General features: G+C 43.3%; 2 protein-coding genes across 4 annotated transcripts; one reads left to right on the forward strand and one right to left on the reverse strand.

Moving 5' to 3' along the window:
• Positions 1–37,844: 37,844 nt before the first annotated feature.
• On the forward strand, positions 37,845–39,258 carry LOC121005520. Its single transcript, XM_040438291.1, is given in 2 exon segments — positions 37,845–38,422; positions 38,424–39,258. Coding segments are annotated over 2 exon segments (1,413 nt in total).
• Positions 39,259–50,085: 10,827 nt separating this feature from the next.
• TLX1 (T cell leukemia homeobox 1) lies at positions 50,086–117,717 on the reverse strand. 3 transcript variants are annotated; one of them, XM_040437777.1, is made up of 3 exons: positions 117,076–117,717; positions 114,046–114,283; positions 50,086–50,816 (listed from the first exon to the last, which is right to left on the reverse strand). In XM_040437777.1, the coding sequence occupies exons 1-3, from the start codon at positions 117,548–117,550 to the stop codon at positions 50,717–50,719; spliced, it is 813 nt and encodes a 270-aa protein (XP_040293711.1). In that variant the 5' UTR covers positions 117,551–117,717; the 3' UTR covers positions 50,086–50,716. The 3 variants fall into 3 exon arrangements, with proteins under 3 accessions (XP_040293711.1, XP_040293710.1, XP_040293709.1); XM_040437776.1 differs by lacking the exon at positions 50,086–50,816 and adding an exon at positions 94,173–95,788 and having other exon boundaries at positions 114,046–114,247; XM_040437775.1 differs by lacking the exon at positions 50,086–50,816 and adding an exon at positions 94,173–95,788.
• Between the last annotated feature and the right edge of the window lie 26,462 nt (positions 117,718–144,179).

Genomic DNA, 144,179 nt, shown 5'->3' on the forward strand with positions numbered 1-144,179 from the left:
AAAAAAAAAGGAATCAGTTAAAAAAGTGTAATAAAAGTGTGTATAGTGTAATATTTGAATGTGAAGTGCATTTTTTTAGTCTTTTATTTATGTGTTCCTTTTTAACATCCATTGTGTCATCCGTTCGTGGGACCGCCGCATGCAGATATAGGACCCATTCACTTTAAATGTGGTCTGCGATACCCATCCGACTGTCCACATTTATACTGTCATTCAAAATAGTCAGCAGGGTCGCAAGAAGCGTGTGGAAAAACCAAGGCGCAAAATAACTGCCCATGAACTGAGAAAAGTCAAGCGTGCAGCTGTAAAGATGCCACTTGCCACCAGTTTGGCCATATTTCAGAGCTGCAACATCACTGGAGTGCCCAAAAGCACAAGGTGTGCAATACTCAGAGACATGGCCAAGGTAAGAAAGGCTGAAAGACGACCACCACTGAACAAGACACACAAGCTGAAACCTCAAGACTGGGCCAAGAAATATCTCAAGACTGATTTTTCTAAGGTTTTATGGACTGATGAAATGAGAGTGAGTCTTGATGGACCAGATGGATGGGCCCGTGGCTGGATTGGTAAAGGGCAGAGAGCTCCAGTCCGACTCAGACACCAGCAAGGTGGAGGTGGAGTACTGGTTTGGGCTGGTATCATCAAAGATGAGCTTGTGGGGCCTTTTCGGGTTGAGGATGGAGTCAAGCTCAACTCCCAGTCCTACTGCCAGTTTCTGGAAGACACCTTCTTCAAGCAGTGGTACAGGAAGAAGTCTGCATCCTTCAAGAAAAACATGATTTTCATGCAGGACAATGCTCCATCACACGCGTCCAAGTACTCCACAGCGTGGCTGGCAAGAAAGGGTATAAAAGAAGAAAACTAATGACATGGCCTCCTTGTTCACCTGATCTGAACCCCATTGAGAACCTGTGGTCCATCATCAAATGTGATATTTACAAGGAGGGAAAACAGTACACCTCTCTGAACAGTGTCTGGGAGGCTGTGGTTGCTGCTGCACGCAATGTTGATGGTGAACAGATCAAAACACTGACAGAATCCATGGATGGCAGGCTTTTGAGTGTCCTTGCAAAGAAAGGTGGCTATATTGGTCACTGATTTGTTTTTGTTTTGTTTTTGAATGTCAGAAATGTATATTTGTGAATGTTGAGATGTTATATTGGTTTCACTGGTAAAAATAAATAATTGAAATGGGTATATATTTGTTTTTTGTTAAGTTGCCTAATAATTATGCACAGTAATAGTCACCTGCACACACAGATATCCCCCTAAAATAGCTAAAACTAAAAACAAACTAAAAACTACTTCCAAAAATATTCAGCTTTGATATTAATGAGTTTTTTGGGTTCATTGAGAACATGGTTGTTGTTCAATAATAAAATTAATCCTCAAAAATACAACTTGCCTAATAATTCTGCACTCCCTGTATATAACGTTCCCAACATAAGCATAGTCCTCAGTGTAGTGAAATTGCGCAATTTTTAGTGACTTTTTTAAATTGCCGCAATAGTAAATCTGTCTAGAGAATTATTTACATAAGAAAACACGCCCACTTTCACGCCACTTTCAGAAAACTGGCGAACATAGCGCAGAGCTAGAAAAAGTAGCAAATTTAGTTTTACAGATTGCGCAAAAATTTGCGACTTTTTCACGCCATAAATTTGAATTTAGATAATGATAAATCTGGCCCATAGTGCTGTGATGTCACAACAATACTTAGTGCACCAATCAGTAATATCGTCTCAGACCTGATAAAATGTGAAGTTGCATGTATTGCGCAAAAAAATACGCGCATCATTACTGCTGATTTGCGCAATCGCAAAAAATGATAATGACTGGAGATCACGAATTCGCAAATTTATTGCGAATATTATGCGAAAAAATTTGAGAAATATTGTGAAAACAAATATTGCTTATTCCGCTTATCACTACTGGTGACTCATGTAAAGGGGAATCATTATACCAGGACTTGCATAGTGATTGAGGTACATTACATTCCAGGCACTTGTTTCTGTTGACTACTACATTTGATCCTGATCCTGACCTTGGACTTGTCCCTTTGGTTTGTCTTCCTGATACCTGTTCTTCTACTGGTGTTCTCCTGACTACATTCCTGGTTTTACTCTGGTGTACAAGGTGGTTTAGAAATAGCATTTTTTCTGCTATACCATGTTTATTTGTTATGGTATGTTATTGTAAGTTTGAGGTGGTCTTGAGGTGGCTAGTGTTGAAAGTTATGTAAGCCTTAAAAGGAAGGTGGGATGGGGCTGGTCTTCAGGTAAGACCCAGTTGTCATTGCTGACTGGAGCAAAGAATGAGGTTGCTTCCAATAGCCAGCATAGGCACGTTGAGCACAAGGTGCTGTGTCACCCACATGGGCTGGACCTAGGGTCCCAAACCAGTGGCTCGGATGCCACATGTGGCTCCTGATCCCTTTCTGTGTGGCTCGCCATGGAAGTCCTGAGTTATGACCATTTGTACTGGCAATTGACATTGTTTAAGACCAATCCTAGATTTACGACCTAACAGTGCCAATATATATATAAAAATATTTATCAGCAAATGATTGCCTTTTTTAATGTTTTTTGTTTCTCCACATTCAAAATTTCTCCCTCTATTTTTGAATTGCCTGTTGCTCCTGACCATCACTGAAAGTTGAATGCGGCTCACAACATACAAAAGGTTGGGGACCCCCGACCTATGGTATAAAATGTCGAGCTTGCTCTCGCCAGTCCGATCACGTGACAGAGTGTCGGCTTAAGTGGTGCAGCTGGCTCGGACCTGCAGCTAAGTGGAGTTGGCCCAAGTGGACTAGAGGGGAACATAGTTTGAGTGTGAGTGGAGAGAGAAGTAAGGAGCGAAAGTGACTGCAAGCCCTCAGGGAAGTGAAAGAGATCTCAGAAAGTGTCCCACTGGTGCTGTCCAACAGATTTGTAGTGAGTCCCCCTAGGAAACTGCCTTAATGCCACAATAAATGCTTTTTTGTTATATGTTTATTACCTTATTTCATGGTATGAATAGGGGAAAATGCATAAGAAAGAAATGCCTATGATTACTCCCCCTGCGCTACCAGCAGAATTTTGTAATTCGTTAATAATTGAAGGTCTGTAAAAGATTGTTTGTCCCTTAATGATACTTTGTTACTGTTGATGAAAAAGAAATTTTGCGTAATTTTTTTGGATGACATACAGCACAAAACCAAGCGTTCACATGTTAGGATAGCGTGGAAGGTTTTCTAGTTATATTTTAGTGTTTGGTCAATATTATGTTGGATGATTTTGGAATTATATTTCTTTTGTTTCAATAAATTTTTATTGGGTTTTGGGAAATATAAGAAACTTCTAACAACACATGCGGACACCTGATGATAACTATACAGTATGATTTCCATATCTAAATAGTGTTGGAGTTCTACATATCATAACTATCAAGAACAAAATAGTGGCCTAAAAAGGAAGGTCAAGTAAAAGCAAAACCTCTATGTAGAAAACTATAAATTTCTGAAGTCATGTGCCTTGTAACGATCAGTCAACACGTCTTCAAATCACAAAATATATCATTTACAGTTTGGGAGAGAGGCCCATAATTTCCAGTCTCCATTCAAATTCCTGTTACCGAGCGCACAATTTGAAATTGTATGTTATATTGTCCAAGGTTGTCCGAGTGTTTAATACTGATGAGTTATACTATGAATAGGTCATCAGTATCTGATGGATGGGGGTCCAACTCCTGGCTGCCCCGTTGATCATCTTCTGTGCCATTCACTGGATAGCGGCTGTGCTTGGTATTCCAGATCAGCCCTGTTTAATTGATATTAGGCCATGTGACCAATGAATGTGATGTCACTGGCCTAGGAAGAGGCGCCATGGTCTCTTCGAGCAGGAGCAGGAGTTGTACCCCCACCGATCAGATACTGATGACCTATCCTGAGTATAGGTTATCAGTATTAGAGGGGTTGTACACCTTTGTAGCAGATTTAAACAGACCCCACGTTGTGGCTTGACCTGCAGTGGTAATCATACTTTCCTGATCCCCGCTGCTGGGTTCCGACTCCTTCTCACATGAACAAGGCAGCCAAAGACTGGGTCATGTGCCGCATGGTTGACATCTCACTGCAGAGGCCAGTCATTGACCTACATCAAAACAGATGTTGATCTGGGGAGACCCGAGACCTGTGACACCTGAGGGGGGGGGGAATGGAGCCAGAACTCAGTGGCAGGGATCAGATAAGTATGAAGTATGATTCAGATGGTCTGGCCACCCTGTGGGGTTTGTTGAAAAGGTACACAACCCCCTTTAAACAGACAACCCCTTTTAACTTTAAATGGAACCAATAACTTCTTCCATGTCTGATATTGTAGAGGTTTCTCAGTATCTGGAAAGTAATATTGTAGCAAGGAGTAGTCAGTGGCAGATAGTGGTTCTCATTTTTGGTGGATAGAGATGAATATTCTTGAATAATGAGGTATTTTAGGGAAGGGATAATCCAAATTTTCTCCGCCTCAGATAGCAAATGAAACACTCTGGACCCACAATCCCCTATCTCTTGGCACGTCCATAAATTATGCAAGGAACCTGTGTGTTCGCAGCCTATCCAGCATGGTCTTGGTTATGACAGCATTGGCTCTGCACCATACTGAATAAGGCCTCATGCACATGACCGTACTTTGTGTCTGCGTCCGATCCGCACTTTTTGCGGATTGCGCGCGGACCCATTCATTTCTATGGGGCCTCAAGAAATGCACACAACACAAGGATATCATCTATGTGCTGTCCACATCCATGTGGCCATCCCAAAGTAAGTCCGGGATGCCCGATATCTCTATTTTGTGGATCTGCAGTTTGCAAACAGCAACGGCCATGTGCATGAGGCCTAATAGTGCAAGTTTTTTCCAGATCTTTCTCCCAATTCTAAATTTGTATAGTCTTAAGGCTGCCTGTGTATAAGGCAGCCCTGGAGGGGATGCCTACATGCACCTCATCGCTAATTGCTGGACCACGCTGGTGCTTGAAACAAACATGTACAGGTGTCAGCCATCGTGGGCAGGCAACCTCATAAGGGTCTTGTTTTCTCCTATTAAGTCATAAATTGGCCTCAACTTTTTGACATTTTTGGAAGGTATCTGAAATAACTCCATGGTGATAAATTGGGGAGACTTGTGTAGCTCTCTCAGAAAATACTTAAAGGGAACCTGTCATCAACTTTATGCTGACCTTACTGAGGGCAGCATAAAATAGTGACAGAAATGCTGATTTCAGCGGTGTGTCACTCATGAGCTAAAAGTAAGTGGTTGCCAAGAAACAGCATCATAATCATTGCAGCCCAGCCCCTGAAAAGAGTCAAATCTGCAATGAGCAGGATATGGGGTAACGCTGACGCCACTTATGCCATGGGCCAGGATACGGGTGGATAATAGTCTGTATTTGTTCGTGACGCCAATTGCATTGTGCGCAGGGTACTACCCCAGGGCCCTTCCAAGGTGTTATAATGCATGTCCCAGATTAGGAATGCCAGAGTGGTGTAATGGCTTATAATGTCTCTATAGGTGGTAATAATTGTGTCATCGGTGTCTCCTACCTGGGGACGGCTGGACTCCTGGCTCCTTTGCAATAAATTTGAGTGTAGTGATAGTAGGAGTAATAGAGGAATTTTGCAGCAGAAATGATGTCCAGACCTTTAGATGAAGTTCAAACTTTTCTTTACTGAAGATAACTTGTATTCAAGCAGTATACAGCTTTGGTCTCTGGTCCCAGCAAGTTTTAGCAATGATTGGCAGGAATGAGTACTTCTGCTCTTTAAATGTGGATCTTGCAGGATAGGACGTCTGCTTGGTAACTCTGTAACTGTGGCAGGAATTAATCTTCTGCACTTTTCTGTACCTTCTGCTTTGTGGGGACAGACTAGCTGAGGAGGAATGGCTTCTCCTAGGTCTCTGGACTTGACTCACAGATAGTTTCTCAGGGGATGCTTTCTTCCTGGAAGTCTGGAGGTTGTCTTTTCTGCTTCTTTTCATCCAGCTGAAGTTGCAGGTGCTCAGTCTGGGGATATGATCAATGTCTCAGAGGCAAGATTCTTGCTGTCTATGCAGGGGATCTCCTACACACACACCCTACCCCTAGCAGGGGGTGGGCTACACACTCTAACTTCCTTCTCCACCCATGTTGCAGTATGTGGAAACAGCCCACTCTGCTCACAGAGGGGGAGCTAAGCTGGAATAATCCAAATTACAGGAAACAATTATATTTAACATGGTTTTACATGCACATTTGTGAAGACATAATATAAATGACATCAGATGACAGTATAATTGCTCTTAGAAGATAGTAGTGGGGAAGAGGCGTGTAGTAACACAACTCTGGGGTGTTACAAATCTACCTGAGAAGAGTCCTGGTTATTATAATCTCCTGCTCTCGCCCATCTGCTGATGATTGGCAGTTCTCTCCTAGAGAGAAAGGGAGAAAACTAGGTAGAAGACGGTCAGTCATCAGCAGGTGGGCGGGAGAGCAGGAATCTATGAATAACCATGACTCTTCTCAGGTGGCTGTGACTCTTTTCCAGGCCCAGTCTGCAATGATTGTGATGTTGGTTCTCGACAACCACTTACTTTTAACATATAAATGACAGACCGCTGAAATCAACTCACCTGTGTCTACTTTATTCTGCCGTTAGTATGGACAGTATAAAGCTGATGACAGGTTCCCTTACTCCTTACCTACTTATAACGCACCCTGTTTGGAATATTAGAGGGCATTAATAACTCCTTATCATTTCGATTTCAGACCTCGATTATGCGATTATATTTCCATTGACAGGGGTCCAGATTTTCAATACAACATTGTAATGCCTCGATTTCTATTATTTCATTATATTATTCTGTTTTTGTTCCTAAGTGGTTATTCAATGTAATGAAATATACAGAGTCAAGAATAGATTGGGAGTACCATAAAAACATCCTGCATTTACTACTCAAAAACTGGTCACAGAAAACGTCTGTATGTGGGTAAGTAACTGTCTCAGTGATAGAAAACAGAGGGTGGTTATTAGTGGTACACACTCAGATTGGGTCACTGACACCAGTGGGGTACCACAGGGGTCAGTATTGGGCCCTATTCTCTTCAATATATTTATTAATGATCTTGTAGAAGGCTTGCACTGTAAAATAAATTTTTTTGCAGATGACACTAAACTGTGTAAAGAAATTAACACAGAAGAACACAGTATACTGTATATATACTACAGAGGACAGTATATTGTGTGCGTGTATATATATATATATATATATATATATATATATATATACTACAGAGGCCAGGATACTGCTACAGAGGGATCTGGATAGACTGGAGGCTTGGGCAGAGAACTGGCAGATGAGGTTTAACACTGACAAATGTAAGGTCATGCACATGGGAAGGAATAATGCAAGTCACCCGTACATACTAAATGGTAAAACACTCAGTAACACTGACATAGAAAAGGACCTAGGAATTTTAGTGAACAGCAAACTAAGCTGTAAAACCAGTGTCAGGCAGCTGCTGCCAAGGCCAATAAGATAATGGGTTGCATCAAAAGGGGCATAGATGCCCGTTATAAGAACATAGTCCTACCACTTTACAAATCACTGGTCAGACCACACATGGAGTACTGTGTACAGTTCTGGGCTCCTGTGAACAATGCAGACATAGCAGAGCTGAAGAGGGTACAGAGGAGGGAAACTAAAGTAATAACTGGAATAGGAGGACTACATGACCCAGAAAGATTATCAAAATTAGGGTTATTCAGTTTAGAAAAAAAGACGACTGAGGGGAGATCTAATAACTATGTATAAATATATAAGGGGTCAGTACAGTGATCTCTCCCATCATCTATTTATCCCCAGGACTGTGACGAGGGGACATCCTCTGCGTCTGGAGGAAAGAAGGTTTGTACACAAACATAGAAGAGGATTCTTTACGGTAAGAGCAGTGAGACTATGGAGCTCTCTGCCTGAGGAGGTGGTGATGGTGAGTACAATAAAGGAATTCAAGAGGGGCCTGGATGTGTTTCTGGAGTGTAATAATATTACAGGCTATAGCTACTAGAGAGGGGTCGTTGATCCAGGGAGTTATTCTGATTGCCGGATTGGAGTCGGGAAGGAATTTTTCCCCCTTAAGTGGGGAAAATTGGCTTCTACCTCACAGGTTATTTTTTTGCCTTCCTCTGGATCAACTTGCAGGATAACAGGCCGAACTGGATGGACAAATGTCTTTTTTCGGCCTTATATACTATGTTACTATGTTGCTATGTAGTATAAAGCGGAGCCTTGTGGACTAGATATCTGGGCTAAGACTGACCTCTTGTGGTTGGATTTATATCACTACCTTCTTCGCTTGGTTGATTGCTGCAGAAGTTCTGAAGGTGAAGCTCCTCCTGGGAACTAGTTCAAATGAGGCAATAATTATGAGGCACATTTACTTAGGGTACTTTCACACTAGCGTTTTTCTTTACCGGCATTGAGTTCCGTCAGAGGAGCTCAATACTGGAAAAAAACTGATTAGTTTTGTCCTAATGCATTCTGAATGGAGAGCATTCCATTCAGGATGCATCAGTTCAGTTCCTCTTAAGTTTTTTGGACGGAGAAAATATCGCAGCATGCTGCAGTTTTCTCTCCGGCCAAAAATACTGATCACTTGCCGGAATGCCGGATCCGGCATTCATTTACATTGAAGTGTATTAGTGCCAGATCCGGCATTAAGTGTTGCGGCAAGACGAATCCGGCAGACCTTTAAAAATGCTAAATAAAATAATACCGGATCCGTTTTTCCGGATGACACTGGAGAGACGGATGCGGTATTTCCATGCATTTGTCAGACGGATCCGTATTCGTTTGACAAATGTCATCAGTCTGCGTCCGGATTGCCGGATCCGGCAGGCAGTTCCGGCGACAGAACTGCCTGCCGGAATCCTCTGCCGCAAGTGTGAAAGTACCCTAATCCTATTTAAAATGTAGACAGTGTAAACTTAGACAAGAAGTCTAAAGATCCACCATCTATAGAAGGATGTGTGATCAATCTGGTGCATCTTCTGACTGCTTGTCCAAGTTTATGCCTATACATTTTAGATAGAATTAGTAAGATGTACCTCAAAATTTAGTGCTGAAACTTTGCCACAAAGGGGGCAGCGTATCAAAGTTTCACAGCTCTGTGTCTCAAATTTTGGTACAAGTACTGTTATGCACACACAGGGGGAGATAGGGGTGGACATATCGCTGAACCAGCTGCACAGGGGCCCAGATAGGGAGGGGGCCCTTCCCAGGGCCAGCTAAGGTGTTTTTTTTTATTTATATTATTCGCTTCCTTCCTCTGCCAGGGTAACCTGGTCGCCTTGGGGTGGAGGGGGGACACTCATTAGGACTTACTGTGAATCTGCTGCCTGTTCTGCCTATACTTCATAGCTGAAGGACCTGCGATGACATCATAGTCATGTGATCTTTTCAACACTGGCAGTGGTGGTAGGACCTGTGATGAGGTCACCATCATGCGACCAGTGCAGGAAAAGGCAGCGCTCAGCAGTGGAGATCTGTGATGCCATATGGAATGAATGTAAGTGAGAAATGCTGGGAGATATGGTTCTCCACATTATACCTCCTCCCTGCTTAGTGGGAGGGAAATATGTTATTTAACTGGGACTGTATGTTAGAGGGGATGGGGGATGTTAGTTACATGGGACTGTATGTTACAGAAGATTGGGGGGAGGTGAATGGTGTTATTTACAAGGGACTGGATATTATAGAGGACTGGAGGGTAAGGAATAATGTTATTTACATGGGACTATGTGTTGGAGGGGGCTGAAGGAGGGTATTTAAGTTATTTACATGGGACTGTATGTTATAGGAGACTTTAAGGAAGAGATGTCATTTACATGGGACTGTATCATATAGAAGACTGGTGGGAGAGGACTGGTGTTATTTACATGGGACTGTATTGTATAGAAGACTGGAGGGATAGGACAGGCATTATAATTTATGGGCACCACAGACATTATAATTACAGGGGGCACTGCAAGGAACATCATAAATACTGTGGGCAGTGGTGGCGGTAATTACTACTGAGGGCTCCATAGGAGTGCCTTATAGATTGGACTTATTTCTATTAGGGGGGCCTTAATAGTACTGAGGGCACTGTAGGGGTACTATGGTGGGGGTGGGCTTCCGTCTAGCAGTGAGCCCGGTGATGTCACCGGCACTAATGGACGAGCTTTAGCGCTGCCTTAGGCTACTTTTACACTCGCGTTTTGGCTTTCCGTTTGTGAGATCCATCATGGGTAGTGTTGAGCGAACAGTTCGAGCATAGTTCGGGTCCGTACCGAATTTTGGGGTGTTCGTGACACGGACCCGAACCCGAACTTTTTCGTAAAAGTTCGGGTTCGGGTTCGTCGTTCGGCATGTATTTTGGCGCATTTTGAAAGGCTGCAAAGCAGCCAATCAACATGCATCATACTACTTGCCCTAAGATGCCATCGCAGCCATGCCTACTATTGGCAAGGCTGTGATTGGCCAAGTGCAGCATGTGACTCAGCCTCTTTATAAGCTTGTGCGCACGTCGGGACGTGCTCACTCCCGATGTGAATAGAACAGGGTTAGACGCAGCTGATGCTAGGGCGAGAATAGGCAGGGATAATTGAATAACTGGAAGCAAATTTCTCTCCTCCACCTGTGATTCATCTGAACAACTGCAGCTGAGCTGCTTTTTTGATAGGGATTGGCTATTTTTAGAGTGGCCAGAGTGATTTTTCCATCCACATGTACCTGGGCTGACCGCCGGCCGCCATTTTGCGACTTGTAGTGCTGCAGCAGAAGCTGCCACAGTGTGCATTCCAAAGCCCCAAACAAGTCAGACATCTACACCTGGGATTCAGACCAATAGCGATTTAGCAGCACAGTCCAAGGCTATTTTTTTTAAAGGTTGTGCAGACCATTTTGTGGCACATGTTACTGGGCTGATAGGCGGCGGCCATCTTGGGACTAGTGCTGCAGCACAATCTCTCCCAACGTCCATTAATCACTTGTAATAGTGGTCTGTGCCATAGAAATCCTACATCAGGGACTTGGGTGTGCTTGTGTCACCCCTACTAATACCAGTCCACCTGTAATCCATACAGTGAAAAGCCATAAAGTATTCCAGTGAGGGAATTTTTTTTTTATTTAAAAAAGGCCAAGTTAGTTTATCTGGCGTTCAATATACTAGATACAGTTAGGCCTGCGTTTCATACATCTGGAATTAGCAAACTAATGTGCTGGGGTTGGGAAAACATATATGTACCCATACTAGAATCTGTCAAAGAAAGCGGTACTCACATATAACAGTCATTCCATCTGTAATCCATACAGTCAAAAGACTGAAAGTATTCCAGTGAGGGAATTTTTTTTTTATTTAAAAAAGGCCAAGTTAGTTTATCTGGCGTTCAATATACTAGATACAGTTAGGCCTGCGTTTCATACATCTGGAATTAGCAAACTAATGTGCTGGGGTTGGGAAAACATATATGTACCCATACTAGAATCTGTCAAAGAAAGCGGTACTCACATATAACAGTCATTCCATCTGTAATCCATACAGTCAAAAGACTGAAAGTATTCCAGTGAGGGAATTTTTATTTTATTTAAAAAAGGCCAAGTTAGTTTATCTGGCGTTCAATATACTAGATACAGTTAGGCCTGCGTTTCATACATCTGGAATTAGCAAACTAATGTGCTGGGGTTGGGAAAACATATATGTACCCATACTAGAATCTGTCAAAGAAAGCGGTACTCACATATAACAGTCATTCCATCTGTAATCCATACAGTCAAAAGACTGAAAGTATTCCAGTGAGGGGATTTTTTTTATTTAAAAAAGGCCAAGTTAGTTTATCTGGCGTTCAATATACTAGATACAGTTAGGCCTGCGTTTCATACATCTGGAATTAGCAAACTAATGTGCTGGGGTTGGGAAAACATATATGTACCCATACTAGAATCTGTCAAAGAAAGCGGTACTCACATATAACAGTCATTCCATCTGTAATCCATACAGTCAAAAGACTGAAAGTATTCCAGTGAGGGAATTTTTTTTTTATTTAAAAAAGGCCAAGTTAGTTTATCTGGCGTTCAATATACTAGATACAGTTAGGCCTGCGTTTCATACATCTGGAATTAGCAAACTAATGTGCTGGGGTTGGGAAAACATATATGTACCCATACTAGAATCTGTCAAAGAAAGCGGTACTCACATATAACAGTCATTCCATCTGTAATCCATACAGTCAAAAGACTGAAAGTATTCCAGTGAGGGAATTTTTTTTTTATTTAAAAAAGGCCAAGTTAGTTTATCTGGCGTTCAATATACTAGATACAGTTAGGCCTGCGTTTCATACATCTGGAATTAGCAAACTAATGTGCTGGGGTTGGGAAAACATATATGTACCCATACTAGAATCTGTCAAAGAAAGCGGTACTCACATATAACAGTCATTCCATCTGTAATCCATACAGTCAAAAGACTGAAAGTATTCCAGTGAGGGGATTTTGCTTATAAAAAATAATATATTTCATTGTGGTGCGAGTTGAATCGCAACAATGAAGAAAAATACTATTAAGGGACGAGGACGCGGTCGTGGTGGTGTCCGTGGAGCCTCTGTTGCTGGTAGAGGACGTGGCCGTTCGGCCCCAGGCGCACACAGTAGGGAACGAACTCCCTCAACTAGCCGGCAGAATGTACCGCAATATCTCGTGGGGCCCAATGCCGCTCTTAGGATGGTAAGGCCTGAGCAGGTACAGGCATTAATCGATTGGGTGGCCGACAGTGCTTCCAGCACGTTCACCACATGGTCTTCCACCCAGTCTTCTGCGGAAAGCGCACAGGTGGCACCTGAAAACCAAGCCCATCAGTCTGTCACATCACCCCCAAGCATATCAGGGAAACGGTCTGAGCCACAAGTTATGCAGCAGTCTCTTCTTCTGTTGGAAGACTCTGCTTCCAGGGTTTCCCAGGGGCGTCCACCTAGCCCTTCCCCAGTGGAGGAAGACATACCATGCACTGACGCACAACCACTTATGTCTCCAGATGAAGAGGACATGGGAATACCACCACAGCAGAGTCACCGACTCTCTGATGATGACGAAACACAGGTGCCCACTGCCGCGTCTTTTTGCAGTGTGCAGACTGAACAGGAGGAGGTCAGGGAGGGAGACTGGGTGGAAGACGATGCAGAGGACGATGAGGTCTTAGACCCCACATGGACTGAAGGTCGTGGCGATGACTTTCACAGTTCAGAGGAAGAGGTAGTGGTGAGACCGAGACAACAGCGAAGCCAAAGAGGGAGCAGGGGGCCAAAGCAGACGAGCCGCCGCCCCCAGAGTTCGCCTGCTACTGGACATCGCCAACAGGGACCCAGCCCCACAAAGGCAGCTTCAAAGAGTTCCCTGGCATGGCACTTCTTTAAACAATGTCCTACCGACAAGACCCGAGTGACTTGCACACTCTGCCATCAGAGCCTGAGGCGAGGCATTAACGTTCTGAACCTCAGCACAACCTGCATGACCAGGCATCTACATGCAAAGCATGAACTGCAGTGGGGTACACACCTTAAAAACCAGGCACTCGCTGAGGCTCCCCCTGCTCCCTCTACCGCTGCTGCCTCGGCTTCCGCCTCGAGAGGAATGTTGCCACCTGCCGAGCAGCAAACAGAGGATGTGCCACCGACACCACCACCACCGCCACCGTCAACTAGCGTCTCCACTATATCACACAGCAGCGTTCAGCTCTCAATATCTCAAACCTTAGAGAGGAAGCGCAAATTCCCCCCGAGTCACCCTCGAGCCCTTGGCCTGAACGCCAGCATTTCTAAACTGCTGGCCTTTGAAATGCTGTCATTCCGGCTGGTGGACACAGACAGCTTCAAACAGCTGATGGCCATGGCTGTCCCGCAGTATGTGGTTCCCAGCCGCCACTACTTCTCCAAGACAGCCGTGCCTTCCCTGCACATGCAAGTGTCCGATAAAATCAAGTGTGCACTGCGCAACGCCATTTGTGGCAAGGTCCACCTAACCACAGATACGTGGACCAGTAAGCACGGCCAGGGACGCTATATCTCACTAACTGCACACTGGATGAATGTAGTGGCGGCTGGGCCCCCGGCGGACAGTTCCTTGGCGCACGTCCTTCCGCCCCCTAGGATCGCAGGGCATCATTCTCTGCCTCCTGTAGCCTCCTCCTCCTACTCGGCTTCCTCCTCCACTGCTTCCACCAGCTCATCCGGTCAGCCACACACCTTCACCACCAACTTCAGCACAGCCCGGGGTAAACGTCAGCAGGCCATTCTGAAACTCATATGTTTGGGGGACAGGCCCCACAGCGCAAAGGAGTTGTGGCGGGGTATTGAACAACAGACCGACGAGTGGTTTCTGCCGGTGGGCCTCAAGCCAGGCCTGGTGGTATGCGATAATGGGCGAAATCTCGTGGCAGCTCTGGGACTAGCCGGTTTGACGCACATCCCTTGCCTGGCGCATGTGCTGAACTTGGTGGTGCAGAGGTTCATTCACCACTACCCCAACATGTCAGAGCTGCTGCATAAAGTGCGGGCCGTCTGTGCGCGCTTCCGCCGTTCACATCCTGCCGCTGCTCGCCTGTCTGCGCTACAGCGGAACTTCGGCCTTCCCGCTCACCGCCTCATATGCGACGTGCCCACCCGGTGGAACTCCACCTTGCACATGCTGGAGAGACTGTGCGAGCAGCAGCAGGCCATAGTGGAGTTTCAGCTGCAGCACGCTCGCGTCAGTCGTACTGCCGAACAGCACCACTTCACCACCAATGATTGGGCCTCCATGCGAGACCTGTGTGCCCTGCTGCGCTGTTTCGAGTACTCCACCAACATGGCCAGTGGCGATGACACTGTTATCAGCGTTACAATACCACTTCTATGTCTCCTTGAGAAAACACTTAGGGCAATGATGTTAGAGGAGGTGGCCCAGGTGGAGGAGGAGGAGGAGGATGAGGGCTCGTTTCTAACACTTTCGGGCCAGTCTGTTCGAAGTGGCTCAGAGGGAGGTTTGTTTAAGCAGCAGAGGACAGGTTCACAAGTCGCCAGCCAAGGCACTGTACTGGAGGACGAGGAGGATGAGGAGGAGGAGGTGGAGGGGGACGAGGATGACGCAAGTTCACAGCGGGGTGGCAGCCCAGGCCCATCACTGGTGCGTGGCTGGGGGGATACGGTGGACGATGACGATACGCCTCCCACAGAGGACAGCTTGTCCTTACCCATGGGTAGCCTGGCCCACATGAGCGAATATATGCTCCAATGCCTGCGCAACGACAGCAGAGCTGCCCACGTTTTAACGTGTGCAGACTACTGGGTGGCCACCCTGCTGGATCCCCGGTATAAAGACAATGTGCCCACTTTAATTCCTGAACTGGAGCGCGACCGTAAGATGCGCGAGTACAAGCGCACGCTGATAGAGGCGCTCTTGAGAGCATTCCCACATGTCACAGGGGAACAGGTGGAAGGTGAAGGCAGAGGAGTGGCAAGAGGTCGCCAACGCAGCTGTGTCACGGCCAGCTCATCTGAGGGCAGGGTTAGCATGGCAGAAATGTGGAAAAGTTTTGTCTCCACGCCACAGCTATCTGCACCGACACCTGATACGGAACGTGTTAGCAGGAGGCAGCATTTCACTAACATGGTTGAACAGTATGTCTGCACACCCCTCCACATCCTGACGGATGGTTCGGCCCCATTCAACTACTGGGTTTCGAAATTGTCCACGTGGCCAGAGTTAGCATGTTATGCCTTGGAGGTGCTTTCCTGCCCGGCGGCCAGCGTTTTATCTGAACGCGTATTCAGCACGGCAGGGGGCGTCATTACTGACAAGCGCAGCCGCCTGTCCACAGCCAACGTGGACAAGCTGACCTTCATAAAGATGAACCAGGCATGGATCCCACAGGACCTGTCCCTCCCTTGTGCAGAGTAGTCCTTATTAACTGCCTAAAACATGTCTTGTTGTGCTACGGGCCACTTCTTTATTTGATACAAATTTTATGAAACCCACAGTTGAATGAAACTCTTCTCTGTCTGGGCGCCGGGGCCTAACCAGATGAAAGTGGCCGGTTAAACTAACGGGTGACATGAAGCCATAACCTCTGCCATGCTACCTCTGTCTTCTGTCTGGGTGCTGAGGCCTAAGTCAAATAAAGCGGTCTTCTGCTGTGCTGGGGGATATGAAGCTAATCTCTGACCTCTCTCCTCTGTCTGGGTCCAAAGGCCTAAATCACTGAAAGAGGCCTTCTCCTGTGGTGTGTGATATGATGCCAGAATATGTGCTGTGGGGCCTCTCTCCTCTTCCTGGGTGCAGGGGTCAAATAAACTAAATTGTGGCCTACTCCTGTGGTGGTTGATATGATGCCTGATTCTCTGATGTGGAACCTCTCTCCTCTGTTTGGGTGAAGGGGTCAAAGTAACTAAATGGTGGCTTCTCCTGTGGTGGCTGATATGATGCCAGAATATGTGCTGTGGTGCCTCTCTCCTCTTCCTGGGTGCAGGGGTCAAAGTAACTAAATGGTGGCTTCTCCTGTGGTGGCTGATATGATGCCAGAATATGTGCTGTGGGGCCTCTCTCCTCTTCCTGGGTGCAGGGGTCAAAGTAACTCAATGGTGGCTTCTCCTGTGGTGGCTGATATGATGCCAGAATATGTGCTGTGGTGCCTCTCTCCTCTGTCTGGGTCCAAAGGCCTAAATCACTGAAAGAGGCCTTCTCCTGTGGTGTGTGATATGATGCCTGAATATGTGCTGTGGTGCCTCTCTCCTCTTCCTGGGTGCGGGGGTCAAAGTAACTCAATGGTGGCTTCTCCTGTGGTGGCTGATATGATGCCAGAATATGTGCTGTGGGGCCTCTCTCCTCTTCCTGGGTGCAGGGGTCAAAGTAACTCAATGGTGGCTTCTCCTGTGGTGGTTAGTATGATGCCAGAATATGTGCTGTGGGGCCTCTCTCCTCTTCCTGGGTGCAGGGGTCAAAGTAACTCAATGGTGGCTTCTCCTGTGGTGGCTGATATGATGCCAGAATATGTGCTGTGGGGCCTCTCTCCTCTTCCTGGGTGCAGGGGTCAAAGTAACTCAATGGTGGCTTCTCCTGTGGTGGCTGATATGATGCCAGAATATGTGCTGTGGGGCCTCTCTCCTCTTCCTGGGTGCAGGGGTCAAAGTAACTCAATGGTGGCTTCTCCTGTGGTGGCTGATATGATGCCAGAATATGTGCTGTGGTGCCTCTCTCCTCTGTCTGGGTCCAAAGGCCTAAATCACTGAAAGAGGCCTTCTCCTGTGGTGTGTGATATGATGCCTGAATATGTGCTGTGGTGCCTCTCTCCTCTTCCTGGGTGCGGGGGTCAAAGTAACTCAATGGTGGCTTCTCCTGTGGTGGCTGATATGATGCCAGAATATGTGCTGTGGTGCCTCTCTCCTCTTCCTGGGTGCGGGGGTCAAAGTAACTCAATGGTGGCTTCTCCTGTGGTGGCTGATATGATGCCAGAATATGTGCTGTGGGGCCTCTCTCCTCTTCCTGGGTGCAGGGGTCAAAGTAACTCAATGGTGGCTTCTCCTGTGGTGGCTGATATGATGCCAGAATATGTGCTGTGGTGCCTCTCTCCTCTTCCTGGGTGCGGGGGTCAAAGTAACTCAATGGTGGCTTCTCCTGTGGTGGCTGATATGATGCCAGAATATGTGCTGTGGGGCCTCTCTCCTCTTCCTGGGTGCAGGGGTCAAAGTAACTCAATGGTGGATTCTCCTGTGGTGGTTAGTATGATGCCAGAATATGTGCTGTGGGGCCTCTCTCCTCTTCCTGGGTGCAGGGGTCAAAGTAACTCAATGGTGGCTTCTCCTGTGGTGGTTAGTATGATGCCAGAATATGTGCTGTGGGGCCTCTCTCCTCTTCCTGGGTGCAGGGGTCAAAGTAACTCAATGGTGGCTTCTCCTGTGGTGGCTGATATGATGCCAGAATATGTGCTGTGGTGCCTCTCTCCTCTGTCTGGGTCCAAAGGCCTAAATCACTGAAAGAGGCCTTCTCCTGTGGTGTGTGATATGATGCCTGAATATGTGCTGTGGTGCCTCTCTCCTCTTCCTGGGTGCGGGGGTCAAAGTAACTCAATGGTGGCTTCTCCTGTGGTGGCTGATATGATGCCAGAATATGTGCTGTGGTGCCTCTCTCCTCTTCCTGGGTGCGGGGGTCAAAGTAACTCAATGGTGGCTTCTCCTGTGGTGGCTGATATGATGCCAGAATATGTGCTGTGGGGCCTCTCTCCTCTTCCTGGGTGCAGGGGTCAAAGTAACTCAATGGTGGCTTCTCCTGTGGTGGCTGATATGATGCCAGAATATGTGCTGTGGTGCCTCTCTCCTCTTCCTGGGTGCGGGGGTCAAAGTAACTCAATGGTGGCTTCTCCTGTGGTGGCTGATATGATGCCAGAATATGTGCTGTGGGGCCTCTCTCCTCTTCCTGGGTGCAGGGGTCAAAGTAACTCAATGGTGGCTTCTCCTGTGGTGGTTAGTATGATGCCAGAATATGTGCTGTGGGGCCTCTCTCCTCTTCCTGGGTGCAGGGGTCAAAGTAACTCAATGGTGGCTTCTCCTGTGGTGGCTGATATGATGCCAGAATATGTGCTGTGGGGCCTTTCTCCTCTTCCTGGGTGCAGGGGTCAAAGTAACTCAATGGTGGCTTCTCCTGTGGTGGTTAGTATGATGCCAGAATATGTGCTGTGGGGCCTCTCTCCTCTTCCTGGGTGCAGGGGTCAAAGTAACTCAATGGTGGCTTCTCCTGTGGTGGCTGATATGATGCCAGAATATGTGCTGTGGTGCCTCTCTCCTCTTCCTGGGTGCGGGGGTCAAAGTAACTCAATGGTGGCTTCTCCTGTGGTGGCTGATATGATGCCAGAATATGTGCTGTGGTGCCTCTCTCCTCTTCCTGGGTGCGGGGGTCAAAGTAACTCAATGGTGGCTTCTCCTGTGGTGGCTGATATGATGCCAGAATATGTGCTGTGGGGCCTCTCTCCTCTTCCTGGGTGCAGGGGTCAAAGTAACTCAATGGTGGCTTCTCCTGTGGTGGTTAGTATGATGCCAGAATATGTGCTGTGGGGCCTCTCTCCTCTTCCTGGGTGCAGGGGTCAAAGTAACTCAATGGTGGCTTCTCCTGTGGTGGCTGATATGATGCCAGAATATGTGCTGTGGTGCCTCTCTCCTCTTCCTGGGTGCGGGGGTCAAAGTAACTCAATGGTGGCTTCTCCTGTGGTGGCTGATATGATGCCAGAATATGTGCTGTGGGGCCTCTCTCCTCTTCCTGGGTGCAGGGGTCAAAGTAACTCAATGGTGGCTTCTCCTGTGCTGATTGATATAAAGCTGATGTTTGTGCCATCTGACATGGTTGCCAGGGTCTGATTCAATGGGGGCCTACTCCTGTGGTGGGTGATCTAAATGCCTGATTCTCTGCTGTGAAACCTCTCTCCTCCGTCTGGGTGTAGGGGTCAAAGTCTTTCAAAGTCGCCTTCTCCTGTGCTGATTGATATGAAGCTGATGGTTGTGCCATCTGACATGGTTGCCGGGGTCCCATTAAATTGTGGCCTACTCCTGTGGTGGTTGATATGATGCCTGATTCTCTGATGTGGAACCTCTCTCCTCTGTTTGGGTGAAGGGGTCAAAGTAACTAAATGGTGGCTTCTCCTGTGGTGGCTGATATGATGCCAGAATATGTGCTGTGGGGCCTCTCTCCTCTTCCTGGGTGCAGGGGTCAAAGTAACTCAATGGTGGCTTCTCCTGTGGTGGCTGATATGATGCCAGAATATGTGCTGTGGTGCCTCTCTCCTCTTCCTGGGTGCGGGGGTCAAAGTAACTCAATGGTGGCTTCTCCTGTGGTGGCTGATATGATGCCAGAATATGTGCTGTGGTGCCTCTCTCCTCTTCCTGGGTGCGGGGGTCAAAGTAACTCAATGGTGGCTTCTCCTGTGGTGGCTGATATGATGCCAGAATATGTGCTGTGGTGCCTCTCTCCTCTTCCTGGGTGCAGGGGTCAAAGTAACTAAATGGTGGCTTCTCCTGTGGTGGTTGATATGATGCCTGATTCTCTGCTGTGAAACCTCTCTCCTCCATCTGGGTGTAGGGGTCAAAGTCTTTCAAAGTCGCCTTCTCCTGTGCTGATTGATATAAAGCTGATGGTTGTGCCATCTGACATGGTTGCCAGGGTCTGATTCAATGGGGGCCTACTCCTGTGGTGGGTGATCTAAATGCCTGATTCTCTGCTGTGAAACCTCTCTCCTCCGTCTGGGTGTAGGGGTCAAAGTCTTTCAAAGTCGCATTCTCCTGTGCTGATTGATATGAAGCTGATGGTTGTGCCATCTGACATGGTTGCCGGGGTCCCATTAAATTGGGGCCTACTCCTGTGGTGGGTGATCTAAATGCCTGATTCTCTGCTTTGAAACCTCTCTCCTCCGTCCGGGTGTAGGGGTCAAAGTCTGTCAAAGTCGCCTTCTCCTGTGCTGATTGATATAAAGCTTATGCTTGTGCCATCTGACATGGTTGCCGGGGTCTGATTCAATGGTGGCCTACTCCTGTGGTGGGTGATCTAAATGCCTGATTCTCTGCTGTGTAACCTCTCTCCTCCGTCTGGGTGTAGGGGTCAAAGTAACTAAATGGTGGCCTACTCCTGTGGTGGGTGATATGATGCCTGGTTCTCTGCTGTGGGACCTCTCTCCTTTGTCTGGGTGCTGTGGTCAAAATAATAGTAAGTGACCTTCTCCATTGGTGGGTGACTTGAAGCCTGATTCTGTGCTATGGGACCTCACTCCAATTAATATTGTTTAATTTTTATTTATTTTATGTTAACTCATCATTTCCCTATCTACATTTGTTTGCAGGGGATTTAACTACATTTTGCTGCCTTTTGCAGCCCTCTAGCCCTTTCCGGGTGTGTTTTACAGCCTTTTTAGTGCCCAAAAGTTCGGGTCCCCATTGACTTCTATGGGGTTCGGGTTCGGGATGAAGTTCGGGTCGAGTTCGGATCCCGAACCCGAACATTTTTCGAAAGTTCGGCCGAACTCGTCGAACCCGAACATCCAGGTGTTCGCTCAACTCTAATCATGGGCTCTCAGAAGCGGTCCAAACAGATTAGTTTTGCCCTAATGCATTCTGAATGAAAAAGGATCCGCTCAGAATGCATCAGTTTGCATCAGTTCCATTCCACTCTGGAAACGGATACCAAAACGCTGCCTGCAGCGTTTTGCTGTCCGCTTGCACGTATATATTTATATTTCTATGTGGTTGGGGATGGGGGGGCAGGTACATTCCTTGCACAGGGCCCTCTGCGGTCTGTGTCCGCCCCGGAGATTTATCAAAACTGGTGCAAGGGAAAATTGGCTTAGGTGCCCATAGCAACCAAAAGAGCTCTAAAAATATAAGGTGGAATCTGATTGGTTGCGATGGGCAACAAAGGCAGTTTTCCTCTGTGTGACTTTTTGTGGTTGAAAAGTGGTTTTGGGTTAATAAGTGTCACTCCAGATTGATCACTGTGACTTTTGTAAAAAAAAAATAAATTGCAAAAAAATTCACAAAGGTGGCATAAACAAAGTGGAGTAGCATTTCAAGACATAACTGTAAGGTTTAAAGATGCGCCAAACTGATCAACACTGCAACATTTAATATACAGTATGCAGCGGTTTTTGTGTCCGACATGGGGATGCAACAAACCGAATAGAATGCATTCTGGTGCGCTACGGTTTGATAATGAATGGGGACAAAAGTGAAGCGTTTTCCTCCGGTTTTGACATCCTCTGCCTGATCTCAAAACCGGAAAGAAAAACGCAGATGTGAAAGTAGCCTTAGTAACTAGTTGCATTCCTCATGTAATAACATTTCTGGAGCTTCTATTTATATTGATATATGATTGATTGATCAATGTTGTACTGTTTTACTAAACAGTGTCAGCCATTTCTCATCATAGAACTATGAAAGTACAAGTCTAAGGGCGAGGGGGGGAGAATGTCTTAAGACTGGCACTTCTTATGCCAATTCTGGTGCATCTTTTCCAGTTTCATGCACCAGAAAATGAAATCTCCAAGTGCGATGAGCCCCAGATTTATTTGCAAAAGTGGCGAGGGTGGTGGGGAAGGGGAAAAAGTCACAAACCGGCACTTGCAACACAATTTGTGACTATTGAATGCCATAAAACTGATGTACACTCATGATGCATGTTCCCCTTTGTTGACTGAGGTTCATCTGTAAGTCTCCTTTTCACATGAGCGAGTTTTCCACGCAGGTGCAATGCAAATTTTTAAGTTTCCATTTCTCTACTTCCATTTCTCTACATCGTAATACCTCATTAGTCTACTTTATGTTTGGATTATTTTGGGAATGATATTTTATTTTTGGGGGACGTTAGAAGGCTTAGAAGTTTAGAAGCAAATCTTGAAATTTTTCAGAAATTTTCAAAAACCCACTTTTTAAGGACCAGTTCAGGTCTGAAGTCACTTTGTGAGGCTTACATAATAGAAACCACCCAAAAATGACCCCATTCTAGAAACTACACACCTCAAGGTATTCAAAACTGATTTTACAAATGTCGTTAACCCTTTAGGTGTTCCACAAGAATTAAAGGGAATCTGTCACCTGCTTTTACCATTTTAAGCTGTCACCATCGCCATGTTCACTAAAGTACCTTATTTACAGCAGTCTTCTTCTTACTTTATTTCGTTTTGTCTTTTTGATAAAAAAAACCCCTTTTTATGATATGCTAATAAAGCTCCAAGGTGCCCAGAGCGGCGTTTTTATCCCCTCTCCGGTGCCCAGTGACGCCCCCCTGCAGTGCCCAGCCCGCCTTAATTTGAATCCCAAGAACGCCTCCTGATCCTCAAATAACCTCCCACACCCCGGCAAACGGTTCCACCCCCTCACCACGTCATCGTCTACCTTCTAGAAATGCCCCGTCCTTCTTCCTGTCGGCAGCCAGAAAACTCGCGCAGGCGCAGTACCGCCTGTGCCTGCGCGATCATCAAGCTCCTCAGGGCAACAGCCTCAAAAGTCTCACTGGGCATGCGCAGAGCCCAGTGATGTAATCTGAGCGCTGTTGCCCTGAGGAGGTTGATGATCGCGGTACTGCACCTGCGCGAGTTTTCTGGCCGCCGACAGGAAGAAGGACGGGGCATTTCTAGAATGTAGACGATGACGTGGGGAGGAGGCGGAACCGTTTGCCGGGGTGTGGGAGGTTATTTTAGGATCAGGAGGCGTTCTTGGGATTCAAATTAAGGCGGGCTGGGCACTGCAGGGGGGCGTCACTGGGCACAAGAGAGAGAAAAAAAAAAGGGCTTTTTTATCAAAAGGACAAAACTAAATAAAGTAAGAAGAAGACTGCTGGAAATAAGGTACTTTAGTGAACATGGCGATGGTGACAGCTTAAAATGGTAAAAGCAGGTGACAGATTCCCTTTAATGGAAAATAGAGATACAATTTCAAAATTTCACTTTTTTGGCAGATTTTCCATTTTAATATTTTTTCCCAGTTACAAAGCAAGGGTTAACAGACAAACAAAACTCAATATTTATGGTCCTGATTCGGTAGTTTACAGAAACACCCCATATGTGCTCGTAAACTGCTGTACGGGTACTCGGCAGGGCGCAGAAGGAAAGGAATTACATACGGTTTTTGGAAGGCAGATTTTGCTGGACTGGTTTTTTGAGACCATGTCCCATTTGAAGCCCCCCTGATGCACCCCTAGAGTAGAAACTCCTAAAAAGTTACACCATTTTATAAACTACACCCCTCAAGGTATTCAAAACTGATTTTACAAACTTTGTTAACCCTTTTGGTGTTCCACAAGAATTAATGGAAAATAGAGATACAATTTCAAAATTTCACTTTTTTGGCAGATTTTCCATTTTAATATTTTTTTCCCAGTTACAAAGCAAGGGTTAACAGCCAAACAAAACTCAATATTTATGGCCCCGATTCTGTAGTTTACAGAAACACCCCATATGTGGTCGTAAACTGCTGTACGGGCACTCGGCAGGGCGCAGAAGGAAAGGAATGCCATACGGTTTTTGGAAGGCAGATTTTGCTGGACTGGTTTTTTGACACCATGTCCCATTTGAAGCCCCCCTGATGCACCCCTAGAGTAAAAACTCCAAAAAAGTGACCCCATTTTAGAAACTACGGGATAGGGTGGAAGTTTTGTTGGTACTAGTTTAGGGTACATATGATTTTTGGTTGCTTTATATTACACTTTTTGTGAGGCAAGGTAACAAGAAATAGCTGTTTTAGCACCGTATTTTTTTTTTGCTATTTACAACATTCATCTGACAGGTTAGATCATGTGGTATTTTTATAGAGAAGGTTGTCACGGACGCGGGGATACCTAATATGTATACTATTTTTTTATTTATGTAAGTTTTAAACAATGATTTCATTTTTGAAACAAAAAAAATCATGTTTTAGTGTTTCTATAGTCTGAGAGCCATAGTTTTTTCAGTGTTTGGGCGATTATCTTGGGTAGGGTATGATTTTTGCGGGATGAGATGTCGGTTTGATTGGCACTATTTTGGGGTGCGTATGACTTTTTGATCGCTTGCTATTACACTTTTTGTGATGTAAGGTGACAAAAAATGGCTTTTTTTACACCGTTTTTTTTTTTGTTTTTTTTACGGTATTCACCTTGGGGGTTAGGTCATGTGATATTTTTATAGAGCATGTTATTACGGATGCGAAGATACCTAATATGTATACTTTTTTTTATTTATGTAAGTTTTACAAAATGATTTCATTTTTGAAACAAAAAAAGTCATGTTTTAGTGTTTCCATAGTCTGAGAGCCATAGTTTTTCAGTTTTTGGGCGATTATCTTGGGTAGGGTATGATTTTTGCAGGATGAGATGACTGTTTGATTGGCACTATTTTGGGGTGCGTATGACTTTTTGATCGCTTGCTATTACACTTTTTGTGATGCAAGGTGACAAAAAATTGCTTTTTTTACACAGTTTTTTTTATGGTATTCACCTGAGGGGTTAGGTCATGTGATATTTTTATAGAGCATGTTATTACGGATGCGGAGATACCTAATATGTATACTTTTTTTATTTATGTAAGTTTTACACAATAATATAATTTTTGAAACAAAAAAAAATCATGTTTTAGTGTCTCCATAGTCTGAGAGCCATCGTTTTTTCAGTTTTTGAGTGATTATCTTAGGTAGGGTCTCATTTTTTGCGGGATGAGGTGACGGTTTGATTGACACTATTTTGGGGTGCATATGACTTTTTGATCGCTTGCTATTACACTTTTTGTAATGCAAGGTGATAAAAAATGGCTTTTTTTTACACCGTTTTTTTTTTTTTTTTTATGGTATTCACCTCAGGGGTTAGATCATGTGATATTTTTATAGAGCAGGTTATTTAAGACGCGCCAATACCTAATATGTATACTTTTTTTAATGTACTTAAGTTTTACACAATAACAGCTTTTTTAAAACAAAAAAAATTATGTTTTAGTGTCTCCATATTCTGAGCCATAGTTTTTTTTTTTTTTTTTGGCGATTGTCTTAGGTAGGGGCTCATTTTTTGTGGGATGAGGTGACGGTTAGATTGGTACTATTTAAATGGGCATACGCCTTTTTGATCGCTTACTGTTGTACTTTTTGTGATGTAAGGTGACAAAAAAATTGTTTATTTAGCACAGTTTTTATTTTTTATTTTTTACGGTGTTCATCTGAGTGGTTAGGTCATGTCATATGTTTATCGAGCCGGTCGATATGGACGCGGCCATACCTAATATGTCTACATATTTTTTTCCCCCTATTTTTTACCAATTCTTTTTTACTTTATTTGGGGGAAATTACGTTTTTTTTTTTTTTACTTGAAACTTTTAATTTTTGGGGGGAAAAACTTTATTTTTTCAACTTTTTCTTTCACTTAATTTTTTGTCCCACTTTGGTACTTCAACTTTTGGGGTCTAATCCCCTTTACAATGCATTCCAATACTTCTGTATTGGAATGCATTGGCTGTATGAGTAATACTGTGTGTATTACTCATACAGCTCCCGGCCTGTGAGATCCAGGGGGCTGGATATCACAGGCTCGTCACAGGAAGGCAGCGCCCTGTGTCCCTAACAGGTTAAAATACAGCTATTTCTTGGCTGCTGAGAGCCTGTGTAGAACACTGTGCCTTGCAGTAACACGCAAAGGGAGTCTGCTGTGGTAGTGAAGCAATACTGTGAGTCCGTATGACATGCAGATGACAGGCGTCACTCTTAGAATCACTGCACACTTCACTTATTTGGGCAGTCACTGGGCCAAAACTGACCAAATAACTCAAGTATGAACTCAGCCTTACAGGTCGATGTTAGCGCCAAGAAGAAGCGCACTCCTTTTATACCGTCATCAGCTGATTCCACATAGATGTCTACAGAAACTGTTCTATTAAACACTTATACAAGTAGAGCCCCCCTGACAGAGTGGAGAGGGTGTAAGCAGTAAGTTTGTGTTGATGTCACTGATTAATTTGCCCTTTCTCTGATCCGTCAGAACAATAACCTACAAAAAATGGATCCTGTCTGTTGAGCATCTGCCTTCACTCGGTCAGCATTTGGTCAGTAATCCATCAGTATTGCTAAAGCCCAAAAAAAGGAGTGGATCCAAAACAGAGAGGACACGTGAATGGAATAATTGCATGTTTTCTTTGTTTTGTACCCACTCCTGCTTTTGGCTACCAAATCATAAGCCAATTCTGATGCAAAATAGTGACCATATCATAGAGGCCTTACAGCTTCTACATAGACGTTGTGCGTCTCATTTTTCCATCCTTCTGACAGATCAGAAGAAGGGTCAAATAAATTATGATGTCAACCAGTCCAAAAAGGCAAAATAGTGGCCCAATCATGTAGTGGGGAGGGTGGAAACAGTATAAGGAGACCACAGAGTGGACCAGTGACAGAATGGGGAGGTGGCAGCAGCATGAGGAGACCACAGAGTGGGGATGTGGCGGCAGCAGCATGAGGAGACCTCAGAGTGGTGAGGTGGCAGCAGCATGAGGAGACCACAGAGTGGCCCAGTGACATAGTGGTGAGGTGGCAGCAGCAGGAGGAGACCACAGAGTGGTCCAGTGACATAGTGGTGAAGTGGCAGCAGCATGAGGAGACCACAGAGTGGCTCAGTGACAGAGTGGGTAGGTGGGGGGAAATACCAGTACCAGCTGAAGATGGTGGCTGGCAGTAGGACCACCTGGCAGCAGGTGTGGCATCAGGCGGGTGGCAGCATCAGAATAGTAGCTGAAGCAGGTAGCCATAAGAAACAGGTCTCTTTTGACAAAGTTTAGGTGTGGCACCATGGATGATCTAGTCTGATGCATCAGGCATTGGTGTTTGAAAATCCTGGCTGATCCACACCTGATTCATCTTCACAAAGGTCAGTTGCTCCACATTTTGGGTGGACAGGAGAGTTCTCCTTCGGGTAACTATGGCCCCTGCTGCACTAAACACCCGCTCTGATGCCACACTGCTGGCTGGGCAGGAAAGCTTGTCCAGGGCAAACTCGGCCAGTTGTGGCCACAGATCGATATCGAGTTTGGATTCCCAGTAGTCCAGGGGCTCTTTGATGTGGGGTAGCAGGGTGTACTCCAAGTATGCCACAACCTGCTTGTTCCTGCCACACCTGCTGTTGCTGGTGAGTAGCTTGTTCAGTAGGTGGGTGAAGAAAACTGCTCATCACTGACTCTAGATATGCTGGTGATGTAGCTGGTACTGCTCTTGCCCCCCAGCAGCCATAGCAGTGAAACGTGAGACCAGAGGGCCCCCCTGGTCAGACCTGCGTGAGGATGGGCGATGGCGCACAAAGGCAGCGTCCAACTGACCACATAGGCTGCCTCGATAGTAGTTCAGTTTGTCCTCCCTCTCAGCAGGTGGAAAAAAGGCCCCCCATTTTGGACCAGTAGCAAGGGTCTAACATGGTGGAGAGCTAGTAGTCATCCCTCTGCCGAATGGTGACAATTCAGCTGTCACTACATAAGCAACTGAGCATGCATTTGTGCAAGTGACTTGGAGGCACTCCCTGCCTCCATCTCCACTGCCTACTGCCACAGTGTGTCTGGGTCATCTGCCTCATCTTCCTCATCGCCCTGTAGCACCTCGGACTGCTCCTGATCCTCCTGCTCCTTCTCTCCTGTCACATGTGTAGAAAAACCAGACATTTCTCTAAGCATTGCTTGTGCTCGAATGTCCTCCTTCTCCTCTACTTCAGCCCCACAGGGCTCATGTGGCCATGACATGTAGTCGCCACGTCTCCTGTCCCCTGGCCAGCCAGATTTAGCAGTATCTGTTCAAGGACATGAATTAGTGGAATGACGTTGTTCATCCCGTAGTCCTGGCAATTGACAAATAAAGTGGCCTCCTCAAAGGGCCCGAGCAGACGGCAGGTGTCACGCATAAGCTGCCACTGGCTAACATCAAACTTACACAGGGGAGTACCTCTGTCCGCCTGTATCATCAAGAAATCGTTTATGGCCTTTCTCTGTCCAACATATAGAGGGTGGAATTCCAATGGGTGGAAACGTTGCATATCAGCCTATGCTGGGGGATGCTGTTCTGCCGCTGCAGCTCAAAGAGGGTGTGCTTTATGGTGTACGAGTGGCTGAAGTGCATGCAAAGTTTCCTGGCCATTTTCGGGATGTCTTTCAGATGAGGTGAAGACTTCAGGAATCGCTTTACAACCAGATTGAACACGTGCGCCAACTAGGGCGCATGGCTCAGCCCTCCTTGACACAGCGCTGACACCATGTTCTTCCCATTATCGTTCACCATGGTTGCGATTTTGAGTTGTCAAGGAGAAAGCGAGGATTCGATTTGTTGATGAAGGACGCGGAGCAGTTCCTCCCCTGTGTGACTCCATTCACCCAGGCACACTAGGTGCAGAACAGCGTGACGCCGACGTGCCCTGCACATGTGGTATGCTGAAGGAGCACTGTGAATTGTCCCTGCAGTGGAGGCTGAGGACATTGTGGAGGATGAGGAGGCAGAGGCGGACGGCGTGAAAACGTGGAGGTGGAAGCGGCGTCACCTGGCCGAGTTGCTGGTGTGGCTGGGCAGGAACCACATTTACCCAGTGGGCCGTAAACAAGGCCGGTCTTTGGGGTGTGCGAGCTGTGCGGCCGTATAGGGTGCCATGGCAACAGGGGCGCCCGGCGGCCGACACAGCCACTGGCGGATCCAGGGCGCGGTAGGGGGCGGCAGGGGGGGGGGGGCACAGGGAGATGAACGCTTCCATTGTGGAAGCGCTCATCTCTATAGTCATCTGCATCGCCGTCCTCAGGACAGTGATACAGATGGCTGTGCTGAGGCAGGGGAGGGAGAGGCGTGTCCCTTTCCCTTCCTCTGATAGGCTGCCGGCCTAGTACCTTCAGCCAATCAGAGGCCGGCGCAGGCGGCGCGATGACGTCATCGCGCCGCCTGAGCCGTACAGCGCGGGACACAGGCCAGAAGAGGCCTGCATCGCATCGCTGACACTGAGGTAAGTATAAGTGTTTTTTTTGTTTTTTTATATATGCAATACTTTTACTGGCACATTGGGGGGCTGTTATTACTGGAACATTGGGGGGCTGTTATTACTGGCACATTGGGGGGGCTGTTATTACTGGCACATTGGGGGGGCTGTTATTACTGGCACATTGGGGGGGCTGTTATTACTGGCACATTGGGGGGGCTGTTATTACTGGCACATGATGGGGGGGCTGTTATTACTGGCACATGATGGGGGGCTGTTATTACTGGCACATGATGGGGGGGCTGTTATTACTGGCACATGATGGGAGGGCTGTTATTACTGGCACATGATGGGGGGGCTGTTATTACTGGCACATGATGGGGGGGGGGCTGTTATTACTGGCACATGATGGGGGCTGTTATTACTGGCACATGATGGGGGGCTGTTATTACTGGCACATACTGGGGGGGCTGTTATTACTGGCACACTGGGGGGGCTGTTATTACTGGCACACTGGGGGGACTGTTATTACTGGCACATTGGGGGGGGCTGTTATTACTGGCACATTGGGGGGGCTGTTATTACTGGCACATTGGGGGGGCTTTATTACTGGCACATTGGGAGGGCTCTTATTACTGGCACATGATGGGAGGGCTCTTATTACTGGCACATGATGGGGGGCCGTTATTACTGGCACATGATTGGGGGGTTGCTCTTGTTACTGGCACATTATTGTGGGCACTATAGGAAGATCTACTGGGGCCACAAAGAAGGGGTGTTTTATATGGGGGCTCTGTACAGTGGAATTTTATACTGGGACACATTATGGTGGGCACTATGGGGAAGGCGGGAGAGGAGTACTATGGGGTCATCTACGGGGGGCACTAAGAAGGGGTATTTTATGCTTGCTAATTAAGGGGGACACTAAGGGCATCTACTGGGGCATTTTATACTAGTACATTATGGGGGGCACTAGAAGGAAGGGGGGAGAGGAGCACTATGGGGGCACTGTATAGGGGTATTTTATACTGGCACATTATGGGGGCACTATGGGGACATTAGCTCAACTGGGGGCATTACAAGGGGGTATTTTTTGCACTGTCACATTATAAGAAGAATTATTTCTACTGGGGGGCATTATGGTGGGCTTTATTACTCCCCCATAGTATGACCCCCTAGTAGCAGCACCAGCCTCTCTCTGCTCTGCTATCCCTCTGCCCCTCCAAATCCTCATTATGAAATCTTTCTTATTAGGATAAAACACAACATCAGCTCCACCGAGCCCCCCAGCCAAGTGTTGAAGTGGTGTCTGAGATCCCCAAGGGCCAAGCCAAGTAATTGTAAGTTTTCATGTGAAATATGTTTGTTATGCACATATAGCCTACACCGTGTAGTCTGTTCTATAAGCACCATTGTTCTGTGGCGGCGGACAGAAAATAATACCGCTACACTGTGTAGTCTGTTCTATAAGCACCATTGTTCTGTGGCGGCGGACAGAAAATATTCTGGAAGTGCCCCTCCCGAGACCAGGCTCTGGATCCGCCACTGGACACAGCTCTTACAGAAGGCCGGCCCGAGATTGTGTGAAAAACTATTTGTTGCAAAAATTGTTTTCCTCTTTGTGTATGTTTAACCGTTTAATGTATGGTGAACCGGGGGGGGGGGCACAAGATTAGCTCGCACAGGGCGCCTGAACACCTAAGGCCAGCCCTGGCCGTAAATTACATATATTGTCCTTGACCGTAGTTAAAGCTCCACACATTGGTGCTGCCATGTACTTTGGAAGACACCGACAGACTCAAGGACCAGCCCACCTTCTGTTCTACATATGTCCGCAGGGCTTGTACTGCCTTTTTCGCAAATAAATAACGGTTTGGGACTCTCCACCTCGGCTCGGCACAAACCATCAGTTCTCTTAAAGATGCAGAGTCCACCACTTGGAAAGGGAGAGACTGCAGCACCAGCAACTTGGCCAGGAGCACATGCAGCTTCTGCGTCGTTGGATGAGTGCATACACACTGTTGTCTCTTGGCAATCGCTTCGATGATCAATTGCTGATGGAATGACAGAGGAGGAGCAGGAGCATCAGGACCAGTAGATGATGGGAAGGACAGACAGCTCCCTTCAGCTAAGGTAGTGGAGCCTTGACTGCATGAAATTGGGTGCATGCCACTGGGTGATGCAGTGGTTGCCCCCAGGCCACTTTATGGTAATGCTGCATGTGTTGACACAGGGCTGTGGTGCCAACATTGGCACCCTGCCCACGCTTCACCTTCTGCCCACAAATTTGGTAAATAGCCATAAATAGCCATAAATAGCCTCACCGCTCCCTCTGTGAACCCCTGCACCGCTACTTTCCGGGCAGGTAGGCTCCTGAGAAGCGGGTCGTCTACCCCAGGCACGTTTGGCTCCCGACCTCCCGCTGCTGCCGCCCTGCTGATGATGAAGCTCCTTCTTCACCCGGCTCCCAAGTCCAATTAGTGCAGCAAGGTGTAATACATTAGAATCGCTCCTATTACCCAGGCTGTACACTCTCCTATTGCACCCTCTTCTTCTTTTATAGTGTAGATGATGCCTCCCTATCATTTCCCTACACCTTGAATAATCTTTCCCTGAGCTTCTAAATCGATTTTTCAGTACAATGAAGTCTTTCCTACCACTGTCCCTAGCGCCTGCTGTCGTCTCTCCCTGCACTAAGTACACTGGAAAATGGCAGAATCCAAAATGGCTGAGGCTATTTATAGGGCTGTGACATCACAGGGGCTGGATGGCTGCTGATTGGCTGCATGCATGGCATGGTGGGTGATCCCTCATTCCCAGAGTTCTTTGCTCCATGTTCTAACATGTGTAGCAGCCATTTTAGGAAAAAATGTGATTCGTTACCATGAAGCGCAAGGAAATTCGGCTTCAGTGCGAATAAAATTTTTCCTGAAATTCGGATCGAATTCCACTTCGTCAACTTCGATTCGCTCATCTCTAGTCAGTACATAGGGGTTAATTTATTAAGACCAGCGTTTTAGATGCCGGTCTTAATATCCCCTATAACTGGCAGTGGATCCGCCAGAATTATGTAGAGACGCCGGCCTCTGCATAACTTCAGCGTATCCACTGCCGCTTCTAAATGTAAGACAGCATCCTAGCTGTCTTATATTTAGACCATTTTCTACGTCTAATCCAGCCATAGAAAAGTATGAATGAGATGGGTCTGCAGGTCCTTCCCCACACGTCCATGCCCAATTTTTTAGACTTGACATGAGTGGGGAAAAGTCGCAGAACGTGGCATAAAGGGATGTGGGTTGAGGAATGGGGGTCTGATTTGTGGGTCTGATCTGAGGTCTGATGAGGAATGGGGGTCTGATTTGTGGGTCTGATCTAAGGTCTGATGAGGAATGGGAGTCTGATTTGGGGGTCTGATCTGAGGTCTGATGAGGAATTAGGGTCTGATTTTGAGTCTGTTCTGAAATCTGATGAGGAATGGGGGTCTGATCTGAGGTCTGCTAAGGAATGAGGGTCTGATTTCAGGTCTGATGAACATTGGAGGTCTGATCTGAGGTCTAATGAAGATTGGGGGTCTGATCTGAGGTCCTATGAGGATTAGGGGTCTAATTTGTGGGTTGGATGAAGATTGGGGGGTCTGATTTGAGATCTGATAAAGTTTGGGGGTCTGATCCGAAGTCTTATAAAAAACTATTTTTCTCAGATTTTTCTCCTCCAAATCCTAGGTGCATCCTATGGTCCAGTGCATCTTATGGAGCAAAAAATACAATAGATAGACAGACAGAGAGGCAGGCAGACGTAGATAGATAGATAGATAGATAGATAGATAGATAGATAGACAGATAAAACAAGCTTTTTACGTGCACCCATAAATTATGCCACAAATATTTTCTGCTAACTAGCGCTTATATAATTGCCTGGCTCCTTCCTTGTGTAGTATACTAAAATATAATGTTCCAGTAATTTGCTACTGCCCCTGTACATGGAAAACATGTAGCCTCCAAAACATTATGAACAATAAAAAACAATTGCTTTTTTAATGTTCTGCTTTAAACATAAACCTTTTGTGTTTGCCTGACAGAAAACAGTGGTGGAACAATGTAAAAAAAATTCAGCATTCCCAAAGGACTCAGAATCCTTATTCTAATTTTCATTTTTAACAGCAACAAAACTCTTCAGCAAAACTCTTAATTTCCATCTTTTCCCATTGTGGAGAGCTCCTGCCGTGCAGCAGTAATAAAACGAGTCAGTAATGAGGAAATCCTATGCCCTGTGACAAACCTAATCAAACTATTATGTGGACAGCATGGGGCCAATAATGTAAGAAATCTGTACTTACTGAGCAGTGTACTTTGCCTCTTGTGAATACTCGAATCATCAAGACTACAAAAGTACAAATTAGGCAGAAATTTGGCAGAATATTTAAAAAAATGCCTGGGCCTATTCTTTATTTTTACACTTTTATTTTCAAGATGTAAATAAATTATGACAAGCCGGACTTGTGCAGTGGTAATGTTTGCAAAAAAAAAAAAACATTCATGGCTTTAGGTCTAAGTTCTGGAGAAGTAATGTTGCACCCAATCAAATATATCAGGCTATGCTGTACCTCTATATTCCTTCAGTTGTACATGGAAGTGCAATACCCCAGACCCAGGGGTACTACAATTGTAAATAGTTAATGTATTGTTTTATGTTGGTATGTATTTTATATTATGTTATGGCCATATCTACCAGTTAAGGATGTCCATGACAATGGTTGTCAAGGAACAGGGCTGTCCACCCTGTTCCTCCCTCTTGGTAGGAGTGGGCTGGTTCTGTTTACTGCCAGGAGTGGAGTTCCTGTGTTACCAGAGAGATGAGAGGATTTACATTGCAGAGCTCTTGCTTCTGTAAACAGATTCTCCATAGAGATCGATCAGCTTTTCTCAGCCTCAAGAACAGATTTGAGAGGAATCAGACAACAGAGTGACCAGCTGAGACCAGCATTAAAAGATAGTGGTGTGAGGTGAGGGACTACAGCTAAGACACCCATCACCCAGACTACTACTAGGCTAGTTCAATACAAGAGCTAAACTACAACCATCTAACCTGCCTCCATAATCCTTACTGGTGCCAGAAGAGTGCACTTGGAAGCAGCTTCTATTGAATGTACTTGAAGTAAAAAAAATAACAATCTTTTCATGTACTGTTTGTGCATAATCACCAGTATTTAGCCTCAATACTTCATGCATGCCTCATCGGTGGAGCTGAAAATTGTCCACAAGATATCAATGTGAAAAAATGATCAATACAGACAACCATAGCCATATTGCCTCACACTTCAGCCTAGATGTTGAATTAGAACAGGACCTATAGGACATTAGTATGGGGCAATAAGATATTCATGTGGCACACAGTGGCGTTGCAAGGGGGTGCGGGGGGTGCGGGCCGCACCGGGTGACACCAGTCTGATGGGGTGTCACCCGGCCGCCGGAGGCCCGGACCGACTTACTGCCGAAGTGCAATTTCAATGTGTTACATCATTTAATTAATCACCTTGGTAGGTCTGGCTGGCGGCTGCTGCTACAATGGGGTGTCACCCGCCCCCGCCGGGGGGAGGTGACACCCCATTGTAGCAGCAGCCGCCAGCCAGACCTACCAAGGTGATTAATTAAATGATGTAACACATTGAAATTGCACTTCGGCAGTAAGTCCGGGGGCCTTACATACTATTTACTTACAGTGCGGGCAGCGGGCCTGCGGCTGTCCTGCCTACATGTGTGCCGTGCGGCGCTCAGGCCAAAGGAGGCGTCACTGACTGTCAGTGGGGCCGCGGCGGAGGGAGGAGAGGAGGCGGAGCTGCTCTGTCTGCTGTGGCCTGTAAAAGCTGCCCCTCCAGGCTGGCAGCAGAAGAACACAGTCACAGAGTAACACTGAGGCACGACTTGTTGGAACTTGGCCGACCCTGCTGGACTCTAGTCTGGACCCAGGAGAAGACACCTTAAGGCAGAGCCAGCTGAGATTGGAGCCAGGACCAGACCGACCCCACTCCAGCCAGACCCCAGTGATATATCAGGTACTGACACTGTAAATGTATTGTAATTGTAACAGAGAGGGGGAGATGGGGGACAAAATGTACAAACATGTCTGTGCCATGGAGCCTGGAGGGGAAGAGAAGAAATGTCTGTGCCACCGACTCCAACATTGTCCCTCATCATGTCACCCCCCCTGATGGTGCAGACTCCAACATTGTCCCCCATTAGGGAGCATAATGGATGGGGGCTGACGGCTGTCATGGGGGGCATGATGGCTGACATGGGGGGCTGATGGCTGACATGGGAGTAATGATGGATGGGTGCTGAAGGCTGACATGGGCATGATGGATGGGGTGCTGACATGGGGGGCTGATGGCTGACTGCTGACATGGGGTGCTGACGGCTGACATAAGGTCATGATGGGGGGCATGATGGATGGGGGCTGACGGCTGACATGGGCATGATGGATGGAGTGCTGACAGCTGACATGAGGGCATGATGGCTGACATAGGGGCATGACGGCTGACATGGGGGGGCATGATGGATGGGGGCTGACGGCTGTCATGGGCATGATGGATGGGGTGCTGACGGCTGACATGGGGGGCATGATGGCTGACATGGGGGGCTGATGGCTGACGGCTGACATGGGGGGTAATGATGGATGGGGGCTGACATGGGCATGATGGGGTGCTGACGGCTGACATGGGCATGATGGATGGGGGCTGACATGGGGGGCTGATGGCTGACATGAGGGCATAATGGCTGACATAGGGGCATGACGGCTGACATGAGGGCATAATGGCTGACATAGGGGCATGACGGCTGACATGGGGGCATGATGGATGGGGGCTGACATTGGCATGATGGATGGGGTGCTGACGGCTGATATGGGGGGCTGATCTGAGGTATGATTAACATTGGGGGTCTGATTGGTGGTCTGACCTGAGGTATAATGGAAAATATTGTTTCTTATTATACTCCTCTAAAACCTATGTGCATATTATAGGGCGAAAAGTACAGTCCTCAAACCAGATTGAAGCAGATCGAAGATATCAGCACCACACAGAGGAGAAGCCAGCTGCTGCAGACAGAACCAGGACCAGGTGAGCTGCGGGCGGGGAGGGGGGGGGGGGGTCACCGAGATGTAGCTTCGCTTGTGTTGCCAAAAAATCCTTGCACAGGCCCTGGTCACGTCCACATGACAGGGCCGGTGCAAAGAGTCCCACAGTACATAATGTGGGCAAAATATACCTACTTACATAACATTCCCAATAAATACATTTATTTTTTTGTGAAAAAAGGCTATTTTACATTTTTATTAGTGATACTCTAAGGTGCCAGGGGGTGTACCCTGGCATTTTTATTATGGTAAACCACCTGGCACCATTTTCCACATAAAAATAAGTTTATGTATTGAGAATGTTATGTAATTAGGTATATTTTGCCCACATTATGTACTGTGGGACTCTTTATTTATTATATAAAAATATAGGGGACACGTACTGTGCTGTAAAAATATTGCTATATTTGATGCCACTGTTCCCTGCATCGTTGGCGAAATCCCGCGCCTGCGCCGTTCACTTCGGTCTTCGGCGCAGGCGCAGTGAGTGAATGATGCGATCCTGGTGCCGGCTTCCTCACTGCGCCTGCGCCGACTACGTCACAGTGAGGATCGCATCATTCACTCACACTGCGCCGAAGACCGAAGTGAACGGCGCAGGAGCGGGATTTCGCCAACGATGCAGGGAACAGTGGCATCAATCAAGAGGAGCTGGGCAGGCACAACACAGGACCTGGGCGGAATACAGGGTGAGTGGACGGAGCCTCTAGGTGCTGATTTTACGCCCATATAGCACCTAGAGGCTCATTAACATATTATAAAAGTGCATTTTTAACAAAAACGGCTGCAGGGACTAATGTTAGAAACATACTGTTATGTAGTGCTGACATTAGCGCATCGCTATATCAGTCAGCTACATAACAGTATTTCTGGTGGTAGAAACCCTTTAAAATGGCCCTAGCCCAATGATTTTAGCATAATTCAAGTTGCCTTCCCAGCCTGAGCCTGCTATTATTTTCTGTCTGCCGACACAAAACAATCTGGAAGTGCTCCTCCTGAGACCGAACTCTGGATCCGCCACTGCGGGTGGGTGCTCTGCAACCCCCCCCCCCCCCCCCCCCCACAGTTAAACCAAACGACGGTGTATGATATGGTTTATCCATACCATTAGCAAAATATGAGAAGCACAAGAAACAAATTATATGTTTTCATGCTGTCCTTTTTTCAAATGGATTTCAGAAAGCAAAGTCTGAATTCCTAAGCGAATATTCCACCATGCCACATGGAGTGCATAAGTCAAAGAGGCCAAGTGGATTCCAGCAAAGGAGAACAAAAGAGGCAAAAATTCAAGCAATCAAAACCCTTGCTGGATCCATGCTCAAGTATGTCAAAAGACCAGATGATGGCCAGGGTTCATCAAAAGACACTCCGCCAATTGATCAAGCTGATTCTTTTGATGCTTTTGCTAGAAAGCTTTCTGCAGAGGAGCAAGAAGTGGAAATGGCAGAATCTGAAGAAGAGCGAGGAGGGAAAATAGAAGAATTTGAAGCAGAAGAGCAAGGAATGGAAATTACAGAATCTGAAGCAGAAGAGAGTGCTGAAAGTGACTCAAGCCATAGTCCGTATACTATGAAAGACATGACTGCAGTTACGGAGAAAGATTTGCAAATTTTATCTGATGTGTCCTTCTGGGAGATACCGGTTCCAGATCATTTTCGGGTAGAAATTGTGAAAAGAGGAAGTGCTTCTTTCCAGAACCAAGATGGTCCTTTTAGTGTCACCAAAAGGCCAGATGAAAAAGCTGCATCAAAGGGAGAAGTGCGCCAACTTTCAAAAGTGTGGTTTTACAAAAGCAAATGGAGAGAAAATTCTGAGGACATGGATGGTTTACTCACCTGTCAGCGGGAATTTATATTGCTTTTGTTGCCGACTCTTTACCAGCTGTACTACAGATACAACTTCCAATCTTGTCACTGGGTTTCAGAAGTGGTGGAAACTGAGCCCAAAGGTATATAATCATGAGACATCCGAAGAGCACTTATACTGTCTGGAAAAGTGGAAAACTTTGGCAGCAGGACTGAGGCTGCATGAAACCATTGATGCCCAAACTATTTCTACGATGGAGACTGAGAAGAAAAAGTGGAGGGACATTTTGCACAGATTGCTGGATATTACATTGTTTCTTGCCAAGCAGAATCTGGCATTTCGTGGTCACAAGGAAGATGAGTCTTCTTTGAATAAAGGGAACTTTCTTGAGATGGTTGAGATGCTTTCCAAGTATGATCCGGTACTGAAGGAACACCTAATTAAGTTAAAGCAGCACACCTGTAAAGTTAACATGTCTGTCTCCTATCTTTCTCCACAAACTCAGAATGAGTTTATAAGTGTCCTAGCAAATCATGTGAAGGCGAAGATTGTAACGGACATAAAGTCTGCAAAGTACTTTGGCATCATGTTTGACAGCACGCCTGACGTATCGCATACTGATCAGATGTCTGAAGTGATCAGATATGTACACATCACCAACAGGAAAGTTGAGGTAAAAGAAGTTTTTTTAGGATTTTTCCCTTTAAAGGGGAAAAAAGCTGCTGACCTCAGTTCTGACATTCTTCAAAAATTAGAAAGTGATGGACTCGACATAATGATGTGCCGCTCTCAGGGTTATACAGACCACAAACCAGACTGCTAAAAACATAACCCAGATCCACTAAATACAGGACCCAGAAAAAAAAAACTTTAAAAAACCCCCCATAAACAAATGCAGACCAGTCAAGCCCTGGCTGGTAGACCTATTTGTGAGGCAGGAAGCCGTGCCATTCAGGTTCCTGGCTCAGCGTCCAATCTACTTCTACTGATCCTCCCCATATTCTGACCATGGTTAGCTTTTGGATTAACCCTTGGCCTGCTATTTGGGCTCTGTCTGTCTTTCCTGGTTCTGCTCTTGCTTGTCTACTGCTTTTTGCAGCCTGGTCATTCTGATAGATCTGCGTCTAGCTAGCTTGCACCAATTTTCTGCTACCTTAATCCGCAAACGTAATCTGGGTCCCTAGCATCCAAGCCCATTGTCACACCCTGCCCTGTGGGTGTTAGGAGGAGATCTGTCAGAATTGCTGCACGCGACTCGATCTGACAGTTTGCTTTGTTGTGGGTTTGAGCAGAATCCCACCTCCTCCCAGCTGTTATTTAGGTAATTGGGAAGACTATTTATTCCTCCCTCTCCCTATAGCCTTTGCGGGTTATAGTTCTGCCTTGTGTGAGCTCTGAAGTTTGGTGGATCATCTGCTCCTACACATCACTAGATAAGTCCTTTTCCCTGTTTCCTTCTGTGTCAGTTTTGTCTAGGCCTCTAGGGAGACACTAGCTCCCTCGGTTGTAGAAGGAGCTGGGTGTCTCTTTCCCTCTTCCCTACAGCTGAGGGTTTGGTTCAGTGTGTTACAGCCTTAGGTACGTGGGCATGTGCATATCTACCATTGAGATATGCACATGGGCATAGCAACTTAGGGAAAATCTTTTAGGGATTTCTAGGAGGTGACCCCTTTGTTCCCTAGCATTTGGGGCCTAGTGAGTTGTTTTGTTTGTTTTGCCGTGTTCTGTTTCCTTCCCTTATCTTACCTACCGTGACACCCATCTGGCCCTGCGGCAGGCTCTGGTGCGCGAAGAACCTAGGGTAACGGATAGCAGTTTTTGAATTTCCTGGTTGTGGTTCAGACAGTGACCATAGTGTCACCTTACATACCCTTTAACATAATTATCCACTAATTGATATGGGAATCCACATCATAGTTCATACAAAGCAGATATTTCTATGAGCTGATTCGGAAACCATGGCACATGCTCGTGAGAATGCCCATTCTTGCCATGGTTTCCATGCAGAAACAGTGACAAGTGTCTGTCTGCACATGCATTAGCCCACTGAATAGAATGGTGAATCTGCAGAATTTCCAAGACAGTGGCAGAAACCTAAGGTTTATGTTGCACATTCTATGGCAAAAACAAGTCACATTTTCTGACATGTATTTTGTCCATGTTAATATAGCCTTGGAGTTACCGGTAGCTGTCGCTAGCTAGATTCTTTCTGAATAGATAGTAAATGTGAGTGGATCCATCTGTCTGTTATGCTAATAAAGTGAACCGAATGTGTGGTGTAACTAGAAGCCCCCCGCCAACTGCTTTACAACCCCCTCCTCCCGTGCAACCCTCACTCCTGTGACTAGTCAAGTTAGCACTCTCTCAGACCAGGCCCGGCAGCCCCTCCGTCCTTTTCCTACACATATATACTCTATGTCATGTCACTGTATATAGTGTCAGTGTATATAATGTCATTGTACAATACTGTTGGGTGGGTCCTGACAATAACATTTTTTAGTCCTCCTCCTGGGCGGGCTCCTTCTGAGTTTGGGCCTTGTAACAGCCGTTTCCCCTGCTTCCACTATATCTATGCCCCTGGTGTGAAGAATGACAGCGCTCCATATGACCTGGGTAAACCTTTGAAGGGGTTTTACACCTTTTGATTAATGATCATCAGCATCTGATCGGTGGGGCTCCGACACCTCGGACTCCCGCAGATCAGCTGTTTGAGAAGGCAATGATAATAGTTGTGATGTCATTGGCTTGCGGGAAACAGCGAGAAGACCGCAACACTACTGGAGTGAGGCTACCTTTTCAGACAGCTGATCGCCGGGGTTCCAGGTGTCGGACCCCCGCCGATTAGATGCTGATGATCTATCTCAGTAATCAAAAGGTGTAACAGAGGCGGCTCTAGACTTTGTGAGGCCTTAGGCGAAACTGGAACATGAGGCCCCCACGAACACAAGATATGCAAGCGATAATAAAGATTAACTACAAACAAAAACACTTGGTATAGTATCCTCAGTCTGTCTATTAAATGTGCAATACATTTGTCAGCATTGTTTTAAGGGAAAATACATACTCTTACAACATATGTGTGCATTTAACATGTTTTAATATGGCAATTACTATGTAAACAATTTTAAAAATAAATCGCCTTTCTTTGGATGAACATGCAAACAGTAAAACATAGAAAAATGTAACATAGCATACTGCCTCAACAGTGCATGGAACAGAACAGGTACAAAGTGCAACATTTTTCAAATACCTTAAATAAATAACTCAGTTTCTCCCATACATCTTAGGCCTTGTTCACATCAGCGTTCAGCCTTTCCGTTCTCCTGCTCCGTTATAGGAGCAGGAGAAGGGAAAGGACGGATTCTGCACATAACTGAGCCGAACGGAGCCTACAGACCCCATAGACCCCCATAGACTATAATGGGGTCCGTTAGGTTTCCGCTCAGAAGATGATTTTGGAGCGGAGACAAAAGTCCTGCATGCACAACTTTTGTCTCCGCTCCAAAATCATCTTCTGAGCGGAAACCTAACGGACCCCATTATAGTCTATGGGGGTCTATGGGGTCCGTAGGCTCCGTTCGGCTCAGTTATGTGCCGAATCCGTCCTTTCCGTTCTCCTGCTCCTATAACGGAGCAGGAGAACGGAAAGGCTGAACGCTGATGTGAACTAAGCCTAATTCTCTTATTCTTCCAGAGGATAGGAGATAAGATGTCTGATCGTGGGGAGGGGGGGGGCTGATCTACTGCCCAGCGCCCAGAACGCCGGTTCTGCTAGGCTTCAGAGCGGCACGCCCCCTCCATTCATCTCTATGGGAGAGACAGAGATACAGCGATCATGTTTCTCTGACTCTCCCAAAGAGATACATGGAGGGGACTTGTTGACCACAGCTTCAAGCTGTGGTCAACAGTAATCCGGCAGAGGATTACCTAGGCACCAGGCAGGAGATCGCAGGGGGGTCCCAGCGGTCGAAACCCCTGCGATCATACACTTATCGCCTATCCTTTGGATAGGGGATTTACTTTCCTATCCCGGAGTACCCCTTTAATATGCAGTGACTTCACAGTAAAGGGTTAATATGCACAGTGACAACACAGTACAGGGCTTATATTCACAGTGCATAGTAACACTTTGCATTAACCCTGGCTATACTGAGATGTCACAGTGCATATTAACCCTATACTGGATGTCACATTGCATATTAACCCTGACTGTACTGTATGTGACATCACTGTGCATATTAACCCTGTACTGTGACTAACATGCACAGTGAGTGACATCACAGTACAGGGTATACACAGTGATGTCACAGTCAGGGTTAAGCAGCTGCATGCTTGCAGCACATAGTACAGGGTGATCTTATATGGCATGGGATGGCCCAGGCTAGCTCCAGGGACCATGGTAAACACTGTCTGGCACTAGTAAGCTATTATCATCACAGAAGCCAGCCAGTAGCCGGCACGCAACGGGTGTGTGTGTGTGTGGGGGGGGCTGCCTGCCGCGCGGTTTTTGACTGCTGCTGTGGCCCCCGACCAGGAGTTGGCACTGGGCAGGGTGGCAGCAGTGAGACATTCACACACCTTGGGCTTATATTCACTGGTCGGGCACCACTGTCTGTCTGTGGGCGGCAGCCAGACACGGACAGAGGTGAGGGCCCTGGCTCCTTCTTCTTCTCCCCTGCGTGGCTGCGCAGCGCTCTGGGGGCGGGTCTAGCGACGTTCATTAAGACGTGCCTGTGCGGCGGCACGCTCCGAGCCCCAGCAGCCACTGCTCTCTTAAAGAGGCAGAGAGGGGCTGAGAGCGGCCGCGGGCCCCGCTGAGGCTCTTCCATTAGTCCGCTTAGGCCAGCTGCCGGCCCCGGAAGCCAATAATTGTACTTGCGGCGGTGTCGGGTGGGAACCAGAGTGAAGCCCCCACCAGCGCGAGGCCTTAGGCGGCAGCCTGAGTGTCCTAATGGAAGAGCCGCCTCTGGGTGTAGAACCCCTTTAACTTATGTATCAAGATACTGGAGTGAAATCTTGGCACTTACCAAACACCGTGCAATATTGAATTTTATTTCTTATATCCAAACGAGTCATGTGTGCAGTGCAGCATGAGGAGTAATGGCGTGCTATTGTTGTGCCAAGTTCCAACCAGATTCATCTAGGACAGGGATGCCCAACCTGCAGCCTTCCAGCTGTTGCAAAACTACAACTCCCAGCATGCCTGGACAGCCTACAGCTATCAGGGTATGCTGGGAGTTGTAGTTTTGCAACAGCTGGAGGGCCGCAGGTTGAGCATGCCTGATCTAGGAAATCCAACTTATGTATAGGTCGCTGGCATCATGAAATAGGCATGATACCGACCACAGTAATAATGCTGCAGAAAAGACGTCCTGCAAGATTGATCCAGGGGAACAATGGTGTCCACATAATCCACTGGAGGTTATTTACAAATAAAAGTCAGCGACTTTTGAAATTCCATTGCAATACCTTTAGTTTCAATTAATACACCACCCTTGCCACCTTCTGAAAATGGGGTGTTGTGAGGTCAGGTGTGGGTGGGTCCCTTCACCCTCGCACATTTATCACCCTTTACGGCAGTTTTATGGCATAAATGATGGCTGAAAATTAACACCAGCTATGAGCTGACATAGATTTCAATCAGGCACCTGGACTTCCAGAGGATGCAATTAATTTATGAAGAGCCACGCACCTCATCATAAATTAAGCACATGCTCCAGCAGCGCGGGGATTATCAAGACCAGCATAGCACACACCAGTCTTTGATAAATCACCCCTTCTTTTTTTTCTTATATCTTTTTACAGTCGTCTAGGACTTCCTTTTATTCCTAGTATTTCAGCATGATAGTGTATAAAATAATAAAGATTTCTGTATTGATAATTATTCTGTACATGTTACCTCTTATTTGCTATTTCACCCTTGTGGTTATAATGCTTGAAGCACACAGATCCCATGTGCTTCTCTTCCATATCCTCATCTTCAAGAAATAGGCACCTGTTCTATCACCTGATACTTCAGTGAGAGTTCAGCTGCAGTTACCCAGCGCGGCCACTACACTTTGAACGGAGCTGTTCTTCCTTTTTCATTTAAAGGGCTGGAGGCTGCAGAGAACAGCTGATTGGTGGGGGTGCGGGGTATCATCAATATCAGGAGAATGAAAAGCCTCTCATGTTACTTACACGATGGATAGTCTCTCCAATAATGTTCACAAGGCCTCATGCACGACTGTATTTTTCATCTCTGTGCTATCTGTATTTTTTGCGGATAGCACACTGACACATTTCTTTCTATGTTGCCATGATGCACACATCCGTATTTTTCGTGGATCAGTGTGCCTATTCCACAAATTATAGAACATGTCCTATTCTTGGCCATATTGAGGACACAAATAGCCCTATCTATTGATGAAAGGGAGAAAATTGAGAAATGCACACAGAAAGTATCTGTATTTTGCAGACCAAAATACGGACACGGCAGTGTGCATGAAGACTAAGGTGTCACGCACATGTACTTGTGCCGGCCGGGTCCGTGCTGTGGACCACAAATTGTGGTCCGCAAGGCACGGGCACCGACCATAGGGCCGCCGTATGCAGACGCAGGACCCATTCACTTGGATGGGGTCCGCGATCTGCATCCGACGGTCTGCACCACAAAAAGTATGCATGCACTACTTTTTTGCACTGTGGAGGCACGGACAGAAAACCCACGGCTTCCGTGCCTCCGTTCCGCATCCTTCCGGATTGCAGACCCATTCAAGTGAATGGGTCCACATCTGTGATGCGGTGGACCAAATGGCTGGTGCCCGTATATTGTGGACCGACTGTTTGTAGGCCGCAGTACAGGCCCAGCTGGCACACGTTTGTGGGTATGAGCCCTTAACCAGACACATAACATGAGAGGGCTCACTAATGCCGATGGAATAATAATCCCCATAGTTGCCAACAAGTTTACTTAAACCCTGCCTAGCAGTGGGTGCTCCTGGTTGACTTCTGGGTGAGCCCGGGGCAGGGTGCAATGCTCCGATTTTACCAACCAAAATTTTCTTTGAATGTGTCAGTGATGAGCAGTAGCTCGGCGTTTCTTGACCCTGGTAAAAAGTTCCATACATTGACCTAGTTCTGTATTTAAAGGGGTTGTCTGCTTTTTTCTATTGTTGACCGATGATCGTGTGACATGCCGCCATGAACATTGGCCAGGCTAGGGGGCTACAAATGCATGTACCCCAAATGCCGGTTGTTGGTGGACACCAATGAGCTTTTTTGCCTTGGCTGGGGTATTTATAGGGGTTGTCCGCTTTTTTCTATTGATGACTGATTCTCAGGACAGGTCATCTATATCAGATCGACGGGAAGGGGGGCGACTCCCAGCCCCCCTGCCGATCAGCTGTTTGAAGAGAAGGCCTTGCTCAGACAAGCTCTACCTTATCTCCTCTGTTTACTTGCCCGCTGCAGCATTAGAAATTAGAAGTATGGCGTTCCTATTCGCTGCTATGGGATGGCTCTGTCCTATTTACTTGAGCCGATTTAATAGGTCATCAATAGAAAAAAGCGGACAAGCCCTTTAAATACCCCAACCAAGGCAAAATGGCTCATTGGTGCCCCCGACAACCAGCATTTGGGGTACATGCATCTGTGGCCCCCTAGCCTGGCCCATGTTGATGGCGGCATGTCACATACGCCATTTATAAACGCTGTACACATAAACCACTGGCCATTAGATCATCGCTATATGTAAACCTCTAGTGAGCATTGTCTATGAATGAAGAGGACAACAAAACTCAGTGACCTTTAATATGTGAGCATGCCATCGCTGAGGAAATATGTAAAGCTAATTCCTGTATGATTTAGTGTGACTTTACCCAGCTTGGCATGGAGATGAGTGAGCCTGTGCGGTGGAGACTTCTCAGATGACATAAGGATGAGACAGCGCTGGGGACAACATGTTTACCGTCCATAATCTTACTGAGGTTTGCTGGGGAAGGCGATGGCTGTGTCCCCGCAGCTGTTCCACACTATGAAGAAACAAAAATGATCAACAAATGATTAACAGACAGAGGAACATCAAGAGCGATCTGGGCCCCTGGGTATTAAAGGTCTTGGGCCCCTTATCAGTTATGAATCCATGACACACTCGATTTGCCATAAATAACTTTTAACATTTTTTTAACAAACTTTAAAGCCCCTTTCACGCGGGCGAGAATTCCGTGCGGGTGCAATGCATGAGGTGAACGCATTGCACCCGCACTGAATCCGGACCCATTCCCTTTAATGGGGCTGTTCAGATGAGCGGTGATTTTCACGCGTCACTTGTGCGTTTGACTGCGACTGCGTTCCGATGTTCAGTTTTTTCCACGCGAGTGGAAACGTCAGCGCAGGTCCTTCTGAATGAAGATAGAAGATTTCTATCCCTGAAAGAAGAAGCAAGAAGACGATGCCGGCTGTGCGATCAATTGGATGAGGTGAGTACATTTTTTTTTATTTTTTAACCCTTCAATCCACATTTTAGTAAGCATTCTGTATTAAGAATGCTACTATGTTCCTTTATAACCATGTGATAAGGGAAAATAATAAAATCTACAGAACACCTAACCCAAACCTGAACTTCAGTGAAGAAGTCCGGGTTCGGGTCTGGGTACCACACTCAGTTTTTTCTCACGCGCGTGCAAAACGCATTGCACTCGCACTGAAATTTTTTTACATCAGAACGTAATCGCAGTCAAAACTGACTGCAATTGCGTGCCTACTAGCGTGGGTTTCCTGCAATGCACACACAACGCATCCGGAGCAAATCCGGGGCGCCCGTGTGAAAGAGGCCTAAAGGGGTTGTCGGCTAATTCCCACTTGTTAGGAGACTCCTTAAACAATAACAGATTAAAAAGTGTCCCCAAGCTGCAACAAACAGCGATCATCTGTATCAGAGTTGCCAACCAGAATTTTTCTTTTTTCTGGACAACTTAGGCCAAAATCCTGGACAGCCAACATTTTTTATGGACAAATTGAAAAACCATAATGGATAATAAATATTATAGGTAATACATGTCTATAACTCAATATACTGAAAAGAACTCATTACCAGCATTTACTGTGAGTTGTAAAATGATAATTACCACTAAAATAATCTAGTCAAGTACCGCCAGCCTAAAAAAAAATCACGGGCATGTCTTATTTTTTTTCATGGACACCGGCTGGCTGGCAACCCTGTCTATAATCTGTGGAGAAACGTAGGAGTAAGTCTTTATTTTTCTTGCGGCCCCGCCATAGTGGAAATTAAGTATTACATATTCCCTGTTCAATGTACAAAGTCATGTCGCTGTGTAGCCCTAGCCTAAAACCTGTGCAGCCAACTGAAAAGTTAGCAAAATAGTGGACTCTTCTGACATTTAGTGGCAGAAGAGTATACTGCATGCAAACTATAATGTTAAGACGATATTATACACAATTTTAATATTACTATTTATTTATTAACGTCATTACCTTTCGTGGCACTGTACATATTAATAGGGTTTAAACAGGCAGGTAGAATGAAGAAGAGCTTACTGACTGACAGACTGGTACGGAGGGAGAGAGAGTGTCCTGCCCACAAAGGGTTTATAATCCAGAAGGTAGGGAGAGAGTAGGGGAGGGTGGAAGGTCTTGCATGAGCCTGAGATTGCACGTGGGGAAGGATTAGGGCAAAAATGTATGGAGGGCCCAGGCTGTGGACTTGAGAGACTGGGTAAAAAAAATATAGAGCCATTGACTGATTAATAGCTCTGCTATGGAGTGGAGTTTGATGGATGCGGCTTGCCATGGGGCAAGGTTTGACAGAATAAACTATGTATTCCCCGTACATTGTCCTCACTATAGAATGGGGCCACCAAAGTGAATGTAGAGCAGCCATGTATGCGCAGCCGCTCTCCATTCACCAATACAGGAGTTCTAAAAAATAGCCAAGTGCCCGCTCGACTATTTCCAGCATTCCAATAGCAGTGAATAGAGAGGTGGCCACGTTTGTACAGTGCACTCTCTTCTCACCACTATGGGGCTTCTGAAAACAGCCTAGCGTTCTCGTCCAGCTAGTTTCTGGATTCTTCTAGTGATGAATGGAGAGCATGCCGCGCAAGCGTGGTGAGCCCTTCTTCATTTTATTGGCCCCATTCACGAGATAGGAGCGGGTCTCAGAGATGGGGCCCGCACCTCTCTGACATTAATGGCATATCTTAGTGATATGACATCAGTGTTTGAAATGGGAACACCCCTTTAAGTAATACATATTATTTGCAACGTTGCTCTCTTGGTATTGGGCAGGACCAAAAAGACATTTTGGGAAATTTATCAAGATCTGCTCTCCAGAATTCTGGCTTAAAAATACTGCAAGATAGAACTATTCTGACCTTTCACTTTTTTCACATTTTATTATGTTGCATTCTTGTGCTAAATAAAAAAAATAATCAAGTTCTCCCCATCAATCTGCACTCAATACCCCATAATATGAAAGTGAAAACAAAATTTTAGAAATGTGTGCAAAATTTATTTAAAAGGAAGTGTGTGGAGTCACAGACTTGTAGAGGGGTACAAAACATTTCTGCTGTACTGAAAGCTCCCAAGAGCACAATGGCCTCCATAATTTTTAAGTGGGAGATGTTTGGAACAACCAGGAATTGGTGGAGAAGGGCCTTGGTAAGAGAGGTGACCAAGAACCCAATTGTCACTCTGGCTGAGCTCCAAAGATCCTGTGTGCAGATAGGATAATGTTCATAGAAGGTTAACCAATCACTGCAGCATTGCTCCAATTTAGCCTTTATGGCTAAGTGGCCAGAAAGAAGCCTCTCGTCAGTAAAAAACACATGAAAGCCACCTGGAGTTTGCAAAAAGCACCTAAAGGACTCTCAAATTGTGAGAAACAAGATTTTGTGGTTTGATGAAACGTAGATTAATCTTTTTGGCCTCAATTCTAAGCATCATGTCTGGAGGAAACTAGGCAATGCTCATCAGCTGCCCGATACCATTCCTACAGTAAAACACGGTGGTGGCGGCATCATGCTGTTGGGGTGTTTTTCGACAGGGAGACTGGTCAGGGCTGAGAGAAATCTGAATGGAGAAAAGCACAGAGATATTCTTAATGAATACCTGATCCAGAGTGTTTGGGACCACAGACTGGGCTGAAGGTTTACCTTCCAAAAAGACAATGACCCTAAGCACACAGCCAAGAAAACACAGGAGTGACTGAGGGATGATTATGTGAATGTCCTTGAGTGGCCCAGCGAGAGCCCTGACTTGAACCCAATTGAACATCTCTGGAGAGAACTGAAAATGGCTGTCCATCGATGGTCCCCATTCAACATGACAGAGCGTCATAGGATCTACAGAAAAGAATGGCAGAAAATCCCTAAATCCAGATGTGCAAACCTTGTGGCATCATACCCAAGAAGACTGGAGGCTGTAATCACTGCCAAAGGTGCGTCAACTATGTCCTGAGTAAAGCGTCTGAAAACTTATGTCAATGAAAGATTTGAGTTTTTATTTTTCAATAAATAAGCAAAGATTCTGAACATCCTTTTTTCATGTTCTCATTATGGGTTATTGAGTGCAAAATGATGGGGAAAAACAGAATTTATGTTTATTTTAGCATGAGGCCTAGCTTCACTAGGGTGTATCTCTGACTGTAACACAGCTAGAATTGCAATCCCGCAAGGAGTGGGTAGTAAATAATACCGTCCTTCATCTATTGGATTAATCCATTACGATACAAACAGATAATTTTATAGGAAAAAAAGCTGTCATCCAAAAACAATGCCCCAGACAAATATTTGGGAATATTTCCAAAAAAATAGAGTCAGCAGCAGCAAATTCAGGATTGTTGGCAGGTATAGTTTAGATGGTGGTGCAAAGATGATGACTTTAGTTGTATCCATGCTGAGGTTTAGGAAGTTGGAGGAAAAGAAGGAGGACATTGCTGACAGACACTATGGAACTTTGGATGGAGTGGATGGAGTATAATCTGGGCTGAAGAGGTAAATCTGATTGTTATTAGTGTAAAGGTGACAGTAAAATTCATGGGAAGAAGTTCAGTAGATTGTGTCTGAGTGTAAACCATGAAATGTTTATTTGGCGAGGTATGAGGAGACCCAGTAGAGCGCCCAGTCTGTAATGCTGAAGTTTTTGATCTGGGAAACCAGGTCTAGATGGAGAAGTACACAGTGACCAATGTAAACTCTATGAACAAAAGCAAAATAAAAAACAGGGTAGTCTATCTTCTCTACATCCACATCTGTTCTCAGGTGCAAGATGCATAGGCATTTTTATGTTGTCATAAGAAATCTTGAATCCTTAGGTGCTGCTAAAGGTGGACCTGTAGGTATTCCAGTTTTGCTGCATTGACAAGTTTCTTGAAAGGTGACTCTGCAATTAAAAAGAAATGTCAGTCAGTGGAATAATAGCATGGAAAGAGAAGTAGAGCAAAACAGGAATTTTCTGCCATCTAGTGACAGAAGAGTATATTGCGTGCAAAGTATAAAGCATAGTTACAGATTTTTAACAGGACATAGAGCAAGCACTATGATCTGACATTGTACGCAGTCAGGTGACTGTGCAGCACAGGCCCCGAGAATGCCAGAGAGCCGAGAATGCAGGAAAAGCCGCTGGACCTGGAGAGTAGCGGCGGAGCAGGAGAGGTAAGTGAATTTATTTATTTTGGATCTGATCTGAGGTCTTATGGGGGTCTAACATGGAGGTTTAAAGGGGGTCTGATCTGAGGTCTGAAATGGAGGTCTGATCTGAGAATCTGATATGGGGGTGTGATCTGAGGATCTGATATGGTGGTCTAATCTGGAGATCTGATATGAGGTCTGATATGGAGGTCTGATATGGGAGCCTGATTTGAGGTCTGATATGGGGGTCTGTCCTGATGGGGGTGTGATCAGAAAGGTAAGAGGTATGTAATGGGGTATTTTTTTGTACTGGTGCACCTTATAAGGGGGTATTTTTTGTACTGGTGCATATTATAAAGGGGTATTTTTTTGTACTGCCACACATTATAAGGGGGTATTTATGTACTAGCACACATTATAAAGGGGTATTTTGTTCTGGCACACATTATAAGAGGGTATTTTTCTACTGGCACACATTATAAGGGGGATTTTTTTTACTGCCACACATTATAAGAGGGTATTTTTTACTGGCACACATTATAAGGGGGTATTTTTTTTACTGGCACACATTATAAGAGGGTATTTCTCTACTGGCACACACTATAAGGAGAATTATTACTGCTGGGGCACTATGGGGAACATGATTAGTAGTATGGGCACAACGGGGACATTATTACTATTGGGGGCACTGTTAACACTAAGTGCACTGTGACAGATAATAATTTCTATTGGTGGGACTTTGGGGAGCACCCTGTCACAGTATCAACTCAGCACTAGGGTTGAGCGAACCCCAACTGTAAAGTACCGAACTTTAGGATTTTTGGACCCCAAACCCAAACTTTTCAGTAAAAGTTCGGGTTTGGGTTTGGTGTTCGGCGATTTAATGGCGCTTATTGAAAGGCTGCAGAGCAACCAATCCACAAGCGTTTAACTTGTGTGCTATTAGAAGCCATCACAGCCATGCCTACTAATGACATGGCTGTGATTGGCCAGTGCAGCATGTGACCCAGGCTCTATATAAGCTGGAGTCACGTAGCGCTGCACGTCACTCTGCTCTTATTAGTGTAGGGAGAGGATGCTGCTGCTGTGAGGGAGAGAATAGGACAGAATCAGTTATCAAAAGTGCTTGTTAACTCAGCGATCTACAGCGATTTTGTTTTGTGGGTGTGAAATACAAGCTTAAAATACTGCAATTATATTCTGGGTATGAAAAACACCTATTTTTTGCAATACCCTACATCTGGGGCCTTTGCTGCTTTTGTCACAGTGAAATACAAGCTTGAAATACTGCAATTATATTTTGGGTTTTAAAAAAACATCCATTTTTTGCCTACATCTGGGGCCTTTGCTGCATTTGTCACAATGAATATACTGCTTTTATATTCTGGTATTCTTAAAACACCCATTTTGGGCAAGATAATACATTTGTGGCCTTTGTTGCATTTGTCACAGTCCAATACAAGTGTTAGTGCTGTTATATTCTTGTTTTAAAAAAGCACCCATTTTGGGCAAGATAATACATTTGTGGCCTTTGCTGCATTTCTAAAAGTCCAATACAAGTGTTATATACTGCTGTTACATTCTTGTTTTAAAAAAACACCCATTTTGGGCAAGATAATACATTTGCGGCCTTTGTTGCATTTATGACAGTCAAATATAAACTTTAAATACTGCTGTTATATTCTGGGTTTAAAAAAAGACCAATTATTTGCAAGACCCTACATCTGGGGCCTTTGCTGCATTTGTCACAGTCAAATACAACCAGTAAATACTGCAGTTACATTGTTGGTTGACAAATTAAAAAATTTTGTGACCATAAAGTAATTGTATAAAATTCACCTGTCACACTGTTGTGTGACCTCAAGAAATTTTTCCTCTTTATGACACCGGCACTGCCTTACTCTCAGTGAACTTAATTGTTGACTATTGGCGGTTACATTGTCGCCTGACAAAAACCATCTGTTAGTTTGGTGGGAAAACGCAAAGAATGAGGAGAGCGTCAAATAAGGGACGTGGCCCCGGTCGTGGTGCTGCTGGTGGAGCTCCTGTTGCAGGGAGAGGACGTGGTCGATCTGTGCCAGATACATGCACAAGTGAAACACCTTCTTCAGGTGAGAGTAGGCGACAGAACCTTCAGCGTTATTTGGTAGGGCCGAATGCGGCTCAACGAATGGTGAGGCCAGAACAAGTACAGGCGATAGTACATTGGGTTGCTGACAGTGCCTCCAGTTCATTCACATTGTCTCCCACCCAGTCTCCTGCTGAAAGATCAGAGTTGGCACCTGCAGCCCATGTCCATCAGTCCTTCTCCACATCCCCTTGCAAATCAGTCATGCAGTCTGAGCCCCAAGTCATGGAGCAGTCTCCTCTGCTTTTTGATGTCTCTGCTAGCAGGGTTTCCCAGGGATATCCACATAGCCCTGCTCAGAAGTGGAAGAGATTGAGTGCACCGATGCCCAACCACTTATGTTTCAGGATGAGTACATGGGAGGTCCACCGCAGCACGTCTCGGATGATGACGAAACACAGGTGCCAACTTTTCTGGCTTTCTGCAGTGTGCAGACCAACAAGGAGGGCAGGGGTGAAGACTGGGTGGAAGATTATGTGGAGGACGATGAGGTCCTCGACCCCACATGGAATCAAGGTCATGCGAGTGACCTGTGTAGTTTGGAGGAAGAGGCGGTGGTCACACAGAGCCACCAGCACAGCAGAATAGGGAGCAGGGTGCAAAAGTGGAGCGGCCGTCCCCTAGACAGTACGCCTGCTACTGCCCACCGCAGCAAGGGACAGAGCACACCAAAGCCAGCTCCAAGGAGTTCCCTGGCATGGCAGTTCTTCAGACAATGTGCTGATGACAAGACATGAGTGGTTTGCACGCTGTGCAATCAGAGCCTGAAGCGAGGCATAAACGTTCTCAACCTGCATGACCAGGCATCTAAGTGCAAAGCACAAGCTGCAGTGGAGTAGACACCTCAAAAACAAAGAAAGGTCTCTGGCTCCTCCTGCTTCTGCTGCAGTCTCGGCCTCTTCATCCACCTCTGGAATGACAGTGGCACCTGCCACCCCGCAAACAGAGGATCTGCCAGCAACACCACCACCTGGGTCACCAAGCATCTCCACAATGTCCCATAAAAGCGTTCAACTCTCTATCTCCCAAACACTGGAGCGAAAGAGGAAATACCCCCCTACCCACCCGAGATTCCTGGTCCTGAATGCCAGCATCTCAAAATTACTGGCCTTTGAAATGCTGTCATTCCGTCTGGTGGAGACGGAGAGTTTTAAAAGCCTTATGGCGGTGGATGTACCACAGTACATCGTGCCCAGCCGCCACTACTTTTCCAGGCGAGCCATCCCTTCCCTGCACAACCAAGTGGGGGAAAAAATCAGGTGTGCACTGCGCAACGCCATCTGTGGCAAGGTCCACCTAACTACGGATACTTGGACCAGTAAGCACGGTCAGGGACATTATATCTCCCTAACAGCACACTGAGTAAATGCAGTGGCGACTGGGCCTGAGGCGGATAGCAGTTTGGCACATGTCCTTCCACCACCGAGGATTGCAGGACGCTTCAGTTTGCCTCCTGTTGCTTCCTCCTCCTACTCCGCTTCCTCATCCTCTATCGCTTCCTCATCCGGTCAGCGTAACACCTTGACCACCAACTTCAGCACAGCCAGGGGTAAACGACAGCAGGCAGTTTTAAAACTTATCTGTTTGGGGGACAAACCCCACACTGCGCAGGAGTTGTGGACGGGCATGGAACAACAGACCGATGAGTGGTTGGTGCCAGTGAGCCTCAAACCCGGCCTGGTGGTGTGCGATAATGGGCGAAATCTCGTAGCAGCTCTGGGACTAGCCGGTTTGATGCACATCCCTTGCCTGGCGCATGTGCTGAATTTGGTGGTGCAGAGGTTCCTTAAAAATTACCCCGATATGTCAGAGCTGCTGCAGAAAGTGCGGTCTGTGCGCGCTTTCGGCATTCTTACCCTGCTGCTGCTCGCCTATCAGCGCTGCAGTGAGCAGCAGCAGGCGATAGTGGAGTTTCAGCTGCAGCACGCACGGGTGAGTCGCTCTGCGGAACAGCACCACTTCACCACCAATGACTGGGCCTCCATGCGAGACCTGTGTGCCTTGTTGCGCTGTTTCGAGTACTCCACCAACATGGCCAGTGCCGATAATTCCGTTCTCAGCGTTACTATCCCACTTTTATGTCTCATTAAAAAAATCCTTCGGGCGATGATGGAAGAGGATGTGGCACAGGAGGAGGAGGAGGAAAAGGGATAATTTCATAGGATTTCAGGCCAGTCATTCACAAGTGGCTCCGAGGGTGGGTTCCTGCACCCACAAACGCCAGGTACACAAATGTCCAGCCAGGGCACAGTTCTGGAGGATAATGAGGTGGAGGATGAGGAGGAGGAAATGGAGGAGGAGGAACCGTGTTCACAGCAGGGTGGCACCCAAACGAGCTCATGGCCATCACTGGTGCGTGTCTGGGGGGGATACAGAGGACACAGATGATACACCTCCCACAGAGGACAGCTTTTCGTTGCCTCTGGGCAGCCTGGCACACATAAGCGATTATATGCTGCAGTTTCTCCGCAACGACCGCCGAGTTGCCCACATTCTAACTTGTGCTGATTACTGGGTAACCACTCTGCTGGATCCCCGTTACAAGGACAACGTACAGTCCTTAATTCCGTCACTGGAGCGTGATCGTAAGATGCGCGAGTACAAGCGCACGCTGGTAGACGCTCTGCTGGTAACATTCCCACCTGACAGCGGGGGCACAGTGGAAGTACAAGGCGAAGGCAGAAGAGGAGGAAGAGGTCGCCAACGCAGCTGGGGCACCGCCAGCACCTCAGAAGGCAGGGTTAGCATGGCCAAAATGTGGAAAAGCTTTGTCAGCACGCCACAACAACCAGCACCACCAGCTGATATGGAGCGTCTTAGCAGGAGGGCAGCATTTCAGCAACATGGTGGAGCAGTATGTGTGCACATGCCTACACATACTGAATGATGGGTCTGCCCCCTTCAACTTCTGGGTCTCCAAATTGGGCATATGGCCTGAGCTTGCCCTGTATGCCTTGGAGGTGCTGACCTGCCCTGCAGCCAGTGTATTATCTGAACATGTGTTTAGCACGGCAGGGGGCGTTATCACAGACAAGCGCAGCTGCCTGTCCACAGCCAATGTGGACAAGCTCACATTCATTAAAATGAACCAGGCATGGATCCCAGAGGACTTGTCCGTACCTTGTGCAGAATAGACATGTATACCGGCCTTACCCAGCCATTGTTATACTACAGCGCAATTGCTCATTGTTGTATTTTTGATATTTCCCACTCTTTTGTGGAGTACCCTAATTTAAACAAAAAAAAAAACTGTGTTGGCTACCTTGTCCTCCTCCACCGCCGCTTCCACCTCCACCGCTACGTCCAACGCCTCCTCAACCTCCTACTCCATATGGACCTCCACCTCATAGATCAAGATTATATTTTTTTATTTTTACGTATTTTATTTTATTTTAAGTCATTTCACTAATTTGTCTGATACATTGTTGGGTTACATATCCCAAATTTTTGGCTGTGATATACCCCTGCTCTACCTAGTGGACAGGTTAAAAAATTTCACTGATTTGTCTGTTACATTGTCGGGTGAAATTCACCAATTTTGGCTGTGATATACCCCTGCTCTACCTAGTGGACAAGGAAATACATTTCACAAATTCGCCTGTTACATTATTGGGTGACATTTTACCATTTTTGCCGTGAATAAACCCCTGCTCTGCATAGGTGACAGGGACCTAAAATTTCAAAAAATCGTCTGTTACATTGTCAGGTGACATTTTACCAATGTTGCCATATACAAACCCCTGCTCTGCATAGGTTAAAGGGACCTAATTTTTGTAAAATTGTCTGTTCAATTGGTGGGTGACATGAACACAGTTTTGCCGTGAATAAACCCCTGCTCTACATAGTTGACAGGGCCCGAAATTTTTTTAAAATCGTCTGTTCCATTGGTGGGTGACATTAACCCATTTTTGCCGATGAAAAAACCCTGCTCTGCATAGGTGACAGGGACTTAAATTTCTAAAATTCGTCTTTAATTGGCCCTTTCATTTGATCCTTCCGCTTTAATAACTTGTCCCACATTTCAGCTCGATCACATTGCAGCCATTGACCTCCCTTGGATGTGGTATCCTATTCTCACGCTCCCTCTCTGGCGTGGAACCCTGATTCGCTGCTAACCGTGATCAACATGGTAGGCGCAGAAAAGAACATCGAAAGTTGATAGAGCAGATATCCAATTGGATCGTGGACATCACAGGGACGTGCGACATGGTGGAGCAATATGTGTGCACACGCCTACACGTACTGACTGATGGGCCTGCCCCCTTCAACTTCTGGGTCTCCAAATTGGGCACATGGCCTGAGCTTGCCCTTTAAACATTGGAGGTGCTGGCCTGCCCTGCAGCCAGTGTATTGTTTGAACGTTTGTTTCGAACGGCTGGAGGGGGTTATCACAGGTTATATTTCCCAATGTTTTGTGGTGTACCCTAATTTAAACAAAAAAAAAATATTAAAACCAAAAACCAGTGTTGTCTACCTTCTCCTCCTCCACCGCCGCTTCCACCTACACTGCAACATCCACCGCCTCCTCAACCTCCTACTCCATATGGACCTTGTCCTCCTAGATCAAGATTATTATTTTTTATTTTTATGTATTTTATGTTATTTTATGTCATTTCCCTATCCTTATTTGTTTGCAGAGCACTTGCCATGCTCTTAACCACATGTTGATGCCATTTGTAGCCCTCTAGCCCTATCCGGGTCCCGAACTCAAACTTTTTTTGTGAAGTTCATCCAAACCCATCGAACCCGAACATCCGGGTATCCGCTCAATTCTACTCAGCACAATTATTTTTTGTGGATACTATGTTTACGGCACTATCAGTGTCAGGGAGCAGGGTGGAGTTGATTTTTAGGGCACTGTGTGGAAATAATTATTGAAGTGGGCACTGTGTGATACTAGTATTTTTAAGGGAATTATCTGCTTCTGCAGGATAGTATTGGGCAGTGCACCAGCCACAGTATTGGGGTGTTGAGAAGGTGAGACGATGATGGAAATGTAGGAAACTAAGATATCTGTTTGCCAAACTCTGCAGAGACAAGAGATGGATGAAAGAAATCATCATGGTCATCTGGTCTGAAAGGAGAAGATGAGGAAAGAGGATATCTACATCAGATGAGACAACACTGAATGTAATAGGTATGTGGTGCTGTATTACCCTGTATGTTTTGTAACGCTGTATGTAATGTTTTCCAAGTATGTCTTGGTTAGATTCAGAATTTGGCATGGGGGAGTGCCGTTTTAATTTTTGCCTCAGGCAGCAGAAAGTTTGGGTGTTCCCCTGCCCCTTGCCATAAAGCACTGAGGGAATGGGGGCCCAAGCTGAACTCTTGTACCAGGGCCCATGAGCCTTTAACCACATGACTTAAACTGTAGTGAAGGTAATCTTCTTACCAGTGACAGTATTTGTGAAATTTAACCTCTCTTCTGATCCTCAGATGTGTCATGTAACTGACTCTCTGACTCTCCAAATAACACAGCATCTTCTGTGGACAGGAAGCCAGTTTCTCTGTGTATTCCTATTGGAGCCTCAATGTCAGTCTCATACAGGCTCAGACTAGCCCACCGGTGAACAGGTGAATCCCACAGTGGGCCCTGAGCAAGGGTGGGTCCCCAGTCCCCCATCCCCTGCACACGTGACACATGGCACAGTAGATTGACTGTACTACGTACATATAGGCAGCATACAGTATCTAAACTAGTCTATGTCCATATGAAAAACTGTGTAGAATAATTAACACAGTCCCTATTTTATTATTATATATGCATCGAGTGGCTGAGAAGGTGTCTACATGCAATTGCTAGCGGCAAGTATCCTCTTTCCCCCGGGCCTGCCTTCTCAAAGTTATTGCAGGGACCCCCACAAACAATCATCTTGAGCATCTTGCTGCTGCTTCCACTGTGTGAGCAGGTAGTATTTGCGTGTAGCTGTACAGTGGGCCTCCAGAATGAATTTTACTGGTGGGCCCTCGACACCCCAGTCCAACACTGTGTCAGTTGGAGAGCAGGGTGTTGGTCACATGACACAGCTAAGAATCGGAAGGAAGGTTATAACTCACACATACAGTCACTAGTAAGAAGATTACCTTCACAGCAGTTTACATCAGAGAATAAAAATGTTTGTGGGAGTCCTTTTTTAAGAAATTATATGGTTTAGAAAACCCATCTTGAAATACCCTCTTGGATTTCTTGACAACCTCATTCAGGACCCTAATAAGAGCAGAGAGAATCTACAAAGAACATCTATATTATATGGTAAGCCAACTGATTTCAGTGGGCACTGTGTAATGCCTAATTTCTTCTGCAGCAGGACAACAACCCCAAACATCCCCACCTAACCCTTGGTTGAACTTGATGGACTTACAGTTGCAAGAAAAAGTATGCGAACCCTTTGGAATGATATGGATTTCTGCACAAATTGGTCATAAAATGTGATCTGATCTTCATCTAAGTCACAACAATAGACAATCACAGTCTGCTTAAACTAATAACCCTCAAAGATTTAAATGTTACCATGTTTTTATTGAACACACCATGTAAACATTTACAGTGCAGGTGGAAAAAGTATGTGAAACCCTAGACTAATGACATCTCCAAGAGCTAATTGGAGTGAGGTGTCAGCCAACTGGAGTCCAATCAATGAGATGAGATTGGAGGTGTTGGTTACAGCTGCCCTGTCCTATAAAAAACACACACCAGTTCTGGGTTTGCTTTTCACAAGAAGCATTGCCTGATGTGAATGATGCCTCGCACAAAAGAGCTCTCAGAAGACCTACAATTAAGAATTGTTGACTTGCATAAAGCTGGAAAGGGTTATAAAAGTATCTACAAAAGCCTTGCTGTTCATCAGTCCACGGTAAGACAAATTGTCTATAAATGGAGAAAGTTCAGCACTGCTGCTACTCTCCCTAGGAGTGGCCGTCCTGTAAAGATGACTGCAAGAGCACAGCGCAGACTGCTCAATGAGGTGAAGAAGAATCCTAGAGTGTCAGCTAAAGATTTACAAAAGTCTCCGGCATATGCTAACATCCCTGTTACCAAATCTACGATACGTAAAACACTAAACAAGAATGGATTTCATGGGAGGATACCACAGAGGAAGCCACTGCTGTCCCAAAAAAACATTGCTACACGTTTGCACAAGAGCACCTAAATGTTGCACAGCAGTACTGGCAAAATATTCTGTGGACAGATGAAACCAAAGTTGAGTTGTTTGGAAGAAACACACAACACTATGTGTGGAGAAAAAGAGGCACAGCACACCAACATCAAAACCTCATCCCAACTGTGAAGTATGGTGGTGGGGACATCATGGTTTGGGGCCCGGACGGATTGCTATCATCGAAGGAAAAATGAATTCCCAAGTTTATCAAAACATTTTGCAGGAGAACTTAAGGCCATCTGTCCACCATCTGAAGCTCAACAGAAGATGGGTGTTGCAACAGGACAACGACCCAAAGCATATAATTAAATCAACAACAGAATGGCTCAAACAGAAGAAAATACGCCTTCTGGAGTGGCCCAGTCAGAGTCCTGACCTCAACCCGATTGAGATGCTGTGGTATGACCTCAAGAAAGCGATTTACACCAGACATCCTAGGAATATTGCTGAACTGAAACAGTTCTGTAAAGAGGAATGGTCAAGAATTACTCCTGACCATTGTGCACGTCTGATCTGCAACTACAGGAAACGTTTGGTTGAAGTTATTGCTGCCAAAGGAGGTTCAACCAGTTATTAAATACAAGGGTTCACATACTTTTTCCACCTGCACTATGAATGTTTACATGGTGTGTTCAATAAAAACATGGTAACATTTAATTCTTTGTGTGTTATTAGTTTAAGCAGACTGTGATTGTCTATTGTTGTGACTTAGATGAAGATCAGATCACATTTTATGACCAATTTGTGCAGAAATCCATATAATTCCAAAGGGTTCACATACTTTTTCTTGCAACTGTATGTCTTTTTTCAACCGTATTAACTATGTAAACATACAGCCAATGTCATTAAGAACTATCTTCAGCGTAAAGAAGAACAAGGAGTCCTGGAATGATGACATGGCACCACAGAGCCATCATCTCAAAATAATCAAGTCTGTCTGGGATTGCATAAAGAAACAGAAGGATTTGAGCAAGCCTACCTCCATAGAAGATCTTGTCACGGCTTGGTGGTAGTTTGCCGTGACACTTTCGCCGCGCATCATGGTTGCCGGTAGCAACCTGTTGTATGTTATGCATGCGTGTGCACTTCCCCTTTAAGGCTGTTTCCCTTCGCCTTTTCTGGTGTGTATGGGGTTAATGTGTGTGCAAGGTGGAGCTGGGTGTGGCCTCTTGGCTCTTATTCTGAGTTGTGAGCATGAGGTCAGATTGTCTTGAGGAGCTAGTGCTATTCCATCTGCCCAGTCCTTGAGGGCCACCTTATGGGACATCGATGTCTCGATGTCACCTGATGTCACCCCTTTGTGTCTTTTGCTGTTACCCTACCTCACTTGTTGTATGTTTGGTGTGGGTTAATGTTTGGGGTTTGTTGTTATGTCTGGTTTGGTGTTTCATGTCTGGCCTGTTTAGTGTTTCAGGCCAGCATTGATGCCAGACATATCCTTTGTATGTCATTACCTCCGGAAGGGGGTCTCTGGAGTTCCCCGGAGGGGGAACTACAAGCTCATCGTCCTTGTGCCGCCATGGTTCATGCTGCATGGTGGTCCAGGTTGTTTTTACTGGATTCTGTGTTTGGTGTTTGTGCTGGGTCCAGCCTGGTGTGTGTGTTTGGGCCTATGCGCATTTCAAGGATCCAGTGGTAGCGGCGTGGACGGCTCAAGGTCCTCTTGCAGCTGTGTTAGGTAGGTGTCCATGTTGGTCCTGTTGGCAGTGGTGATTTCTGCCTCTGGACACTTACCTGTCATGTTGTCCACTGCTGGCTGCTTTCTTCCCCTTTGGTACTGGGCCTGTTGAAGACTCTGGTTGTTCCGTGTCGTGGAGGAATCGGTTGTCTTCACCTTCTGACGCGATATTGCAGGGACCGTTAGGGTCAGTAGGGCCCAGGTTCGAGAGTATGAGCCCCCCTATCATCGAGGGCGGCTCATACAGTCAGGAGGTCAGGGATAGGATTCAGGGATGCTTAGTTGGTTACCAGCTCCCTTTTCCCTGTTTCCAGGCCTAGCTGCAACCCTATAATCCCCACATTGTATGGTGGGGGGTTTCCCCACTCCCCACCGTGACAGATCTGGGGTTAGTTCTCCAAGATGTTTGAAACAATCTCTCTGTCGAGTTAAAAAAAAACTGTGTGCAAGTGTACCTAGAAGATTGCATGTGGAGAGCTGGTGTCTGGAGTGTTAAATAGTGTTAGATTGTCTAGTACTGCCTACACCAGTTCTGGCGCTCTCCACTGACTAGGAGAATAGCATTCCCAGAGATCTACAAAAAAAGGTCTCTTACCTAGCCAACCAAGTACCATGCTCTGTACTGATGAAGGGCAAGAACCCTGAAACGGCTGTCTCGGTTTCCTTTAGGAGAAGACCCTTGGTTTGGCTAATATCTTTAGTCATGTTTCAAGGTCTACTAAAAGGTTGGACATTGACTAAAAGGTAGATACTGTGCCTCCAATAGGGGAGGTACAATCATTTGCACTTAAGGATTGACTGCTTGTCAATGCTTAACATTGTGTTTGGCTTTGTTCACATCGTCTGGTTTTCCTTGATAATAGAAGCCATGACACAATGTTGAATCCATCTTAGCACAGAAATTATTTAACCATTGAGGCTTCTGTCATTTTCTGGGCATCAAAATTGACAGAACTTCCACAAGTGTCTCAAATGACAGTGCCAACATAGACTTCTATCTGCTTGTATTTTGTATCCTAGAAGAAGCCAGGAGTTTACTTGTGTAGTGTCATTATTGAGATGACTATTAGGTCTCATACACATAACCGTATAGTATCATGAATCTCCAAAATATGGATGAGGCCATCTGCATTTTTTTTGTGGACCCACTTACTTCAATGGGTCCGTGATCTTTTTATGGAATGGAAATCCAGATACAGAAAGCACAAAGATGACTTTCCTCAACCGTATGTCTGTTCCACAAAATTATAGAACATGTCCTATGCTTGGCTGCAAAATGCAGACCACGGACCCATTGAGGTAAATGGGTCTCCAAAAATGTGGTTGCAATGCAGACTGTATCCATATTTTGCGGATCCGCAATTTGTGGACCACAAAACTGATACAGTCATATGCATGAGGCCTGAGACACCAGGATGAATTACTCTGGTTCTTTTTTGTTTAGTATTATGCTTTCATCTCATCACTGCTCTAACTGTAGGTTTTAGGGACCTAGGTTTTAGGTTTTAACCATAGAACAGAGTCACCAGGTCCCCCTCAATCACATCACGTCAAGTCAGCGTTGAGCTATGAATCTGGTGTGGGCCTAAGTCTTCACTGCCGTTATTGTGGCAGAATTACCATAATGGGGGGAGATGGTGCATTTCAGACTGTACTTCAGTGGCATGTACATGACCAGTGGAAAGTGTCTCACACACAGGAAATAATTTTTAATATTTTATTTTTAATAACCCCCATTATTCCTGTGCTTCCCTCCATTGCCCAAACAGCTCATATATGGTATAGATGAAGCAAGGGTGAATTTGTAACCACAAATGGCGCATTGTGTGAAAAATTCATCTGTGCTACATCCGCTTCACATACATGCCTCTTTGATGGAGATTCTGTGTGGTACTTGGGATAGATTAGATATTAGTTAGCAATCATTACTTCCAAAAAATAAATTAAATTTGAAGTCCATCTGGGCCCACCCTCCACTGAAGGCCAGTTTTTGATGTTTTTATTTATTTATTTTACTTATAGAGATGAGTGAACCAGTCAAGACTTGTTTTGGGTCTGGCTCGCTAAATTTGAAAAAAAGTCCGGTTTGGACCTGAATCAGTTGGGACTGAACCAAAGTTTCTCTGATTGCCCTGAAAGTAGATAAGTAACCCACTTTAGCCTCCTAGGACTCCTAGTCTTTAGGAAAACTTTTTTCATAATTTTTTTTAATGAAATTTGTTTTCCTCCCCAAGCTCTGGAACCCAAAAACAGCAATACTAAATGATGTCTCAGTGGCACTGACATACATAGCTTTGGGTAAAGGCATATTTAAAGGCATTAACATACAGCGTTAACCATGTTGAAACTTAATATACGTAAACGGACAATTGAGGCTTGACGTTCAATTTCACCGTAATACACACAGGTAGATTGCTGCCACACCTTGGTTATTGCTACAGTAATCATGTATATATGCTGGTTTCATTTAATTAAACCCACCAAAAAAAATCAATTGCAAACCCCTGGAAACGATATATACGTAAACCAGGGATGCTCAACCTTCAGCCCTCCAGCTGTTGCAAAACTACAACTCCCAGCATGCCCTGACAATCTACAGCTATCAGCCTACAGCAGAGCATGTTGGGATTTGTAGTTTTACGAACGATTGAAGCTTGACACTCAATTTCACTTTATTATACACAGGTAGATTGCTGCCACACCTTGGGTATTGCTGCAGTAATCACATATATAAAAGGAAAAAGGATTTCTGTGAAAATGGAAGGGGGGGGGGGGGGGGAGTGAAAGTATTTGCCTGCAACTAGCTGCTTTTGAGGTCTGCACAGCAGAAGCTGCAGTTCTGCTAGGAGGCACACTCCTTTCTCCCTGGCTGACAGCTTCCCTGCCTCCCTATTCTACACACAATATTCTTCTTCTATTTTGTAATCCTAGAGTTTCCCTTCACTGTCCCTGGCAATAAGCTGGATGATTTCTGATGATAGTCCCTGGTTTTTCCCCGCCAACATGTGCACTAAAATGGTGCTACTCGCCGTTTTAGTGGATTCGCCCGAAACAAACCTGAAAATATTCGGGTTCGTCTGCCGTCCGAAAAATACCAAAGTGGTTCGCTTATCCTTATTATTTTATTTACTTACGTTTATTTATTTATTTTTCCAGGACCTCTTTAAATTCCCAATCCACCCCCTTCCCAATCCGACCAATGTTAAAGCAGCCCTGATTACACAGTTTTAATTGTAGTTATTTGCATTATTCTATATATTTATTGCTATTTGAGGATATGTGGTTTTACATCGATGTGCTGTCCTTATATACGTAGTATATGTAATATATATCAATAGATTAATTACGGTACTTCTATTACATATTTGTTTGTATAGGTTTTTAATTTAACTTCTGCATGAATTTAATATGGTACCCATCGATTTCTTTTTTTGGGGCCCTACTCAGTGTCGGACTGGCCCATCAGCGTACCAGAGGATTCTGCAGTGGGCTCAGGCTTTGATACCAAACTGTTTGTTTGTCTTTAGAGCCAATCAGTTACCACTAAGATCTATTTCTGTGATTCAAAACTCAATAAACTTTATTAATGATATATATTGCTCCTCAAGGATATTTTCCTGCGGTGGGCCCCAGGAACCCCAGGTCGACACCAGCCTTTTCTATCTCTATTTCTATGAATAGCATTCTGCTACTGATGCTATTTTGCCAGAGCCAGGATGGAGGGGTAGGTGGTCACCTTGGATGTCATTGATAGGGAATATACAGTTAATGGTTTGAAAAAAAAGATAGTCTTTCAATTTTTCAGCCAATGAGACACTATGTAAAGTGGCTGATAATGTTTTGGGCACCAGGAGTCAATGGGCGCTTGCCCCTCATTGGTGTCACAGAACAATATACTTCTAGGTGATAGGGAACCAACGAAAACCCTGCCTTGTGCGCCAGCAGAACTTTTCCCACTCCAGCATCATATGAAGCTGCACTATAGGCATTGCTTATAGGGGAAGAATAATTCTGTTATGTGGTGCCATACAGAGCATCATACAGCAGTGCACTGAATGTGTGCAGCTCTATATTGTCCATCTGCATCCTCCTGGATTCACATTTTCATATTTACGGCATGTTTTTCTCCTTAATAAAATCATAATACAGGATCCATCATGATTAAAATAATGAATGGAAACTGATGCTAATGTGTCCTGGGTATATTTACATAATGTGCATGTATACTGCTGTATTTCTGGATTCATCTCATGCACATAGCTTCTCTCATTCCCTGCGCTCATTCATGCATAGCCACTAGATGGCACAACAGCCCAAATTATGTGTGGATGATTCGTTTCCTATGAAAAGTATCCCCTCCCCTTTAAGAGTATCTAAGGCTACATTCACATATGCATTGTGAACTCCGGTAGCCTGTTCCAGCAGTTGAAAAGACTGCCGTGTGCTGCTTTTCTGACGTCAGATTAACTGTATGAACGACATTCTTAACTATGGAATTTTGCAAGAAAACTGTCTTTTCTATCTTGATTACAGTAACGCCCTACTATTCAGTCTTCCCGTCACTAAACTCTCCCCCCTCCAATCTGTCCTCAAGGCAGCAGTCAGGCTGATCTCTCTGTCCAGCTACTACATTGGTGCCTCCCTCCTGATCTGGTTTCCCATTTACTATAGAATTCCATCTCGACTTCTCACCCTCATCCACAAAGTTCTCCACAGTGCTGCTCCACCCTACATCTTGTCCTTCATCTCTATCTACCACCTTAGGCTACTTTCACACTTGCGGCAGAGAGATCCGGCAAGCAGTTCCGTCGCCGGAACTGCCTGCCGGATCAGGCAAAATGTATGCTAACTGATGGCATTAGTAAGACTGATCAGGATCCTGATCAGTCTTAAAAATGCCTGATCAGTCGAAAAAATGCATTGAAATGCCGGATCCGTCTTTCCGGGGTGTCATCCGGCAAAAACGGATCCGGCATTTATTTTTTCACCTTTTTTTCAGTCTGCGCATGCGCATACCGGAAGGACGGATCCGGCATTCCGGTATTCTGAATGCCGGATCCGGCACTAATACATTCCTATGGGAAAAAATGCCTGATCCGGCGTTCAGGCAAGTCTTCAGTTTTTTTAGCCGGAGATAAAACCGTAGCATGCTACGGTTTTCTCTTTTGCCTGATCAGTCAAAACGACTGAACTGAAGACATCCTGATGCATCCTGAACGGATTACTCTCCATTCAGAATGCATGGGGACATACCTGATCAGTTCTTTTCCGGTATAGAGCCCCTGTGACGGAACTCTATGCCGGAAAAGAAAAACGCAAGTGTGAAAGTACCCTTACCCGTGCTCTCAGTTCTGGCAACAATGTAAGACTAAGATCCTCTATAGTCGTCTCCCATCTCAAAGACTTCTCTCGAGCTGCACCAGTTCTTTGGAATGCACTACCCCAGACAATCAAATGAATTCCCAAAATCCACAGTTTTAAGTATTCCATAAAAATACATAATTTTTTTTTTTTATGCAGGCTTATCAAATTTCCTATTCGGACCCAAATACCATAATTCCTTTTAGCCATCCCCCTTGCACATTCTTCCTCAGAACCTGATCCCTTCATCCATCCCTAGCCCCATGCTGCGTGTTTTTCTATACCATTTCTTAGACCTGTCCTTAGTGCTTTAGACAGAGTTGTGTGCCAAATCTATCAAAAGTCACACCATGGGTGTTAAATTTGGTGCATCTTAAAGAGGACCTTTCATCAGTTTTGACATATGCTAATTATGGTATTACCTTGTAGGGTGGCCCCCACTGATGCCATGGGTGTATTTTTTTTCCCAAACCCCGCCCTCCCCCGTTCATCCGCTGAGGCCACCCGATGATTTGGCGCGCTGTATTAAAATGAGCATTAAAATCGCAACGGGGAGGAGACGCAGTCTTCTGCTGTGGGCGTCTCCTTCTCCCTGACTGTGAGCGTGATCCAATCAGAGCGGACCGCTCACAGCCAGGGTGATGGAGACGCCCACAGCAGAAGACTGCGTCTCCTCCCTATTGTGAGTATACTGCTCATTATAATACAGCGCACCAAATGATCGGGGGGCCACAGCGGATGAACGGGAGGGGGGGGTTTGAAAAAAAAATACACCCATGGAATCAGTGGGGGACGTGTTAGAATATACCATCGGATTTGAGTTTTCACGATCTAATTAAGATCGGATGGTATATTCTAACCACCAGGCGTTCCCATGGTGACGGGGACGCTTGTGGGGAGGAGTATGCCAAAGGGGTTTAACTGTACTGTTTGAAGGGGGGGGGGGGAAGACGAATATTCTAAAAAATTTCAAAACGAATATATTCGCTATAGTGCTATATATTCGTTTTTTAGAATATTCGTCTTTTTTCAACATCGAAAGTCATGATTCCTCCCTGCTTCTTGCTTGTGGGCCAATGACTCATTGACCACAAGCATTTTAAGCAGGGAGGAATCATTTGTTCAGATGTAAAAAATGACGAATATTCTAAAAACGAATATATAGCAGTATATTCTGTAGTGCTATATACTCGTTTTTGACCAACACCTTTTTTTTGCATAAAAAATTTGCATTATGCGATTTATTTTTTTTATTACAGATTTTTCGCAATAAAACGAATATCTCGAATACGAATATTAGCGAATATATGACGAATATTCTACCATATATTCGCGAAATAAGTATGATCTGTTATGTTATAACCGAGTCACTCATCTTTCTTCTCTCTCTGGTCGGACGGATCAGAAAATCAGGAGAGACTGTTTGCTGTGCTAAAAGTCCACACAATGGAGGAGGTTATAGAATCAGGATAAGAAGTAGAATACATGGAGTGACTTAAAAAAATTCTATTAAAAAATTCACCATTTATAAAAACATACAAACAAAAACATAATATATTCAGATACATGTTAATATGTAATAAACAATATCTGATGGCAGTGTCTCTTTATGTATTTCTACGCGATCTGTAAACAATATTTTTCTCTTTTTATTTTTATTTTTTTTATATGACAATAAAATCAATTTCCAAAAAAGTCACCCGGGGACACCCCTGCCGATCAGCTGTTTGAGAAGTAGCACCGCGGCCTTCTCTCTGCGTTCCCTAGGCTAAATGATGATGCGTTCATGTGTCATGTGGCCTAGGAGCAGCTCTGCCCCTTTCAAGTGAATGGGGCTGAGCGCGATATCAAGCACAGCCGCTATACAATATACGCAGCTGTAATTGGTAAGCGGTGAGAAGGACGCGGCGCTCACAGGAGAGCCGGTGCCTTCTCAAACAGCTGATCAGCAGAGGGTCCCCGGTGTGGCACCCCCACCCGATCACATACTGAGGACCTATCCTGAGGAAAGGCATCATTTAAAAAAATCTCGGAAAACCCTTTTAAATAACTTTTTCTTGCACACAGAATTTTTCAAAGCATTCTGCAATTTTTTCAGAGCCTGCGCCTTTCTATCTCCTGAACATGAACGTTTGATGGCAGATAAGGTGTCATAAAGCACATTTGGCGTGTGCGATTTATGTCTTAGGCGGAGGCTGAGAACTCGCAGGCTATAAATGAAATATGTCTTTCTGGATTTTCCCTGCCCTGTGATCTGTCACCTCCTGTTTGACAATGAATGTCTCTTTTCCTATTAACCGGGACACTGCATGAAGATTATCGTAAAACACACCTATTCTCTTTAAATACCTTATACAATAAAATAACCATGTTCAATACAATACAATACAATAACCATGTACATAGGAATTCTAACTTAAAGGGGTTCTCCGTCAAAACTTATGATGTAATCATCAGACATCTCAAAAATGTGAGAGATTGGTGTCTGTCTGACAGCTGGGACCTCCACCAATCTAAGTAAAAATGGGCCCTGTGTTCAGTTTGGGTGAACAGGTAGCTATAAACAGGAAGGGTTAAAATTAAAGGGGCTTTCCTAGAGTACAATATATTGACGACCATCATCAGGGTCCAATCAGAAGGGGTCTGTCTCCCCTCAGTGGTCAGCTTTATAAAGATGCCTGCAGCCTTTTCCTAGGCCACTGTTGTCACATTCATTGGTCCTGTGGCCAATGGGCAGTGAATGGGGCTGAGCTGCAATACCAAGCACAGCCACTATACAATCTATGGCGCTGTGCTTGGTATGCTGTGAGTACTTCCAAACAGTTGATTGGCGAAGGTGTCGAAGGTGTCGAACCCCCAAAGATCTGTTCTCCCTAGCATAGGTTATCAGATTAGTACTTCTAGAAAACTCCTTTAATAATTTTCAAGGTTGACGATTGCTTATTCTCCCATTTAAATGGGTTACCTTCACAATACAGTCCCTTTAAGAAACTGAAGGATACAATGAAGAACAATGTTTTGCGAGCAGTTCAGGAGGTAGTTAAAGGTGAAACTGAGCATGTGCGGCCATCTCAGTGAGCAGGTCAAAGAAATAAGAAAAAAACAAACAGCAGGTGGCGCTATACAGATACATTTTATTCAATAGCTCAGTGGCTATAATACATTTTTAATTACAGGCAATTACAAAAGTATTCAGATCCAAGTGCTGGTTTGCAATCAGTCTTATATTTTTCGTGGGACAACCCCTTTAACTTGGACAAACACTAGACACCATATATAGTTTGCAGTGGGACGTTATATACTGTGGATGCTCTCTACATTACTGTGAATAGGCATGTCCAAAGTTAAAAAAGCAGATGTTCTGTAAAAAAAAAAAAAAAAAAAAAACTTCCTGTTGATAATGCCCTGACCAATTTTGAAACCAGATAATGGACCATCAAATACAACATTAGGGATGGTCAAATAATTTCAGCCTGCTCATAGATACTTGCCAAGCAAGCAGGCAACCCATGCATCCAGAACAGAAATGATAGCATGCAGCGCCAGGTTTTTAGAGGTTTGTTTTTTGTTTAGTTTTTTCTTTTTTTAGCTTGTTTGAACTGTATCACTTTATGGCACTTCAGGAATTTAGGATAGACCAGAAGACAAAACAAGGAGTACAGTGTCCTGTGTCACAGAGTGACATTGTGTAAGGGACTTCTTTATGGTTAATGCCCCTAATAAAACCAAATTCTACACTCACCTGCGCGTTACAAGGTTATAACAATGTTTCTGAATTTTCTTTGAAGAGTCAGTGTGATGGAAGCTCACGGGGGATTTGTGTCTCCTGTATATTCTTTTTTTCTTCTTCTTTTTAAAAAAGGACAGAAATACGCACAGATTTTCGAAGCATCGAAGCATCCCTGCCTATACATTTAGTAGACTTCCTTTTCCGCAGATGGATCCAGACCCATTTAACTTTAATGGGTCTGTGATCCGTCCACACCGCAAAAAAATAGTACTTCCGTGGGGTTCTGTGCTTCCGTTCCGCACCGCACCTTCCGGATAGCGTTACGCGGTGCAAAAACGTCCGGGGCCCGGCCGGCACACGTTCGTATGCATGGGCCCTAACAATCATACACATGGGCCTCTCTGCACTGCAATGATGTTCAGGTCTTCTCAGCTAAAAGTCTAAACAAAGGAGGCAGGGCGCAGAATACACGGAGCGACTTCAAAAAATGATATATAGAAAACCATCCACCCATTTTTATAAAAGAAAAATACATCGAATATTCACATATAGGTTGTTAACTTGTGATAAAAATTTGTGATGGTAGCGTCTAGTGTTGAGGGTAGTTGCTTCGTTCAAAATTTCGGAATAATACTGTATGGAGATCCGTCTCCGTACAGTATTAGAATTTATGGGCTCTGATGAGACGAAGTCAGTTATTCGCAAAGTCGCACGTGACTTTGTTGAATAACTTCGGTAGTGGAAAGCCACTTTAAAAGTTGCAACCAAACTCGGAGACAGATCTCCGTACAGTATTAATCCGAAGTTTTGAACAAAGCGACTTCGGATGAAGCATCCGAAGCTCGCTTCACTCAACGCTAGTAGCGTCCCTTTTTTGCTTTTTATTTATATGTGTTGTAATTTATAGAGGTTTTTCCGCCAGTTGAACAAATGAAACAAGCTGCAGGATATCTCATAAAAGTAAAAAACAAACATTACTCTCCTGTTAAGTTCCCCGTCCCTCTAGCGCCGATGCTCTGGTGGTCTCGGATGACCTCTGTTTATTTTCCTGTAGTTATAACATGAAGCACATGACCCTCAGCGACCCGGTGCCGTACCTGCTACCATCATCACTGAGGCCAGTGATTGGCTGCAGTGGTCACTCATATGCACATCACGTCACCGCAAGGTCATTATCAGAGCATTTAGGGGGAATGTATTAAGACTGACGTCTTTAACACCAGTCTTAAGAACAAACCCCGCTGCCGTATGAGAGAATAATTCTGGCGCATTTTCCAGAGTTGCCAGAAAATTTAATTTACGCCAGCCGGGAGATAGCGAGGATTTCAGGTGCAATGGCACACGTATTGGTAAATGTATTGGTCTGCAGGAAACCCATCGACTGCCCAATTCCTCCTCCTCTACTCTTTGTAAAAATTGCCAGGGTGGCAAAAAAACATCAAAAAAGTAACAAATGATGGTGCAAAAAGGCAGTTGTGCCAAAATTTAGCAAACGTGAATTATACTTTTCCATTATAGTATAGTAATAATATTTATCTTTATTCATTTTTTTTTTTTTTTTAAAGCAAATTTTTTTCATCTAAGGCTACTTTCACACTAGCGTTAATATTTTCTGGTATTGAGATCCGTCATAGGGTAGTAGAAGCGTTTGGTCCCTATTCATTGTCAATGGGGACAAAACGTAACTGAGCAGAACGTAACGCTCCAAAATGCATTCCGTTCCGTTTGTTGCGTTCTCACACCGGAGAGCAAACCGCAGCATGCATCCGTCATGACCCACAATGCAAGTCAATGGGGACCGATCCGTTTAACTCTGACACTATCTGACACAATAGAAAACGGATCCGTCCCCCATTGACTTTCAATGGAGTTCATGACGGATCCGTCCTGGCTATGTTAAAGATAATACAACCGGATCCGTTCTGAACGGATGCAGATGGTTGTATTATCAGTAACGGAAGCGCTTTTGCTGAACCCTGCCGGATCCAGCAAGAACGCTAGTGTGAAATTAGCCTAATAGTCTTTGGGTTTTCAACTGCTAATTAGTCAAATTCCTACGTATTTCATGTGTTCATCCCTTGTCCTGTAGAGGTCGCTGTTGGCCAACTTCTGTTATAAAGTCTGCACAATAATTGAAGTGATTCCGCTTTTCTTTTATCTATTTATTTTACTGACTTACATAGCGGTGACATATTCTGCAGCGCTTTACAGACATTGTCATCACTCACTGTCCCCAATGGGGTTCACAATCTAAGTTTGCTCTCAGAATGTCTTTGGATATGTAAAATTTCTAGAAAGGTTCTAGTAGCGCCAAAAGGTATGTGTAGAAAAGTGTCACATTTTATATTAAATGGGAGGGAGTTTTAACTATTAAAGGGAGCCAGTCGCCACAGAGAATAGATTAGGGTGGTCATTTATTAAATAGAAATAAGCTTAAATTAGGCATATTTCTGGCACAAATTGCAGAATTTACTAAGTGCTTCTGCATTGCCACTTGGAGTTTGGCACACCAGTATGCACTATATGCAAGTTCGGCATGATTGTCATGAGGAATCATCTGTTGACGATGTGACCACTTCAGACACACTTATCAATATACAGTATATGTATATATATATATATATATATATATATATATTGTGGGAAGGCGCAAGGGTCCGTCGTTGATGGAAGGTATGTGTCACCGAGGTTCCTGGCCTCGGTGAAGTAAGAGACGGTATCTTCAGGTGTCAGCGGCAGCTAATACTGATTGACACTTTACTATTTTAGTATGGCTGTATAGCTGATCTGGGACGGCTCTTACTGGGAGTAGGCAGAGTGCTGGGTGGGTGGCTGCTCCCCATGTTCCAGGCCGGGTCTTGACAGGCCTATAAAAAAAAACAGGAAAAAGGGGGGAGCGTAGCAGCACATCAAAAAACAACCTTAGGGTACTTTCACACTAGCGTTTTTCTTTTCCGGCGCTGAGTTCCGTCCTAGGGGCTCAAATCCGGAAAATAACTGATCAGTCTTATCCCCATGCATTCTGAATGGAGAGTCAGTCCTTCAGGATGCATCAGGATGTCTTCAGTTCAGTCTTTTTGACTGATCAGGCTTTTCAGAAAACCGTAGCATGTTGTATTTTTACCTCCGGCCAAAAAGCCTGAACACTTTGACTGAACGCCGGATCAGGCCTTTTTCCCTTTGACTTGCATTGTGTGTTCAGTCAAAACAGATCCGGCTTTTGCATGTTAAACCCGAAAAATGTGAAAAAAAAGTTAAAGTCCATAAATGGCGGATCCGTTTTTTCCAATGCATTTTTTCATTGTGATCAAAATCCTGATCAGGATTCAAATGTAATCCGTTTTCACACGTTTTTCCGGATCCGGCGGGCAGCTCCGGTGTCGGAATTGAACGCCGGATTAAAACAACGCTAGTGTGAAAGTAGCCTTACTGTGGTGGTGCCTGCAGTGTTGGGTGTCAGTCGGAAGCGCCCCCAGCAACAGCAAATTTTAAAGGAGACCGCGGCACTCACAAGTCTTCATTATTCCAAAATTTAATCACCAAAAAAAAGCGACGTTTCGACCAGTGTGGTCTTTTTCAAGCAATATACAAAGTGAATGAGGCAAAATATTTATACCCTCACAATACAAATGACATGATATAATTAGACATGTAAATCACAAAGCCCCTCCTCCATTATTAATTGGTGCAGATGTAACATTCCAATATCCCATCCAATCAAATCTTTCTTGTGTCAATATAATAAATCTCATTAGTATTCATAAAGCGTGCTTACTGTATTAAGAAACCTGGTGGGCATAAGTCCTACATCCGTGTCCGGATCCCTTTTGCGCTCCTGTAACGAGCGCGCTTGTCCTGGCGTTCCTCCACTACTACTGCGCAGGCGCGCCGGGCGCACGTGTACAAACATCACGGCGTCCCTCTAATATCAATTCACCTGTGCTGGAAATATCGGACAAGCTCTACTGGAAGCGATCGGGGAAGCAGCTTAAATCCCTTCTGCGCATGCTTCTTGCCCCGTGATGCGCTTTCACTACAAATGTCACGTCTTTCTGACAATATCATCTCTACCACATTATTATCATTATAATATCTAAAGTTCCATTTTAACCCTCAACTAGGGCTCCATTATAAAACTTGGTCATCGTTGTCTTGTTACCTAGCAATCAACTTAAAGCAACCGCTACATGGATGCTACATTGGTATCTAGGGCTCTCAGTCAATGGATACAATAGTGGCAAACACTTAAAACACATATTATTTCTAGAGTAGCACCTCTGCTATTAAACCGTACTTATTGCCCATACAGAGAAGAAAAATTTCTTTAACAAGATCACTAATAAAGGGCACCTCCTGCTGTCCACAGTGTCCTTAGGCATAATCCTTCACTTGGGCTCTTTCATCCAAATTCAAACATGGAGGCGTTCCCCCCACCTTTCTGTGAGGGGAACGTCATATTTCCAATTATAGACATACCAACACCCTACGTTGGAGGTGCACCAACCCCCCTGCGTGGGAGAACTGCACTCTCCCCCATAGGGGGTACCATCCACTCCATGGGCTGGGGGCGTGTCCTCCACTCAGGAAAGAAACACCCCCAACCAGGATCTATATCAATCAAAACTGATGGTTATAGTAAGGCAGTCAAGCAACCCAATAGGGCTCACCCCGCTTCACAAAACCATCCCACACATCATAGCCCTTTGCACAACAGCCTTGGACAGTCTATATAGGGAAACAGCAGAGGTCATACTCAATGAGGTCAACTCCCAGTTGACTTATAAGTCCCAGGTACTCTATTACATTACAAATACACCCTGTACAGAATTATTAGGCAAATGAGTATTTTGACCACATCATCCTCTTTATGCATGTTGTCTTACTCCAAGCTGTATAGGCTCGAAAGCCTACTACCAATTAAGCATATTAGGTGATGTGCATCTCTGTAATGAGAAGGGGTGTGGTCTAATGACATCAACACCCTATATCAGGTGTACATAATTATTAGGCAACTTCCTTTCCTTTGGCAAAATGGGTCAAAAGAAGGACTCGACAGGCTCAGAAAAGTCAAAACTAGTGAGATATCTTGCAGAGGGATGCAGCACTCTTAAAATTGCAAAGCTTCTGAAGCGTGATCATCGAACAATCAAGCGTTTCATTCAAAATAGTCAACAGGGTCGCAAGAAGCGTGTGGAAAAACCAAGGTGCAAAATAACTGCCCATGAACTGAGAAAAGTCAAGCGTGCAGCTGCCAAGATGCCACTTGCCACCAGTTTGGCCATATTTCAGAGCTGCAACATCACTGGAGTGCCCAAAAGCACAAGGTGTGCAATACTCAGAGACATGGCCAAGGTAAGAAAGGCTGAAAGATGACCACCACTGAACAAGACACACAAGCTGAAACGTCAAGACTGGGCCAAGAAATATCTCAAGACTGATTTTTCTAAGGTTTTATGGACTGATGAAATTAGAGTGAGTCTTGATGGGCCCATGGCTGGATTGGTAAAGGGCAGAGAGCTCCAGTCCGACTCAGACGCCAGCAAGGTGGAAGTGGAGTACTGGTTTGGGCTGGTATCATCAAAGATGAGCTTGTGGGGCCTTTTCGGGTTGAGGATGGAGTCAAGCTCAACTCCCAGTCCTACTGCCAGTTTCTGGAAGACACCTTCTTCAAGCAGTGGTACAGGAAGAAGTCTGCATCCTTCAAGAAAAACATGATTTTCATGCAGGACAATGCTCCATCACACGCGTCCAAGTACTCCACAGCGTGGCTGGCAAGAAAGGGTATAAAAGAAGAAAATCTAATGACATGGCCTCCTTGTTCACCTGATCTGAACCCCATTGAGAACCTGTGGTCCATCATCAAATGTGAGATTTACAAGGAGGGAAAACAGTACACCTCTCTGAACAGTGTCTGGGAGGCTGTGGTTGCTGCTGCACGCAATGTTGATGGTGAACAGATCAAAACACTGAAATAATCCATGGATGGCAGGCTTTTGAGTGTCCTTGCAAAGAAAGGTGGCTATATTGGTCACTGATTTGTTTTTGTTTTGTTTTTGAATGTCAGAAATGTATATTTGTGAATGTTGAGATGTTATATTGGTTTCACTGGTAAAAATAAATAATTGAAATGGGTATATATTTGTTTTTTGTTAGGTTGCGTAATAATTATGCACAGTAATAGTCACCTGCACACACAGATATCCCCCTAAAATAGCTAAAACTAAAAACAAACTAAAAACTACTTCCAAAAATATTCAGCTTTGATATTAATGAGTTTTTTGGGTTCATTTAGAGCATGGTTCTTGTTCAATAATAAAATTAATCCTCAAAAATACAACTTGCGTAATAATTCTGCACTCCCTGTACTGTTATATAGTGTAGATTTATTAGTTATCCACTTATTCATATATATACATAACTACCACTATATGTCAGCAGTCCAAAAGGGATCCTTTTCACAGGTTATGCCCCAAGGTTTCTCCATCGGTGCAAAATGCCTATAAAAAATGTAAAAATACATATATCAAACACAACCAATTAGGCTGGGTACCATACTTAGATAAAAACATGTCTAGTTATAAAACTAGGTATAATGATCATATCAAGTGTGGAAAAAATCATAATGCTGTCCGGTTTAGTAAAGCGAGCCTATCTTAAATTCCCTATTAAGGCCCTTAGGTTCAAGCGTTTGCAATTCAAAAATCCACCTTAGTTCCAATCTTTTTAAGAGTCTTTCTCTATCACCTCCTCTCCTTTGGGGTGGAACCCCGTTTATAATGTGGAATCGAAGCTGAGACGTTATGTCTGTGTTTCAAGAAATGTTCTGGATCTGGTAATTCCGTTTTTGGAGTGTCCACCTGTCTCTCTCCCGAGAGCAGTTTCCGTATCTGATAGCGATGTTGATTTAATCTATTACGAAGTTCCTGCGTCGTTTCACCGACATATAGTAATTCACATGGGCATTGCAATACATGGATTACATATTCTGATTTACATATGTAATATCCCTTTATATGATACTTTTTTCCTGTCCTTGGGTGGGTGAAAAAAACGCCTTTCAGCATGTTATTACAGTTGCAACAAAATGCAACAACCTAGACAAGGAAAGCAGCCCTTTTTCCTTACCCTAGGTATGCCCTGTGCCTTTACATCAGCGTGTATTAGTCTGGCGCCCAAGCTGCGTGACCGTCTATATGGCAACAAGGGAGCAGTACGGAATTCCTCTATACCAGGGAAGGACTGTGCGAGTATGTGCCAAATAGATTTCAAAACCTGTGCTATCCGGATACTAAGGGTAGAGTAGGTTGAGACAAGGGGAATCCTTTTAATCTTTTGTCGTTCCCTACCGTCCTTAAATAATTCAGTACGGTTTAATTCCCCCACTCTACGTTTATGTCGTTGCACCATAGCTCTGGGATAACCCCGTAGATAGAATCTGTTGGACATCTCCTCTAACCTCACATCAAGTCTCTCATTATCCGAAAACTATCCATTTTACTCTAAAGAGCTGGCCGTACAGTAACGATTCCTTCATATATTTTGGGTGGTCACTATTGAAGGTAAGCATGTTATTTCGATCTGTAGACTTTACATATAGATCCGTACACAGAGTCCCTTCTGCACAATATACAGTCGTATCAAGAAATTGCAATGCTGTCTGTGAATACACCCATGTGAACTGTAATTCGCTATAGATAGAATTAATATACTGTTGGAACTCTAGAAGACTCTCCAGTGTGCCAGTCCAGACAAAGAAGATGTTGTCTATATACCTCATCCATCCCCTCACAAATTTGAAGAGGCCAGATGTGTATATAAACGATTCCTCAAACTCATGTACACATTTGCATACATTGGGGCCACATTGGACCCCATTGCGGTCCCCATTGAGTATGACCTCTGCTGTTTCCGTATGGGAGCGATTGTAATGGAGTACGCTGGATCACGTTTATACACGTGCGCCTGGCGCACCTGCGCAGTAGTAGTGGAGGAACGCCAGGACAAGCGCACTCGCTACAGGAGCGCAGAAGGGATCCGGACACGGATGTAGGACTTATGCCCACCAGGTTTCTTAATACAGTAAGCACGCTTTATGAATACTAATAAGACTTATTATATTTACACAAGAAAGATTTGATTGGATGGGATATTTGATTGTTATGTCTGCACCAATTAATAATGGAGGAGGGGCTTTGTGATTTACATGTTTAATTATATCATGTCATTTGTACGGGAGGGTATAAAAATTTTGCCTCATTCACTTTGTATATTGCTTGAAAAAGTCCACACTGGACGAAACGTCGCTTTCTTTTGGTGATTACATTTTGGAATAATGAAGACTTCTGAGTGCCGCCGTCTCCTTTGAAATTTGCTATAAAAAACCCAGCCGGCAGTGTCAGCTGGGAGTGATTACCTCTCTCTGACAGAGGAGCTCTGGCAATCACTGGTGTGGGAACTGAGCTCTGTGCCTCTGTACTGCACCCGCTTATCCCAACTACCAGAGCGAATCCCCACAATATATGCATACAGCTCTGTAAAAAATTAAGAGGTCACCAATTCTTTTCTAAATGAGCATCTCCACATGTATGGCAGTCATTCCAATGGTGTAACAGTGGCTGCTGTGCACCGCTGTTCCCCTGCTTTCCGCCACGGTCCCGGGAGCCGTGTTCAGCAGTGATCTGCTGCCAGTGTTTCCTTTCAACCCTGGCCACAGCATGCTTGCTGCTTGTTTCCTGCATCATTTCCTTAAGGGCCGGCGCTCGTCACTTCCTGTGTTTTATGGGTTGGATCATGTGATCTCACCAACCAATCCTAGCCCTCCTGCACATATATAAGTGGCTCAGCCCCCTTTCCAGATGCCTCAGTGTCGAGGTCCTTGTGTCCTGCTAAGGTTCCTGATATCTGCTTGTGTTCCTGTGTTCCTGACTTGTACTTGTGTTCCTGGATTCTGCTACCCGTTTGATCCCTGCCTGCTTGCCTTGACTCTCCTGTTGACGATCCGGATTGCCTGACCTGTACCCGTTCACCCTGCCCTGACCTATTGCCTGTCTGACTTCGCCTCAGCCTCATACTTCGGTCCTGCACTGTTGCTCCTGGTAACAACTCAGCCTGCTGACAACACCTGTACCTCTGGTACCATTCTCAGGTACCTCCTGGTCAGACTGGGCCAGCTTCCTCGTGTGCCTATCCTCCTCAAGAGGTAGCGACCCGATGTTCCCCTCAGGAAAATCTATCCCCACCATCAGGGGTACTGTGAAGATCAAGAGGTTCACTTAGACAACGCCCTTAGAGGAAGTAGGGCACGTGGGACAATGGGTTCACACCTGCTGGTTTGTGACAAATGGAATGTGATCAAGAGAAAGATGATGGTCACAAGCCATCAAACAGAGCCGAGCTACTTGAATTTCTGCACCTAGAGTGGCATAAAGTTGCCCAACATCAATGTGAAAGACTGGTGGAAAGCATGCCAAGATGTATAAAAGCTGGGATTAAAAATAAGGGTTATTCTACGAAATATAGATTTTTGGACTCCACCTAGGCTGAACTAGTACTGTGCTGTTTACAAATGATTATGTTTACTGAGTATTATTTGAGGTCTGATATTACTGGAATTTGATTTGTTATTTTGACCAGTTGTCATTTTAAAAAAAAGATGCTATAAAATATATACATTTTTTTATTTGTGAGAAATTGGCAGTAGTTCATAGGAAAAACAAAACTGCTAATTTTAGTCAAACACATACCCATAAACTGCAAAATTAGAGAAACTAGCAGATAATTTTTCAGAGCTGGATAGATATGAGATAGATAGATAGATAGATAGATAGATAGATAGATAGATAGATAGCCATATTGGTAGCCTATTCTGACCTTTACAATGGAGCCCCATGATTTTTGTTTCCGTCAGTCATCTATCTTTATTTGTGAACCTGTAGACATACCCGTGATAATCTGTTTGTTCACTATTATAAACAGCCCTCCTAGAAATCTACCCCAACAATCGGTTTTAAACTAGTGTCATGGCTCCCGGGGCTTTGGTCCTGACAACTGTCCCTTCTCCAGCCATTGTTTTTTGTGTCTTCACATTCACTTCACACACTCTGAGTATAAGATCCATTCTCTTTCTTCTGTACAGAAGATTTACAAGTAGCAGATGACAGCTCAGGGCCTAGATGACAGGATCTGAACCATAGATGGAAGACGGGTTATCTGAAGTCACAGCTTCAGCCTTGGGCAACAGACAAAAGGTCTGGACCTTTTAACCATTTCATCATGGAGAGTTATTTGACAGGCCTAGAGATTCCTTACACTCTTTGCCAACGGCTAAAAAGAACCCATTTCCACCAAAACTCTACGCCCTTGTAGACCGCAGGCCACATGTCTTTTGTTTTCAGTAGCTTGATAACTGCCCCATACAACCAGTCAATATCATAAAATAACCTCCAAAATATACACCTAAGAACATGTGCCATGGAAGGATTCTTAATACGTCCTGACAGGACAGTTTGACTTCAAGCATCAGAGCAGTACTTGAGGATCCATGGTCAGAAGGGTCTCTGGTCCCTTAGTTGGTTGAAGATCTCTTTAATATTTAAGAATAGAGCCTGCATTAAAATGTAAGTGCTCCTAAAAATGCTCCTTGCTCAAGAAGAGGCCAGTGACCTTAAAGGGGTTGTCCACTTTCTGGTTACTGTTGACCAGTGTGTAGGTAAGATTACTGTATGATACGCAATAATATAGCCTTGCTGTTGCTATATTTCATAAGTCATGCCACTTTGTTTGGCAAATCTTTTATGCTGTCTGCATTGGGTTACTGTCCATAAAATGGTCGCTGACAGAGGGTCATGTGACCAGACACTTCCCTCATTGAAATACACCGCACCTTCACTAATCTCCCAACAGTGCAAGTGGATTCAACTTGGCAAGTTAAATGGAGGAGGCATCACATGGAGGTGATTTGCCTGATCACATGACCCTCTATCAGCAGCCATTTGATGGACAAGACCCCTGTGTGGACAGCACAAAAGACTTAGCAAACAGAGGGGCATACCTTATTAAATATAGAAAATGGCACAGAATTTAAACATGGACTATATTAGTAAAGACAATTAATGAGTTATTAGTAATGAGTAGGGACAGTGACAAGGACACAGTGGAGACAACTCAGAGGACCAGAGTGGTGAGGAGCAGGTGTAGTATCCCACTCTGTGATGGTCATGGGGCCCTGTATAACTTTGGGCATATGCATTATACCATGTCAGTGTATTGCTGTGTGAACTGTAATTCCTTATAAACGGCTGTTTTAAGATGTGCATGTCATTACATCCATTCACCCCTAGGTGGTGCTGACACTAAATATATATATATATATATATATATATATATATATATATATATATATATATCTTAGGGTGTGCCAAGGCAGAGGGAGAGGGAAGGAAGCTAGCTGAGGAGTAAGGAGAGAGGTAGTGAAGTATGAGGAGCAGGAGAAGCAAAGTCCAATATGTAGCTGCCATTTTAGCCCCTTGGCCCTGGCCAAGCTGAGGGAGTGTGGAGAACATCCTTACAGCTACCTGTAACACTCTAGAGTGGTGTTACCACTCCTGCACCCTGCTACTGTCATTAATGGGCTAACAAAATGTCATCTTATGTATTTTTGTCCAGGTCCTCCACACTGTGCATTCCTAATCTGTATGCAACTGTTATGTTCATGTAATATACCTGGTTCACCAGCAGGTGGCAGCAAATATGGCAGAGCTGTACTTAGATAGAATGGAACATTCCATTCTAACCCCTCCTCTGTAGGGGAGTGGGCTAGTCCTACTTCCTGCAGGAAGGGTGGGGACCAGTTCTAGTTAGCTCTAGTCTTCCCTAGGCAGACGAAGGGTGTGCAGGGGCATGTCTCTGCTGGACGTGCCCACGCCAGCCAGAGAATCTTAAGCTCTTCTGGCCATGGAGGCAGAAACCTAAAGCTTCAGGAGCCATGAGCAAAGTCCCCTGGCATAACCTCGAGTCAGACTACAGAGAGAAAGTGCAGCATCAAGAAGAAAGCAAAGATGCTATTTAAGCTTGTCAGTACAGTAGAGTCAAAGAGAAAGATATAGCAGAGATGCCAGTTTAATGCTAAAGCCTGCTGGAACCAAGACAAGGCCAGTAACTATTGGAAGAAATGTTTATTCAAGTAAAGCTGCTGTTGAACTTCATCTTAAGGTCTGGACTTAAGTTCTTTCCAATCCCTTAATTATTCCCCTTTTCATTGCTTTGGGTAGGTAGGAGCACCGTGACACATCAAGATACATTTTAGACCACACTATACCACTCGACATTCCTACATCTGGGACGCGATAGAGAGGGCCCTGGGGGGGGGGCTCCCGTTGCATACCTAGCAGACTAGAGTAAACTGTGGATATAGAAAAAGTCTAGTGGAGATAGGAGCAGCATTAGCTTATGGACCCCACGGCACCAGTGACCGGGAGAAGCCTAAAAGCACCTGGACACAGCCGGACGACTAGGCGTAAGGTTGTCTATTACCACATACCTCTATGCACATTGTGGACCAGTGTTTCTGAAAGCAACCAGTGCAAACAATGGAGCAGAGGATTCATGCCTGCCATTAGGGAGACCACCCTGTGGGTTGCTAATTACAAGTAAGAATTTATTATATCCAGTATCTGGCGAAAGCCAAAGGAAAATCTCAATACACCTATTGTCAAGCCTGTTACTAGGATTACAGCTAAGCCAATCGTGTATGCATTATATGGGTTGTCATTGTGACCCTTGCCATGTAAATGAACTGCACTAACTACCCCAAAGCAATTGAATAAGTAAAAGTTCAGTTGTTTACAAGTATTGACTCCTCATCCTTTCTGCCACCTTCCTTTGCACCTAATGGTGCTGACGCCACGGACAACAGGGACCCTGCCTCCACAGCATCTTAAACCCATTCCACCAAGGGCACCTCAACCAATCTGGCGGGAGTCCCTGGACCACAGAATGTGCCCCGAAGGAACTGGTGCTAACCTTCCCTACACTGCACGCCAGCCCAGGGAGTGCTACAGAACTGTGAGTAAAACTACTACTAGCCCCATCGGCCCACCGTAGCCCTCATATTGCCCCTGCGGCCTGGTCACTGCACAGATAAGTAAGAACTTTCTGTTTACAAAGGCAGGCACCTGCTAAAAAATCAGAGTTTCTGAAGAACCCCCTTGTGCGGACAGAGCAGTTGTAGGGAAAAATGATCATTCCCATTGAGAATTCTGGTGGGGGAAAAGTAACACATTTGGGCCAAAAAAAAGTGTGACTTTACAACACTGTATTTCAATAACAAACAAAAGGATCCCTCAGGAGTTTTTTTTTTTTTTTACAACACTGTAATCACTTTTGGCTAATTCTGTTATTAAGTTTTACACCAGATTTTTTACTCACTTATCTAGCACTGACATATTCTGCAGCGCTTTACAAACATTTTCATTGCTTGCTGTCACCAGTGGAGATCACAATCTAAGTTTCTTATCAGTATGTCTCTGGAGTGTTGGAGGAAACCCACACAAACATGGGGAGACAAATGCAGATGTTACCATTGGTCAGATTTGAACCTAGAACCCTAGCTTAACAAGGCACCAGTGGCACTTACTGAGCCACCATGCTGATCGATGGCAAAAAAAGGCACAATCCTACTCCATTACAAGAGTGGCATAAAAAACTGTAGTAGCATCTCTAGATCTTAAACTAATGCCAATGTACTATAGTCATTTATGCATCACTAAAACCATACCTTTTATTGACTTTTTGTCATTTCCCCAGAAAAAAGTACTTTGATGTATGTGCAAATGAGGCATCAAGTGACCAGGTTGGTATTTTCTTTCTTCTAAAGAGTCCAAGCCAGTCCCTACAATCATTCCTGGCCCCTACCTCTTACCCTCTTGTGTCCTTTTTCTCTCTCTTTGTGATGTCATTGATCTTCTGCATCCAAATCTCACACAGGCTACCACTCAGCCTGCACTTTGCAATCCATATTATGGGCACTGGTTTCACAACATGTACTATGCATCTGCTGTAGGGTTCAAGTCCTGCTTTTCCCTATGGCCGTCCTCCTCTCCCATTGTTCCAGTACCGCAGGGGTCAAACGAAACTTATCCAACATGCGACTTGATACATTTCAAATTATAGCAACACAGATAAATTCCCCTTGCATGTGTCTGGATGTTGTATGGAGTCATACAGTATATAACGTATAAACCATGTTACAGCAAAATATGGTATTGGCATGACCCGTTAATGCCTGATCACTCTTAAGTTGCTCATGCACATTAGATAATTGTTGGCAGAACCTGCTGATTATGGCAGTAGTGGACAATCGCCTAATGAGACAGCAGATGTTGGGGGAAAGAAACAGATAATACGGGAGATAGGTTTTCTGGCAGTGCCTTACTCTCATCTCCATCCAAAACATTTGCATGCTCTCTCAGCATGTGTATGGAGGAAGGGAAGGGGGGGTGGCAGCTATCTAAAATGAATGGCCAACTTAAGTGAGACCCAATGCACTGTTTCTAGACCTGTTACTCGCAGAAAAGTCCATCCCTTTAGAGTAATATTGACATGCTCCTCCTGGTTGCAGAAAGGCAGTGCATGCACAGTAAAAACGTAATGCCAATATTTTCAATATGTTTTGGAATGCACAGTATGGGCAGCAGGGAAGAGTGACATCAGGAGAGCAGAGGGAGGACATTGTAGACCAAGGGGGAAGAGATGGGATTGGTTATAAGGGGTGGGTTTGGGCACTTGCAAGGCTTAAAAACTCCCCATTAGGCACTTGGGGTTTCATAAAGAAACCATTAATGGAATGAATGAAGGTATGTTTTATAGAGGTGCTTGAAAGTTTGTCCAAAAACTAAACCCGATTTTCACACAAGTTCTAAAAGTAGGTAAAGATAACCAAATCAAACAAATGAGATGTGATCATTTATTCATTGAGGAAACTGATCCAATATCACTTCTATGAGTGGCAAACATATTTGAACCTTTAGGATTAGCAGATAATTTGAAGATGAAATTAGAGGTGTTTTCAATCAGTTGGATGACAATCGGATGTGAATGGGCGATCTGTTTTATTTGAAGAACAGGGATCTATCAAAGTGTAGTCTTTATGGTACATGTTTACATATTTATGGAAGTGCATCATGGAAGGAACAAAGGAGATTTCTGAGGACATCATAAGCAGAGTTGTTGATGCTCATCAGGCTGGAAAAGGTTACAAAACCATTTCTAAGGAGTTTGGCCTCCACAAATCCACAGTCAGACAGTTTGTGTATAAATGGAGCAAATTCAAGACCATTATTACCCTCCCTAGGAGTGATCAACCAATAAAGATCATGTCAAGAACAAGGTGTGTAATAGTCTGCAAGGTCACATAGAAACCCATGGTAACCTCTAAGAAACTAAAAGCCTTTCTCGCATCAACTAATGTTAACGTTCATGAGTTAATGTTTATAATGCTCATGAGTCCACCATTAGCATCGCACTGATCAAGAATTGTATGCATGGAAGGATTGCAAGGAGAAAGCCACTGCTCTCCAAAATGAACATTGCTGCTCATCTGCAGTTTGCTAAAGAACACTTGGACAAGCAAGAAGGTTTGGAACAATGTTTAGGAGACCAAAATAGAACATTTTTGTTTAAATTAAAAACCTTATGGGGGTCATTTATTATACTGAAATACACCTATATTAGACGTATTTCAGGCGCAGATTACAGCACAATGGTTAGTTGTGCCGGCATCTGCAACTTTTCCCCCCTCACGCCAGTTATACAGTTGTGGGTGCAGCATGGCCAGGGAAGGGCTGGCAGGCCAGTCTCATTTACCATCTTCCAAGCCTGTTTCAGAACTGGCGCAGAATGCAACGAAGTTATGAAGAGGCCTGCGCCTCTTCATAACTTCAAAAAACACACTATTAGCCACAAGGGCTTATTACCAAACTTGCTCCAGATAATGTATTGGCACTGGAATAAAATATGTCTTTTAATAGTGTCTTAAAATCACTGTGAGCAAATATTTTTTTTAAATAATCTGTTCCCTGCCTATGAAGTCTTATTATTTTGTTGGACCTTCCACTATAGGCAAGGTCCAACAAAATAATAAGACTTCATAGGCAGGGAACAGTTTATTTAAAAAGTTTTTTAAGACTTTATTAAAAGTTATATTTTATTACAGTACCAATACATTTTCTGGGGCAAGTTTGGTAATAAGCCCTTGTGGCTAATAGTGTGTTTTTTGGTAATGTACCTTTACCCAGGGTGAATCTTCATAACTTTGGCAGACACACCAGCTTAGGGCTTTATTAAGACCGGCATCTAAAACGCTGGTATTAATAAATGTGCCACTATGTTTGGAGGAAGGAAAGCACTGAACTCCAGCATAAAATTCTCATCTGAACTAGGAAACATGGTGGTGGCAGTACCATGGTCTGGGCCAGGATAGATTGTCACCATAGATGGAAAAATGAATTTTAAATTATACTGGTAGAGTATAGTATGCACCCTAAGCACATAAGTCATTCTACCAAAGAATATTTAAAGAAGAATAAAGTTAACATTTTGGAATGGCCTAGTCAAAGTCCTGATCTTAATCAAGTAGAAATGCTGTGGAATGATCTAAAGTGAGCAGTTCAAGGGAGGAAACCCACCAACAGATTTGAAGCTGTTTTACATTGAGGAATGGGCTAAAATCCTTCCAAGATGATGTGCAGGACTAATCAACAATTACCAGAAATGTTTTGATGCAGTTATTGCTGCAGAAACGGGTCACACCAGATACTGAGAGAGTAATTTATTTGACTCATTTTTTTCTGTGGTTATCTTTATCTTCCTATAGGACTTGTGTGAAAATCTGTAGTAGTTTTAGGTTAAATTTATGCAGAAATATTGAAAATTCTGTAGGGTTCGTAAAATTTAAGCACCACTGTAGGCTGTTAATATGGGATTAAAAAAATTGGCGAGGAATGTCCTTTATAGGCAATTGCGGGTGATCTTTTCTGGGATCTGTTCCAGATCCTTTCTTGACTGAAACAATTGAAATAGTATATAATAAATTACTGGCCTGTTACAACATAGCAGAGAAGAGAACATGACATCACATCTTTTCTTTTGTAACTTCCATCGATGATATGGCAGCTGTAATCTACCACTGGTCCACTTGTGTGCACCATATGTGGCCCAGTGAGTGAACTCCTCCTTAGACCAGTTTCATATCCACATCTGTGTTATGGTTACTACACCCTGTCATTCTTCTGAACCAAACTAATACCTTCTAGAACCTAATGTTGATCTAAATTATCCTTGTAGAACTATGAAGGGTCAATATATTGTGGTGGTAATAATACAGACATTTAAAACTGGCCTTAAATTTGTCACATGCATGAGATTACCGTTATCTCTACCTACCTCCACACACATGCATGCTTGGCCCAGCTGAGCATTCATTTGTTGTGAATGTGAGAGAAAAACGCTACAAGACACCTCTGGTGGGCAGGTTATCTATCTGAGAACAAAAGGATAAAGCATGTTGAAATCCAGCATGCCCATCCCCTTCTCTCCTTTGATATTTGTCTACAGGAGAGTCCAGAGGCCCCCATATGCATTAGAAAGTTATCCTATCCTGCCAAAATTGTCTGGTTCACTCCACATATATCTAATGGGTATATCCAGCTTTAGACAGGACGCATGATAAGGTTTTGCACTTGCTGAGTACTGCCAACTGAGTACATAAGACCCCAATCAAAGTTGGCAAAAACTAGAACTGTCGGTTCGAAAGAGGAAAAGATTGTGCATTCACCAAGTTGGTCTTGTCACCAATTAAATGGGTGGTGAGAACCTGCATGAGGTTTGGGTTACCACGGGTGCAACAATGTTAGCAAACAAGTAAGTGAAAGACATACATGAGCCCTGATATGGTATGAGGGCATCAGGTTATGAGTGTGATGGTAACAAGGAGCACTTGATTGGGGCTACTGTCTAATATCACTAAAGTTATCAAAAAAAATGGAAGGGAAGCAAAGTGAAAGATTCTTGGGCAGATTTACTAATTCTGTAGATGGCGTAAACTTAGACCGGCTGTCTAGACCGGCACCAGATTTATCACAGGGGCTCAGGCTTAAATCTGGTGCAGGGACAGACTCTTTTGTCTAATTTTACATCACATATTGGTTGGCTTAGTTTGAGACAGATTTTTACGCCAAAATTGTGGTTCAATTATGGTTCATAAAGTCACAGTCCCTTTCCCACAAACCTACCTCCTGGTAAGCTGTGCTCCTTTTTTCTGACTAAAAACAGGTAAGTTCTCTAAACCTGGAAGCACCAAATTGGGCCACATTTTGGCACAATTTACACCAAAATCTAGGTGCACCGACAGTAGTAAATGTGGGCCAAAGTGAAGCAACATAGGGAAGGGCCAAGATATTAAAGTGGTTGTGCAGTGCTATGATATTGATGACCTATCCTCAGGATCGGGAGTCTGACACCCCACCGATCAACTGTTTGAAGAGACCGCGTCACTTGTCAAAGCGCTACATGACATCTAGATTGTAGCGGGGGGTGCAGTGTAATTACAGCTTCTTCTCTCGTTGACTTGAATGGGAGAGGAATCTGTAATAACATTGCTCCCCAGCTACAAGCTTGCACGAGTGCTGCAGTCTCTTCAAACTGATCAACAGGGGGGTCTGCTAAGGGTAGGTCATCAATATCATAGCATGTAACAACCCCTTAAATTCGCAGAATACATAATGCAAAAAATAGAACTGAGGCAAAATGAAAAAAGAAATTATTCATTTTATTTACATGGTTTATGGACAACACATGTGGATGCAGATATTAAAGGGAGTCTGTCAGCAACTTTGACCATCCCAAACTTCTGCCAACACTAGGTAAAGAGCTGGAGAGAGGAGTATAAACTTATCTTTGTGAAGCTTTTCTTATCAGGAGTAGTGAGAATATGAAGTTTTATTCTGCAGGAATGCCCAGGAAGCAGAACTTCACTGCAAAATGCTTTCTGTGTTCAGCTTCTTCACGGGCCCTCACCCTCTGCTCTGAGTGACAACTGTAGTGGTCTCCTGGTTGGATCCTATAACTGTCACTCATTGAAGAGCTGTGCAGCAGCTCGATGCAAAAATAACTTCACAATGAAGCTCCACTTTCTGGGTACTTGAGAGAGAAGAATCTTGCAAAATAGAACTTCATATTTTCACTACTCCTGATGAGAAAAGTTCCTCAAAATGCATGTTAATACTGTTCTCCCCAGCCCCTACCTAGTTCTGTCAGCAGTTTAGCATAGTCAAAACTACTGACAGATTCCCTTTAAACCTCCAATTGTAAATTGCTATGGAAATTAAATGTACATATCACATAAATAGTCGGTAGGTTGATATTGGGAAATAAAGATACAAATAAATAAAAAGTTCTAAAAAAAAAACACACATACAGAATGTGGCTGCTTTTACTTCAGTCTCCTAGTAAACGGGCTCTGTGCGTAAATTTGTCTTCCTTTAAAATGAACACAAAGTCCGGCACCGCCATCTTCATAGGCGAGTCTGCACACAGCAATACGCTCTGCATCAATCAGTCCGTGTCTGCTGTGAAGACTGTAGTCCTCGATGCACGTGAATAATTTATTATAGACATAAGCACCTCCTAAGTGCCTCATTCATAAATGAAAGCTGTTCGTCTGGAACATAAAATAAAGAAAGAAGCCTAAAACGTATAGTAAAAGTACAATTGAGTGATACAGAAGTGCTTGCAAAGCAATTGAATGTGGTTATTAGGAGATGGGTAAAGGGCACAGAGTGTGGGGCTCATCAATGTTGTCTACAACTACAAAGCCCAGCATGTTCTGACAGTGGCACCTAAAGCTGCTTCTGGGCTTCAATGTGAAATCAGTAACAAGTCATCCACCTACAGGTGAAGCTCGAAAAATTTGAATATCGTGCAGAGTTCATTTATTTCAGTAATGCAACTTAAAAGGTGAAACTAACATATGAGACTCATTACATGCAAAGTGAGATATTTCAAGCCTTTATTTGTTATAATTTGGATGATTATGGCTTACAGCTTATGAAACCCCAAAGTTACAATCTCAGGAACCCTTTGCTCAGGGGGTATGGGTTAATTAGCTGACTAGAGTGTGACACTTTGAGCCTAAAATATGGAACCTTTTCACAAAATTCAAATTTTAAGCTGCATTTAGGCAACTCCTTTTAATTTGTATTACTGAAATAAATGGACTTTTGCACAATATTCTAATTTTTCAAGTTTCACCTGTATAACACTGATGTCCTCTTTCGACCCCCTTCCTCCTGGTACCGAAGCTTCTACCTCGGCACCTCTTCTAGCGGTGTCCTACCAAATGGTGTTGAATTTATAAATCTTATGATATGAGAAGGAGCAATGGTTATTCCCAGTAATGTATAGAATTGAAGTCTTCCTAAATACCATTATATGAAATTTCACTAAATTTTCCCTCCTAAAGGCTGGGGCTACATGAAGAAATTTGGATGTGCCTAAACAATGCATTTCTCTATCAGAAACATGGGTGCAAATGACCTTGTCGCACTTCTAAAAATCTGACCCAGTCAGAAATGTGGGGAATATCACACAGGTAGTCCACAACATTGAAAAGGTTTTCCAATTTTTTTTATTTGCACCCCAGCATGGAATACCTGTGGAGAAATCCATACTCACCTCTTCCCTGCTATTCCAGTTCTCTAGCTCCATGTCACTCTCAGTGGTCTTCCAGACCCTATCTATCAACTTCCATATGGACAGAGTCTTGTGCGCATCTGCAACCAATGACTGGCCTTAGCAGTGACATTTTTACCAAGCGACATATCACTGCTAGGCCATGTGCCCCTTGGCGACAAGTCCACACTGCATAAAGTCATTGGTTCCTGTGGAACACAATCCCGTGTCCATGTGGAGGTTGACCATACAGGGATGGAGGACCTCTGAAGAGAGTCTGGGAGCCAGGGAACCCGAAGGGTGAGGAGCAGGTGAAAATGGTGCAAATAAAAAAAAATATAGGAAACACAATAAGATTGCATTACAGTTGTGGTCATTGTCCTGAATTGCACACCAAAATATCACCGTGTAGCCTAGAACTATTTCTAGTTATTGATTGCATGGTGCACCTTTTACTTTTTCAGTCAGACTCCAAAGTTCACTTTTTGCCAAGAGAATTAATCAACCCAAAAAGTTTAGTAACTTTGTAAACGCATTGCATCACATATGTGGTTCTGATGTTTAGTCACAGTCTGCATTACAGAGCTGTATTCAGATGTGAGGCTTCAGAGCTGAACTCATCCAGTATTCTTGCTGCTTCAGATTTACATTCTGGGAAGTAAAGTCTTTACACCTGGCACAATATATAATCTGATATAGGGAGAATTCACTTTCCCAATGCAATACAGTGCACAGATAAGCTACCAGGAATGTGTCTGAGGACAAGCTTGTTGACTGTTTCCATTGATGTCACAGCGACAGTGCAGAATATAATACAGCAGTAATGCAATATATTTACAAGGTCAATCAACTATTTTGTGATTAAGTTTATAGTATACAATATATGAACTGGAGAAGGATGAGCATGCCCTTTAAATGGAAATAAGGAATTACCATTATTATTTCTCTATTCATTTTCCAACTTTAAAGAGTAACTAAAGCTTTATATTAACTTTTCATATGATGTCCCTAATGTCCTAATAAAACTATTTGTAATGTACTTTATTAATCAATTTTCTATTTTTATGACACTTTTCCCTGTGCGCTTAAATTTCCTGAGCTGTCAGCAGTGTACAGAGTACACATTTTATGAATGGGCAGCAGCAGCGCAGGGAGTACGGGCAGGAGCGCGCATTGCTGCTCCTGCCTGTGCCCCCTGGAGGTTTACTAACTCCTGGCATAGCACATGGGTACTCTGTACCCATGTACTATGCCAGGATTAGCTTAGTTAATATAAAGTTAAGGTTTAGTTACTCTTTAAGTAAATTGTTGAATTCCTAGCTATTACATTTTACCCTTTTGTATGTGCAAAAATATCAATGATTTTATGATGAAAACAGATAAAACTCTCTAATATTCTTTGCGGGGATTTATAAAAACAAGGGAGCAAGAAAAAAATTGATCAGTTGCTCATAAAAAATCAAACATTACTGCTTTCTGAAATTTGACTAGTTGCCATCCAAACTATTCCACTTTCCCCCTTGTCCTAGATTTTATAAAGTTCCCCTTTCATGTTTTCATGTCTCCTGATTTCAAGATCTCTCCTTGTTGTCAGAGAATGAAGCACTCTTGTCTTCAAGCTCATGGTATAAATGTGCCCTGATCATGTCTATGGTATGTAATTAGAAAACAAAAAATGCTGGGGAGAATTTATCATGAGATTTATCATGAGATACATTTTTGAAGGCATGTGTTTTAGAGCGTGGATTGGCATTGTTTGCCCCGAATATATCAAATGTTGCACATTGCTTGCTATCCTTAAACCTAACAATTTGTCTAGTGATGTTACTCCAGTTTTTCCATCCTTCCCCTTCCCCTGGAGTGAGATTGTACCTCTTTAGGCAACTTTTGTTGTGTTGAAGTTGATAAATCTGGAGTGAAACAAATTAAACCAACTAAGGCCAGGTTCATATCACCGTTTGTTTTTCCATTCTTCTGATCTGTCAGAAGAACAGAAGAATAAATAAAAAAAAAAAGGATCCTGTATTTTAAGCATGCATTATGCACATTTTGCGCCTGTTTTAGCCATTTCGGTCTGAGATACATTATTTTAGATGGAAAAAAGTCCTACATGAAGTATTTTATTTTTTTTTCTTCATCTAAAATAACGGATCTCAGACGGAAATGGAAATGGATGCAAAATGTGCATAACTGAGCATCTCATTTATCGTTTTCTACACCTGTTTTTGGCATAGAAAATGTTCTAAATCTACGCCAGTAAGAAAGCTGGTGTAGATTTAGACCAGCGGTGGAAGCACTGAAGTTATGTAGAGGCCGAATGCCTCTACATAACTTTGGCAGATCCACCGCCAGCGCAAGGTTATTAAGACCGGCGTGTAAAATGCCGGTCTTAATAAATGCACATGTCTAGGCCATGGAACATGTCTTGGCCATGGAATGTGCTTTTATACCAGGTCAGGTAGTGGTTCTCTATATAGGGGGCTTTGCAATTTAAAGGGTCTGTTTTTAATAGCCGTTTTTCAGAAAGACATCTGTGAAAAACACCCATTAAAAATGGATAGTTTTCCTGTTTTGAATGTCATGTGAATGTAGCCTTACCCAATTCTACTGTGACCAAGGCAGTTGAATGAGATAGAACAGCCATGTAGTCATCCTGTTTTAGGGTATGACCACACAGAGCACATTTAACTAATGAATTCCGCACTATATAGCCGGGCTGAATTGTTAATAGCCGTGTGGCACCTTTAGTTCCACGCAGCCATTAAAAATGATGACCGGCTATACAGTGCAATCTTCATTAGGCAAATAAAAGGGAACTAAAGCCTAATTGCTTGCGCGGTTCTCAACTGCAGCTGACCCTGCCCCAAACAACTCATGAACGCTCCATATGGTCCTAACCTTACACTGTCAGTATCTTCTCACATTTATAGGATTTATCACCCCAACTACAACATGTATGACAGTTCTGGACTTCACTTTAAGAAATTTAAAATGCCCAAGCACCATGGGAAATTTTGCAATTCTAGATGGAGAACATAGATCAGCTACGCCCAATTCTTTTTTTTTTTTTAAATGGCTGATTTGACTCAATCAGTTGGCCAACTTTGTACTTGACAGGCAAATCATAAATTGCTATGGCACCAATATATAAGTAATTAATCTATTGTCAGTAAGATAGATTCAGTAATACAAAAAAACTATCCTTAGAATAATGCGGAATTAGTCAAGGTCTGACCCTGGGGCCCCTTGGCAGCAGATTTTCTAGGCCTAATGTGGTTGTATCTGGTACTAGAGCTCACCCTCATTCTGTTGACCATAGGAGTCCCAGGGTTTGGACCCCACCAACCACACATTAGAGGCATTTTTTTAGGGTAAGACATCAACGCGGAATCCATTATAATAAGAAAATATTACATCTGACATCAGAGAACATTAAATTGTGTCTAAGCCCAACGTTGGCAGTGAGGGCAAAACATTAAGCTATTTTTGGGGACATATATGATCCTTGATGTTATTGTATAAAACTCAAAGAAACGTAGTATCATGAAATCTATATCCGAGATAGAGGGTGGAGGCTTTCCGTGACTCAGTAGAGACAGTGAAGTTTGGTGTTGACGTTGCTTCGACAAGTCTTGTCTTGTGGTTGTGTCTGCATTTCTGTAAAAAGTCCTCATTTCAACCAGTCTTTTCACCTCATAAAAACCTATTTTGTCCTCCTGCTCATTCGCAGGCAGAGGCCACAGAAGTGACACTGGTAATTTTCGTGGAGTCATCTGACCAAGGCTGAAGGTTCTGCAGGGCGAAGAGAGAAGAGTTGTGGATGCAGATTGGATCTGGCTGGAGCGGCTGGTTTATAGACTTCTGAAAGGCCTCTTGCTGAAGTTGCATTAATATCCTGTTGGCTTGTTGTCTTTCTGCTTCCCTTTCTTCAGCTGTCTGTCTTCTGTAGGTGGAACAACAATAATGTCATTCTCCTTGCAAGCATGTCAAGTAAAAAAGCTTTGCTGTTATTCTTCTTTTATATTCTAATAAACTTAAATGTCATTGGCATGAATACTGCTCATTGGAATAGCCTGTTTGAACAACATCAAATACATTTTTGCCTTATAAACTTGTCTTGTAAAGGAGGATCCTGTGAACCAGGAGACAGGTTTGGGCTCAATACCATCATAAATGAGTCCTCTCCCCAGGGTCTGCAAAATGCACATGCATAGAATATGGGAAGTATGCCCTGTGTGCTAGGTGCCAGGAGGAACCAGTTAGGTGCCAGGGGGAAAGCATAACTTCTCTTCTCTAGAAGGTTACATCACCAATTTCTAAGTTCTAGCCATAACCAGTACAGCATTTACGAACATGGAGGAAGATGTATCATAAGGAAAGGACAACGGGAAGGGATACTTCCATCATTTTTTTATCACATATTAACAACCTTTATGTAAATATTCTACAAAATGTGTAAAATAAAAAAATGAGTGAATGGTTTTCTAGATTTATTTTTTCTTGTTCTTTAACTTCCTCTTCGGTTGGACTTTTAAAACAGGAAACATTCTTGTTTAACCGTTCAGCTAGACCAGGCATGCTCAACCTGTGGCCCTCCAGCTGTTGTAAAACTACAACTCCCATAATGCCCTGCTGTAGGCTGATAGCTGTAGACTGTTCAGGCATGCTGGGAGTTGTAGTTTTGCAACAGCTGGAGGGGCGCAGGTTGAGCATGCCTGAGCTAGACCATCACTATGATCAGAGAGAGCCCCCTGTAGTGACTTAAGGCCCCTGCTCAATTGAGCAGATGATTGTCAGGAAGAAAGAGTTCCTTCCCAACGATCGCCCTCTCATCAGTGGAGGAGACCACCACATTTACTTGTAGCAAGTATGGGGAGAAACAGTCACTAATGCCTTGTCCCCATACAGAATCATTTTTAGCCAGTAGCAAAGCGTGTTTAGACAGGACGATCTGCTGCTGGCAAACAAAGATTTAGGTGATCAGCAGCACCTTCACACCATCAGATTATTGCTAATGAGCGTTCCTACAAACGCTTTTTAACGAGGATCTGCCCAATGTTCGGGCAAAGTTAAGGGGGCTTTAGCTACATCATCACACAGTACACTCATCAGTGCAATGCTGATCTTTATCTAGACCTATAAGAGGAATACTAGAGGAATGCCTTGCATAATAATGGATTACTTATCTATATAGAAGGTTTGTGTTGATTGCTATAGAATATTTTGTGTTGAACTTTCAACGGTACAGTGCTGCCGAAATTAAATAAAAATTCTACATTAAAAAACGTAAAACTTCAAAAAATGTTTTTATTATGAATATAATTTTTTTTTAAAATAACCCTTTCTGATAGAAGTATCCCTTTAAAGTCAGTTTTACAGAAGTCTGCGTCTTTAAAGGCCTTCTCCTACCATATATACTGATGACCTATCCTCAGGATAAATCATAAATATCAGATTGGTATGGGTCCGACACCCGGCACCCCCGCTGATCAGCTGTTTGAAGAAGATGCGGCGCTCCATGCAAGTGCTGCTTCCTGTTAATTACACTACGCGTCGTCTCCTGTAGAGTGGCGGTGTAGTGTAATAACAAGTCCTTGTCATTACACTGGACTTCCAAGCCAATGGGCAGTGTAATGAAGAGGAAGTAGCACTCGTATGGATCATTGCATCCTCTTCAAACAGCTGATGGTGGGGGTGCCGGGTGTCGGCCCCCTGCCGATCTGATATTGATGACCTATTCTGACAATAGATCATCAATATATATGGCAGGACAGTCTAAAACTTCTGTCTCGAGAAGTTACTCCACTTTCTATGCCAACTGTTGGGGTAAGATTGTGGCAACTTTTTTAAAAGTCTCAGTTGAAAAATCAGCTGGACAGGCTAACCCTGCCCATTTTCACACACGCTTTTAAAAACTGGACTAAGTGGTATAAATCTAAAATAAGCCTAAAAAGGTGCAATGCAAAGCCCTATTTTGCAACATTTTGAAGCCCAGCAGGACTTGACAAATCCCCCCCACCCCATTATTTCTATAGGGCCATCATGTATACTGATGTCCAATCATCAGGTTATTAAATGCAATACTTAAACTGATAACCTCAGCAGGAAATGATCACAACAAACAGATCATTCGCACAAGACCTTGTTCATACAATCTTTCATGTTTCCAATATTTAAATCAATTAGATTTGACAGATGATTCATGAATCCGTTTCAGGCACATTTTCGGGGATTAGTACAAGATGTCTTTTTAAAATTGATCAATTTATATCCTACATTTGGCAGCCTTTAAAGAGTACATTAGCTGTAGAACATATTGTTATAGTCAGGGGCGTAGCTAGAATTGCATGGGCCCCATAGCAAAAATAAATTATGGCCCCCCCCCCGTGCCATCCACAGATCCCCCTCCCCTAAATAGTGCCATCAACAGATCCCCCTCCCCTAAATAGTGCCATCCACAGATCCCCCTCCCCTAAATAGTGCCATCCACAGATCCCCCTCCCCTAAATAGTGCCATCAACAGATCCCCCTCCCCTAAATAGTGCCATCCACAGATCCCCCTCCCCTAAATAGTGCCATCCACAGATCCCCCTCGCCTAAATAGTGCCATCAGCAGATCCCCCCTCCCCTAAATAGTGCCATCAACAGATCCCCCTCCCCTAAATAGTGCCATCAACAGATCCCCCTCCCCTAAATAGTGCCATCCACAGATCCCCCTCCCCTAAATAGTGCCATCAACAGATCCCCCTCCCCTAAATAGTGCCATCAACAGATCCCCCTCCCCTAAATAGTGCCATCCACAGATCCCCCTCCCCTAAATAGTGCCATCCACAGATCCCCCTCCCCTAAATAGTGCCATCCACAGATCCCCCTCCCCTAAATAGTGCCATATACAGATCCCCCTCCCCTAAACAGTGCCATCCACAGATCCCTCTCCCCTAAACAGTGCCATCCACAGATCCCCCTCCCCTAAATAGTGCCATCCACAGATCCCCCTCCCCTAAATAGTGCCATCCACAGATCCCCCTCCCCTAAATAGTGCCATCCACAGATCCCCCCTCTCCTAAACAGTGCCATCCACAGATCCCCCTCCCCTAAATAGTGCCATCCACAGATCCCCCTCCCCTAAATAGTGCCATCCACAGATCCCCCTCCCCTAAATAGTGCCACCCACAGATCCCCGCCCCCTAAACAGTGCCATCCACAGTATCAGGTGCCTCTCTCCCCCCCCCCCCCCCCATGTGCCAGTATCAGGTGCCAATGCTTTGCCTCTGATACACTGATACATTGGAGGTTGTGGGTTCGAATCCCAGACACATCAGGAGACTTTAGAATACAGTAAGATTAGATCACATTAGCGAGGGGGCCTGAACATTAAGACTGCTGCTGTGAAGGGGCCCTGAACATTAAGACAAGAATCGATATTTAACTAACTTGAAAACTGTCAGGCCCCGAAGCAGCTGCTTCCCCGGTAGTTACGCCGCTGCCTGTGTGTAGTGTCTGGCCATGTGTGGCCGTTAATAAAAATAAAAAAACTGAATGTGGTCCGGACGGGCCCCCAGTGGCGTAGGGCCCCATAGCCACTGCTATGGTTGCTATGGCGATCCCTACGCCACTGGTTATAGTTTATGTAAAGAAATATCTACATGAATGTTGAGTAACTTTCTGCATCCATTGCAATGCTTAGATTGTACTGATCCCGAGTTACAGTCTGTATTATAGTCCATAGGCGCATTTACAATGCTACTGACTCCAGGGCTAAACTCTCCCAGCAGTCCCTGCCACTTCGGTGTCTACATTCTAATTGAATACAAAAGTCTAGCTAAACCTCTGCAGATATAAAGACTAAGGGAGTCATTTATTAAGGCAACCGTTTTAGACGCCGATCTTAATACCCCTTTAGCTGGCGGTCAATGCGCCAAATTTATGTATTACAATAGCCAATGGCGATATTAATTCTGTTGGTGGCTTGTTGTCTTTCTAAAACATAACTTTTATCTCTTAACTCTTGACAGGCATATCATAGATATTTGTTTGAGTATAGGATCTATATGAATAATATAAGACAATTTCTAAAAATTTGAATACAAAAAAAATAGAGAAAGTGCAAAGTAAAACACATGTCTATACAGAATAAAAAAATCACTATATCTATCAACAAAAGGAAAATAAGTGAAAATAAGGAAAGAAAAGGGAAACAACAACACTGATGTGCTTTCAATTTTTTATTGTCAGTGAAGGGCTTTTGGGAAGAAAGAACACATTTTTCTTTTGTTCTTTTTAGACATAAAAATAAAAGTTATGTTTTAGAAAGACAACAAGCCACAAACAGAATTAATATAGCCATTGGCTATTGTAATATGACGGTTTAAAATATTCTGGGCCAAAAAATGGGTCTTTGTTTCTATTAAATTTACGTATAGGTGCCGGCCGCTACATAACTTTGGCATATCCACCGTCTGCCAAGAAGCTCCCTTCTTGTGTAGATTTAGACCATTTTCTACGCCTAAAACAGGTGCAGAAAATGATAAATGAGATGGGCCTACTGGCCCGTCCCCTTCCCCGCCCATGCCATGCCCATTTTTTTAGACCTGCAAATAAAGAGTTAAGACAGCACTACCTGCTGAGATGTCTCAGTAAGTCCATTCGGTGGCGGTGCCTGTGGTGTCGGGTCCTGGACTCTTAGGATCCCCAAGATGCAGGAGTAGAAGGAAAAACCGTGGCACTCCAACTTCTCAAGACAATTCTGTGTTTATTTCTCACGTTTCGACTCCAATGAGTCTTTATCAAGCTCCTTGCTGGGTGAGAAATTAACACAGAAGTTGAAGTGCCACGTTTTTTCCTTCTACTCCCACTTTTTTAAGACCTGGCGTGAGCGGGGAAAAGTGGCATATATATGTTTGTCAATGACCCCCTAAATTTCTCAGAGTGCAAGTAACCAAACCAAGTTCTCTGCAAGCATTGAATCACCAAGAATACAGGGGGAATTCAGCTATGAAGCTGCAGAATTGTGAATGCAGCTCTGGGCTATACTACAGGCTGCAATTCAGGGTCAGTACAAGATAAGCAATGGGTTTGCACTGAGAATAGGACAATTAAGCAAGGGGAGAATTGGATTCCATGTAGCTTCCGAGTCAGATTGTCAGCAGACACAGAGGCTTGTGATCAACCATATCTGTTACATTCATTCTACTATAAACTACAACCTGTATTCTGCTGGCAGCCTTGCTGCTCATTCATTTGTAGTGTTCGGGTGAATTTACATGCTGAGATATTGCTTCAGATTTAGTGCTAAAAATTTGCAGCAATCCTCAGTACAATACATGAGGATGGCGTTTTTTGATCACCCTATCTATATGTAAGGAACCCAAAAATCTTCACAGAATTGGGAGTTTTATGCACATTATCTAATGTCATGGATTTGTGTTACAATGTCATTGCGGATCTCACCCTATGTAACACATGAATGGAAATCCAAACCGTAATCCGAGTCAAAACCCCCATGAAATATGTTTGGATTTTATCTCCGATTCATTGTGGATTTTACAGCAAACCCACAATGGAAAAAGCCTTCAGCTCGATGGTGATTTAAAGTCATTCGGGTTGAACGAATCGAGCTTCTGATCATAGATCCGAAGTCGATTTGGCGGGTACCTCAGTACTGAAGCAGACTTTGGATTCCTATTTTAAAATGCTTTTAAATCCACAGATAGGAATACCAAAGTCATTTACTGAAGTCTCACGCAGCTTTGGATGAGATGAAGCTTTCCTACAAGGAGCAAATACATTGTAAATGCTGTACCGAAACAGCATTACAAAAAGAAAGTTTTTTAGCAAATCGACTTTAGATCTATGATGAGAAGCTCACCGATTTGCTCAACCCTAGTTGTTATGTTTTTTTTTATCAGTTTTTTATCAGCGTTTATTTTTTCTGGTTAATATGAACTTTTTTCATTGCCATTTTAAAGGGTTGCATTTATCATGTAGATAAAGTTAATACAAGGCACTTACTAATGTATTGTGATTGTCCATATTGCCTCCTTTGCTGACTTAATTTGACAACCCTTTAGCACAGATACAAGATGCCCAGAGCGGGAACCGCTGCGCATGCGTGTTTATGCAAGCTCCCTCATTACCGGCCACCAAAGAGGATGTCACTATTTCCAATAGTATGCAAGTACAATCACCTCTGCTGATTAGCAGTGTATAATGTGATGGAAAAATGAATCGAGCCGGCAAAGGAGGCAATATGGACAATCGCAATACATTAGTAAGTGCCTTGTACTAATTTTCTCTACATGATAAATGACATTTGCTGAAGTGAAACAACCCCTTTAAGACACTTTCTTATTGTTCTTTGCTCCCTTGGTGTTTTTTCATACGGTAAATCATGCAGCATGCTCTGGGTGTGACGTTTCTTCAGATATTTTCCCATAGACTCCTCTATAGGAAAAAAAGGGTCTAAAAAAATGTGTGTGACTAAAAAACACCGTCCCCCGAAAAAACACACAAAAAAAATCCATAACTTCAAAGCATATTTTTACAAGCCACAAAAATGCCAATAAAAACATAGCATATAAGCAGCATTAACTTGAAAAACTCAATTGACCTCATCATGTATGAATTTCCAAATACTCCATTAAGTTAATTAAACCACCATTAATCCTCCCAGTACCATATTACATGACATCTAGAACATCAGTGGTACAGCATATTCTGCCTACAATTTTATAATCATCTCCAGGAATCCTAATTTCAGGGTGGAGTTAATTGCAGGGATATTTGTCATCATGATCATTAACCAGCAATAAACCCTATGGGAATGAATTATTAAAGGCAAACATTTATATCGCTTCAGGAACCTGTGATCAATTCGCAAGCCCAGTCATCATAAAAGGTTGTATATATTTTAGGAAGCATTAGGCCTCATGCCCACCTTCCAGTTCAACCGAGCCGTAACTTAACACATATAGAGGTATATGAGGATCTACTATACCTCCACATGTTGCAGGGACTCTGGGTGCTTTATACTGGTTTAATGAGTGCACCATGTCAATGTGGCTTTAGTCCTAAGTAGAGATTACCTAAATTCATTTTTGGTCCGAATTGGCAAACATTTTCGATCTGGGGACAAACCGATTCTACCAGAATCTAAAGTGCTTTAAATGCCTGGAAAATTTATTTTCCCCCTATCTCACTCTTTCTCTCTTACTCTCACTCTGTCTCCTTCTCTCTCTTACTCTCTCTCTCCCTCTTTCTCTCTCCCTCTATCACTCTAGTCTTTCTCTCTCTTACGCTCATTCTCTCTCACTCTCTGTCACTCTGTCTCTCTCCCTCTCTCACTCTGTCTCTCTCCCTCTCTCACTCTTGCTCTCTCCCTCTCTCTCACTTATTCTCTCCCTCCCTTTCTCTCTCCTACTCTCACTCTCTCTCTCTCACTCTGTCCCTCTCACTCTCTTACTCTAAAAAAATTCCCCCCAAACTGAATCTCAAGAAATTCTGATTCTAACAAAACAGATTTAAAAAAAATTCAGGTCAAATTTTGATTCCACAGAATCGATCCACTCATCCCTAGTCCTAGGTAAAATGCCCCTGTTCCACACCCATTTACTCCATGTCTTCAATTTCCATAAAGTCCTGCTTATAACTTATTATTCCCGGAACCTATTATTTCCTGGAAAAAGTAGCTACATACAGTAACTAGTACATCAATATCCCCTAGAGCCATAGAAATGATGTTACCTAAGATGGAACCACATAGGTGAAAGTGTAAGATAGCGTCACCCCGCCCAATATTCCCTATAGAATGTATCTACAAAGCTCTAATGTTTTCCTGTCATTCCAACACTGCAGAAGACCTCAGGACTGCTTACCAATGGACTGTTACAGATATGGCTATGTAGACATTTATGTTAGAGGCTAGGTTCAGGGGTGGACTGGGAACTTAACATTGTCCTGAAAAAGTGTCCCCATCTCCCATTTTGTAGACAGGTCCAAACTGACAGAAGAAGAGGCAACAAAAGTAGATGGGGCCAACACAAGTAGACAAGGTCAGCAATACCATAGTGCAGCACAAAATACCTTCCCAGAAGCTGTGCCTCTGTGGTGGCCATCAATGGCTGCCATGTACTGTCCTCCACCTCCAGTTGTCTATAATTAAGATATGGAGCAGGGGGCTTAGGAGGTGAGATGCAGACCACAGAGCCAAGCGAGTACTACCTTCAGCTCTACTTCCACTAGTAATGACCCCTATAGTGCCCCGGTAGTATGCTTCCCAAATAGCTACAGTATGTATCAGAGAATAAAAAAAACTGAGTACAGGGTGCTGCTAGTCCATCAAAGAGTGTTCAGATTTATATAAAATTAAATAAAAGAACAATAAAAGGATGTGTGGCGTGTTTCGACAATGGACTGTTGGCTTCCTCAGACACAATTTTGGAATACCCCTTTAAAGCCCGAGACTCTTATATCCCTGTGCCAATTGCACACTACGTCATACAGTGGCCTATGAGCCAGCATGCCAGGAAGCCATGGTCTCCTATGTGCACCGCAGTATTCAACTATATCACTGTCCTAAGGACAACCATACAGTTGAATTCAGGAGAGCACCTGTAGCTGCCGGCCAAGTACAAAAATACATGATGCTCCCAACACTAATTAATGCTGAGAGCATCCGATAGTTTGTGAACCTGGCCAATGGCAATGAGGAGGGCTTGTGCTGCCCCAAGCTCATCAGTTCACGGGGAAAATTTCCCTGTAGATTCTATAGCCAGCCTGCCTCTGCTAACATTTGATGAGAGGAAAACCAGTGCATGCAACAGAACGATGAACACCCCACTGAAACCATGACCTCCAAGTCAATAGGGTCCGTCTGGCAATGTTGATATCTGTAGTGCCGCAGTGTCATGGCTTCTGTCATAAATGGTAGCGACGATGCATATATAAACAGAGCATTAATAATACTGAGGACCACTAATGGGGGCCTTATTAATACTGGGGGCCACTACTGGGGCATTATTGATATTGGGGGCCACTAATGGGGCATTAGTAATACTGGGGGACACCTATGGGGGCCTTATTTGGGGGACTTACTGAGTGCGTGATGCCGATGATTGGCTGCAGTGGTCACATGGGGTATTCAGCACTGGAAGCGTGGAGATGAAACAGGTTAAAATACATTTTTTTATTATTTTTTCACAGTTGCGGCCTAAGTCGGACATCCACTTAAAAAAAAAACCCTGGTCAAATAGTAATAGATTTAGAATATTCCCAACCAATCTTCTTATCAATGGCCACAGCCATTAGTAATCAAAACTGATCTTTTGGGTTAATTATTGATCAAAATGGAGTTCCATTGAAAATAATACATTAGATGTCACTTTTCATCCAACTTTTTAGTTAAATACAGTGGAAACTGATTAAAAGGATTAAAAGGAGAGGTAAATGTTCTTATACATGATTTTCCCTAGTGATTGAGTTAAAACTGAAAAAAAATCATGACTCATGACAGAACATTCATTAATTTAAATGGGTTCGCAAATCCGGAGATATAGTGCGGAATGGAACGGAACCATGGAACCCTATGGAAGCACTACGGAGTGCTTCCGTGGGTTCCGTCCCATGCCTCAGCACCGCAAAAAGATAGAACTTGCTCTATCTTTTTGTGGAACGGACGGATCGCGGACCCCATTCAAGTGAATGGGGTCGCGATCTGCATGCGGCAGCCCCACGGCCGATGCCCGTGCATTGTGGACAGCAATTTGCGGTCCACAGCACGGACACGGAGGCGCAACTGTCGTGTGAACAAGCCCTTACTGATCAAAACACTGACGTGTGAATGAGGCATAAGGGAGGAGGAATGAAGTACCTCATCTGATCTGCTATATGTGATCGAGCCCTAAAGTTGTTCAATGAGTTTAGATTGGTATTGGTATGGGTGAGCAAAAAAGAAAAAGATTCAGCAAAAAAATGCTTGTGTGAATGTGCCCCTAAAAGGGTTTTGGGCTTCACGATATTGATGGCCTTTACTAAGGAGAGGTCATTAATATCAGATCGATGGGGATCTAGCGCTCTCAGAAAGCTTGATAATCAGTTGAAATAAATTGGCCTCGGTGCCCCTACTATCTCCTCATTGTTGACCACCATACCATCTAATAAGGCCTTTTTCACATACGTATGCGTTCGGCAGATCTGGCAGGCTGCTCCTGCTGGGAATAACCTGCCGGATCCATGATTGCACTGCCAGTATTCCGTCTGGCCTCATTAACTGTAATGGGAACCGGTGGGGATCCGGCCTGAACCAGCAAATATGCTGAGAATCGACCTGATAAAAACTGGTGCCCGCACCAACGTGTAAACCAAAGGTAGCATCCGGCAGTGCCGTATCCAGATATCTACGGCAGGCTGCTCCCTCCTGGAACAGCCGGCCGGAGATGTTAAACGCTAGCGTGAAACTAGCCTTAGTCGCAGAGGTACAGGACAGTTACAGATTTGACTTGTTCAAGTGAGCAAGAGCGCCAGAGGCCTTCATGCTCTACGGAGGTGTTGAGAGTCAGATCCCCACCTATTTATTATTGATATCTGATATCTTCAGGATAGGCCATCAATATTGTGTAGCCATAATACCCCTAACATTCTTCAGGTCACATAAGAGTCATACAGATTATTATTACAATTCGAAAGTTTTAAATCACATATTAAAATAATAGCTTAGTGCAAAACTGTACATGTAGATTATCATTATGCATCAATGTAAAGTAACACGTAAGGACTGGGTTCCCATACAGACTTCTACTCTAGTATAACACTGAATATCTGTAGGAAATTATTTCTTATATGTACAATGGCTACACCGGTCTAAAAATCCATCTATAGCTCACGGGGTCAGCAATAGTTAAAAATGACTATGTGTACATGTGATTAACACAGCGATTAACTCTACAGTTAGTTACAATTGATCAGATAGCATGTGCTAAAGGCGCCTTTATACATTGCTCTAAAGATGATCATGATGGAAGATTTCTATCACAATGATTGATCTCCAGTTGGAATTTGAAGGATCTTTTTAGCCATCTAGATGCCATCATCTGGAATTAAGTCGGTGTTTAAAATTTTCATCTGATCACGAATCCCGAATGACGTTTCCTAAAAGAACTTTCCAAGAGCATTCCCAAAAAGATCTTGGTCTATCTTCCGGTGCCATGGAACATGTAGGGCCAGTTTGAATGACTGTAATGGCCAATAAGAGTATGGCTGTGCGGACGTAGCCAGCATTGAGGAGAGATCAATAGAGAGTAACCCTCAGTTATCATAGGAACATCAGACGTAATTTTTTGCAATTTTTGAGCTTATTTTACAAGAAATGTTTCCAATGATCCATTTGTTTAAAGTATTTTACATTGAATAAGGTGTGACATTTTCGTTTTAGGGTACGGCCACACGGTCAGGTTTCCTGATGCAGTTTTGGAAACCAAACTGAGGAGTGAATTCTGAAAAGAGGAGAAGTCATATCATCTGTTCTTTATACTTTCTCTACTTTTAAGATCCACTCCTGATGTTGGCTTCCAAAACTGCATCAAGAAACCAGACCATGTGGCCGTACCCTTAGGCCTCTTGCACACGAACACCAACCGTGGGGCAGCCGCTGCGGATCTCAGACCCAATCACTTTAATGGGTCCGCGATCCGCCCGTTCCGCAAAAATATAGGACATGTTCAATCTTTTTGCGGAACGGAAGTACGGGACAAAACTCCACGGAAGCCCTCCGTAGTGCTTCTGTAGGGTTCCGTTACGTGCTTCCGTTCCGCACCATTCCACATCTCCGGATTTGCTGACCCATTAAAGTGAATGGGTCCACATCCGTGATGCGGAATGCCCACGGAACGGCGCCTGTGTATTGGGGATCCGCCAATGCGGTTGCACGGAGCGCACACGTTCGTGTGAAAGAGGCCTTGGTCTTGTGGCTTCCATATTTCTTTCTGCGGTGCTGTGCAGATGCACTAATTTTGTGATTCTTTTTCTTTTTTTTTTATTGCATTTCAGATATAAATAAAGGGAAACTATATTTATAAACACACCACTTGGCTGATATGGATCACAAAGTGACGCATGTGTCCAAACAGTAATTATTTTTGAACAAAAATGTAGTTAACAAAGCTGAATATTTAGCTTAAAACAACTGTTAAATCTGGTTCCCCTAAGTCTATGCAGCACTGGAAGCAGAGCACTAACTGCAACAATGATACTAAGCTGGGTATAAAGGAGTTCAGAATTGTGGATATCGGGATCAAGTAAGTTTAAGGAGTTCTGAGAACCAACTCTAGAATATTAAACATCTGGTGGGTAGGTAGATGATAATCATATAAATCACTGGACAGTTTGGTATGATAAAAAAAAAAAAAAAACACTGGATAGTCTAGTGCAATAATATACATCCATGGATAGTCTAGTGCATGATGGTAAACCTTTTAGAGACCGAGTGCCCAAACTGCAACCCAAAACCCACTTATTTATAGCAAAGTGCCAACATACATAGCAATTTACCCTGAATACTACAGTCCAATATAGTATATCTTCCTTGTACTTTATCACTTATCTATAGCAGCCTGCCTACATTCAGTGCGCTGCCTGTGCTGTTCATAGTGCGCCCTGCGCTGATGAATGGCAGGAAAAGTCTAAGGCGTATCGGTACACCATAGACTATTTCCAGGGCACGGGTGCCCAGAGAGAGGGCTCTGAGTGCCACCTCTGCCATCTGTGCCATAGGTTCGCCACCACTGGTCTAGTATATATATAATATACATCTCTGGATAGTCTAGTATAAAAATATACATCTCCTGATAGTCTGGTATAATAATATACATCACTGTATAGTCTAGTACATTAATATACAGCACTGGATAGTCTAGTATAATCATATACAACACTGCATAATAATATAAAGTACTGGATAGTCTGGTACAATATGCAGCACTAGACAAACTAGCACACTAATATACATCACTGGATAGTCTAGTATAATAATATACAGCACAGGATAGTCTAGTATAATAATATGCAGCACAGGATAGTCTAGTATAATAATATACAGCACAGGATAGTCTAGTATAATAATATGCAGCACAGGATAGTCTAGTATAATAATATACAGCACAGGATAGTCTAGTATAATAATATACAGCACAGGATAGTCTAGTATAATAATATACAACATTGGATAGTCTAGTATAATAATATACAGCACAGGATAGTCTAGTATAATAATATACAACATTGGATAGTCTAGTATAATAATATACAGCACAGGATAGTCTAGTATAATAATATACAGCACAGGATAGTCTAGTATAATAATATACAGCACAGGATAGTCTAGTATAATAATATACAGCACTGGATAGTCCAGTATAATAATATACAGCACAGGATAGTCTAGTATAATAATATACAGCACTGGATAGTCTAGTATAATAATATACAGCACTGGATAGTCTAGTTTAATAATATACAGCACTGGATAGTCTAGTATAATAATATACAGCACAGGATAGTCTAGTATAATAATATACAGCACTGGATAGTCTAGTATAATAATATACAGCACTGGATAGTCTAGTATAATAATATACAGCACAGGATAGTCTAGTATAATAATATACAGCACTGGATAGTCTAGTATAATAATATACAGCACTGGATAGTCTAGTATAATAATATACAGCACTGGATAGTCTAGTTTAATAATATACAGCACTGGATAGTCTAGTATAATAATATACAGCACAGGATAGTCTAGTATAATAATATACAGCACTGGATAGTCTAGTATAATAATATACAGCACTGGATAGTCTAGTATAATAATATACAGCACAGGATAGTCTAGTATAATAATATACAGCACTGGATAGTCTAGTATAATAATATACAGCACAGGATAGTCTAGTATAATAATATACAGCACAGGATAGTCTAGTATAATAATATACAGCACTGGATAGTCTAGTATAATAATATACAGCACAGGATAGTCTAGTATAATAATATACAGCACTGGATAGTCTAGTATAATAATATACAGCACTGGATAGTCTAGTATAATAATATACAGCACAGGATAGTCTAGTATAATAATATACAGCACAGGATAGTCTAGTATAATAATATACAGCACAGGATAGTCTAGTATAATAATATACAGCACAGGATAGTCTAGTATAATAATATACAGCACAGGATAGTCTAGTATAATAATATACAGCACTGGATAGTCTAGTATAATAATATACAGCACTGGATAGTCTAGTATAATAATATACAGCACTGGAAAGTCTAGTATAATAATATACAGCACTGGATAGTCTAGTATAATAATATACAGCACAGGATAGTCTAGTATAATAATATACAACATTGGGTAGCAGTGTCGGACTGGGGTACCTAGGGCCCACCATACAGATACTTTCAAATATAATAAACAATCTAACAAGTTTTTTATATGAACATAGGCTGCTGGAGGTGCTGTACATTGATTAAATGTATGTAGTGCAAAAAGTCTAATGTGTTATGTGCCACTTGTGCAGAGGGTGGGAGACTAGGGGCCCACTTTGCCCAGGGGCCCACCGGGGGATTCCCCTGTACCCCTGTGGGCAGTCCGAGCCTGTTGGGTAGTCTTCTAGTATAATAATATACAACATTGGATAGTCTAGTACAATAACACACAGTGCTGAACACAGTGCTGAACAGTCTAGTATAATATACAAGAGTGAACAGTCTAGTATAATAACATACAACACTGGAAAGTATAGTATAATATCCATCACTGGATAGTCTGGTATAATAATATAAAACAAAGATAGTCTAGAATAATAATATGCAATTGGATAGTATGGTATAATATACTCTACTGGACGGTCTAGTATTATATACAGCACTAGATAGATTGGAATAAAATTAAAAAGCAAGGATAGTCCAGAATAACAATATACATCTGGTATAATAACAGCACAGGATAGTATAGTAGTAGGATGATATACAGAAGTGGATAGTCTATTACTCAAGTATGCAGCACTGCATATACTGATATACAGCACTGGATAGCCTATTATAATAAGATACAGCACTGAATAGCCCAGTATTATTATATACAGCACTGGATGGCCCAGTATAATTATCTACAGCTCTGGATAGACTATTATAATAATTATAGTAAGATACAGCACTGCATAGTCCAGTATTATTATTTAGAGCACTGGATATCCAAGTATTATTATATACAGCACTAGATAGCCTAGTATTATTATATACCGCACTGGATAGCCCAGTATTATTATATACATCACTGGATAGCCCAGTATTATTATATACAGCACTGGATAGCCCAGAATTACTATATAGAGCACTGGATATCTAAGTATTATTATATACATCACTGGATAGTCCAGTATTATTATATAAAGCACTGGATATACCAGTATTACTATATACAGCACTGGATCACTCAGTATTTTTATATACAGCGCCTGATATACCAGTATTACTATATACAGCACTGGATATACCAGTATTACTATATACAGCACTGGATATCCCAGTATCACTAGATACAGCACTGGATATCCCAGTATCACTAGATACAGCACTGAATTGCAGAGTATGATGATAATATACAGGACAGACATTCTATTTGTAATGAACCAGGACGAACATTTCACCTGTCTTTAGTAATTTCCCAGGTGACTCTGGATGCATGGCACACAGCAATTATTACAGAGTTGTCACTTTTTAGGGTTGCACTGTAGACATTTATGAAATCTTTGACACCAGAGGAGGTTCATGAGCAACGTTACCCATATAGAAAATATCTAGGATTATCAAAAGTGCTATGTATGTATCCTATATAAATATTAATATGTCATCATAAGCAGCGCTTTACAATAGTCTGAGTCATATTATACAAACAATATACCTGGCTCAAGAATATGAATGTTTTTGTTCGAAATTACACTGAACTGTGTTATTTTAATAAAGTTGTATTATTTCATAGCATTTAGTATTTGGTATGTGATACAATGGAGACTTGTCCAAACGAAATGAAAAAAGTATTTAAATAAATAGATACAGTAATATATATATATATATATATCAACATATATCAGCAATTCTTATGCAATTGACCAGAATTTCCGGGTACCCTGTGGTGTAATATTATATAAAAAAATGTGCATACAATAAAAAAAATATTGATTTCCTAGATAAATTATTGTAATACTCGGAAGGCTTCCAGCCTCCAGGGCTAAATTAACTCTTGCAATCATGCCGGTAATTATAAACCCATAGAAGAAAAGGTCGTTTAATTGTACAAATTAATTGCAGTTTCATCTGAATGCAAAATTTCCCATATGCGCAGAGGGATGTTAGGTGGCAATAAGCGGTAATAGAAGACATTGATATTGTTAACCCCAACATAGATAGATAGAAAGATAGATATATAGACAGACAGAAAGATAGATAGATAGATAGATAGATAGATAGATAGATAGATAGATAGATAGATAGATAGATAGATAGATAGATAGATATGAGATAGATAGATAAATAAATAGAAATAGAAAAAAAACGAATATATATATTATTTAAAATAAATCTATTTAATAAACATCTATATCTGTCTACACATACTACTCCATAATAATAAGGAAAATAGTAAAGATATGATGGTGAATATAGATAGAGATTATATGCAAAGGTGAATAAATAGATGATAGATAGATAGATAGATAGATAGATAGATAGATAGATAGATAGATAGATAGATAGATAAAAAAAAGATTAGATAGATAATAGAAAGAAAGATTACAAAGATAAATAGATAGATAGATATAGACAGATAGATAGATAGATAGATAGATAGATAGATAGATAGATAGATAATAGATAGATAGATAATAGATAGATGTTATGCTAGGTATAGATCTTTGCCATATGACATAATTATTCAATTTCGATAGACACTATAATCTTCCCATCGCACTGTGTGAATATATTGGATAAAATAGAAAATATAAAGGCAAAATCCATGAAGAATGATGCAGAAATTGTGGTGCGGATGCGGCAGATGTACAGGGCGCAGCGTGCATCAACAGGAGGCAATGGACCGAATTATTTTTGAAGGGTTAACTTCAGACACACAAAAGGCGCAGAGACAGACTGCAGATTTTACCTGCACTGTTTAAAATAGAGAAATGACGCAGAGACTTGAAATTGGGGCAGAATGGTGACAGTTTCTACAGGAGACACGTTCACACCAGGGGCTTGCGTCTCCATCAGTATTTGCTGACCCACAACACCCATCATTTTCACTGACAAAGTGATGCAGATATAAGAACACAATGTAAGGATCAGGACAGAGATATCTCTGGCTGTGTCCTTACCAGGACTACATGCTCAGTGCAGCAGGATGATGGGGATCCCCCTCCTCACATCTCACACATTATCAATATCAGGAGGGAAGGGGCTTCAGGCCATAAGCTGCTAACTGTATTTATACCCAGGCAATACTGGTGTGAACAGGTCCATATGTAATTCTGACAAAAAATCCACGAGAACAACTTCAGCAATGGTACTGATACTGATACTAATACCGGTACTGATACCGGTACTGATACTGATACTGATACTGATACCGGTACTGATACTGATACTGATACCGGTACTGATACACCTCCACGTGGATCTCGTGGGAAAAAAAGAACAGAATGGCGCAAAACATTTTTGCATGTGTACAATAGATCCATACATGTAAAGATAGATTATCTATCCATCTCTTTATCTATCTAATATCTACTTAATGTCTATATTTTTCCAACCATTTAATTTATTTCAGTATTATCTATTTTTATCTCTTTATCTAATTTCGATTTCATTTATCAAACTTATCTATTTTGCATTTCTGTCTATCTATATCTATTTTATTTCTATCAATATTGTTATCTATTTCTGTCGATCTAGTATCTAGCTTTAATTCATATCTACTGTATGTGTTCTATCTAACTTCTCTCTATATTATCTGTGTGCTGTCTTCTATCTATCTATCTATCTATCTATCTATCTATCTATCTATCTATCTATCTATCTATCTATCTATCTATCAGATTTCTCTCCAGATTCTCCCTCCAGCAGGAGGCCTGTCAGATGTCTTACCTCCACTTGGTCCTGCGGTTCTGGAACCAGGTCTTCACCTGGGCGTCGGTCATCTTCAGCGCCTTGGCCAGGGCGGCCCTCTCGGCGGAGGCCAGGTACTTCTGCCGGTGGAACCTCTTCTCCAGCTCGCAGATCTGCAGGCGGGTGAAGGAAGTCCGCGGCTTCTTCTTCTTGGGCGGTGTCCGGTTCTGGTACGGGTGACCTATACGGCGTGTTACAGTGAAGGGTGAGAGGGCCACTGGAGCGGGAGACAGAGGCACAAGCGGCAGCGGCGTCAGCAGCGGAGAGACAGGAGCACAACACAGCACCGCTACCTACTCCTTACTGTATACAGGAGACCTACACATTACTTTATACAGGAGACCTATACATTACTGTATACAGGAGACCTATACATTACTGTATACAGGAGACCTGTACATTACTATATACAGGAGACCTATACATTACTGTATACAGGAGACCTATACATTACTGTATACAGGAGACCTACACATTACTGTATACAGGAGACCTATACATTACTGTATACAGGAGACCTACACATTACTGTATACAGGAGACCTACACATTACTGTATACAGGAGACCTACACATTACTGTATACAGGAGACCTATACATTACTGTATACAGGAGACCTATACATTACTGTATACAGGAGACCTATACATTACTGTATACAGGAGACCTATACATTACTGTATACAGGAGACCTATACATTACTATCTACAGGAGACCTGTACATTACTATCTACAGGAGACCTATACATTACTGTATACAGGAGACCTGTACATTACTATCTACAGGAGACCTGTACATTACTATCTACAGGAGACCTATACATTACTGTATACAGGAGACCTGGACATTATATCATAGACACCTATACATTACTATCTACTGGAGACCTATACATTACTATCTACAGGAGACTTGGACATTACTATATACAGGAGACCTATACATTACTATCTACAGGAGACCTGGACATTACTATATACAGGAGACCTGTACATTACTATATACAGGAGACCTGGACATTACTATATACAGGAGACCTATACATTACTATATACAGGAGACCTGTACATTACTATCTACAGGAGACCTATACATTACTGTATACAGGAGACCTATACATTACTATCTACAGGAGACATATACATTACTATCTACAGGAGACCTGCACATTACTATATACAGGAGACCTGCACATTACTATATAGAGGAGACCTGTACATTACTGTATACAGGAGACCTGCACATTACTATCTACAGGAGACATATACATTACTATCTACAGGAGACATATACATTACTGTATACAGGAGACCTGCACATTACTATATACAGGAGACCTGTACATTACTATATACAGGAGACCTGTACATTATATTATATCATAGACACCTATACATTACTATATACAGGAGACCTGCACATTACTATATACAGGAGACCTGTACATTATGTCAGAAACCTATACACTATGTACAAGAAAACTGTACATTATATACTGGAAATCTGTATTTTATATACAGAAAAATTGTACGTTATTATAAACCAGAAACCTGTACATTATATACACGAAATCACCCGTTCAAATAATATATTTCCATCCTTTTATCTATCTATCTATCTATCTATCTATCTATCTATTTCATATCTATCATCTATAGATATACATAAATAATCTAGCAGTATGTACTGATTAAAATAAAAGCAAAACTGCCTGCATGAGAGTATAAACACTACAGGAATAATATTACCGATATTTTAAAATATGCACAATAAAGTTATAATATATATATATATGTAACAAATAAACCTAAGAATGACTGCTGCCTGGTGATTGCTAAAATAACTTCATATTTTAACTATATTGAAGACCAAAAGTTTAATTTAATAGGAACCTAAAGTGACCGACTGTTATAGTTATAGTGTCTGTGCCAAACATCTGAAAATTATTATTAATAATAATAATAATAATAATAATAATAATAATAATAATAATAATCACATTACTAGGATGAATCATGTTATTGAAGAAATATCTGGTGTATAGATATATTAGTATGTATGCATGTATATACTTTCCTACATACTAATGTATATGCACGTGTAGTAATTTTTCACACACATTACAGTTCGCCTAGTGTTATGCCATTTCTTCTATTTTCTTATCTTATTTCTTTTCTTCTAATTGTATTTTATATTTAAGTTTCTAAATTACATTTCCACTTGTCATCTCAGCATCACAGCCATCACTAGGCCCCAACTGGACTCCAGCTCCAGCATGAACCCAGCTATATGCTTTTTTTTTTTCATTTTTATTTTACATTCTATCCATCGCAAAACTTTATGTAAAACCTGTCTTTTATCATCTTTTATCATACTGTCTGTCATTCAGCAGTCTGGTAAATAACAAAAGTAGAATAATCCCACTTGACTGATGTGTGTGTGTATATATATATATATATATCATTCTATCGATACATTTATTAATAAATTATTCCCCAGAAAATTATAGTAATAATATTCATTATTCTTATTAAATTTTACATTTAGAAATCGAATGCAACATAACTACAACTACTACTAACAGTAATAATAAAATTATATTAATATATATATATATATATATATATATATATATATATATATAATTTTATTATTACTTTTTAGTAGTAGCATTACTGTTAGTTACTGTTGCACAGAATTCCTATTTTTTGGCATATAGTTGCATTTATATTTAGAGTGAACAACAATAATTACTCTTAGAAGGCTAATAGCTAATAAATTAATATTTTAAATAAAATAATAATCATATTGATAATATATGTGGATAATAATAATAATAATAATAAATGGTAAAGTTTTATTCTGTATCTAGCCTTTGGTGCTGCTGGTCCTACTAGATGTCCCATGTCCTACATGACCTCTTTTGACATGACACTTGGTGGGGTACAGAGTGCAGGCAGCAGCATTGGGAAGCACAGAGGCCAAGCAGAGCTTCCGGGCACCTACCTGTGAATCTGTCCTTAGTATACCTCCTATTACTTTCCATCCAGGGGAAAGTTAACCCTGTCAGGTTGTTCATATTGTTCATTGACCCCACACTGGGTACAGTAGGCATTCCAGTGGAAATAGGTTGGTGCATGCTGCCAGTCAGAGGTCTGTGGGCAGGAACCCTAATCACCCCAGCAGCATTGAGGTTGTTCCCATTCATGTTCATCCCCATGTTCATATTGTAAGAGCCTGTCAGGGAGGCCATGCTGCAGGCGCTGCTGTTGTATCCGCCGGTGTTGTTGTTGCTGTAGCTGCCTGTCATGGTGTTGTAGGCACTGCTCACAATGCATCCCAATCCATAGTCCGAATCCTGGAGCCTGGAACTGGAAATCATACAACTCCCTTGATCTGGATTGTTCAAGATCTGATCAATTCCAAAGCTGATGGGTTCTGCATGGCTCTGGTGCAGGTGATGAGCCCCTATGTGATCCATGCTGTACCTTCCCACACTATGGTGGAGCTCCAGCCCCAGAGCTCAGATCACTTAAGAGATAAAAAATGGTAGCTTGGTCTCGCTTCAGTTCCTTCCAATTCCTGGGGCAGGATAAAAAGAGCAGAGGAAGAGCTGAAGTGGATAGTGCTTTTTGCATTTGGTTAGTTGCTCTGTGTGCAAACTGTGACATCAATCACCCAGCCAGGAGGCCTGGAAGACAGGAGCCGGGGCTCTTCCACCCTCACTCACTGCCTATTGGCTGCAGCAGGACAACATGCACTTGAATGACAGCCTGAGAAAGGAGTCTCCTTCTTCACTGCCAAACCCAGCAGCCTCCATGTGCCAGAGAAGAGCCCTACAAAGTCAAGTCAAACAAGCATGATGTAGAGGAGAGGAGCAGATAATACCCAGCAGAACCCATCTCCAGAGTGATACAGTGCAGAGAGATGATTGTGGTGTCATATAGATAGACAGACAGATAGATAGATAGATAGATAGATAGATAGATAGATAGATAGATAGAAGGATTGGATAATGGATAGATAATAGATCCATAGATGCATATAGATAAGTATGTCTATATCTATCTATCTATCTATCTATCTATCTATCTATCTATCTATCTATCTATCTATCTATCTATCTATCTATCTATATATCTATCTATCCTCCTATCTATCTATCTATCTATCTATCTATCTATCTATCTATCTATCTATCTATCTATCTATCTATCTATCTATCTATCTATCTATCTATCTATCTATCGTCTATCTATCTATCTATCTATCTATCTATCTATCTATCTATTTACCTTTGTAATCTTTCTTTCTATTATCTATCTAATCTTTTTTTATCTATCTATCTATCTATCTATCTATCTATCTATCTATCTATCTATTTACCTTTGCATATAATCTCTATCTATATTCACCATCATAGCTTTACTATTTTCCTTATTATTATGGAGTAGTATGTGTAGACAGATATAGATGTTTATTAAATAGATTTATTTTAAATAATATATATATATTAGTTTTTTTTTTCTATTTCTGTTATGTTTGGGTTTGGTTAATTAATGAAAGAATGTTTTATTTATCCATCAATGTATTTATTAATATTATTATTATTATTACTATTGTTACATTCTCTATATCCCATTACCCCCCTTCATGGCTGCTCCTCTGTTAGTCGGTGAATGTGCTCTTTGCTCCTGGAATGGTAGAACACATAGATGAGGCTGTTATTATTTCATGCCTTTTGCGACCTGGTAAAATAATTGGAGCCTTTACGATCAGGTTGACACCAGAAATGGTATAAATTGATAAGCAGTTATCAGTGTAATTTGCTTTACAGCAGATGATACATCTTCCATACACAATTTATGTCAATTCTCTTTCAATTGTGTAATTAAGCAGTGAGTAATGGGGCGGCTCAGGATCTTGTTAGGATCTTGTATTATTCCTTATCTCCCGACCTCTCTGTACATTAGATTTCTGTGTATGGGGGGGTTCTGCAGGGTCTTCATCTCCCAGACGTTTAATCTGCTCCTGTCATTGGTGTTGGCACGATCTCTACCAGGACAAATAATCACTTTCACGGGATCTGCTAATTCAGTTTAGTTTTTCTTAATTAGGACCATTTGGATTGTTTACAGAGGACATTGCTGTAAGTAGCCCTGTCTGCTGGGGAGGAGGTAAGCTGAGCCCCACTCATTACCCCGCATGGAGGCAGAGGTCCTCTCTACAGCCTTGGGCCATCATTAGTGATTCTCTTCTTCAGCCCTTACTGGTGGGCTTTGTTTTTCCAGCAGAATATTATCTCCCACCAGTCTGCCACTGTCTTCATTCATGTCAACACAAAGAGCCCATCAATACCTGGTGCTGCACCCTATAGGCATCAAACAGGGTGCAAACTGCAAGGATTGGTACATTTTGGTTTATGAATGCCAAATTAAATAGACATGAGTTCTGACAGATTTAAGTAGATGTCTATATATTCCATCTATCTATATTCTATTTATCATCTATCTATCTATCTATCTATCTATCTATCTATTCATTTATTTAGCTTATATATATATATATATATATATATATATATATATATATATATATATATATATATATATATATATATATATATATAGATATATATATATAAAACAAACATTGATAGATAAAGGATAGATAGATAATGTTAATGAATAGAGCTATTCACATGGGCTTATAATTTCCATCAGTATTTGAAATCCGCAGGATGTCTGAGTTTTATGGGGATTTTTTTCCAAATATAGCAGTGCATAAATAATGAAGGAAGGAAGAAATAGGCCTGGGAATGCTGATGAAATACTGAAGCAATCCTGATGACAATACTGATGTTATATCATCAGGATCCTGAGCCAGAATACTAATGGATTTCAATACCCTGGTCTGAAAGCAGCCATAGATAGATAACAAACATTGATAGATAAAGAATAGATATATAGATAGATATGGATGGGTAATACTTATATGGTTAGCTAGGCATGAGATCAATAGCTAGATAATTCTAATATGGCAAGATAGCATAAAATAACTAGCTGTGAGAGAGATGAATTGGGCTACAGCCACACAGGTTTCTGGTACAGTTTTAGAAGCCAAATCCAGAAGTGAATGTAAAAAAATAAAGCCATGTCTCTCCTTCACACTTTCTCTCCTTTTATGATCCATTCCTGATTTTGACTCTCAAAATTGGATGCAGAAATCGGACCTTGTGGATATACCCTAAAGGTAGATACACAGACAGACTTGCTTCTTATGAAAGATTAGTAAACATCATTATCCTCTATATCAGATGCCAATAAAATACTATTGTAGTAAATAAAATAGAAAAAAATAGATAAATAAATAGAGAGATTAAAGTCAGTAGTTACAACAATGAACAGAGTTTCTTTCAGAATACATTCTACTTGCCTTTTTTGGTCTGGGCAATTCATGTCAGAATTTCATAAGATGTAGAGAAGTTCTCTTGGTGACATATTTAATGTAAATGAACTAAAATATGAATACAGACAGGAGCATTCACCTCCCCTGCTAAAGATTTATTCTGCATTATCACAAGTGTCAGTCATACGTGTGCGGCTGGAACCCTTTCATTGGATGTATGTGTTGGCTGGGCTCACTGTAGCATTTGTCTGTGGCTATTTATTAATACATATCCTGTAATAAAATAAAAAACATATGTCTAGGGATGTGGTGCAGTCTCCATCCACTGTAGTCAGACTGGGTCAAAAAACATTGCCTGTGGTGTTTTTTTTATTTATTTATTTATCTGGCCTTTTAATTTTTAAGCAAATTCTGTTATGTTTTTCTTGTATTTTACTCTTTAATTTCTAATTACTCTTATTTTGCTCCTGTTATGAATGTGATTGCTGCTGTTATAGAAAATTTTCCCCACTGAGGGACAATAAAGGGATTTTCTTCTTCTTCTTCTTCTTCTTCTTCTTCTTCTTCTTTTTCTTCTTCTTCTGTCCAGGTCCAGTAGCTTGCACCAGTAGAGGCTATGGTATTGCAGACACAACTGTTATACGCGAACCGTGTTTCTAGGGGAGAATACCTCCATAATATGATATTACATATGATGGCGCTTGCTATAATATTTTCTTGTGTATCTTGATGCAAAATCAAAGACACATGGCGATGCAGAATGGGCCCATAGAGCACTCTGGGTGCCATATTATGGAGTCGTAGCGTTCAACATTGGTGGGGCACACATCTTTTCATTTGTATCTCCATAATTCCAATAGAAGTCCTCCTAAGTCTACCTGCACATAAGATCCGCACACATTTCCCTGCTGATTTATGTGCGTTTCTGCACCATATCCGCACCCAAATCTAATGTCTAATTGTGGTTTTTGCTGTGGATTACATGCGGTTATGAAAAGGAGGAAATCCGCAGCTAAAACCACAAACATAGTTGACATGCAATAAATTTGGAAATCCGCATTACAGGTAAATTTCCGCACTAAAAAAATCTGCAAAGTGCATATGAGATTTGTATAATTTTTATACACTTTGCGGATACTGTAATACGCTGCGGTTTTTCCGAATGTGAATCTACACAGAAAAACTGGGTGTCTGAGGGTGCCTGCACACGATGCGGATTATGTGCAGTCTTTTCTGTGCGGATTAGGCTGGCTCCCACATATCCTGCCATCCATTGTAGCTTCCCTCTGGTGTAGTACAGAAATGCCAGAAAGAAACAGATGCCATAACTGATCGCTTAGCTTTCTGTGGGATCGTATCCAGCACATTTGTTCTGATGCTTGATGTCTCCTAGAACGAGAGGGAAAAACGTAGCGTGCAGCATTTTTCTGTTTGGCGCTATCAGGCTATGAACTCTGGACCGTTCACATACACATACATCAGTTGTGTCCAGCTCTGGCATAAAACAACTGGCCGGACACAAGTGATATTTGTACATCCAGCCTTACGCCTCATGCACATGGCCGTTGCCGTATTGCAAACAGCGGGTCCGCAATATGCGGACCCCGTCCGTGTGCTCCCCGCATCATGGATGTGGACCCATTCACTTGAATGGGTCCACAATCCGGAGCTGCGGTGTGGAACGAGGCACAGAACCCCACGGAAGCACCCCGGAGTGGTTCCGTGGTGTTTCTTTCTTTGCCTCCGCACCGCAAAAAAATAGAACATGTTCTATATTTTTGTAGTGAGGCTGAATCACGGACCCATTCAAGTTGAATGGGTCTCGATCCGTCCCGGACGTTGCCCGTGCATTGGGAAACGCAAATTGTGGTCCCCAGTGCAGGGAACGGCTGCACAACGGCCCTGTGCATGAGGCCTTAGACATGTGAGGCTACCTTCACATATATCAGTTGTATTATGCCGGACAAAACTGATATATTTATACTGCACATCGGTGCACAGATCCAGCGCCTGTACAGTGATAGCGCCTGACAGAAAAACTGAGCATGCCGCGTTTTCCGTCTGGTGATGCATCTGGTGTATGAGAACTATCCTATAGAAAATGATGGGGTCAGTTCTGGCTCACTTCCCCTCCGGTGACTTCTGGTTCACCCTGGAGGGGATCGCTGGACTTATGTGTAGGGGCCTTAGACATTTTTCTTTTACTTATGATACCTCTTGGTTGGCTTATTTTAGACTAATATTTCATGGTGTCAAAAATTTGCCTCATTTCAAAATGATCCTGTCACCTCTCCCTACATTTCGGTTTAACTAACTACTTGCATTCCCTATACCATATAACTCCATGTAGTACTGTTCCTCTATTATTGCTTCTAGAATTTTATGAATGGTCATCAGTTTAAAATAAACCTCTGGGTGTTACCAGTTGGGGGGGTGTACCTGCGTAGTCTGACACTGGCAACACTGATTGGATAGTGACAGACTATGTAGGGACACTGGTAACACCCAGATAGACCTTTAATGCAGACCGCTAACCATTCATAAACTTATAGGAGGAATAACAGAGGAATGCACAACATAGAGACAAAAGAATAGATCCAGAATTATTATTACATGGGGAATGCAAGTAATTATTAAATCTGACATTTCAGGAGAAGGGACAGGTCCTCTTTTATACCCAGCTTAGCTAAGCTCCTTTTTTGTCTAGTGAGTTGTGTCTAAAACACAAAATCTGCAGGTATGCCACATTTTGGTGCAATATGAGCCAGATTCTGGTGCATTTTGCTTAATAAATCCCCACAATCATCCAAACTACTCATAAAGAACTCATACAAATGTTACTTATCAATCTGTTTCCCTGAATTCCTTTTTTCATGCCCCATTCACTTCTGTGGTCCTCCTCCTATATAACCGATCAGCCATGATTGTCCCCAATGTAAGACAACTCCGAGTTTTGATGCTGGATGCTGCTCTGCGCCCAACAGAAAAATACTGCATACAAAGTCCACAACTATGTCTTCAGTTGTGTCAGGCTTAGGATTAGGGATGCCTCCCGGCCGGTATCTCACCGGCATGGCCGGCATTTTAGTGGCCCTGTTGGTGTCAGTAATTTTCCTTTGTTGACTACTACTACTACTACTACTACTACTACTACTACTACTGCTACTACTGCTTCTATTGCGGAGCGCTCATTAGTGCAGCCTTTACCTTCCCCGCCGTGTTAATAAAAAAAAAAGCACTCACCTCCTCCATTTGCTCACGCAGCTGACTGGATGTGCAGGACAGGACCTGCGAAACATCATCACGTTGGAGCGCAGGTCCTGTCCTGAGCTTCCAGTCAGCAGGGGGCGTTCACCGCAGCGCGAGCAAATGGAGGAAGAGAGTGCTTTTTATTTGTTGCAGAAGCAAACTGGGGGCACTAATGGGAGGCATTATTATAACTGGGGGCACTAATTGGGGCATTATTCTAACTGGAAGTACTAATGGGTGGCATTCTAACTAGGGGCACTAATGAGGGCATTATTCTTCCTGGGGGCACATATGGGGCCATTACTCTTACTGGGGGGCACTAATGGGGGCATTATTATTACTGGGGGCACTAATGGGGGCATTAATATTATTGGGAGCCACAGTATGATAGCGACTCAACACCCCGTGTTAAGCCACACCCCATAACCACACCCCTTTTGGGGTGTGGCTTAACTTGGCTGGCATTTTTTGTTGGGAAAGGTGGCAGCCCTACTCAGGGTGGATTGACGGATGTCTTGCAATCGGAATCCACTGGGTCACACCGCTGGAACTAGCCGGATGAAAAATGCTGCAGTCAACATTTTTTGGATCCAGCGAATACTCCAGATCACTGGACATATATGAATGTTCCCTCAGGCATAAAACAACAGGCCGGAGCCAACTGATATACATAAGGCTGGATTCACACGTCCGTGGAACACTGTCCACGTGATACCGCATACCGGCCTGGATTTCTTCTGAGTGCAGGAGCGCACAACGTCATTGGTTGCTATGACGCCGTGCGCTTCCTGCTGCCGCCGCAGTACAGTAGTACACTGGTATAGACCATACTGTACTGCGGCGGCAGCAGGAAGCGCATGGCGTCATAGCAACCAATGACGTTGTGCGCTCCTGCACTCAGAAGAAATCCAGGCCGGTATCACGCGGACGTGTGAATCCAGCCTAAGGCTCTGTTCACATTTGCATTGGAGACTCTGTCACAGTTATTTTCATAAATGGCAGAAAAAGTAGTACAGCATGCTGAGCTGTTGTTTCCAGCTAAATGCCGACCGACATGATGGACACAGCACTAATGTTGTCTGTCATGTGATGGAGCCTAAACCTTTCCTACGGATGTAGTAGAGTTAACACTCCAAACTCTTAACTCATTGTGATGTCCTGAAACAAAAGCCATTGTAGAGCAATTGAAGGTGTCGGCTTAACACAACTAGTTTAGTTAACAGGTCTAGTTAAAGGGGTTGTCCGCTTTCTACTATTGATGACGTATCCTGAGGATAGGTCATCAATATTAGATCGGCGGGGGTCCGACACCCGGCACCCCCGCCGATCAGCTGTTTGAAGAGAAGGCAGCGCTCATACGTGCTTTTCTCTATTTCCCTGCTTGTGGTGAGCAGTGTCAGTATGGAGTCCCCATTCACTTCTAAGGGACGACTCTGTTCATGAGGCCTAATTCTGAGCTATCCCAGAGACGTGAATGGGGAGGCCATACTTAGAATTGCACCTGCTCACCGCTGCAATTGCTGCCGCGAGCAGGTAAACAGAGCTGAAAGGGCAGCGCTGCCTTCTCTTCAAACCGCTGATCGACGGGGGTGTCGGGTGTCGGACCCCCGCCGATCTGATATTGATGACCTATCCTGAGGAGAGGTCATCAATAGTAAAAAGTGGACAAACCCTTTAAGCATGCGTGTTAACTCTGCTACATCTATATGAACATAGGAGACCTTGACGTGGTGAGTGGCTTATTACGCTTTGGCCAAAATGTACACCAATGCCTCATCCAGCATGGAGGCAGGGCGGAGTGCTGGTTGCAGAGTGCTATTGCATTTTTGTTTTTGCGTTTGTATGTGTATTTCGCCATAGCGATGTGCACCTGCATACAGGGTTGTGCTGACTGAACCCCCCACATTTTTTCATCTATATCAATAGATCCCGCTGTTGTCAATGTGAAACTTTTTGCACTAAAAACAAAAAAAAGAACCATAGCATAAAAACTATGGGAGCTTTTTAGATGCCAGTCTTCCTTCAAGTATTGTCAGTGCCCGAAACACAAAGCAGAATTTTTTACTTCCGTTTTGCGCCACGTTTCACCAAAACAGGCGGAGGCCCATGTATCAGCTGCATCTGGCCAGTTGTTTTACGCCAGAGACGGACACGACTGTTATACTATATCCAGTCTTTTTTCTGCCTGGCGCTGGGAGACATCGAGTGCCAAACCTGATGTGCCCAATCTCACAGAAAAGCACGGGACCAGTTCTAGCATAAGTTTCCCTCTGGGAAAGGATGGCGATCTATATGGGACCCCACCCAACGCTTGCGGCAGTTCTCTTCAGCTGCCAACGTCTATACCACCACGTCACACAGCAGAAAGGAAATATGGAAAACTAGAAGTCCTTCCTTTATATTTCTTATTTTCTTCCAGCCCAAATCTAGCTTTGGCGAAAACTGCGTCAACTACTGCCCCAAAAGCTGTGAGGGACACCGCCCTTTGGGCTCATGCACACAAACGTAAGGGATCCGTGGACCCTCCGTTTGTGGTCCGCAATATATGGGCACTGGATATGTGCACTCAGTGCCCTCAGATGCAGACGCTTTGACTTGAATAGGCCCGTGATCCGGCAAAAGATACGGCAAAAGATAGGACATGTCCTATCTTTTGCGGAGTGGAGGCACGAATCGGAAGCCCAAGGAAACACTCCAAAGCGCTTCCATGGACTTTCAGGTCCGTGCCTCCGCACCGCAAAAAGATAAAGACATGTCCTATCTTATCTTTTACTGTATCTTGTGGATCACTTGAATGGGTCCGGTTCCTAGCCAGTGCCCGTGTATTGTGGAGCGCTACCTGCGGGCCGCCGCACAGGCACAGAGCCCATACGTTCGTCCGCATGAGAATTTAGAGAAATCATATAAATAAAAAACAAAAATGATTTCCAAACGTATCTACTTGTTTTCAAAGAGAATAATTTTGAACTAAACGTTAGTACAAAAGTCTGTTCTGTGTCTTTTTTCTGTCTGGCAGGGCTGTCGTCAGTAGCAATGGATGGAGGGCCAGGCGGAAAGAATCTGGGGGGGTCATTCCCATCAGTCCAGGCTTAGGGGTCTACACTAAGGCTGCTTTCAGACGAGCGTATTTGCAATGCGTATATATAGTCTGGATTTTTATGTTCCGGAATCCGCTGCTAATGAATAGAGCTGTTCACATGGGCGTATCATTTCCGTCAGTATTTGAAATCCTCAGCATGTCCGAGCTTTGTCCGGATTTGTTTCCAAATACGCACGTCACAGTCCGTGCAGCGCATAAATAATGAAGGAAGGAAGAAATACGCCTGTAAATTGTGATGAAATCCTGAAGCAGAAAAAAAAAAAACAGATTTAACTTGCATGAGAAACCATCAGTGGAACAGATCCTGACGCAATCCGTATCGCTGTGTGAAAGAGGCCTACAGGATGAACGAAACCGAAAAAATAAGATCCTGGCTGAATGGCTACAAACCTAGGGCTCGTTCACACAACCGTGTGAAGCCCGAGCCTGTGCTATGGACCGCAAATTGCAGCAGCATGGGGATCGCAGACCCATTCACTTGAATGGGTCCGCGATCCGTCCGTTCCGCAAAAAGATAGAGCAAGTTCTATCTTTTTTTGCGGTGCGGAGGCACGGAACGGAACCTCAGAAAGTACTCCGTAGTGCTTCTGTAGTGTTCCGTTCCGTGCTTCCATTCTGCACCGTTCCGCATCTCCGGATTTGCGGACCCATTAAAGTGAATGGGTCCGCATCCGTGATACGGAATGCACGCGGAACGGTGCCCGTGTATTGCGGATCCGCAACGGCAACAGGCAGCATACATTCGTGTGAACGAGCCCTTACACCAATTGATGGACCTTTACATTCCATAAGGATTCCTCAAATCATCCTTTAGACCTCGTTCCCACTTCAGTATTTGATCAGTGATTTCCATCCGTGATTTGTGAGCCAAAAGCACGGAACAGGTGCAGATCTTTCCATTATTCCTGATCTCTGTGGAGGCTTCTGCTTCTGCTTCTGGCTCACAAATCACTGACCAAACACTGAAGTGTGAATGATCCCTAACTCCTACAGTTTTTTCAAAACTAGACATTTGCAATCAGTTTTTATTTTTGCTGATTTGGTTCTTTCTCATAAGGCAATAAATATTGGATCCCTCCTTATATATGATCTTTTAGAGTACGGCTACATGGCGATCTTTTAGGCGGCACACGTCTTGCACAAGAATCCACAGTGTAGATGGCTGCCATAGGAATGGATGGGGTCGCAGCAGGACTGGCACCTTTGCTGTGACAATGACATGCCAATCTCAAAAAAAATCCCATACTGCTGGATTTCTTGCAATTGGCGCATCGCGGTTGCAGCAAATGTGTCAGGGCTCATGCACACGACAGTATTTTGCGTTCAGTATACGGGCCGTTTTTGTAGTTCAGTATGCGGTACATATACTGAACCATTCATTTCAATGGTTCAGCAAAAAAAACTGAAGTGTCTCCGTGTGCATTCCGCTTCAGTATTTCCGTATTTCCGTACCGTGAAAAGATAGAACATGTCCTATTCTTGTCCGCAAATCAGGGTGCTTGGCTCCATTCAAGTCAATAGGTCCGCAAAAAAACAGAACACTTACGGAAATGCATCTGTATGTCTTCCGTATCCGTTCAGTTTTTGCTGAACCATCTATTGAAAATGTTATGCCCAGCCCTATTTTTTCTATGTAATTACTGTATACTGTATATGGCATCCGGAAAAACGGAACGGAAAAACGGAAAGGAAACGGAAACACAATGGAAACAAAAAACGGAACAACAGATCCGTAAAAAACGGACCGCAAAACACTGAAAAAGCCATACGGTCGTGTGCATGAGCCCTAATTCTGCGACCCCATTTACACTGCGATATTTGGGTGTCACAAGGGTGCCAGGTAGCCCTACCACTAATCCAGGAAAAAAAAAATGACTGAATTTATACAAACTGAGACATTTTTCTATGGATGGGAGGAAGCAGAAGAAACACTTTGGCTAAACTTAATGTTAGAAGAATTGTAAAATGTAACAAATAACTAGAATTCTGTCACAGGAGGAGGATGATAGATAGACAGGTCTGTAGAGGTCAGCCCAAGATCACAGCAGTGTAAATGTCGCTATGTACAGATGAAATGTCGCACAGTGTTAGGACAATGGCATCCTGAGCAGGATCGCTAAAATCCATTGCTAAATTGCCTCTATTTAAGGAAACCGGCAGACAAGTGACTGGCACCAGGGGACCTTTACATCCAGCATTATTTTATGAATATTTCATACACGATCCACTTCTTATTTTTTTTTCTGTCCTGCAATTGAGCAGCATTAAGATTTCATGGGACGATCCTCCTCCAAGATTTCAGGCCATTAGTGAAAACTCCGACCAGTTCTCTTCATAGGTAAATAATTCAGCGATAAAGTGACCTCTGAGACAACCGCAGAGCCCCTGTGCAGACTGGGCGGCATTTACAAGAACGGGATTAAATGAAATAAGTAAATAATTCATATGAACAACAGATTATTATCATTACTGGTATTACTTAGAATAACAAGAACGCCTTAATGGGTTAATAATAACAATAATTATATCAAAGCAGAATAATAATAATAATAATAATAATAATAATAATATGAAAACATAATATTAACAAATAATAACACCGAAATAATATAAAATACAATATATATATGCGTATATATTAATATAATAACAGAATAACTCTAAAATTATTAAAATAATAAATACTCTATATATAAATACTATATATATATATATATATATATATATATATATATATATATATATATTACTATAAAAAGACGTTGCCAGGACAAATAGTAAAGTCAATTATATTATTTTGGAATACATTGCATGAATTAACAAGAATTAAATTTTTAGAATTCACTTTCTGAATATAATATATCTCATACATAGCACCGATTCAGAGCTGACTACAAATATAAGTAATGTAGTAGTGATGATTATTAATTCAAAAATATATTCTCTTCATTTGTGTTATCATTTTCATTATATAGAGTAATTACTATTAGAATTTCTACTACTGCTGTAATGTATTTTTTTTTACTAACAATACTACTAATACAATTATTATTAATAATACTAATACTAATAATAATAATAATAATAATTTATTTATTGATTGCTATTTTCACCTAAAAATCGTAGTGTTATAATAAGGTAGAAAAAACACCATATATAAAATGTATTATTGTTATTATTGCCAATAGTTTGGGATTTTGATAACAATCAAATAGAGTAAAAACTCTATTGAGGAGGATGTGGGTCTCTTATTATATTGCTCCTAATAACTAAAGGAGCTGAGGAGAAATACATGAGAATATATATATATATATATATATATATATATATATATATATATATATATATCTTAGGTTATATATATGTATATATGTGTGTACAATGTGTATATAATATAATATATAGCTGAGGTTATATATATGTATACACGTGTATATTATATATATATATATATATATATATATATATATATAGATGTATGTTATAGTGTGTGTATCCAGGGTCTTACTGACAGACAGTGCACTCCTAACACAACATGGCACAACCATATGGTTACAGTCAGATCCCATCTGCTATAAAGTGATCCTGGGCTCAGTTCACCCCAAAGGGATCTTGGAAATCCAAGTCATTTATTGACTTCTTTTTTTCAGCTGTCAATTGCTGCACTTTGTAGTTTAGCAGCATCTGTGGAACCACAAGTCTCAGCGTGGAAAGGCCTTCAGAACGTGGTGTCCATGGCTGGTGTGGACAGAAGGAAGGCTTTGGTCTTGGGTGCTGCTTCTAGTTCATTTATGAGATGGAAAAGCTCTTTTGCACCGGCAGATAGGGGAAAGTGTCATCATCCTGAGGGCCAGGGACAATCTCCAGTGACTGCATAGCTTGGGGTTAATGGAAGGAACTGGATTTCCTTGGACCTTTGAGGTGCACACAAGTAGAAAGCAGGCACCTTCAGCTGAAAGGCCACTTTAGTCGGTGATGGACACAGGCTAAGTGTGTATGGGGCCTGATGAGCTCTCTGTCTGCCTGGATCTCCCTTCCTGAATCCCCTGTCTGGGAGGATCACATTTCCAGCCCTACCTGCCCAGTGAACTCTGCTGGGAACCCTCTGGCGCCAGCTCCATCAACCAAACTTCTTGTGGTTAGGAAAGGAAGGAGCACTCAGAAGGAAAGGAGCTGACGAAGGGTTCAAGAAGCATCCCCCTCCTCATTAGCCCCCAATGGATTAACCTCTTCCAGCCAATACGTGGCAACACTACAGTTAAAAAAGACAAAAGCTAAAGCTATTCATCTGGATATTTTCTGAGAATATCCCAACAGCTTTTCCAGGCCCTTGAGAAGGGGAGCACATGAACATGCCAAGGATCTGTAGTTGCTGTTCATTCTGCCATATTGGTCTTCACCCAGCTTTTCCAGGGGCAGATATAACTAAAGGCTGGCTTCAAGGAGAACCAAAAGACTTGACTTTTTATAATTCTGAAGGGGGAGAGGGGGTCAGTAGAGGTATTGTCCTTGCTGGACAATGGACCATGGTCTTTATAGAAAATGTAGAAAGGTCAAGTAATACATATATGAGCCCTACAGATACTGATGAGACTCCATGTACTTATTCATGGCTTTTGGGTGCCCTTAGTATTTTTGTACAGTTCCTCATAATGACCCTGGACCTGATGTTCTGCCAGGCTGACACTCCATTATGTAGAATGGTGCTGTAGCTCAGAACTTGGAGAACAGCTTCAGACAGGACATTGTGCTGGTTCTGAACTTTCCAGAGTAAAGCTACTTATTGAGACTGAGTGTCCAAGCCAAAAGGTAACTGAACACCCAGAAAAGCAGCTTCTGCCCTTGAGTTGTGGGGGCAGAGTGTGAAGGAGGCAGCACCTCATGTCCTCCCAGCTCCATTTCTGGTTTATAGTAAAGCCAAGAATACAATGAGCCCTCAGCATAAGTGCAGATCCTGCTCCATCTGCCCATAATCCGGCATCTAGACCTGGAGACGCTGTAGGAGGCCAGCTCCTGAGTGCTGCCTGTCTGCCCATAATCCGGCATCTAGACCCGGGAAACTGTAGGAGGCCAGCTCCTGAGTACTGCCTGTCTGCCCATAATCCGGCATCTAGACCTGGAGAGGCTGTAGGAGGCCAGCTCCTGACTGTCTGCCCATAATCCGGCATCTAGACCCGGGAAGCTGTAGGAGGCCAGCTCCTGAGTGCTGCCTGTCTGCCCATAATCCGGCATCTAGACCTGGAGAGGTTGTAGGAGACCAGCTCCTGAGTGCTGCCTGTCTGCCCTTCTTAAATCCTGTAGAGAGCAGCATAGAAGACAGAAAAGCAGGATTAGATAGATAGAAGGATATGAAATAGATAAACAGAGAGAGTAAATAGAAAGACAAAATAAATAAAAAGGTAGAAAAAATAAGTAATACATAAAAGCAGGATTAGATAGATAGATAGGCACAAAAAGAAGAAATAGGAAATGAAGTTAGAAAGTAAGAAATAAGAGCAGGGTTAGATAGATAGAAGGATATAAGATAGATAGATTTTGTATAGATAGATGATAGAAAGAAACAGATGGATAGATAATATATATAGATACTGTAGATAGATAATAGATAGATGATATGAAGAAACAGATGGATAGATAGATAGATAATAGATAGATAGATAGAAAGAGATGGATAGATAGATTCATACTCCATACAGTTTTTTTGGTAAGGGTTCCCTGGTTACCATTCAGATGTTACTGGATTCCTATGATGAAAGGATAATATCTAATTTATCAGAGATAATCATCACTCATATGACAGCTTCTCCTTGTTAGCAGTGGTGAGAGGTGTCAGGGCTCCCATGGCTGGTTATAGATACAGACTGTAGGTCAACATAGATTATCCTGTACATGATGTCACTCTCATATATCAGGAATAAAAGGCACCATTATATATGACAGATAATGCTCTATCTTTCTAACTTTCTTACTTATTTCTTCTACCTTTTGTGTGTCTATCTATCTATCTGTATCTATCTATCATCCACTATCTATCTATCTATCTATCTATCTATCTATCTATCTATCTATCTATCTATCTAATATCTATCTATCTATCTATCTATCTATCTATCTATCTATCTATCTATCTATCTATCTATCTATCTATCTATATATTATCTATCTATCTATCTATCTATCCCTCTATCCATCTATTTACTATCTATCTATCTATCTATCTATCTATCTATCTATCTATCTATCTATCTATCTATTATCCATCTATTTACTATCTATCTATCTATCTATCTATCTATCTATCTATCTATCTATCTATCTATCTATCTATCTATCTATCATCCACTATCTATCTATCTATCTATCTATCTATCTATCTATCTATCTATCTATCTATCTATCTATCTATCTATCTATCTATCTAATCCATCCAAACTAATCATTACCAACAAGCCAGGACACCTTTCAGACCATTTCTTGCTGTCAGTTGAGGCTTGTAGAACATCTCGCTGGGTCTCTATGTGTTGAGTCTGGATAGAATCTCAGTCAAACTGTTCAGTGAAATGTAATACCCCCATCGATTTGGCTCCATAGACAGCAATTGACATCAAGCATAAATTCACTAAAAGTCAATAGCATTACACAATTTAACGTTTTCTCAATTCATTTCTCCCAACTGAATAAAGCGATCACTTTCCACATGAGAGAGATGGTGAGACTGTAATGTGACTCTTCATCTGTTGCTGTACTACTCCACCCAGCATTCCTGCTCTAATGACATCATAGGAGTTTCCGCAGATAATGCAAGTGCATTGAACTACAAAAATGCAACATAATTGTCAAAAAGCTGCACTCAAAAAAATAAAAAATCCTGTTTGTCCTACTTTTAATAATTAATTTCCATATACTTCCAGGTAACATCTGGAGTTGATCGTTTTTGCCTAAAAAATGCCATTAAAAAACATGTACAAAAAAAACATAAAAATGGACTATGTGCAATACCAGCTTTTAGGGCTCTTTCACACTTGCGTTCTTGTCTTCCGGCATAGAGTTCCGTCGTCGGGGCTCTATGCCGGAAGAATCCTGATCAGGATTATCCTAATGCATTCTGAATAGAGAGAAATCCGTTCAGGATGCATCAGGATGTCTTCAGTTCCGGAACGGAACGTTTTTTGGCCGGAGAAAATACCGCAGCATGCTGCGCTTTTTGCTCCGGCCAAATATCCTGAACACTTGCCGCAAGGCCGGATCCGGAATTAGTGCCCATTGGAAGGCATTGATCCGGATTCGGCCTTAAGCTAAACGTCGTTTCGGCGCATTGCCGGAGCCGACATTAAGCTTTTTCTGAATGGTTACCATGGCTGCCGGGACGCTAAAGTCCTGGCAGCAATGGTAAAGTGCAGTGGGGAGCGGGGGAGCAGTGTACTTACCGTCCGTGCGGCTCCCCGGGCGCTCCAGAGTGACGTCAGGGCGCCCCAAGCGCATGGATCACGTGATCGCATGGATCACGTCATCCATGCGCATGGGGCGCTCTGACGTCATTCTGGAGCGCCCCGGGAGCCGCACGGACTGTAAGTATACTGCTCCCCCGCTCCCCGCTCCTACTATGGCAACCAGGACTTTAATAGCGTCCTGGGTGCCATAGTAACACTGAACGCATTTGGAAGACGGTTCCGTCTTCAAATGCTTTCAGTACACTTGCGTTTTTCCAGATCCGGCAGGCACCTCCGGCAACGGAAGTGCATGCCGGATCCCAACAACGCAAGTGTGAAAGAGGCCTTAGAGTTATTACACACCTGAATTTGTTTCTGGATTTTTTTTTTACCTGTAAACAATCTCAGAATAAGTGAGTAATTTTTTGACCACAGGGTTTTCACAGTTTTTCCCCCTTCATGGTGTTTTTGCCCTATAGAGTAGGTGTTCAGCATTCAGCTGCATTTTCAAAAGAAGCCAGAAAGCCCCAAAAAACAAAACAACACCTAATAAATAAAACCGCCAGGAGCAAAAGAACACTTCCGTGTGCATTTGATATTTCTTGTAGACCTTCAGCTAACATTTTAGTTACCATTTTTACAGCAAAAAAAAATGCAAAAGTGCAGAATTTCAACAAAAAGTGCAGAAAGCAACCTTAAGGCCCCCTGCACACGAACGTGTGCACCCCGTGATCGTGCTGTGGCCCGCAAAATGCGGGCCGCAATGCACGAACACAGTCCGTGGGGCAGCCGCAGAGGATCACGGACCCATTCACTTTAATGGGTCCGCGATCCGGTCGTTCCGCAAAAACATAGGACATGTTCTATCTTTTTGCGGAACGGAAGTACGGGATGAAACCCCACGGAAGCCCTCCGTAGTGCTTCCGTAGGGTTCCGTTCCGTGCTTCCGTTCCGCACCATTCCGCATCTCCGGATTTTGATGCGGAATGCCCACGGAACGGCACCCGTGTATTGCGGATCCGCAAATGCAGTCCGCAATACGGCAACGGGAAGCACACGTTCGTGTGCAGGGGGCCTAAGGTTGTTTAATAGTTTTAATAGTACAGGCTATTTCAGATGCCTCAATGCCTATGATTTTTTTAATACTTTATTTTTATTTTGTGGAAGGGGGTGATTAGAATTTTTATAATGTTATATTTTATATATTTTAAAAAGCTTTTTAAAAAACAAAAAACAACAACTTTTTTTTAGACCTTCCTCCCAAGGGGACATGAACTTGCAATAATCAGATTACCTTTTCCACACTGTAATGTGCTTTTTGTGTACTTCAGTGTGTGGAAAATTCAGTACAATCCAATGCAGTGCTGTCCCCTACAGGCCTACATTGGAATATACCTGTAATAGGCCTGGTAGCCTTAGAACTATTACCACTAACGAATATCTTCCCCGATCTCAGGGAGGAGAAGACGTTCTGGCTCTGGGAGTCCAGCACTCGGGGGTTTTCCACTCAGATGCCATGGTTACATTTGACCACAGTATCTGAGAGATTAAATTTCCGCGATCGGCGTTATCCCCTATCACAGACATTAGTCTTGGATGTCTGCTGTATACAATGGTGCTCGCTCTGCCCCGGCAGATGTCGTCACGGGGTTCAAAGGATTGTCTGACCCCAAAACAAATTTTAATGGGTGCCAGGGGAGTGTTAAAATGAAAGAAGAAAAGGCAGTCACCTACTGAATGCTGCTCCTTTCCACAGGCAAAGCTCCCGTTTCTACTCCTTCTGGTCCACAGACAGTATCCCGAAGTGTGACATCCTCTCCATGGTCATGTCCACCACTGCAGCCATTCACTGCTCTTGTCCCCAAGAGGCGCCGGACCGCTCGCTGAGCCTTTGTGGTCACATGCTGCTTGGGGGGCACTTCACCATTGACGCCAGTGAAAAACAGTTCTTGCAAAATATTGCAATATTGAGGGAAATGTGGTGACAACCCTCATGATGACATTGATATTGGTTGTTTTTATCCTGATTTTCTAGGAACAGATCCAACTATGGAATAACTGAGCCTAATTTTACCAGCCACCAATCAAAGCGATTGTATTTGCATTTGATATTTTGTTTTGCTGTCTTTTTCAGTGACAGAGATATGTTGCTTTACATGCTGCTGACTGAAGCTGGGACGATAGTGGAGATTTGTACCGAGGGCTTCATTTCCTATTCAGGATGATAAAAGACGCTGTAAATGGCAGCCACCTGTCAGGCCTCACATGTCGGAGCATTTTATTTAAAATCGACAATAAAGCACTTTGTGTGGCTGTAGGAGAGTTGGGTATTTATTAGTTTTTGTATACCATGGCAGTACATTAACTGATAAGATCCTGTGGTTCCTGAGGGGGTGTTTAGATTCATTCCTTCAGTCTGGATTAATAAAGTCACTGGAGAGGGATCTGTCAGTTTGATTAAGACAACAGTGAAAGAGCTTTCAATGTATTCCCTTCTCTCCGTGATACCGGCAAAAAAAAAAAAATCACCAAAGCCGCTGCTTTATAAATCAAATGTATCGTCATTAGAGACCAATTTAACTGGAAAAGATAATGCTGAATCTTAGGAGCAAATGGCAAGGGGAAACAGGGGCCGGGCTGGTTCATTTTTGTGAAGCCGAATCAATCCTGAATAAACATATACAGATGTTTTGTGCTCTTTTCTTCTGAACATGGACAAATTCGAGAGAGGAGGCCATTCTGAAGATATGAGGTAGGTATATTGTGGTCTGGGTGGAGGGCCAAAAGCAAGACAAAAATGATGCTGCACCATCCTGGTGGGGTGCACTGTACAACTGCATGTTTAGATGTTCCCTTCACCCATGAGTATAACACCATGGAGCCCAACAACTAAGAGAGCCCATCTTTATGGGTGAACAGTGGACAGAGAGGAGGCCAAATCTTGTCGGTTGACCTAACATGTCTATCTTCAAAAACAATTCTGGTGAATCTTTTCTTAGAACTTGTTGTTGTGCTGTTTCTTGTGGTGGCGCACCACCAATTAGGAATTGCCGTTCTCAGGACAGCGATGCAGTTAGGTGGTGCGGCAGCTCAAGGGAGCGATGCCTCCCTGCCCAACCTTTCCCTCTGAGAGGCTACAGGCCTAGTGCCTGTAGCCTATAAGAGCCCAGCACAGGTGGCAGGATAATCATCATTGCGCCTCCTGAGCCGGGCAGCATACAGGTCAGGAAACAGGTCAGAAGAGGCCCACACCGTATTGCTAACAGGTAAGTATTTGAGTTTATTGTTTTTTATTTGGCACCATGCTGTTGGGCTACCATAGGGAAGGGGGGGGGGGGGTTGGGGGCATCTACTGGGGACACTAAATAGGGGCATTTTGTACTGGTACAGACAGGGCTGGTGCAAGGATTTTTGTCAACACAAGCGAAGCTACATTTTGGCGCCCCCCGCCCCAGAAGTTGAACTCTATGGTTTAGAGTTGACCCATTGTTGTCCGTTTGTTGCAGCCGTAATACAGACGCTAAAATGCTCCAATAGTTCGGCCATGTGAAAGCAGAGAGGTTTTCATGTTTTATGTAAATTTGGCTTAAAAATAAGCAAAAAAAAAGGCACAATTAAAAAACAAACAAACCAAAATTAATGAAGAACTATAAGAAGGCAAATAGCGCATGCACACAACCGCCATTTTCTGACCAATTCATTTCTATGGGGGTGAATTTTTGCAACTGTTCTGCAAATTACAGAGCAAGTCCTATTCTTGTTCATACTTTCAGACATTACCAGCCCTTGCAATTGATGGGTGTGAGAAAAATACAGAACGCACGCAGAAGGACCCCCCTCCCCCGCAGCTCACCTGGCCCTGGTCCCGTCTGCCGCAGCTGGCTTCTCCTCTGTGTGGTCCTGGTATCTTCTCTCTGCTTCAGACAACCTAAGACGCACCTAGGTTTTAGAGGAGGATAATAAGAAAAAAATATTTTCCAATACACCTCAGGTCAGACCAGCAATCAGACCTCAAATCAGACCCCCAATGGCTCAGATCAGACCCCCATGTCAGCCATCAGCCCCCATCCATCATGCCCCCATGTCATCCATCAGACCCCATGTCAGCCATCATGCCCCCCATGTAAGCCATCAGCCCTCCATTTCACATTTCTCCCCCTCCATGTCACATTTCCCCTCTCCTTTTTACATAATCCCCTGTGTCACATCACCCCCATGTCACATTTCTCCCCCCATGTCACATTTCTCCCCCTCCGTGTCACATTTCACCCCCTTAATGTCACATTTCTCCCCCTCAAGGCCTCAATGTCACATTTTTCCCCCTCCATGTCAAATCACCTATGTCACGTCAAATTTCTACCCCTCCTTGTCATATTTCACCTCCTCAATGTCACATTTCTCCCCCTCCAAACCATGTCAAATCACCCCCTTTGTGTCACATCATGATCACATCATTACCCCCTATTGTGTCACATTTCTCCCCCATGGCACAACATCATCCCCCCAACCCTGGCCGGCCCTGGCCCCATCCCCATGTCACAGACTAGAGACATTGTCCCCCCTCCCATCATGTCACGGTCACCATCCCCCCCCTCCATTTATGATTGTTGTTTAAAAACACATTTATGCCGTGCACTCTGGTGCTAGTGCGCTCATCACCTACCCACCTGTCCTGCTGCTACGGCAATCTGGCTGTGTGTGAGTCAGACTCACAGACACAGTCAGCTCCCTGCTGCCGCCAGCCGCCGCTGCGCTACTCGCCAGTCACACCCCCTGGCCTGATCCTGTGACCATGTTGACGTGCTGCCGGGCCCGTGCCGCTCTGTGAGTGAGGGCCGGGGCCGCACGGCGCACACAGGTTGGGGCGGGTGGCCGGCGGCGCTGCGGCGCAACTTACAAGTACTGTAAGTGATTAAAAAAAAATAATATGAAAAAAAAGAAGGTTAATTTTTCCGCCCTCCCCAGGGTGCGCCCTAAGGCAGCCGCTTGGTCTGCCTTATGGTAGCACCGGCCCTGGGTACAGATATGGGGTCATGTTCTTGTACTGACACATATTATGAGGGGGGGGGGCACAATGGGGATATTGGCTCTACTAGGGGAACTAAGAGGGAGCATTTTTTTGTTCTAGCACAAAGAATGTGGCATTTTTTGTATTGGGGTATTTTTTGCGCTTGTGCACGTTATAAGGGTGTATTTTTTGTACTGGTGCACATTGTAAGTGGCTGTTTTTAGCACTGGAACACATAATAATGGTATTTTTTGCACTGGTGCACATTATAAAGGGGTATTATTTGTACTGTTGAATACTGTAAGGGGTATTTTTTTTATTTCCACACTTTATCTTTTCTACTGGCACATATTATAAGGGGGTATTTTGTCTTGGAACACATTAGTGGGCATTTTTCTACTGGCACATATTATAAGGAGAATTATTATTACTGGATGACTATGGGGAACATGACTACTAGTATAGGCACAATGGGGGCACTGTTAACACTCAAGTGCACTCTGGAAGATAAATATTTCTATTGGTGGGACTTTGGAGAGTACGGTACTATTATTGTGGTGGGCACTCTGGCACAGTATCAGCTTAGCACAATTATTTTCGGAGGACATTATGTCAGCGACACTATTTTCTGGGCACAGTAATTTTTTGGGGCATTTTGTGCCAATAATTATTGAAGGGGTACTATCTGTGTGGTACTAGTATTTTCAGGGGGACTGTTTCTGCAGTATAGTATTGGGGAGCACAGTGTGCACAGTTTTGGGATTGGCAGGATGGGGTAAGGTGGGGAGGTTGATGGAAAAGTAGGAAACTGAGATGTCTGCTTGTCAAACTCTGCAGAGATAAGAGATGACTGAAAGAAATCATCATGGTGGTGTGGTCTGAATGGAGAAGATGAGGAAAGAGAACATCTACATCAGAGGAGACTTCACTGGATGTAAGAGGTACAGAATGTAGTGCTGTATTACCCTGTATGTTTTGGAGCACTGTATGTAATGTTTTCCAAGCATATCTTTAACAGTAGGGCTGGGGGGATGGGGTTAGTTCCAGGATTTTTGCCTCAGGCAGCAGAAAGGCTATGTGCTCCCCTGCCTCTTGCCACAAGGCACTGAGGGAAGGGGGGCCCAAGCTGAACTCTTACTCCAGGGCCGATGAACCTTTAGCTACGCCCCTGGTAGTAGGCCACAGTTCTGCCTAGCTATGCAGGAAGAGGTAACATCAGAGGAGAAGGGTGGAGGCCACGGCGGCAGTAATAAAGAGCAAACGCAACGTACGGCAACAACCTCCCACAAAACCCGCCGGGGCCAGATATCCTTCTCTTATGGTCAGCTCGGGAACTGGTAATGCTGCTGATACTGTGGATGCAGGCTCAAACCTAAACCAACCTCAGCTACTGATAATTCTGCCTGGAGTGTGTGAGTATCTCCTGTCTGGCAGTTTTTCGACACTGCTAAAAGACAAAAGCATTGCCGTGTGCAAGATCTGCAGTATTTTCTGAGAGTTTTTTTTTTACTGATGACCTATCCTCTGGATATCATGTGCACCAGAATTGTGGAGCCAAAAAGTAAAAATTTTTGCCCAAAGCTGTTTTACCATATGTGGCTTTTTTGCAATTCCATGGCTCTCTCCACTGTGAAAAAATTTCAACATTTTTAAAAAGTTGCAAAGAAAGTGTCAATCTCTAGAGTAACATATCTAGACAAAACTTAAATTTTTAAAGATACCCTTGAATGAGATTTATGGCATTTACTTTTACTCAGTGGAATTTTCTTTTTAATTAAAAAATAATGTGTTCTGATTTACCTAATTTCTATATCAGAAAAAGTGGTAAACATACTTACATACTTCTCAATGTATTACCACCAGACAACCAGTATAAATACATTGATAAATCTTCACCATACAGCTCTAAATCCCCTGCTTGTTTTCACATAATATATTACAAAACTAGCTGCAAGCGGCCACCACTAGAGGGAACTCAGTGTACAGGAATGTGTACAGTTACCATTACACTCAGTGGAAGCTGTCAAATCTCTATGCACTGAGCTCCCCCTAGTGGTGGCAGAAATAAAATGCAGTGACTGTATGTTGGGACCAGGAGAAATGAATTACTACTGGTCCCACCTACCCCTGAGCACCACAGCTGTCTGTCTCTGTGGTAGCTATGGCACTGGTGACCAGTTTTTTAAAAAAATGTGTAAGGTTTGATAAATTTAGTGCATATTACACCAATACAGACTGCAAGCAAAAATAACTTTAAAAGCTTCCCTCATAATACAGCAGCTCTGGCAAGATGACCACCAATATAATCATGCACAGAAAATAGAATAAGATATGAAAATATTTCTCAGTATCTGGGTTTTATTAGTAATAATCTATAAATTATATATCCCATTGAAATAAATGGAGATGGTTGGATGCTGTTTGGATCTGGTATAGTATCAATGTTTCCTTCCACATCCCTCTCATTAATAGTGGTCCATGTCTTATTAAAGGAAAACATAACATAAAAATGCTAAAAAAATATACAAAAACATCCCAGCACTTCTTCACATAGGGCAGTCTGTGCCCATATATTGCAGACCGCAAACGGCCAGTCCGCAATATATGGGCACCAGCTGTGTGCTCTCTGTATTAAGGATGTGGACCCATTCACTTGAATAGGTCCCCAAACCGCCAAATACGGTGCAGTATGGAGGCACAGAGAGAATGAGTCTGCATTTGCAAACAGGGTCCACATGGATGTTGCCCGTGCATTGTGGACCGCTATTTGCAGTCTACAGCACGGGCACTGACGGCCTACAGCCATGTGCATGAGGCCTTAATCTAATGCTTTCCTTTAAACTAATTCGGCCATGTCTCCCCACCTCACCTCTGTCCTATATCTGGTTGTAAAACAATCGGCTGGAGCAGGAGCCTCCCTGCTGTGCTCTATCCGCAGTAGGACTAAAATGTGGTTAAGCACTGACTTTTTGGAACAGATCAGCAAAATATTAACATCCACTAAAAAAATCATTTAAAGTGGTTGTCCAGTTTGGAAACCCCATTTTGTTGACTCATTTTAAAGAGGTTTTACAAGAATAGTCTAATAACACAAGGGGATCCGGTCTCCACTGCGGCAATGTCAAACTGCAAGTTGACCGCAAGGGAGCCCAGTGGGGTATTGCAGGCTTGGAGGAGAAGGAGCGGGAAGCTAGCGCTGGGAAGCAGGTAAGTTAGCTTCCCTTCACAGGGCCTTCCCCCAATCTTGCCCGGCTCCTGTAAGGAATTGTGATTTAATAGAGAGCGTGATCCCTACTCAGAACCCTCAACTATTGGGCAGTGTGGAGAACGGTTACTAAAAGTATCTCTGTCTCTAGCAACAAGTTCTGCCCTGCACTAACCCATTGATTAAGTGGGCACCGTATGAAGTATTATTACAGGTAAATAGCGATTTCTTTAACTCTGCTAGAAGTGATTGAGATCAGCGCAGCAAACCTGGAGAGGGTTGGTTGGAGGACCTCGGTTCTCAAAATAGGCGTGAGTCCTAGAGATGGGACCTGAATCAGAAAGACATGGATATGCCCTAACAAGTACATTTATCAAGACTGTCCAAAAAGAAGAATGAACCTGGATCACACCTCCTCATGTTATGCTTTTATCATTACTATCACTTCTCATCGCCATAAATAGTATACAGAAGTGGCGTAGCTATAGGGGTGGCAGCGATCGCAATTGCGACCGGGCTCCTAAGTCAGGGAGGCCCAACCGGCCCCCCAGGAGATCTGGTTTTAATTTTTTTTTTGCCTTTTTAAAGGTCTGCGCATGCACAGACCGGAAATCCGGATCCGTTTTGCCGGAACACTTAATGCCCTATCCGGCACTAATACACTTCAATGTAAATTAATGCCGGCAAGTGTTCAGGATTTATGGCCGGAGAGAAAACTGCAGCATGCTGCGGTATTTTCTCCGGCCATAAAACGTAAGAGGGACTGAACTAAAGACATCCTGAAGGGATTGCTCTCCATTCAGAATGCATTAGGATAAGACTGATCAGTTTTTTTCCGGTATCGAGCTCCTGTGACGGAACTCAATACCGGAAAAGAAAAACGCTAGTGTGAAAGTACCCTAAAACAGCCATTTATGCTCTTTATGGGAGGATTTGGCTTTAAAATTGGTCTGATCTGTGATTTTTAGATCACTTGTACAGAAGTTACTGAAGTGGAGGTTGGCAACCCTGGAGTGGGAAGTGCTCATCTCTCTATAGTACTAACTACATTCCTGTCCTCAGGAACCTACAAGGTATGTATCACATGGAAAAAGGGACCTGCAATGCGTCTGTCCTGGGAGAGATGGGTATAATGGGCACGTGATTTTTTTTTTAAAGATAAACAAATGTAATGGAAGAAAGCATCCATCTTTATTTTAACATTAGGTCTATGTTGATGGATGCAGACAGGTCTGTATGACTGCATTCGTAATTCAGTCAGTTCTTCTGTCCATCGTTCTGATGTTACAACGGACAGAAAAACGCCAGTTTGAACATAGCCTTAGAAAATATGTAGGATGCCTGAAGCAGGTGATTTGTTTTGATTGGCTTATTGGAGTTGCGAAGCTTTTTCCTGTTGTCAGGAGGATTATTAGCTGTAGCCTTTATGGGGATTACTTTTGCTTTCACCTAGAGTCCTAGACAATGATTATAGGGTTACAGGTTAATCTTTTATAAATGTAATGGTCCAATATGTTTTGATGCTTGAGGCATGTTATGTTAAATGTGATATCAGTCTCTTTATGTTGTACAATTGTACATATGACGCTTTATTATAGATTGTATAGGTATTATTGTACCAGAGATGTGGTGTTAGGAAACAGTATTGAGGGTAGGGGGGCCCAAACTGAACTCTTGCACCAGGGCCCATGAGCCTATAGCTACGCCCCT

This window comes from Bufo bufo, chromosome 6 (assembly GCF_905171765.1).
Source record: "Bufo bufo chromosome 6, aBufBuf1.1, whole genome shotgun sequence".
Taxonomy (NCBI): domain Eukaryota; kingdom Metazoa; phylum Chordata; class Amphibia; order Anura; family Bufonidae; genus Bufo; species Bufo bufo.

What these genes read in the sequence shown, in the direction of transcription:
- TLX1 (XM_040437775.1), bottom strand. Translation starts at nt 117,550, where the DNA reads ATGGATCACATAGGGGCTCATCACCTGCACCAGAGCCATGCAGAACCC. An exon ending in TACTAAGGACAGATTCACAG is followed by an intron (nt 114,284 to 117,075) that starts GTAGGTGCCCGG and finishes CTCCCGCTCCAG; the next exon opens with TGGCCCTCTCACCCTTCACT. An exon ending in AACCGCAGGACCAAGTGGAG is followed by an intron (nt 95,789 to 114,045) that starts GTAAGACATCTG and finishes TTCCACCTACAG; the next exon opens with AAGACAGACAGCTGAAGAAA.